At 43.1% G+C, this 113344-nt stretch overlaps 6 protein-coding genes and 1 pseudogene across 8 annotated transcripts; 3 read left to right on the top strand and 4 right to left on the bottom strand.

The window, feature by feature from the left end:
- Positions 1 to 3493: 3493 nt before the first annotated feature.
- On the bottom strand, positions 3494 to 13102 carry LOC147313247 (NACHT, LRR and PYD domains-containing protein 3-like). Its single transcript, XM_086265264.1, has 14 exons — positions 13023 to 13102; positions 12830 to 12946; positions 12498 to 12611; positions 12114 to 12230; positions 11708 to 11818; positions 10293 to 10409; positions 9900 to 9948; positions 9589 to 9802; positions 6720 to 8514; positions 6185 to 6352; positions 5772 to 5945; positions 5469 to 5642; positions 5060 to 5106; positions 3494 to 4954 (listed from the first exon to the last, which is right to left on the bottom strand). The coding sequence occupies exons 1-14, from the start codon at positions 13091 to 13093 to the stop codon at positions 4392 to 4394; spliced, it is 3831 nt and encodes a 1276-aa protein (XP_086121390.1). The 5' UTR covers positions 13094 to 13102; the 3' UTR covers positions 3494 to 4391.
- Positions 13103 to 14330: 1228 nt separating this feature from the next.
- Positions 14331 to 34619, bottom strand: LOC147313246 (protein NLRC3-like). 2 transcript variants are annotated; one of them, XM_086265266.1, is made up of 11 exons: positions 34568 to 34619; positions 32593 to 32770; positions 30834 to 30936; positions 28402 to 28515; positions 28177 to 28234; positions 27713 to 27941; positions 24144 to 25923; positions 23894 to 24067; positions 19294 to 19467; positions 17085 to 17131; positions 14331 to 16865 (listed from the first exon to the last, which is right to left on the bottom strand). In XM_086265266.1, the coding sequence occupies exons 3-11, from the start codon at positions 30920 to 30922 to the stop codon at positions 16321 to 16323; spliced, it is 3210 nt and encodes a 1069-aa protein (XP_086121392.1). In that variant the 5' UTR covers positions 30923 to 30936; positions 32593 to 32770; positions 34568 to 34619; the 3' UTR covers positions 14331 to 16320. The 2 variants fall into 2 exon arrangements, with proteins under 2 accessions (XP_086121392.1, XP_086121391.1); XM_086265265.1 differs by lacking the exons at positions 32593 to 32770; positions 34568 to 34619 and having other exon boundaries at positions 30834 to 30958.
- A 7554-nt stretch (positions 34620 to 42173) lies between these two features.
- LOC147313245 (protein NLRC3-like) lies at positions 42174 to 54804 on the bottom strand (annotated as a pseudogene).
- An 893-nt stretch (positions 54805 to 55697) lies between these two features.
- Positions 55698 to 82273, top strand: asap2b (ArfGAP with SH3 domain, ankyrin repeat and PH domain 2b). Its single transcript, XM_086265270.1, has 29 exons — positions 55698 to 55886; positions 57429 to 57817; positions 64197 to 64269; positions 65486 to 65640; positions 65763 to 65837; positions 66631 to 66680; positions 67004 to 67133; positions 67761 to 67846; positions 67984 to 68059; positions 68171 to 68257; positions 68595 to 68698; positions 68939 to 69008; positions 70776 to 70866; positions 70956 to 71004; positions 71082 to 71248; positions 72157 to 72290; positions 72714 to 72808; positions 72882 to 73071; positions 73311 to 73396; positions 73468 to 73583; positions 74234 to 74301; positions 74395 to 74502; positions 74590 to 74824; positions 74921 to 75016; positions 77016 to 77277; positions 77352 to 77413; positions 81034 to 81098; positions 81255 to 81374; positions 81538 to 82273. The coding sequence occupies exons 2-29, from the start codon at positions 57692 to 57694 to the stop codon at positions 81610 to 81612; spliced, it is 3051 nt and encodes a 1016-aa protein (XP_086121396.1). The 5' UTR covers positions 55698 to 55886; positions 57429 to 57691; the 3' UTR covers positions 81613 to 82273.
- Positions 82274 to 86685: 4412 nt separating this feature from the next.
- On the top strand, positions 86686 to 94302 carry cpsf3 (cleavage and polyadenylation specific factor 3). The gene is made up of 18 exons (XM_086265273.1): positions 86686 to 86879; positions 87301 to 87364; positions 87448 to 87545; positions 87643 to 87771; positions 88077 to 88254; positions 88725 to 88814; positions 89570 to 89720; positions 89804 to 89979; positions 90058 to 90216; positions 90555 to 90701; positions 91000 to 91152; positions 91235 to 91343; positions 91441 to 91539; positions 91910 to 92004; positions 92351 to 92438; positions 92517 to 92583; positions 92738 to 92834; positions 94093 to 94302. The coding sequence occupies exons 1-18, from the start codon at positions 86809 to 86811 to the stop codon at positions 94180 to 94182; spliced, it is 2061 nt and encodes a 686-aa protein (XP_086121399.1). The 5' UTR covers positions 86686 to 86808; the 3' UTR covers positions 94183 to 94302.
- Positions 94303 to 94830: 528 nt separating this feature from the next.
- adam17b (ADAM metallopeptidase domain 17b) lies at positions 94831 to 104596 on the bottom strand. Of its 2 annotated transcripts, XM_086265272.1 has the most exons (18): positions 104148 to 104589; positions 103322 to 103454; positions 103105 to 103238; positions 102500 to 102588; positions 102248 to 102428; positions 101602 to 101732; positions 101433 to 101519; positions 101238 to 101348; positions 100864 to 101008; positions 100690 to 100781; positions 100442 to 100591; positions 100092 to 100291; positions 99912 to 100015; positions 99385 to 99519; positions 97119 to 97249; positions 96875 to 97042; positions 96727 to 96783; positions 94831 to 96643 (listed from the first exon to the last, which is right to left on the bottom strand). In XM_086265272.1, exons 1-18 carry the CDS (start codon positions 104230 to 104232, stop codon positions 96293 to 96295), a joined length of 2484 nt encoding a protein of 827 aa, XP_086121398.1. In that variant the 5' UTR covers positions 104233 to 104589; the 3' UTR covers positions 94831 to 96292. The 2 variants fall into 2 exon arrangements, with proteins under 2 accessions (XP_086121398.1, XP_086121397.1); XM_086265271.1 differs by having other exon boundaries at positions 101238 to 101519; positions 104148 to 104596.
- A 929-nt stretch (positions 104597 to 105525) lies between these two features.
- On the top strand, positions 105526 to 112911 carry taf1b (TATA box binding protein (Tbp)-associated factor, RNA polymerase I, B). The gene is made up of 15 exons (XM_086265274.1): positions 105526 to 105724; positions 106786 to 106884; positions 107145 to 107229; positions 107300 to 107397; positions 107463 to 107555; positions 107915 to 108008; positions 108123 to 108282; positions 108366 to 108465; positions 108542 to 108689; positions 108795 to 108969; positions 109047 to 109084; positions 109309 to 109396; positions 109785 to 109855; positions 110002 to 110224; positions 112480 to 112911. The coding sequence occupies exons 1-15, from the start codon at positions 105707 to 105709 to the stop codon at positions 112817 to 112819; spliced, it is 1830 nt and encodes a 609-aa protein (XP_086121400.1). The 5' UTR covers positions 105526 to 105706; the 3' UTR covers positions 112820 to 112911.
- Positions 112912 to 113344: the final 433 nt, after the last annotated feature.

Genomic DNA, 113344 nt, shown 5'->3' with positions numbered 1-113344 from the left:
AAGTAAAACACAGCAGAAAATAAATAAAGTCAAAGACTCAGCGGTCCTGTTGCTCTATTTTCACCTGTAAAGCAGGAGTGGGGTAGGCGCGGTCAGTTGAAGAATCCGCGACTTTCTCTGTGAGTTTCCCATTACGTCGTTGCGCACTCGGTGCTTGCTTGGAAGTTTAGGGGTTTTTTTCGCTGTAAAAAGAAGTTTTCTTCCCACGCACAATGGACGCTAATGTTTTTGTCACTTTTTATGGAATCAAACTCAAAGTAAGGTCAGTACTTCCACGCTTTAAACGCTGCACGCTGCACTCTCTCCCACAATCGATATGTGATTCATTGTTGATCTGCACACAGCACGACTCCAGATACTATAGCTCCTCTGAAAAAGAGACCCTCAAATCAGAAGTACTTGATAACCTATATCTGTAATCTGTTGAAAAAATAGATTGTGTACTGTAGTGGTACAATACACAGTGAAGACAACATTCCTCCAAGACCATAGTGCTTCATATAACAGACATATAACAGGGCTAAACAGAAACCTAGGGTTGTTCCTCTTCAGCACTGTTCCTCTTCAGAACTTCAGGTTCTGTCAAGTCAGGTTCTGTCAAGTCATATTTTGTCCACCCAACCACAAAGACTGTAAAAACTGTTCGTCAAGGTGGCAAAGGGCTTAAATCTATTTTTGCTGACACTGTTTTTTCAGAGACTGTTCCTCTGCCTCTCTGTGCCCCCTGTTCTCAGGGTGACTGCGGTCCAGACATCCCCTGCACCTGTATCAGTTTCTCGAGTGAGGGGGCCCAGGGCCCGGTTGGTTCCTGCTCCGGTTTCCAGGCCAGCTGAGGCTCTGCTAGTCTCTACACCTGTACCAGCTGGGGACAGCAGCTGCGCAGCCATTGCCAGTGCCTGTTCCGGCTCCCAGGGTGAGGGTGGCCATTAACCAGTTACCTCCTGCACCCATAACCACCCCTCGGGTGGCAGTGACTGGTGCCCAGTTTGCCCCGGCACCCATACAGGTCCCCAGGGTGAGGCCAACCAGGAAACAGCCCACCTCTGCACCAGTACCTGCTCCTCGGGTGGGAGCAGCTGGTGTCCAGCAGGTGCCTGCACCCATTCCGGCCGTTTCCTTTGTTTTCTTAGGAGAACAAGTAAAGCCGCCTGCTAATCCACCACTTCATCCACCATTACACCCTCTACTTCTGTCACTAGTTCAGTCGCTAGGTCAGTTATTAGCCCAGTCATCTGCTCAGACACCTGCTCAGCTGTCTGGTCAGCCAGAAGTCTGCACCTGCTGGTCCTGCATCTGTTCCAGCTGGGGCCTCTGGAGAGCCGCGCCAGCCATCTGTGCCCGCTGGCGGCTCTGAAGAGTTCATCCAGCTGTCCAATGTTTTGACGCCATCTGCTGGCGACTCTCTGCAGTGTCTACCCAGCTGACTCTGGGGAGTCTGCCCAGCTGTCGTTTGCCTCTGCTGAGGACTCTGGAGAGTCTGTCCAGCCATCAGCTCCACCAACTACTCAACCATCAGATCCACCATCTGCAACAGCCATGATGCCAGCCATCCAACCGCCTATGGCTGCTACGCCGCCATCTGGTCTTGTGCCTTCTGGTCCTGCTCATCCACGGCCTGCACGGCCTGCTCGTCCACGTCCAGCACTACACTGTTGACGGCCACTTTCCAGGCCATTGGCTGAGCATCTTTGCTGTCATTCGCAGCCTCCTTAACTATGTTGCCACCCCCGTTTCCCAAGCGGTGGGCATCTGGACTTCACCTGCCGCTGCTTTACTCACGGCCAGCACCCTGGACTGTCTCATCACTGCCGCTGCCTCCGCAGTCGGCCTTCAGAACTGCTTCGTTGCCACCAATGGCTCCTGAACTGTGTCTGCTTTCCGCGCAGTTGGCACCCTTTATTGTATAGGCCTGGATTCCTGTAATGTCGACAGACAGTGGCACTTGTAGGTTGCTTTGCTTTCACTCTTCTGTCCAGTTCATCCCAAACCAGCTTGATGGGGTTTAAGTCTGGAGACTGTGCTGGCCACTCCATGTTTTCAAGGTTACCATCTTGCTCTTTTTTTCCTGGGGTATCCTGGCATAGCTTGGACTTATGTTTTGGGTCATAATCTTGAAACCCTGACCAACTAGATGCATACAAGAGGGTATTGCATGGCACTACAGAATGCTGGAGTAGCTATTTTGGTTCAGGCCCTGGAGACAGCAAAACAGCCCCAGACCATCACACATCCTTCTCTATGTTTGACTGTTGATCCAACAAACCTACTCGATGGCGTGCAAAGATCCTGCATGAACCAAAGATTTCAAATTTGGATTCATCAGTCCATGATACCTTCTTCCAGTCTCCAGTAGTCCAGTGGTGGTGTTTCACGGCCCAGGCAGGCCTCTTTGTCTTATTCTGATGTTTTAGCAATGGCTTTCCTGTCAAACCTGCAGCTCGAAGTCTTCTCTTAACAGTTGAAACTGAGAGTTGCTTACTATGACCACTATTAAACTGTGCTTGAAGCTGTTGTCCTGCGAGCCGCCTATCACGCAAGCTGTTAACTTTCAGTAACTTGTCCTGTGATTCAGTTGTGGTTTTGGGTATGCCAGACCTCTTCCTGTCAGAGTTTGCCCCAGTTTCTGAGTGCCTTTTGATGGTGAAGGAAACTGTACTCACTGACACCTGGACTTTCTTTGCAATTTCTCTGTAGGAGAGACCTACACCTATTTTATAGAGCTATTTTTAAGTGCTATGATGGCCTGTCTGTCTTCCATTGTTAATTGCTTTTTCCTCCCCATTTTTGTAGCAACACACTGCAGTACAATACTGTTCAACTGATGCTCACAAGGGTATGGCACCACAGTGTGTTCCAGCACTGCTTTTATGCAGACAGAGGGGGTGGTATGTAATCCAGAAAAGTTGGAACACCTGTAGGATTTAGTAGCTCCAGCTTTCAAGTCTTGATCAACTTCCATTGCTGCAGAGCAGCTTTAAATTGTTAACCCATGTTGTGTTCTCTGAAAAAGGCCTTTTTGTTTAGTTCTGAAATGTAAATAATTTTTCACTTTTGGGTAACCTTTTTCTACCCTCTGGCAGTTCACCACTTACCTTTGTACCATTTGAACTATTCATTGGACGTGAACAACTTGACTTGCAATAAATAACTGGAAAAATTGGGGTATTCTAAAACTTTTGATTGATAGTGTATGTAATTTAAAAAAAAACCTCTCATCGCTGCTGGTGGTCTATCCTTCAAGCTGAAGGAATATAATATATATAAGAGCTTGCTCTACTTCTTAGGCACCTTTTTGATTGCCCCTTCCTGCAGCTCCGATCATTGGCTAACTTCCTTCCATGCTACTTTGACCTTGGCCTCTAGTCTCCTTCGCCATGGAAGGTACTGCTCCTTGTGGCTGTTTATCTTGTAGTCAAGCATCTCACTGATCACTGCTGATCGGTGATCAGTGAAAAACATTAATACATGACATCTCACAAGTCAGGTTATACGGTCATTTATTGTACATGTTGCCGTGTTTCACATCTTGGCAAATTAAAGCAGAAATAATAAAAACTTTCTTTTAAAAAAATTCAGAGTAAAAATATTGCAGAAAATGAAAATGATGTTGGTGACTGAAGAACAGAACAGTGAAAATATGGGGAAGCTTTCTTTTTTCTTTTTTGACCTGAAGTGGTACGCACTTTCAAATGCAACCTGTGTTCATTTTAAAACTTTTAGCCAAGTTTAAATGGATAATAACCTTTGACAGAAGAAGAAATATTTTCAAGGGTAAGGACTACTAAGAAAATGAACTTGATGAACGTAAGGAAATGCATTGTCTTTACATGTATGCAGTTGCCATTGACTGGTTTTAGGATTTAAGGGTAGGGGAAGGGTTTGGTTCACATCTACCCTTTTTTATGTAATCTTGACCTACACCCTAATAAGATCTGCTAAAGGAAGAACTATAAATGCATTTAAGAGACTTCATTTGAAAGATAATATTTTCTAGTACTGAAAACATGGCAAAAATGCAATCTTATTCTAATCCTAGTAGGACAAACAATGGATGTATGGAAGCAGATTATTATGTTCTTTAGAATCAGTTGCCATATTCTATACTTTAAGTTAGGAGTTGAAAAACTGCCATTAAAGTTTGATAATCCATGTAGTATGTTTTACTGCATTCTAGAAGGCAGTTGGCCAAAAAGAGCAGTAATCCTCAGAGCCAAACTAGCAATATATAAAAACTTTCAGATCACATCTCTTACTGTATATTAAAGCAGAAAGGAAATGTAATGTGTTGTTTGCTTATCCAGAAATCTTGCTAGAACTTGTTCTGAAATGCCATATCATATTTTCATTGTGGATGTTACTCAGATGCAGACTGATGTATGCAATTATTTGTCCTATACTGAACACAGAGACACAGAGGAGTCAATTGACAGCATCAAAGACTCAACGCCCAACCCAAACACAAAACCGAACCCAGCATACAGAGGTTCAGTGAATGTGGTTTCGAAGGTGTGGATTTGGATCATTTTGTCAGAGGAGACTCTGTAGAAGGACAGACTGCCAGCAGGATAATCCACATACACTGCTACTCTGTTAGAGACCGAAGAGGGAGGGACTGATCTGATTTTGTTATCATGGCAGACGGAGAAGCCACCATCAGAGCATCGCAGACACCACGACTGATCATTCATTCCAAACTTGCAGTCTTCACTGTTTCCTTTCCGTTTTATTCCTCTGTAACTTACGGCTATGTCAACTTCTCCTCTCCACTCCACCTCCCAGTAACAGCGACCAGTCAGACGATTACTGCACAAGAGCTGCTCCCTACGGTCAAATCTGTCTGGGTGATTGGGATAAGTCTGCTCCTTCTCTCCTACCAGCATTACTTTTCTGTCGTTTTCAGAAAGTTTCAGCTTTCTGTGTGCTGTGTTTCTGTCCAGTGTAAGTTCACAGGCGTCTGCCAGAAGAAAGAAGACACAGCTTTAAAATAAAGGACATAAAGAATATTCAAATACAAGGTTTCAAAATATCATAAATTCCTATTAACAAAGTACATGCTTACATTTTCTCAGACCGGGTTTTAACCTTTGCTCTCCACAGTTTTCCACCCTGGGGAAAAAAACAACCCAGTTAACTGATATGTTGTCTTTCATTATGAAAAGTGGAAGACATGCTCTAAAATATAAGCTAATGTAGGACTATTAGCAGCCACCAACCAATCAACCACACATGCTCTCAAAACTGAAACTGAAAATGCTAACTTTTTTCCCAGCTTCACTGACAGTGTTAAATCTATAACAGTATTGTAGAGAAGGGCTAAATAGTGTAAATTAGACTTAATACATGTTGTCAAGTTTCACAATGGCTTAAATGCATGCTTGTATTTAAGGCAAAGAGCCTCCATGGCAAGTATTTTTTTTTTAATTATTATAGTTTTTTACAAAAATCATCGGTGTCTTCATGAATCATACTTCAGAATGCCAAGTCTCCAGAGTGGATTTTTCAGTCCAGTGGACAGCAGTCCCACTCCTGAATCTCCTGGATGATTGTAACTTAGGTCTAGCTTTCTAAGATGGGAGGGGTTAGATCTCAGAGCTGCAGCCAGAGAAGCACAGCCGTCATATCTGATTAGACAACCTGAGAGGCTGAAATTATTAAAAGAAATTGTATTTAAAACAGTGTTATAGGTAAGTTTAAGACATTGGTCAGGATATACAAAAGAATCTGCAGGACACAGTCTTTAGAAAAAGAGAAGTAAACATCTGATTTCTTACCTAAGAGTTTCAAGTTTACAGTGTGGGCTCTCCAGTCCAGCTAACAACCCTCTTACGCCAGAATCCTGCAAGTCATTGTTACTCAGATCCAGCTCTCTCAGGCTACAGGACTCAGAGCAGAGAACTGTGGACAGGGCTTCACTGCTTCTCCACGACAGTTTGCACACAGCCATCCTTTAGAGTTAAGGTTGGAGATGTGTTTTAAACACACTTCATATTCGGTGTTACTGAATTAGCTTTCTGGTTGGACAAATCTAGATCACTGCAAATGTTAATACAAAAACACAAAAATGCCACCACCCTAAATTAATTAAGAAATTATGTCCCAATTCTATTTAATAGAAATTAATTTGACAATTTAAACATTACTGTTGCCAAATTTGAAGTGTAATACTTTGCAATGGATTCCTAACCTGAGAATCTCCAGTTTACAGTGTGCACTCTTCAGTCCCACAGATAGCTGCAGCATTCCTGAATCTTGCAGGTCATTGTTACTCAGGTCCAGCTCTTTCAGACTAGAAAATTGGAGAATTGAGGAAAGATCTTTCCAGGTTCCCCCTGACAGGTGACAACCACCTAGCCTAAGCAGGAAATAGTAATTACAAATGTTTAATGTGTTCAGTTATATTATTATATTATATATATCATGTCAATGCATCCACTTAACTTAACACACTGGTTACTGCTACAACTACACGTTTCTTTTCCAGCTATTTATTAATGAGTATTAATTTATTAATGAGTATATATATATATATATATATATATATATATATATATATATATATATATATATAGTACTATGCTATTCTTAGTTAGTTCTTAGTTAGCGTATTGTCTGTCTTGTCTTAATGTTGGTTTATGTTGGTTTATAATGGAGCACTGTAACAAAAAAATAATTTCCCCCAGGGATCAATAAAGTATTCTGATTCTGATTCATCCACTTACAGAGCTCTGTTGGAGGCTTTGACCACTGGGAGTAGCCTTAGAAGAGCTTCTTCTGAAGCAGAGTATTTCTTCAAGTCAAATATGTCCAGATCTTCATCTGATGACAGTAAGATGAAGACCAGAGCTGACCACTGAGCAGAAGACAATTTATCTGTAGAGAGACTTCCTGAACTCAGGAACTGTTGAATCTCCTCCACTAGAGAACAATCATTCAGTTCATTCAGACAGTGGAACAGATTGATGTTTTGCTCGGTAGCCTCATTTTCGCTGATCTTTTTCTTTATATACTTGGCTGTTTTCTGATTGCACTCTGAACCTACTGTTTTCTGGAGTCCTCTTAAGAGATTCTGACTGTTCAGCAGTGATAGCCCAAGGAGGAAGCGGAGGAACAAGTCCAGGTGTCCATTTGGACTCTGTAAGGCCTTGTCCACAGCAATCTGATGAAGGAGTTTTAGACTACATTTGTTTTTAAAGACCTTAGGCTTCTTAGAAGCAATTTGATCTTCCAGCATGTTGACCCCAGAGTTGCTAAATATAAGATGGACATGAAGAGCAGCCAGAAACTCCTGAACACTCAGATGGATAAAGCAGAACACCTTGTTCTGGTACAGTCCTCTCTCCTCTTTAAAGATCTGTGTGAACACTCCTGAGTACACTGAGGCTGCCCTGATGTCAATGCCACACTCTGTCAGGTCTGATTCATAGAAGATCAGGTTTCCTTTCTGCAGCTGATCAAAAGCCAGTTTTCCCAGACACTCGATCATCTTCCTGCTCTCTGGACTCCAGTGCTGATCTGTTTCAGTTCCCTCGTCATACTTGACCTTCTTCATTTTGGCCTGAACCACCAGGAAGTGAATGTACATCTCAGTCAAGGTCTTGGGCAGCTGTCCTCCCTCTCTGGTTTTCAGCACATCTTCCAGAACTGTAGCAGTGATCCAGCAGAAGACTGGGATGTGGCACATGATGTGGAGGCTTCGTGATTTCTTGATGTGGGAGATAATCCTGTTGGCCTGCTCCTTTTCTTTGAATCTCTTTCTGAAGTACTCCTCCTTCTGTGGGTCAGTGAACCCTCTTACCTCTGTCACCCTGTGAACACACTGGGAAAGAATCTGATTGGCTGCTGCAGGTCTTGTGGTTATCCAGAGGCGAGCAGAAGGAAGCAGCTTTCCCCTGATGAGATTTGTCAGTAGCACATCCACTGAGGTGGACTTTCTAGGGTCAGTGATGATTTTAGTTTTGTGGAAGTCCAGAGGAAGTCGACACTCATCCAGACCATCAAAGATGAACACAACCTGGAAGTCTTCAAAGCTCCAGATTCCTGCTTCTTTGGTTTCAGTAAAGAAGTGATGAACAAGTTCCACCAAGCTGAACTTTTTCTCTTTCAGCACATTCAGCTCTCTGAAAGTGAATGGAAACATGAACTGGATGTCCTGGTTGGCTTTGTCTTCAGCCCAGTCCAGAGTGAACTTCTGTGTTAGGACTGTTTTCCCAATGCCAGCCACTCCCTTTGTCAGCACTGTTCTGATTGGCTTGTCTTTAACAGGTGAGGCTTTAAAGATGTCTTCTTGTCTGATTGTTGCTTCTGGTCTGTCTGGTTTCCTGGATGCTGTTTCAATCTGTCTGACCTCATGTTCATCACTGGCCTCTGCAGTCCCTCCCTCTGTGACGTAGAGCTCTGTGTAGATCTGATTCAGAAGGGTTGGGTTTCCTGCTTTAGCGATCCCCTCAAACACACACTCGAATTTTGTCTTTAGGCTAGACTTCAGCTTATATTGACACACAGTATTATGAGTTCCTGAATAAAAAACAAAGAGAAATTAAAACCTGTTAAATCTCACGAACACAAAAAGCTCAACACCAAGTAGCTTAAGAAATATGCAGCTACTGAAAATCCCGTAAACACAATGTGTTTAAACAAGTACGTGCACCAGGTTGAAAGGCAGCTTGTCCTTGTAGCACACATATTGTTCTAGTGTGTTTAACACCATTCAAGCCTGCATTTTGAGACACGATCTCAAAATGGGAGTTCATTCCACCTTCACTTCGTAGATACATAACTAGCCAAAGGGACGGCCACAGTTAAACTGTGAGGCTGTGTTTCTGAGTGAGTGGTGAGCATCATTTAATTCAGGGAACTGTTCTGGCTGTTTCCCCCAACAACGGGGTGAGACTGACATAATGACTTTAAGGCCTGTAACTAAAAATCACTAACACAGTCGAGCTGGAGGTGTTAGAGAAGGCGTTTATTACAGCAAAAATGCCTGACAAAACATACCATCACCCATCTTAAATACCAATACTGTGCTGAGAATGTGGCTGGATTTGAAAGTGAAGTTAATACAAAAAGAGGCATCTAAAAAACCAGAGTGTCGATCGTGTATTGGCGACTTTGCGCTGTCACTCTGTCACTTTGGGGCAGAAACTTGAAAAATATGTATATAGTGAGGTAAGTAGTAGAATATTGGACCTGTAAGGCACCCAGTTGACTCCCAGGACCCATGGAGTCACCAAGAATCACCTTCCTTGCTCTTCCACTGGCAACAGAAAAGATCATTTACCATTTTGGGAAACTAAGGCTTCCTAAGGCATCCACAGAAGAAAAGGGTAGTGCTGCTCTCCAGGTTGGATGGTTAAACATTTCAAGGAGAATGAGCGCTTTCCTTGCCTTAGCGACATTATTGACGGACATGTTATAACAGATGCTGACATAACAGCAGAAACAAGTGACCTTCCCAGCAGATGAGGATCATGAGATAACTTTACCACCAAGATAAATGTCAGAATTGTCACCACCACAGGTTCAAAGCCTATGCCCTGTACGAGGCAGTAGGTAAGTGACATCACATCGACATTACTGAAATACTCGTACTGCTCTGGAGATGGTCGGCCAGCTCCTTCTCTTTCATTCTTCTCAAGAAGTAAAGTGTGATTTTCAGAAATGATTCTCTGCTGCTCCTCCTCTCCTCCACATCTTCACCATCCTCTCTCTCACTCTCCAATCCGACTGAGTCATCTGGGCTCAGAATCCTCTGAAATTTTTTCAGCTCATCCTTCACAAAACTGATGATGCTCTTCTCGAGTTTCTGGAACAGAAATATTAATGCATGTAGCCTGAAGGTTGTTCCAACCAGAATACCTATCACTGATGACGATAAGTGCAGTGGGTGAACATTTACACACAGTGAAGATGGAGTCGAGGTCTTTTTGATTCTGCTGGGCATGCTGAACTCTAGAGAGACACATAAAATATTTATGTTTATTTTAGTTATCATGTGAGTTGCTTAAGGATAACAGGTTCAAAATAAAGCTTTTACAGGACTGTGCAGTCCAGTAAAAACGTAAATAACTCCTCCAACCTTCCACCCCCTCACTGTTTGTCTGATAGATAGTGAAAAGTATCCCACATAAAGCCGGCTGTATTTTGTTGAGAGCAGTTTTACTTTTGCTAAAGAGCTGTGAGAATAAAAATCTAGTTAGTACAAGTATATTAATCCTCCTGCTGTAATGGCTGCACCAATCTTAAAAAAAATTAAGGTACTTTCTCAGATACATCTGCACACTTTCAGCTCCTACCCCAGATCATCAGGCCTCTGTTCATGTTTAAAGTCAACACGTGGACCCTTGGACCGCTCACTCTGCATGGACACACTGCTGGATACAGAAGAGTGCTGCTGCCATTGTCTGATCTTCCTACAATCACAGGAGGATATTTCAGTTACCCAGCACATGGTGTGAACCACAGTGATAAAATACGAATAATACAAAGCACCATGCTAGAGATAATCATAAATGAATAAAAATAATAAGCCATGTTAAAATCCTTGATTAGACCAGCATGTTTAAAATGCAATGCTAAAACTTAATATACCGTATTGTTCCATATTTTTTGGACTATAAGGCGCACTTAAAATCCTTTAATTTTCTCAAAAATCAATAGTGTGCCTTATAATCTGGTGTATGAATTCTGGTTGTGCTTTCTGACCTTGAAACTTTGGTAAGCTACGAAGCCACACCGCTTGTCGATGCTCCGATTATCGGAGCATTACGGCTACTGTAGTCAGGAGCCTTGCGCAGTAATCTGTGTCCAAACTCTGCTTCAGGTTCCAAAGTCAAAAGCACACTGCGCCATCACTGAGAGTTAAAAACTAACTCTCTAAATTCTTTCATCTTTAACAAAATTTGCTGCTTTAAAAGGTGTAACAATAAAGTTTAACATCCAGACATCCATGAAAACAGAATTTATTAAATTTAACGGAGTTAGAAGTTAACAGGAACTTAGCTTGCTAGTTTCCACCTAAACATGATATAGCATGTTCTGACTGAGAGATTTCTGAAAAAAAATTAAACACACAGCTCTCCTATCACTTCAGACAGAAATGAAGACAGAAAACTAAACAGCAGTGACTTTTGTAGGGTTACTGAAGTTGGACTAGCCGGTATAGTATATAATGATGTGCTACGTGATTGCTAGCGACACAGCTATGTTAGCATAACTTAAACAGTGAAGCTGAAGGAAGAATGCTAACTTTTTTCTACTCAATAAAAGTTAACGCGAGCATTCCCGATGGTTAGGGGCAAATGCAAACGCATCGTAGGACGGTGTAAACGGACCAAACTTCAGTGAGGAGAACAACTAAGAGAATCCATCCACAATACAAGGTTAGTCATTAATATACTGCAACAACATGGGAATAGAGCAGCTGCGAGAGAATTCAACATTAATGAATCAAGGGTACAGAAGTGGAGAAAGCAAGAAGAATGAGTTGAGTAAAGTCTGGCTTACTCAACTCTGACTGGACTGTTTTGTTTCCCTTATTGCGTCTTATAATCCAGTGTGCATTATGTATGAAAACAGACCTGTTCATCGACAGTGCGTCTTATAATCCGGGGCGCTTTATGGTCTGATAGATTTATTAGGATATAAAATTGATAGTTAAAATATGTGCAGTACTCTGTATCAGATAACTCATGCACCTTTGAGTCCTTACCCTTGGTCAGACTTCTGTTCATGTTTAAAGTCAACATGTGGACCCTTGGACCGCTCGCTCTGCATGGACACACTGCTAGATACAGGAGAGCGCTGCTGTTGTCTGACCTTCCTACAATCACAGGGGGAGAGATTTCAGTTAGCAAGCACACTGGGTGAACCCAGTGGCAAAAGACACAAAGTGCTGTGATAGTTGCAGCAAGTATAAAGAATCGAATGGGACTGGACATGTTATAAGTGGTGGGAACAAGTTGGCATTTGCAAATGCAATAATAAAACATAACCTATTCAGTCTTCTTACTGATCAATACATTCATCCTGATCTATATGTTGATAAAAACCTGATTCTAAAATATGTGTAATGTCTGTTTCAGATAAGTCCTGAATCGACCCTGTTGCGCTCTTACCTTGCATCATCAGGGCTCTGTTCATGTTTAAAGTCGACATGTGGACCCTTGGACCGATCGCTCTTCATGGACACACTGCTGAATACAGAAGAGTGTGGTCTCTGCTGTAGGATCTTCCTTTAAATATAGGAACGCATTTATGTTAGACACCATCCTATGTGACTTGTCTTAGTACATGACAGTTAGAATGAGTAAGTAAATCCTCCTGCTAAAAAAACATAAAGCCATGAAATGGTTGGAGCGTGCTATAAAGAATTTAAACCGTGTTAAATAAAGTGGATGAAAATGGTATTGCTAAATGCAGTGCTAAAACAGCCATCCATCCATCCATTTTCTGCCCCTCTGAAACTGTAAAAAGCTGCACCTTCAGTTTGTAGTCCTTACCCAAGGTCAGACCTCTGTTCATGTTTAAAGTCGACATGTGGACCCTTGGACCACTCACTCTGCATGGACACGCTGCTGGATACAGGCGAGTGTGGTCTCTGCTGCAGGCTCCTCCTGCAAACACAAGGACTCGTTTATCCTGAATAAGAACTCATTAATAACCTGAAACAGTGATCACATGAAGAAAACTCTGAACGCTTTTGAATTTTTGCTCTTCTAAACTTTTTTCTAAATATTAAGATAATTAAATAAATAATAATCAATATTTCTTTCAACATTGTTAAGAAATCATTTTGTCTAACAAATCTGTTTTAGTTCCTTTGACTTCTTACCTTGGATCAGCAGGGTGATGTCCATCTTTGAAGTTAACATGTTCGTCCTTGGACCAATCGCTCTCCATGGAGACACAACTGGGTACAGGCGAGTCCCGTTTGTGGTGTTTGATCTTCCTATTATATATAATAATTTAACTTGAGTGCTTAACTAGAGATAAGATGATGTGTCATGGGCGGTTGGTCATCTCACCTCTGCAGTTTGGTTCGACTCTCATGTTCCCCGCACTGATCCATAGCAGATCCCAAACCTTCACACAACATCACAGGACACATTTGTTCTGACTGCTGTCAAACAATTACAAAAAGTTTGGATTCGTTTTGATATTCAAAATGTAAACTGGTCTTTGTTAACATAATACCAGTATATCTTGATACCGTAACATAAAACAAACAAAGATAAGAAACACTTTACAGAAAATACCACGTGTTTGATCGTGTTTGTAAAATCAAAATTAGTGCATCTAATAACTGTTTTATTTGATTTCCTTTCATGTTGTTTTATCTTGGCGGTGGGGTTTTAATCACATTGAGCAATAAGGTTATCAGGAACCTTTTTGTGATTTTTATACCTCAGAAAAATAAAACCTTGAACTTTGATTTTGTATGATATGAATTACAGCTGCTGATTGGTGTGATAGCATTCTGTTTGTTGTAAAAACTGTAAATGTCATTACATCAAAGGACATTTATTTATAGGTAAAAAGTTGTGTTGTTTGTTTGTTTCAAATTTCTACATGCCATCTGGTTACTGAAGCTTCCTGTTGTGTCAAGGTCAAATTTGACTTATTAAGGATTATGTAAATGATAGAAACAGAAAAAAAAACAAGTAACAAGTCTCATGTTTTTTTAAATCTGGAGTGAGGTTGATCATAATACTGCCAATAACCCTTTTGATAAGTCCCCCCAGTACTCAAGACCAATTAATGAAACTAATGGCTGGAAACAAAATATCTCTCCATCACAGAGGTGGTTGTAATGTGAAGGTCCCCACTCTGAAAAAAACGTTTTCCAAAAATAATCATAAGGGTTGACATTTGGACGTGTTGTAGAAGACAGTTTGAACTGAAAGCTTTTTAAAACAAATGAAATAGACTGATGGGTTGTGATAGCCCAACATAAACCAGTGAAAAGGTAATTTAGTCATCTGAATATCAGTTCTTGCAGACCAGCCTGAACTTCCATTAGCATAACGATTTTCTAACAGAGAGCATCCTGAGATGGTCACATGAATGAAAATGCATGAACAGACAAAAATGCCCATGAACACACCTCTGCAGCAACATACAACAAAATCCTACAAAGACTTGGAAGCTTTTTGGACATACCTGCTGACAGTGAAGAGGCAGGAAGCAGTTTGCGTTACTGTTTGATGGAAGAAATAATCTGTGTGAAATTAATCTTAATCAACCACTTGTAATGTAAAGCAACTAAAAGCAAGGCTAAACAGGAGCTTGCTGGTCTGCAGATTCAATCTAATCTCCACATTCAGTTCTCCACAGTTTTTATTATTTAAGGTCATACAATAACCACATGCCACTGAACTTTGAACCTGCTCTTGTGGAACATTAACAGACAGTAAGACAAGCTTACAGTGGAACTTAGAATTCTTCTGGGCCTTGTCCAGAAGGCAGGTTTTACACAATCTGAGTATGTTTCTTTGTTTTTCTTACAGGTGCAGCAGTTGTCAATACATTGTGCATTTCTATTTGTATTTTATTATATTTTCTCCACCTTTCCCATGCAAAAGCTGACAGACAGGATGAAAAAAAAAGGACCAGATACATGATCAGAGGAATCGGTACTCAAGATCGGTGGTGCTGTTTATTTCTAACATTACAGCAACATTAGAGTTCTGAAATAATAAACTTGATGTATTTAAAATTGGTTAGTCACTGTATACCCACAGGAAATTGACCATGATCAATTTTCTTATCTATTCAGTTCCCAATGAATCCATCTGTGTAAAACAGACTTAGTGGTGTTAGAGGCAAGCATAAAAACTAGCGTAATCAAGCATAAAAACAGCATTAATCTTGTTAACGACGTTAACGCCATAACTGCATTAATGTGGCAAATCTCTGTTAACAAGTTACCGCGGATCGTCCCATTCATGGGGCTGACCGGCGTCAACACGTTAGCGCGTTGATTAACGCTGACAGCACTAATAAAAACATTAGTGCATTTTCTACATCACCAAAATCGATGTACGCCCCTCTGATCAGAGTTAGCTCTGTGAGCTCTGAGTATGTTCACCCTGAGTTAAATGACCTTGTGGGTAATGAAAAGAGCCAAAGTAGTTATAGTAGGTCAGATACCGTGACTCATCATAAAGAGCAGAGCCTCCACTTTGATTCAGTGGATCAAAGAAGATGAATCCATGTGGGTGTGCACGATGATCAGCTTCAAGACTGCAATCATCATTCCAGAAGATGGGTTGAGCCTGTGTGGGTGTAATTAACACATAATTGCTCCAGAAAACAAAACAAAGGTCCCTTTGTTGCCTAATCTCTGGTTTATCAGCCTGGGCGCTACAGTTCACAGCAGTGATGGCCCGCTTGAAGCCGACACTCTGGCAGGTGTGTCAAAAGAAACCAACACACTGCTTCAGAAGCACTGTGTCGAGACTTGATTCTTTTGGCCAGAGTCACATGATCAATGACGTCTGAAGCTTCATTTAACTGCTTCAGTATCTGAGTCAGTGGTTTATAGGAAAGTGATTAGTCATTCGCAGGACTTGTGGAGTGTTTTGATGGTGAGAAATAGCAAACCACTGATCATTCTAATGAGTGATATGGAGCCAGCGAGGAAGAGAGGAGGTTCTGTCATGTGGGAGTAATTTGAGTTGATTTTGGTCAATCAGGTGGGTTTGCCAGCTTTCTGTTCTTGTTGCTTGCCTTTGTTTTGGGTGTATTTATTTTATCTGAAATTTGAAAAACTTAAAATGTCTTAACAAAACATCTGCTTTTCATAATATACATATCATTAAAGAATTTCATTGTTAAAATAATCTTAAAATGTTATTCTACAAAATGTGCAGCAATTTACTTTGTTTACTCTTTTTCGGTGATAGTTTGTGGGACCCAGGAAGATCATATACCTGCATCCCCACCAACTTGCATTGCAGTTTCTATGCAATGCAACCTTTTCTGTTTCGTGTGAGAGGATTTTCTCTAAGCAGGAGAAATTATCTCCAAGCAAACAAAGAGACTCGGCCATCGCACAGTGGAACAAATTCTCTTCTTAAATAAAAACCAAATAGGATAACCTTAAATGCATCATGTTTTTACTTTACAAGTTCACACCCTGTTAAGGCCATCTTCTCTTTCTAACATGTTTCACTTTTCACCACTTTTACTTCACTCGCTGGTCAGCTTTAGGCTCTAAATCCACTTGGTTACATTTCTGAAAAGATGTCCCCTTGTAAACATGGACAGTAAAAAACCTACAAGTGGTGTGTGTCCTGTCTCAGTGATGAGATTAAAGGTACACTAAGAACACAGAGAAAGTAAAGATTCAGATGACCAGAACCCAAATCCAAACCCAACATACAGAGATTCAGTCAATGTGATGTTAAAGGTGTGGAGGTGGATCAGAGTGTCAGAGGAGACTCTGTAGAAGGACAGAGTGCCAGCAGGACAGTCCACATACACTGCTACTCTGTCAGAGACCGAGGATGAAGAGGAGTGGGAGGAGATGAATGTTTCTCTGTTATTGTGCCACACAGAGTAACCACCATCAGAGCAGCTCAGACTCCAGGACTGATCATTTCCTCCAAACCAACACTCATCACTCTTTTTTTTCCTTTGGATTCTTCTGTAACTCACTGCTATATAAACTTCTCCTTCCCACTCCAACTCCCAGTAACAGCGGCCAGTCAGACCATTTCTACACAGCAGCTGAGGCCAGCAGTCAAATCTGTCTGGATGATCAGGATATGGATGGTCCTGTTTCACACGTGTCACCTTCCTGTTGCTGTCAGATAGTCTGAGGTTTCTGTTCACTGTGTTGGTGTCCACTGTGAGTTCACATGAATCTGGTAAGAAAAAGATGGAGCTGCAGTTGATAATCTGACATATTTGATGCTTTATTCTTTCTTTACTTGCTGATATGTTGCTCAGTCATAGAAAGTTTAATGATGATACTTTCTGAATGAATATATACAGGACTGTATATAAAAGATGCCTGTAGCCACTGTGAAGCTGTAGTTTTGAAGGTTTGACATAAACATTTAGTTATCATTTCTGAGACTTACACTTCAGTAGTCCAGGTTTTAGCCACTGCTCTCCACAATGGTCCACTCTGGAGGGAGAAAAACATAATGAGTTTTATCTATAATGTGTACATACTGCTATTCAACATGAAGCACCAATTCCTGATTGATATAGAAACATGCTGAAACACAGCCAGTTTTAAATATATTCTCTTCTCAGCAGTTTCAGTTTCAGTTTTATTTGTCATATGCAAGTTAGCACAGGGTCAACATTGCAATGAAATGTGTATGACGAGCAGCAGTCACTCAGCACCATGATACAGTAGGAGAAAATAAAATAAAATAAAATAATAAAGAAAATAGAAAAATAGTAAGGAGCAAAATATTAGAGACACATGGTAAAAGAGAAAAGATGACTAAATATATATGTATCTATAAATATAAATATATGTACACTAGTGATTAAATAAGAAAATCTTGAAAAGAAATATGACGGGAGGGCAGATGGGATATTGCACAGGAATGAGCAGCAGAAAATTACAGTATTGCACTTTTAAATATAAATATCAATGACAATAAAGTGGAATGACCAGTGCAGATTAAACAGAGTACTTGTGAAGCTGCAGGGTCATGAGACTGCTATGGGTCATGCTTTCATGAAGCTAAAAAAGGGTAAAAGTGTATTCTTAAAAACCTGTGTGTGTTTGTCAGTCCCATTCAGAACTGAAAGCTAAAGAAGCTAACAAGCTAAAGAAGAGCCCAGCCACACCTTGGAGGAAACTCATGTCCACCGTTAGTATCTGCAGTCTCATTCTTTCAGTCGCGACCTGGATCTGGTAGCCATAGGGGTGGATGCAAACACAGATTGGCCGGTAAATTGATACCTTTGCTTTCATGCCCTGCTGTGTCTTCAAAACAGAGCAGAACAGAGTCTCCTCTCCAGTACTCTCGGACAGACCTTCTTAGTGAGGCTGAGTAGTGGGATACCTCTATAATTGGAACACTGCTTTCAGTTCCCCTTCTTAAAGACAGGAACCATCACCTGACCCTTCCAACCCCGATGATCTACCCCAGACAAACAACATTACAGAGACGTGTCAACCATGACAGCCCCACCACATCCAGAACCTTAAGAAACTTAAGGGGAAATCTCATCCACCAAAAATTCCCTGCCACCAAGGACTTATTTAAGACCATTAGTGAACTCAGCCTAGTGATGCCTAAGTTGTCCCCTTTAATTCCTAGACACTGCTTTCTCTAAGGATGGATATTGGAAGAATTGAGGAGGTGCCTAAGGTATTGGATTCACTGGCTGACTATATCCTCAACTGAAGTCAGAAACAACCAATGATGAGAATAACAGCATTATAAGTAACAGCGTTACTTTTTTCAGTAATGAGAAATCTAACTAATTACTATTTTTATCGTTACAAGACCGTTACCGTTACTAACAAGAAAATGCAGTGCGGTCGCATTACTATTTTTCAACAAACAGATGGTTGAAGCTGCCTTCAGCTTACCGCACTTTATATCAGTTGCACCGAAGTAGCTGTCTACGTAAGTAATCTGGGCACTGCCGCTTTAGGTAACTTCTACTTACTCAAAGTTACTAGTAACTTTGAGTAACTAGAAGTTGACTGAAGGTTTGCCAGAAATGCTTGAGAAGAATCTCAGTCTAAAGGTGAGTTTTTGCACAGCTACTGTAAGAATACAGTCTTCTTGGGCTGCAGTACTTGTAAGTTGTCTCAGGAGTCCAGCAGGCTAACTAAGGACTTTTTCAGTTTGATGGCTCTGGTCACTTTTAGTGTCCACCATCTGATTTTGAAATTAATATTATGACACATGCCAACCACCATGAGACCACAGCTTTATACAGACTCCTCAGCCAAGGAGTTCTATGACATCGTCCTTTTGGACTTAGTATCCCCTGTTTATCTTACGGAAGGCTTTCAAAGCTCTGTCAAAGGTGAGAATTTAAGGTTTTGCAGACCAGGGCCTCAGACATTACCAGTGCACCAATAGGACCATAGAGTTCCCTGATAGGGCATCCTCTAGCACCCACACTGTTGTTCGGTATATAAGCACAAACAACAGTCAGGACTTGTTCCATGACTCCTCTGGGGTCTGCACATTTCTTTACATAGAATCACTTTATATCTTTCCCATAAACAGAAAAAAGGAAAAAGCAAAAAGGCTAAAAAAAAAAAACCCAAGTTAGATAAACCAACGCCATGTGAACTCTTGTTCATACCTTAGATTGTCCAGTCTCCACTGAGTATTCTTCACTCCCTTAGAAAGCTCCTCCACATGAGAGTCTCCTGGATGATTGTAGCTCAAATCAAGATTTCTCAGATGGGAGGGGTTAGACCTCAAAGCCAAGACCAAAGATTCACCTCCATCTTTTGTGATCAGACAACCCGAGAGACTAAAGTTTTGAAAGAAGAAAAAAGTCCAGGATGAGCATGCATAAATAATAATACTGCAATACTTGCTCTTGGGGACTTTAACAAAGCCAATCTGAGCCATGAGCTTCCGAAATATAAGCAGTATATTAAATGCCCGACCAGAGAGGAGAGGACATTAGACCACTGCTACAGCACGATCAGCGGGGCCTATCGCGCGGTGCCCCGCGCTTCACTCGGACTTTCTGACCACGTCATGATCCACCTAATCCCCGCGTACAGACAGAGGCTGAAGCTCTCCAAACCTGTCGTGAGGACTAAAAAACTGTGGAGCAACGAGGCTGTGGAGGAGCTTCGCACGTGTTTGGAGACCACAGACTGGGACACATTGAAGGCTGCTTCTAACAGCTTGGACGAGTTTACGGACACTGTCACCTCCTATATCCACTTCTGTGAGGACAGCATTGTGCCATCACGCACCAGGGTGAGTTATAACAATGACAAACCCTGGTTTACTCCTAAACTCAAAAAGCTGTGGCTGGAAAAGAGAAAGGCGTTCAGAAGCGGAGACAGGGACTGCTACAGAGAGGCCAAGTACAGGTTCACTAAAGAAGTGGACATTGCTAAACATCAGCACTCTGAGAAGATGCAGCAGCAGATCTCAGAGAATGATTCGGCCTCTGTGTGGAAAGGTTTTAGGAATATCACAAACTACAAGCCTAAAACCCCCCACTCCACTGATGACTTGCTCTTAGCCAACACCCTTAACGACTTTTACTGCCGTTTTGACGAGCCATCAGGCAGCCTTCACACCTCCAACGGCCCCAACAATAGAGGCACTTTGGACACAAATTCCCCCACCTCTCCCCCCTCCATAGAGCCATCACCACCTTCAAACTGTTCACCTACAACACCCCCCTCCTCACCCCACACAAAAGAGGATTTCACACCACCTCCTCCCACCACAACTCTTCATATTCATGAAGCAGATGTGAGGAAGCAGTTTAAGAATTTGAATGCTCGGAAAGCTCCCGGCCCAGACGGCGTGTCTCCTGCCACCCTCAGACACTGTGCAAACAAGCTGGCCCCAGTGTTTTCTGGCATTTTCAACTCCTCACTGCAGGCATGTCATGTGCCTGCCTGCTTCAAGTCCTCTACCATAATCCCTGTCCCCAAGAAACCTAGGATCACTGGACTAAATGACTACAGACCCGTGGCTCTGACATCTGTGGTCATGAAGTCATTTGAGCGCCTAGTTCTCTCCCATCTCAAGACCCTCACGGCCCCCCTCCTGGACCCCCTGCAGTTTGCATATAGAGCCAACAGGTCTGTAGACGACGCCATCAACATGGCCCTACACTTCATCCTGCAGCATCTGGACTCCCCAGGAACCTACGTCAGGATCCTGTTTGTGGACTTCAGCTCTGCCTTCAACACCATCCTTCCAGACCATCTCCGAGGCAAGCTTTCCCAGATGAATGTGCCTGATCCCATCTGTCGGTGGATCACTGACTTCCTGACGGACAGGAAGCAGCATGTGAGGCTGAGAAAGAATGTCTCGGACTCCCAGACCATCAGCACCGGCTCCCCTCAGGGCTGTGTTCTTTCTCCTCTGCTCTTCTCCCTGTACACCAACTGCTGCACCTCCACCCACCAGTCTGTCAAGCTAATCAAGTTTGCAGATGACACCACCGTTATTGGGCTCATCTCGGACGGGGATGAGTCTGCCTACAGGAGGGAGGTTGAACGTCTGGTGTCCTGATGCAGCCACAACAACCTGGTGCTGAATGCCCAGAAGACAGTGGAGATTATTGTGGACTTCAGGAAGCACACAGCCCCACTCCCCCCCATCATCCTGACTAACACCCCCATCACCTCTGTGGACTCATTCCGCTTCCTGGGTACCACCATCACCCAGGACCTGAAGTGGGAGCCCACCATCACCTCCGTCATCAAGAAGGCCCAGCAGAGGATGTACTTCCTGAGGCAGCTGAAGAAATTCAACCTGCCAACACGGACGATGATGCAGTTCTACACTGCAATCATCGAGTCCATCCTCACCTCCTCCATCACCGTGTGGTACGCTGGAGCCACTATCAGGGACAAACAGAGACTGCAGCGTGTTGTGCGCTCTGCTGAGAAGGTGATTGGCTGCAGACTCCCATCTCTGCAGGACCTGTACACCTCCAGGACATTGCGGCATGCAACTCGGATCTCAGCTGACCCTTCTCACCCTGGACACAGTCTGTTTGACCTGCTCCCCTCAGGCAGGAGGCTCCGGTCCATCCGCACCAGAACCTCTCGCCATAAGAACAGTTTCTTCCCCTCTGCTGTTGGACACATGAACAATAACCATATGACTGTCCCCGCCACTAACACATGACCCTACGCTGTGTCACTGCATCATTCCATGTTTGGCACTGATCACCACCTGCACGCATATCTTTCTACGTAGCACTCTTAATTCTTATTCTCATGTATATATCTCATGTATATCTCATGCACATATCTTTCTACGTAGCACTTTCTTATTCTACTTTTATTTTTTCATGTCTATTTAAGTGCTATTTATGACACTATGTTTGCACTGAAGCACCGCAGCAATTTCCTAATGTTGTAAACCTGCTCAACATTTGGCAATAAACCCCTTTCTGATTCTGATTCTGATTCTGATTCTGCAATTTAAAATAACACGTAAATCTCTCTCTCTCTCTCTCCCTCTCTCTCTCTCTCACACACACACACACACACACACACACACACACACACACACACACACACACACACACTGAATCATAACACCTCGCTGTCCTGTTCACTGGTACCATCCTGTTTCAAAGCAGCAACCATCGTTCCCATCCCAAAACAGTCAAATGTCACATGTCTGAACGATTTCAGACCTGTGGCACTCACCCCCATTCCCGCCAAATGCCTGGAGAGACTGGTCATTAAACACATCAGAGCTGCTTTTCCACCATCCCTGGACTCGCACCAGTTTGCATACAGGGAGAACCGGTCAACCGAGGATGCGATCGCCACAGTGCTGCACACATTACTGAAGCACTTGGAACACAGGAACACCTATGCACGGCTCCTCTTTGTAGACTACAGCTCGGCTTTTAATACCATCCGGCCATACAAACTCCGTCCCAAACTCCACCAACTGGGACTTAACTCCTCTCTGTGCAACTGGATTGTGGACTTCCTCACTAACCGTAGACAGAGTGTCAGAGTGGGTAAGAACACCTCTTCCACCCTTGTGGTCAACACCGGTGCCCCTCAGGGGTGTGTTCTGAGCCCTCTGCTATACACTCTCTTCACCCATGACTGTATTTCCTCCTGCGCGTCCAATCTCATTGTTAAGTTTGCAGATGACACCACAGTGCTCGGACTTATATCCAACAATGATGAGACAAACTATAGGACAGAGGTGCAACAACTAGAGTCATGGTGCCACGACAATAACTTGGTCTTAAACACCAAAAAGACCAAGGAGATCATTGTAGATTTCCGGAAGAGGGGTCATAACAACCATCTGCCTCTCTTCATTGGCAGTGAGGCGGTGGAGAGGGTGAGCAGTTTTAAATTCTTGGGGGTAACTGTGACCGAGGACCTGTCCTGGGGTAACCATATCACCTCAGTTGTACGGAAGGCCCAACAGCGCCTCTACTACCTGAGGAGACTGCGGAGCGCACACATTCCCAGATCTCTGATGTTGAACTTCTACAACTGTGCCATCAGCAGCGTTCTGACGTATGGATTTCTAGTGTGGTTCCCCAGCTGCACCAAGGCCGATCAGCAAGCACTCCAGCGGGTGGTGAAAGAAGCTGGCAGAATTATTGGAACAAGTCTGCCAGAGATCAGTAATATCTTCCCCACTCGCTGTCTGAGGAGGGTGCACAGTATCCTGCGGGACCAACATCACCCTGCGCGCCACCTTTTCCATCTGCTGCCCTCAGGGAGAAGGTACAGGTCTATACAGGCCAGAACATCCAGACTGGCCAACAGCCTGTATCCACAGGCTGTGAGGCTCCTGAACTCTCTGCCCCCCTCTCACGGACAATAACCATATCCAACTTCTTAATAGCAATGAACTGGTCTGCATTGGTGCATCATATCTTTATTCTCTTCCCCCTCCTGCCCCCCCCCCCTCTTTCTTAAATAGATAACTATCATATCTGATATCATATCTCACAGTACAATAATATTGAATGGGTTGCATTGTTGTATTTTGTCATGTTTCTCAGGTCTTTGTCTGAATTTCTACGAACATTATTGCTAAGGATTGTCTTATTGCATTGGAGTCACACTGGGTTAAATATGTACACTTGGGTTTTAAGGGGTATTTATTATTTTCTTCTTTTTTTTTTTTTTGGGTTGTATGGAAGCCCCAAACGCAATTTCATTGTTCTTGACAATGACAATAAATAAATAAATACTAAATACTACCTTAGAGTTTCAAGTTTACAGTGTACACTTTTTAGTCCACCAGACAGCAGCTTCACGCCAGAATCTTGCAGGTCATTGTTACTCAGGTCCAGCTCTCTCAAACTAGAAGACTCGGAGCTGAGAACTGATGAAAGAGCTTTGCAGCTTCTCCACGACAAGTTACAACAGCTCAGCCTGAGAGAAAGAATTATTAATGAAGATAACAATCAAGAATGTAAAAACATTTATAATGGTTCATAAATCGACTTACAGAGCTTTCTTGGAGGCTTTGACCACTGGCAGAAGCCTCAGAAGAGCATCCTCAGAAGCAGAGTATTTCTTCAGTTCAAATGAATCAAGATCTTCCTTTGATGACAATAAGATGAAGACCAGAGCTGACCACTGAGCAGGAGACAGTTTATCTGTAGAGAGACTTCCCGAAGTCAGAGACTGTTGGATCTCCTCCACTAGAGAACGATCATTCAGTTCATTCAGACAGTGAAACAGATTGATGCTTTTCTCTGCAGATTGATTATCACTGATCTTCTTCTTGATGTACTGGACTGTTTCCACATCAGTATTTGAACTACTTCCTGTCTGTGTCAGTAGACCTTTTAGGAGAGTCTGATTAGACTGCAGTGAAAGCCCAAGGAGGAAGCGGAGGAACAAGTCCAGATGACCATTTGAACTCTCTAAGGCCTTGTCCACGGCACTCTGGTGGAGATGTTTTAAAGAATACTGATCTTTTTTTTGCCGTTTCTCCAGCAGGTTGACTTCAGAGTTGATGAAGGTCAGATGGACATGAAGAGCAGCCATAAACTCCTGAATACTCAGATGGATGAAGCAGAACACCTTGTTCTGGTACAGTCCTCTCTCCTCTTTAAAGATCTGTGTGAACACTCCTGAGTACACTGAGGCATCCTTGATAATTACTTCAAAATCTGTCAGGTCTGATTCATAGAAGATCAGGTTTCCTTTCTGCAGCTGATCAAAAGCCAGTTTTCCCAGACACTCGATCATCTTCCTGCTCTCTGGACTCCAGTGCTGATCGGTTTCAGTTCCCTCATCATACTTGACCTTCTTCATTTTGGCCTGAACCACCAGGAAGTGAATGTACATCTCAGTCAGGGTCTTGGGCAGCTGTCCCCCCTCTCTAGTTTTCAGCACATCTTCCAGAACTGTAGCAGTGATCCAGCAGAAGACTGGGATGTGGCACATGATGTGGAGGCTTCGTGATTTCTTGATGTGGGAGATAATCCTGTTGGTCTGCTCCTTTTCTTTGAATCTCTTTCTGAAGTACTCCTCCTTCTGTGGGTCAGTGAACCCTCTTACCTCTGTCACCCTGTGAACACACTGGGAAAGAATCTGATTGGCTGCTGCAGGTCTTGTGGTTATCCAGAGGCGAGCAGAAGGAAGCAGCTTTCCCCTGATGAGATTTGTCAGTAGCACATCCACTGAGGTGGACTTTCTAGGGTCAGTGATGATTTTAGTTTTGTGGAAGTCCAGAGGAAGTCGACACTCATCCAGACCATCAAAGATGAACACAACCTGGAAGTCTTCAAAGCTCCAGATTCCTGCTTCTTTGGTTTCAGTAAAGAAGTAATGAACAAGTTCCACCAAGCTGAACTTTTTCTCTTTCAGCACATTCAGCTCTCTGAAAGTGAATGGAAACATGAACTGGATGTCCTGGTTGGCTTTGTCTTCAGCCCAGTCCAGAGTGAACTTCTGTGTTAGGACTGTTTTCCCAATGCCAGCCACTCCCTTTGTCAGCACTGTTCTGATTGGCTTGTCTTTAACAGGTGAGGCTTTAAAGATGTCTTCTTGTCTGATTGCAGTTTCTGGTCTGTTCAATTTCCTGGATACGGTTTCAATCTGTCTGATCTCATGTTCATCATTGACCCCTGCAGTCCCTCCCTCTGTGATGTAGAGCTCTGTGTAGATCTGATTCAGAAGGGTTGAGCTTCCAGCTTTAGCAATCCCCTCAAACACACACTTGAACTTCTTTTTCAGATTAGACTTCAGGTTTTTTTGGAACTTTGCAGCACGAGTTCCTAAATTAATAATTAAAAAACAAACAAACATTAGAATTGATTAGAATATTTGCCGTGGTGTTTCCTTTATTTAAGAACTGACAGGATTACCTTGGATTCCCTCAGCTCTCTGTAATTCACCTACCCTCTGCCTATCACCTACACTGAACAAAAATATAAACGCAACACCTTTGTTACTGCTCCCATTCCCCATGGGATGGATGTAGAGACCTAAAATTCATTCCAGATACACAATATAACCATCCCTCCCAAACAGTGGTCACAAATCAGTCCAAATGTGTGGTAGTGGGCACATCTGCTATATTGAGATAATCCATCCCACCTCACAGGTGTGCCACATCAGGATGCTGATCTGACATCATGAGTAGTGCACAGGTGTACCTCAGACTGCCCACAACAAAAGGCCACCCTGGAATGTGCAGTTTTGTCTCACAGCAAAATGCCACAGATGCCACAAGCAATGAGGGAGCGTGCAATTGCCATGCTGACAGCAGGAATGTCAACCAGATCTGTCGCCCGTGCATTGAATGTTCATTTCTCAACCATAAGCCGTCTCCACAGGCGTTTCAGAGAATATGGCAGCACATCCAACCGGCCTCACAACCGCAGACCTCGTGTAACCACACCAGCCCAGGACCTCCACATCCAGCAGGTTCACCTCCAAGATCGTCTGAGACCAGCCACCCAGACAGCTGCTGGAACAATTGGTTTGCACAACCAAACAATTTCTGCACAAACTGTCAGAAACCGTCTCAGGGACGCTCAACTGCATGCCCGTCGTCCTCATCGGGGTCTTGACCTGACTCCAGCTCGTCGCCGTAACAGACTTGTGTGGGCAAATGCTCACATTCGATGGCGTCTGGCACGTTGGAGAGGTGTGCGCTTCACGGATGAATCATGGTTCACATTGTTCAGGGCAGATGGCAGCTGAGAATGTCCCAGTTCTTGCATGGCCAGCATACTCACCGGATATGTCACTCATTGAGCATGTTCGGGATGTGCTTGACCAGCGTATACGACAGCGTGTACCAGTTCCCACGAATATCCAACAACCTCGCACAGCCATTGAAGTGGAGTGGACCAACATTCCACAGGCCACAATTGACAATCTGATAGACTCCATGCGACGATGTGTTGCACTGCATGAGGCAAATGGTGGTCACACCAGATACTGACCGGTTCTGGGTCCCCAGACCCCCAATAGCGCAAAAAACTGCACATTCCAGGGTGGCCTTTTGTTGTGGGCAGTCTGAGGTACACCTGTGCACTACTCATGATGTCAGATCAGCATCCTGATGTGGCACACCTGTGAGGTGGGATGGATTATCTCAATATAGCAGATGTGCCCACTACCACACATTTGGACTGATTTGTGACCACTGTTTGGGAGGGATGGTTATATTGTGTATCTGGAATGAATTTTAGGTCTCTACGTCCATCCCATGGGGAATGGGAGCAAAAACAAAAGTGTTGCGTTTATATTTTTGTTCAGTGTACTTTAGCCATTGATTTATGGGCTTTCCTGATGTAATCAACCATCTATAATGTAGTATGTCTGACCACAAAAGTTATAGATAAACAAATAGAAACATAAAAACAAAAGATGCATAAATGTTTATGTCTCTGTCATGCACCAGGGTGTTGTGTTAATCATGGTGCACATCATTTATGTTTCGATAAAGAAAAATTTATAGATCCAACAGAGTGTTTCTCAGACTGTGGGGCATAGAACAGCTGGGGTTGTAGACAAACTTGAGGAAATGCTGTGCATGTGTTCAAATCCTCTTACTGCTCTGCAGACACTCAGCCAGCTTCTCCTGCTTCATTTTCCTAAGGAATTGCAGCGTGATCTTCAAAAATGACTCTCTACTGCTCCTCCTCTGTTCTTCATCCTCAGCCTTCAGCACCTCCTCATCCTCCCTCTGACACTCTAACCATTCTGGATAGTCTGAAAGCACGACCTTCCTCATCTTCTTCAGCTCATTCTTTAAAAAACTGAACATGTTGTCCTCCAGCGTCTGGAAAAGGGATACATTTAGAACTTTAAACTTATTTTCAGTCATTTTCAGTTTCATCTATTAAGGTTTTGACAGAATTAGGACCATATATTCCACATTATAACCTTCATAATGTTTTTAACTAAATGAATCTAGTAATTCTCTCACTGAGTCTCATGTTTAAGGAGAGATGGAAACTAAATTACTTTTTCCTCATTGATGTGATATTAAACTGTTGACTCTTGAATCTTCTCACCATAAATATGGAGTCCAGATCAGACTGACCACTGAGAGTCTCTGAGCTCTGCAAAACACTGCAAAAACGCTCAACGTTAGCATATGTGCAGTTTGTTAAAGGTGTTGCTCTCTGTAATGATGAGTCTTGGTATGAACACAAAGTGATCACTAATGCAAGTGCTGGTCTTGCTGTTGGACATGACGTTTTTAAAGAAGAAACACAATCAACAGTTTCAGTTCTCACCCTGTATCAAAAGACCGCTCTCTGTTTGAAAAGGTTATTGGTTGAATCATAGATCGGTCACTCTTCATTGACACACAGCTCAGTGAAGTAGACAACGGTGTCTCCTTATTGATTCTGAAATGAGAAAATAAAGAATATCACACGTGTGTTATTTAAGGTATTCACAGCAAACGTTGGTATTCTAATGAAACAGATAAGATTGCATGTGTACAGGTCTGTTAAGAATTAAAAATAATTCACTCGACTCTCGTTAGCACAAAATCTTTGGTTCTCCGAGACTATTTGTTTTATAGAATGATTTTAAAACTTTATCGATTAAGCTGTTCATAGCTACAAACTATGATTCGGAGTGGGGTTTGATATTTGGGGGAACCTTAAGGTTCAGTACCTAAGAATAGGTCCCCAACTGATTTCCACTGTAAGCTCAAATAGATTTTACTCCCGTCTTCCTCAGATGGCCATCCCTCCCTGAGCCTGATTCTGCTAGAGGTTTCTTCCTTTTCAAAGGGAGTTTTTCCATCCCACTGTCACCAAGTGCTTGCTCATTGGGGCTCCCTTAATACTGGTGTTTTTTCTGTGTTGTAGAATTTTTACCTCATATCTTGTTGTGTGTGTTTGGCACTGAATTGAACTGGAAAAGCTCCTTTGTATTGGAGGTGCAGAACATGGTCCACTCAGTCAGAAAATTGGAATAGTACTGAATTTCTGCCAGAGGTGGGAACTGAACATCCCTGTGCACTCTGTATGTTTGGCTATACCAGCTCTGTCCAGGATCCTACCCCACCACCTAATCCAGCTCAGGTGACAGCTGTTTCTCTCCTCACCTGAGTATTTAACTTATGTGGCTGCAGGAATGATCATTTAATTATTTTTCATATCAGGAAGTCCGTTCCTCCCAATCACCCCTTTAGGTCTTTGTCACATGTCTCCTCATTTTGTTAAATAACTTGTTCACCTTTGGCCTTCCATGCCAGTGTTCTTCATGTTTCTTTTACACACAGAGCAATTTTCAGTTCTCCGTACAAAAGGTCTTTGGGATGTGTCCATAATCCGTTCTTATGGCATGGCCAACTCAGCACATTCGTCTTTGTTTGAGGATGGTGTAGATGGCTGGTAGTCCTGTTGTTGCAAGTATCTCTGTGTTGGTGACCTTGTCTTTCCATGGTATGCCAAACATAGAACTTTGGTCTTTCCTTCAAACTAAGCAGATTCCTTCAGTGCTGTCTTTAAACACATGATTTAAAAGTAAGGAAAAGAAAAATGTTGAAAAATGTTGGGACATGCACACATCCTTCTTTGACACCAAGGCAAGGGGGTTGGACAAGGGTCTGTCAATAAATGCTATAAGTAAACTGTTACTCTGCATTTGTCTTGACGTTGTCACAATGAGAAAATCATATCAGCTGATCTTTTTGGTGTGAAGCTGCACTGGGAGTCTGGATAAACTCTGGCAGCCAGTTTTTTGCAGTTTTTCTGGTGCAATGCACAAAAACAACTTTCCAACAATACTCAACAACAAAATTCCGCAAAAGTGTCTGCTTCTGTCTCCTGTTTGGTTGATGGTACCGTCTGTCATATGTTATGGAACAGCTGCTTCTTTCCAACATTAACAGAGTGAAGAGGGTCTAAAAGGGTTTGTGCATCAATCACATGTAACATCAAGACAACCTTGTCTTATTATCACAGGGTTTAAACTCTAGAATGATTTGCAGACTCACTAAATCACTCGCTCTGTTTAAATCTCTTGTTAAAATTCGTGGAGCCTCATTGAGCCTCTGAATAACTGTAATGATTTTCTTTAACGTGTTATTTATTGTCATCACAGAACAAAAATCAATTAAAATTTTGTAAGTGAAGAATGTCTTCATCTTTGAATATAATGGGTTGAATCATAGATCGATTACTCTTGAAGGACACACCGGTGGATGAAGGAGGGGCTTGTGTTTTCTGATAGAAACTGATAGAAAAAAAACAGGGACTACATAGTGAGCACAGTAGCACAGTGAGTTTGGATTCAAAGCATCTGCAACAATTTCCAGTAACCAACTGAAAAACACAAAAAAAAACCCAAAACTGTAGAACCAAAATTTATAGCAACCAATCCATTGTGTATTTTCTACCTGGTGTGTAAGTAGATGACACGGTAAAAAACAGATTGTGCTGTTTTGTGAGACTAAACACAGGAACACAGCAGCAGAAATAAGTTTGTGTACTGGCAGCAATTTGATGTTTGTCTCTCTCAAGTTTTAAAACTCTGACTTATTTTTGTTTTTTTAACTGAGGTTGTTGCATTAAGAAAAGGTGATGACCACACAATGTAGTGACTGCAGAGAGTTCACATGTCAGAGAGTTAAACAGTTGGTTCGTTTGATTTCTGTGTCTCTGACCAGGACCTGGAGAAGGGTCCTGACAGCTAGAGACAGTCCTCTCACCTCTGAGCTTTGGTCTTGCTGTCATGTTCCCCACACAGAGTGGATTTAGAGGGAGGGACTCCCTCCTCTCTGTGCTCACACTGATCCATAGCAGAAGCCACACCTTTACACAGACACAGCAACATTAATATCACAACATATATTAGTTCACACACACACACACACACACACACACACACACACACACACACACACACAAGGATTTAAACATCTATAATATTTTGTCTGAAAACAGAATCCAAACATCTTCTCCTGTGTGCCTTCAGTCGGTGTTCAGCAGTATTGGGGAGTAACGGAATTCATGTACCGCCGTTACGTATTTAAAATACAAAATATGAGTAACTGTATTCCGTTACATTACAGTTTAAAAAGGTGGTATTCAGAATACAGTTACTTTGTTGAAATAAAGGGATTACACGGCGGTCAGGAACAGGAAAAGATCTTTTCCTGTTTCATATGTTAGGCTATGCCCTCTCTATTTATGGTAATTCCACGCCGGTGGAAACCCAAACAAAACACGCATTAAGAGGCTCAAATGGCTGTGTCTCAATCTAGCGTCTCATAATGACGTGAAGAAATATTTTTATTTATTTAATATGAAGGCAATAGACAGAGTGTTACAGGCATTGCCCTAGCCCAGGGGTGGGCAATCTCAGTCCACGAGGGCCGGTGTCCCTGCAGGTTTTAGATGTGTCCTCGAACCAACCCAGCTGATTTAAATGGCTAAATTAGCTCCTCAACATGTCCTGAAGTTCTCCAGAGGCCTGGTGACGAACTAATCATGTGATTCAGGTGTGTTGACCCAAGGTGAGATCTAAAACCTGCAGGGACACCGGCCCTCGTGGCCTGAGATTGCCCACCCCTGCCCTAGCCTCATGGGCAGTGTAGTCCGTGCTGCAGGGAGAATGGACTGCAATACCCGCTGTGTGTCTGTGAGCGAGGGAGGGAGAAAAAGGAGAGTCGAAAAGCACGAGTTGTCACCGAGCAGAAACGGGAGCTGGAAGCATGTAAATATAATAATAACCACTGCAGCCAAAAAGAGTGCCTGACGAGCCCAGTTGTAAGTAAGCTATTAAGACTCGGCTCTACACTTTTTTCGTGTTTTCCTCAGAAACAATGAGTTCAGTTGGAGCAGCCTTTCAACCCCTCTCTCTGTCTCTCGCTACCAAAGTTGACACAGACAACAAAGTAAAGCAAGTTTTCGGTTACGAGCCCTACATGGAACCAGACGTATTAGCCAGAGGTCCCTTTACTACGCTTCGGAGCCGCGGACCTGTTTTATATACACGCGGAATAGTTTTCTATACAACCTTACCTAATGTCCACCCTACTGTTACTCATTTTATATTAAGATTTAAGACTCTAGTTGGTATTGGTATGGTGAGTAGCCTTCAGTAATAGTAATAAATCACACAGCAATAGTACATTCATGTAGTTGTAAAAAGGCATGATAATATATTAAGTAATCCAATGTATCCAGAATACGTTACTCGCTTTGAGTAACGTAACGGAATATGTTACAAAATACATTTTGGGGCATGTACTCTGTAATCTGTAGTGGAATACATTTTAAAAGTAACCTTCCCAACACTGGTCTTCAGTGTTACCTGATGGTTTGAACACTTAAAAGTAAATGAATCACTGTAAAGTTATTGTTCCTAAACTCAGAGAGAAATTCTTTTTTCTCTTCATGTTTTATACCAACAAACAGCAAACAGCCAATCAGCATCATGAAACAGCCTTCTCTGGAAAGACTCACCTGCTGAGCTCACTTCACACCCTTTCCACCTTCATGTGTGGAAGAAATATTTTGAGAAAAGAAGCTGCTCAGTCTCTTCGTCAGTCCTGGTGTCTGAGCAATCGATCTAAGGACTCCGTCACAAGCTCACAACAACAGATAAAAAAAAACAACCCCAAAGACATCCGACCAGCCTCACCTGTGGAAAGAAACCCAGTCAGTGTCAGAGAAAACACATAGGGGATTATGGACTTAGACATGATCTTGACCATGTCTACATTCCTAAATGCACTGAGTACATACAGCAAGCAGCAGTTCTCCCTAACACAAAGCCTGTCAGAGGTCAGAAGAGAATGGGCAGACAGCTGTGAGCTGACAGGAAGGCAACAGTAGGCAACAGTAAGTAAAATAACCACACACTACAACCAAGGTATGCAGAAGAGCATGCCTGAACACACACTACCTTACAGCAGATGAGCTACAGCAGCAGAAGAGCACACAATAGAAAATTGGAAAACCATTTCCATGTCCTAAACACCAACACCGTAGGGGGAGCAGAAGGGAACATAAGGAGATACGAGGACATCTCTCCTTTACTCTCAAAAACACTTTTTTAATGGCTGTTTCAGATAAACAAGCTAGAGGGCTGAAATTTGATCTGCACATGCTCAGTAGGATTCTCTCTGTGTGGAAAAAGAGCAGGATCATCTCAGCGTAGCAGAAGTTTTTTTAAAAACTAAATTAAAAAACTTTTTCATTATTTATAGATGGGTAGGTGTGTGTGTGTGTACACATATATTGCCTTTGCTCAATAGAACAGCGGTCCCCAACCTTTTTTGCGCCACGGGCTGGTTTATGCCCGACAATATTTGCATGGACCGGCCTTTAAGGTGTCGCGGATAAATACAACAAAATAAAACTAGTACCGGTACTGAAAAAAAGAAAATTTATTCATAACACACGTGAAAAGACCAAGGAAAACTGAGTAAACGATAAAAACGATAACAAAATAACGCTGAAAACCGATAAAAACCCTGAAAACTATACATTTCACACCTAAGCCTAAACTCTCGCGGCCCGGTGCCAAACAACTCACGGACCGGTACCGGTCCGAGGGCCGTGGGTTGGGGACCGCTGCAATAGAATACAAGATGTATTCATGGCTGCAGGATCATAAGCACTCTGAGTTTGCTGACAATCAGAAAATCAGCACAATTACATTTTCAAAGGGGTTATTAAACGTGTTGTTCTAAAAGCAGCTCATCTATAAAATCTGTTATCTGTGTTCTGTCAGAGCTGATTTACAGCAGCCTGGTGTCTTAAAAGGTAGAACAGCTCTCTGATATGACAGCTGATATCCAAAACATTTTTAAACATATACAAAAAAAGCTAAACAAAAGTCACATGTACAGCAGTAATCTGATTTATTAGATGAACAGTAATATGACTAAATTTTTTCAGGGTTACACTTTGTGTTGTTAGTGCATAGGCTATATCAGACTGGTAGCTGCACATATGTCTTACATCTAAATGTAAATGCTGGATTTCAAGCATTGTGAATTATGAAGAAAAACATAGAAATGCTCCGGCCTCGACCTACTTCTACTTCAACAATCAAAACAACTTTATTGTCCACGTTTGGAGGACAAAATGCCTCACAGCACATCTCACGTGACCAAACAGACCCTGAGATGCAGCTACTTAAACATTTGTCGATAAAATATTAAACATAAAAACGTTCATAATAATGTTATGTTAGTTTAAGAAATAAAATGCTGGATTTATTCGGCACTGCGTGGACTTCGGGTCCACACTGACGTCACATAAATGACTGCAGTCACTGACGCCGCGGCGGACACACACCGACCTGTTTGATCTTAACAGATACTCAAAGGGTCTCGATTTCTGACGTTTCTATGGTAACACGGTTACAGCAGTAATCTGACAGCACGAACAGAACCTCGGAGACAAACACCGGCACGCGGACCTCACTCACCTACACAGATAGGAAAGACGCTCCGCGGAACAGCAGCCGGACAAAGTGAAAGTAAACCGAGCAGGAAGTAGAGGGAGAAGAGGGAGGGTTCCCTTCTACAACGTCACATTTAAACAGCTGGAGACAGCACGGTCTGCTACAGTATTCACTGTGACTCGGTTTAATCTGAAACCTAACAGATCAAACATGGAGTCATTCTCCTCACCGATGTATCAAAATAAATGGTAAATGGCCTGTATTTATATAGCGCTTTACTAGTCCCTAAGGACCCCAAAGCGCTTTACATATCCAGTCATCCACACACTGGTGATGGCAAGCTACATTGTAGCCACAGCCACCCTGGGGAGCACTGACAGAGGCGAGGCTGCCGGACACTGGCGCCACCGGGCCCTCTGACCACCACCAGTAGGCAACAGGTGAAGTGTCTTGCCCAAGGACACAACAACCGAGACTGTCCAAGCCGGGGCTCGAACCGGCAACCTTCCGATTACAAGGCGAACTCCCAACTCTTGAGCCACGATCGCCCCAAATAAAGGCTGAAAGAGACCGCTCGTCTCATTTAAACATACAAACGTTTCTGTGAGTCCTGACGGTTTGAATAGATCCCTCCTCACAGCAAGTTTAAAGAGAAATATATCACACTTCATAGAAAGTCACACGCATTTAGGTAAAATCACGATGATAAAAATTCACTGTACATCAGACATGCCTGCATATAACAGCCTTAGAGAAAAAATATGTAAAATCACATAATCGCAACAGGATTCAGTTTTACCTGAACTGTAAGGTTTGAGTTTAATTTGTGGCGGAGATGCGATGCTTGTATTCCAGTGGTCTGGAAAAATCTGCCAGGCAACCTGAGCTGTCCCAGTTCTCTGAATCCTAAGGAAAAGAGCGTCAATGCTTCCTTTATTGCCTTCTTTAGAAAAGGACACACTGCACCACCCTTTATGATCATATTATTTATGAATATATAAGTAGACGTCACATGTGCCAAATATGGCTGCTCTCCAACCTCAGACAGAATAAAGGTGGAATTATGGAGGTGCTTGATTATCTTAATCATTTTTTTACACTTTATATTTATTATTTTTTATTAAAAATTTTTTAATTATTTAAAACCCTCTTATACTGACAGTCTTCATCATGGTAGACAGTTACAAGCCATCTCTCTCTCTCTCTCTCTCTAGTATGACAAATGACTGCACAACAACCTAAAAATGAAAAACGTTTTTATGCCTGATCACCTGTGTTATTGCTGACAGTTTACCTACATACAGTGGGCTTTGATCAGTGGTTGTTGATCAATGGTCATGACAATTTGCATAATTACGATTAAGGAACTGACCTCCCAGCCCATTGTTCCTCCAGTGGGCTGGTTTCAGTCATGCAAATGTACTGTTTATAAGATTGGGGAAACCTGCAGTCAGCTGAGACTGAAGAAGTCACTTGGATGAGTGACGAAACGTTTCTCCCACTGAAAACGCTACGTCCAGATGAACAGAATCAACTTTTGGAGATTTACCTGGATGATTGAGCATGCTTTTCAAGTGCCATTTTCAAGTGCCCTCATCATTTCAAATGTTAATAACTAAAGACAGTATTTTGGCTGTTGTGTAGACTCACAACTTGGGAATAAGCAAAGTGCATACAGCATACATAAATTAAATGTTTTAAAAATTAAATTTATTCAAAACCGACGTCGGGATTTGGGTTGTGAGAGCATCTGTGTTGAATTTAGAAGCCATGCCCAAAGTTCACTCTGACGCCTCTGTCTAAATGGAAGGACCATAACTGTGTGTGTATATGCAAGCGTGTAAAAACTGCAAATAATAAGATTAACAGCAACAGTATTTTGTCTCTATCTGCCATTGTAGAAATTCATCTCATGTAAACAATGGGGGTGTCCAAATTCATAGGCTTGCAACCTCCTGAGGATGCGGTCTTTGTGGGCTGGGTCCTCCAAAGGCCAGGAAGACCAGAAGTGAGTGGCTGTGAAATTGGACGGTCTAGCCTTCAGATGAACTTTTGCAAGTTTATCTTGATTTTTTTCTCTCCAGTGTCCCTTGCGGGCCTCAGTAATTATCTAAAATGTAACAGGACACTGGCGTAAATTCTCGAACATTTCACACTTCTGTTTAATCAATTTTCAGTTTGACGTTTATTCAGCTGTAATCTCAGGGAAACCAGTTTACTCACGAACAAATAAAACACTGAAAAAGTCAAACAATAACATTTTTAAGTTATCTAAGTGACTTATATATCACCTTTAATCTGAGTAGCGACAGATCGCAGGGGGTTTGAAAATGATGTGCCGGGAGTTCGCTGTTCTGCTAGCTATCGAGCAGGTGGGTAACAGACGTCTCCGAAAACTTTGGAGCACTTTTGCAAATATGTGATGTCTTGACAAACCGAGCAGATATTTGAAGTTTACACAGCTACATTCTGAAATTTGAACATTACCTAATAAGACTGATTCAGGACAGACAATTAGTTCTATTAAACTTTTCTAGCAGTCCTTCACAAACAGGGAACAGTCTGTCTCTCCATCTGTCAGCTGGTGCTGACTCTTCCCCCTCCTCTTCCTCACACACTGCTGAGTTTGTCCTGGTGGATCATCAGGGGTGCAAAGCCTCACAGATGATGTGCAGCAGTGGGTCCCTCAGTCTGTCCTCACTCTGGACACTTGCAGTTGTCACACATGGAAATCAAATCTGTGATAAGCTGCAGAATTCAAACACAAGTGTAACTTATAAATACATGTTCAGACTTTTATTCCACAATCAGAGAGAAAGAAACAGAGAGAGAGTGCAGGACAGACAGAGAGGTGACAGTCTCAGGTGTATACACTGCTACAAAACAGCACAAGAGAAGGAGGATTTAGTGTTTGTGTTATTACAAGTGCTAAACAAGAAGAGTTCCCAGATGGTACAGTGGACACATGTGTGACTCCTGTGATTAAAGCATCTTTCTTTCAGCTTAACGAGTGAACCGTCAGCTCTTTCAAACACACGTTAAAATCCTTTTGGCTCGACACCACCGAACAGAGGCAGCAATATAACATAGCGAACATTAACAGTGCAGGGGATCCTGCTTGTGCCGTGATATTCAGGACTGCAAACCGAGCAGCATCACTGACTTTCTGCTTGTTGTGTTTATGGATATATTGCTGACTTTAATTATCCATAAAATCATGGCATTCTCTCTAAGATTAAAGTCAACTATTGAACGGAGTATATTTTAAAGTAAAGGCTTTAAAGCCAAGTTAGTACAAACATTGCTAATGTCACATAACTTTGCCGACATGTGGCCAACAGTAATGTTTTAATGTTCTTTGTTATTAAGCATTTGCACATAAATAAGTGACATAATATTCAGTACTTACTTTTAAGAGTTTACTCTTTGGCTGCCCCGCTTCAGCCGTCCTCTGTTTTTTTTTCTGGCAAAATTATTCAACACCAGTGTTTTAGCTAGCAAAGCGGCGTGGCTGATGTGGAGCCACGCACACGCACTAACACATCCTCCAACCACACACACCCATATTTTGCTCCATTGCGGTTTATTTCACACCTCAAACATTTAGTAAACAATTAAGCAAGTACAAGTAACCTCCAATAAATGACAGTTAGTAATAAAATAAACTACTAACTCTTTTACGCTACGTCCGCACCTACATGGGTATTTTTGAAAACGCATCCACACGTAAACGGCGTTTCGAATCACTGAAAACGGAGAATTTTTAAAACACCTTTTTTTTGCGGATGAGGAATACAGAGTTTGTCTGGCAACGTCAAAGGAATGTGCCTCTTTTCACGTCAGGCTGGGCGCCACGTTATTGTTTACATGAGATGAATTGCAGAATGGGACATAGAGATGAAATACTGTTACTGTTATTCTGACTGTCTTCAGGTTTTACACGCAGTTACTGTCCCTCCATTTACAAAGGCAGAAGCTTCACGGTGTGATTATTTTACATGTAGTTGTTTTTTTTCTTCTGTGTAATAATATTCAACATTGCTATCAATACATTTTTCAAAAAATGCCTCTCTGTGCAAAATGGGTTTAAAAACATAAACAGCTGTGGGATACTGTTAGTCCGTGATTTGAACCGGGGGACAAATCCTGGCAGGATCAACCTGATATTATTAACTTTACTGTATACAGAGCTAACATCTCCAAAATGTCAGGAGTAGTTAGTCATTACAACAAGTGTTTGTGAACTAAAAATCAAGAATGTGGGATACTGTTTGTCCGTGATTTGAACAGCCCAGCGCATGCTCCCAACAAAGGGAAAACCAATTCTGCAGGGGAGACCTACCTTGGCACTTGTGCAGGTGAAACCAAAGGGAAGATATGCTTCACCATATTTTCTAGTCTTTGGCTTAGAATGAAGTTGGTTTGGAAACTTATTCAGCGATGCTTCATCTCCTGCTTTGCGTTTCTGTGGGTGCCTGTGCTAGCAGTGTCCAAGCGTTTTGTTTTTTTCCTTTTCATACTGCCAGTCTAATGGAAACACCTAAAATCAAACTGATTTTAGGTGTTTCCATCAGCATAACCAGGGCCCTATTTCAGGAAGCCGGTTTAGAAAACTCAGAGTGAAAAACGATACTCAGGGTTGAGTAACCCCGAACTGTCCAACTCGGAATATTCGGTTTCAGAAAGGCTGATAACAATTAGTTCAGTCAACGCGGAGTTGCTTTAACCCCAAGTTAAGCGCGCGCACGAGGATACATAAAGCCCTGATTAGTGGAGCACAGATTAAGCGAGTCACCATGGAGACGGAGGGAAAGAAGGCGCGGTCAATGTATTTTACAGCGCTTGAGGCCGAAATTCTGATGGCAGCATATGCCGATAACATGCAAATTCCGCGGAAAAAAAGTAACACAGCCTCAGCTGCAAAAGAAAGGGAGCATGCATGGCAAAACATAGCTGACAGAGTCAATGCGTGAGTGTTAATTTAAACATTGAACTAGGGATTTCCACCCATTTAACACGTTATTTTATTCTATTTTATTTTATTTTTTATTTTATACATTTTATTTTGTGATGTGATTTGAGCGCAGGTGCAACCCAACAGGCCCCAAACGTTCCTGGCAGCAAGTAAAAATGAAACATAAAAATATAGTCCAAACAGGTAAGGTGTAATTGTATTATGAGCCATAGTGCTTGGTCTGTTTGTCCTATGTAAATCAATTGCAGTTAGATTCTACATGAATTTTCTTTCTGTAAGCACTTATTGAAATTATCTGAGCACATTACAAGTACATATTTGCTTACTCTGTATGCTCAAATGTGACCCGCTATAGCCAACAGAAAAAAAGCGGAGGCCCGAAAAACAGGTGGGGGTCCTCCACCACCACCACTCACAGAGGCTGAGCAGTTGGCTTCCACATTTGTGATAATGTTGGCAGCATCACATATGATCTTCACAGTGCAGAGAACACAAATTAGCATCCATTACTATAATGAAATAATTTGTTAGTTTGAAATGCTACAGGGAACTATGTACCTGTACATTAATGCTGTGGAAAGACTTCCTGTTCACATAGTCTCCTTCATTTACTAAAGGAGCAATGATTGGAATGTGAGTGCCATCTATACAGCCAATCACGCCTGGGAACCGTGAGAATAAATGTAAAATTTAAGTAGTAGTTCAAATATCACCACATCATGAATTAAGTTTCGTTCATCCTGATACCTGCAATTTTGTGGCATCCCTCTCTGATAAATGTTGTAGGTCTATGACCGGGGAACACCACAAACGAGTACAGGAGACATCTCAGTGCAACTGTAACATTCCTGACTGCCCGACAGACGGTAGCCTTGGAAACGTGCTCAGCGTCACCAATATTATACAGAAAGCTCCTGTTTGCAAAAAACCGAAGTGCAATACAAATAATATGTACAGAACTGAGAGGATGTCCGCGATGTGTCACATGAGCAATCAGGGATTGTAATATCTAGTCCTTTTACTGAATCTGATTCATTGTATGAGCTGTTTTAAACTCCTTAATCTCGAAAGCACAAATGCAATCATACAAAACCCCATAGCCACAAAACCAAAGTACTCAGCTGGATGGATCATAAAAGGTCTCAGGTACCTCCACAGGTTTACATATTGAAAAAACTAAAATGTGACATAAACGGGAGTCTAACTGCAGTGGAAGCAAAGTAGAATTTTTAAATCCAAGAAATCTGAACCCCCGAAGACACATCTGAGGAAGTGCTGCATAATTAGAAGAGCAATAAGACAAAAGAAGAATTAATTCACAAATTAAACATTTAAAGAGAGCGAAAATAGAAAATCTGTAATGGTTTAATGATATGAGAACTCCTCAATTGGTTTTTGTAATGTTCAAAAATAATTTCAGATATTCTACCTGAACATAACAATAAAACTCAACAAGATAACACAATATTTTCTACTAGCTCAACTATTATAAGAGCTGTTTAACAGCAACACCCACTCACACTAAAATGATTTAAGATTAGGTTTACTTTTGGATGGTGGAAATAAGAGAAAGTCAAATTATTCATCCAACAATGAGACTGACCAAAGAGGATAAACATGTAACTCACACCATTCAAGGTTTTTAAGTGTGTTAGCTCTTAACTCTTCAAATTCAGGGGCTGCCTTAAGGAAATCTGATAACAGAGCTGCACTAACAGTCACATGATGACCCTTGAACTCTTTAAACTCATTAAACATTAACTGTATAAATCTTTATGTCAGATCATAACTCTCTGAATTTGCAGTTGGGAATTGATAAGAACTTATTGATATCAACTTATCAATTCTCTGTTGTGCTCTGAGAGTACCGTAAAAGAGTCTCAGTTTTATTCTGGGAGGAGACACAAACCCTGCCTCACTGGGTCACTCAAGTGTACTTACAGGCAGTGTCAAGCCCAGATAAACAGGAAACCTGCAAGAAGGGTGCTGTTGTGATCCTTCTGCAAATAAGCAAACACTGAAGGTACCTTGCCTCCCAGTAGTGGTATCCACTACCAGCCTAAAGTAGCCATTAAAGAAGGGCAGCTGTGGTTCTCCTGTATCCCACTGGTCATCCTGCTGAAGGTGTGTGGTTAACTTAAGAGCAGGTGTAAAAAAGTTCCATCAGACTTGCCAACAGGGTAGTTGATGATGGCGATACATCAAACCTGTTTCTTCCTCTAAACTCCTACTGTGTTCATGTCAGCGGTCGTGTTTTAAATGGGTTTTAACATTTTGTCTTTTTTTATTTACAGAAGCAAGTCATTAAAAAGATTCAGCCCATCAGCCCTATCATAACGACACAGATAATATTATGAGTAATACAATAAAATAAATACATATCTAAATTTAAGAAAGTAACAAGAGGATCCTGTAGAGAGTCTATGTCTCTCCTCTTGGTAAACCAAATGTGTTTGACACAAAAAAAAAGCAGAATAATAAATTTAAAAAACTCAGTTTAACTATTAACCTTCACGGCTTTATATATTTGGTGTCCTGATACCAAATCTGTAAAAACATTTGTTCAGCTACTTCTGCTTATAAGATAGAACAGCATTAAATCACAATCAATGATTTGAACGTTTGACATTTCTATTACAGACTTTGAGATTGTGTCTAAATGTCCAAAGGGTTTTCTTCTTCTTCATTCTTCAAAGAACACAGAGACAATGTGGAACCATAAGACCAGAATCCAAACCCAGGATACACAGGTTCAGTGAATGTTGTGTTGACTGTGTGGAGGTGGATCAGAGTGTCAGAGGAGACTCTGTAGAACGACAGAGTCCCAGCAGGACAGTCCACGTACACTGCTACTCTGTTAGACATGGAGGATGAGGAGGGCGAGGAGAAGGAGATGGTTGTAACTGTGTTATTGTGCCAGACGGAGTAACCAACAGTATCAGAGCAGCTCAGACTCCATGACCGATCATTCTCTCCAAACCTGCAGTCAGTTCTGTGTCCTCTCCTTCTGATTCCTCTGTAACTAATAGATATGTGAACTCTTCCTTTCCATTCAACCTCTCAGTAACAACAACCAGTCAGACCATTTCTACACAGCAGCTGCCACCAACCAAATCTGTCTGGATGATCAGGATATGGTTGCTCCTCCTCCACAACTGTCACCATCTTGTTGTCTTCAGAAAGTTTAAGGTTTATGTTTATTGAGTTTGTGTCCAGTTCAAGATCACAGACATCTGAAGGCAAGAATAAATAAAAAGTTTACAAGAGGGCACAGTTTTTATCTTACACATCTAGTGGCTTTATTCTGTAATTACTGATATGCTGTCATTTGTAGAAAGTTTAATGATAATGATTTGGATTTAATTAGAAAGTTTCACATCATTAGTCAAACTTACACTTCCTCAGACCAGGTTTTAACCACTGTTCACCACTATGGTCCACCCTGGAGAACAAAATGCAAAAACAATGATTGTCTATCCAACTTTCAACGCGTATTAAATGTTGAACATGAACTGTACAATGTTTAATTTAATATAGTCATTTATATAGTATTGCTTTGAGTTTTTAATTTATTTTTAAAAAAAAAAGATAAATGGACAGCTTTTATATTTGGGAAACTTTTCATAGCTCGAGAAAACAGAGGGTATCAGAAAACTTCACAAAGCCTTTTATAAAATGAAAGGTTTCAACAAGCGCTAGATAAAAGAGCTTATCGAGATAAACAGAATCCAAGGGGAATTACCAAATAACTGTCCAGATGTATGGTTAATTCAATAAGCTAGAAATGAAGATTGGGGCCTCTCCTCCTCCACAGCCTGTGCTTCCTAGTGTGGTGTGATGCAAAATATGTTGATGAGTCTACTCATTCACTGGGGACATTTGTCACTCAAGGGAAAATACTTTGTGTGTTCATTACCTGAGAGTTTCAAGTGTGGAGAGCGGGTCTCTCAGTCTAGCCGATAGCAGCCTCACTCCAAAGTCTCCTAGATGGTTGTAGCTCAGGTCCAACTCTGTCAGATGGTAGGGGTTGCCCCTCATAGCTGAGGCCAAAGCAACACAACCTTCCGCTGTGATCATACAACCTGAGAGCCTGGTTTAGACGATATTAACACAAAATGTAAATATTAATAAAAATTAAGTGACATAAACAGAAAACAGGCTTTAATTGATCCAAAATTAGCTGTAATCTGACCTGAGAATTTTCAGTTTGCAATGTGGACTTTCCAGCCCAGTACACAGCTGCTTCGCTCCTAAATCCTGCAGTTTGTTGTTACTCAGGTCTAGCTCAGTCAGCCTACAGGACTGGGAGCGGAGAACTGATGACAAAGCTTTACAGCTTCTTTCTGAGAGATTACAACAGCTGAGCCTGAGAAAGATTTAAGAATGAAAGCCAAAAAAAAAAAAAAAAAAAAAGGCTATTGCTCAGATAGTAGAATTGAATGTCCACTGATCACAGGATTAGTGGTTTGATCCAATATTTCTTCGATCTGTCTTGGACAAGACATTGAACTGTAAGGCCACTTTGCATGGCACCTTGACTGCCAGGGGTTTTTCAATGGACGAATAACACATGCAGTTCAAACCTCTTCATGGAACATAGGTAAAGTTAAAAGGGTCATTTGCAAATAATTAAACTCCGACTTTTTATTGAAATGTATACAAAGGCAATATGTCACCTGTTTAAACTGAGGGAAATTGAGCAGTAAACAATCTATCCATCTGTTTTACATCATATCTTATCTTACCATATTTATGGGGATCTCAGTTTAATTTAAATCATTTTTGAACATAAGAACATGTTTATAGAACACTTTGATTTGCATTTATGGAAGACGACAATGTTCTTTAAAGTGTCTGTGAGACCCTCCAATGATTTATTTTAACAAAAGGTTCTTTTGCTTAGATGATCCTTGTTTCCTGCATTTCACTGGATTCTGTGAACAATTAAATTTCCAAATTATCTGCAGTTATGCAATGAGAAAGATTTTTAAATTATTGAACTACACTGAACAAAAATATAAACGCAACACTTTTGTTTTTGCTCCCATTCCCCATGGGATGGACGTAGAGACCTAAAATTCATTCCAGATACACAATATAACCATCCCTCCCAAACAGTGGTCACAAATCAGTCCAAATGTGTGGTAGTGGGCACATCTGCTATATTGAGATAATCCATCCCACCTCACAGGTGTGCCACATCAGGATGCTCTTCTGACATCATGAGTAGTGCACAGGTGTACCTCAGACTGCCCACAACAAAAGGCCACCCTGGAATGTGCAGTTTTGTCTCACAGCAAAATGCCACAGATGCCACAAGCAATGAGGGAGCGTGCAATTGCCATGCTGACAGCAGGAATGTCAACCAGATCTGTCGCCCGTGCATTGAATGTTCATTTCTCAACCATAAGCCGTCTCCACAGGCGTTTCAGAGAATGTGGCAGCACATCCAACCGGCCTCACAACCGCAGACCTCGTGTAACCACACCAGCCCAGGACCTCCACATCCAGCAGGTTCACCTCCAAGATCGTCTGAGACCAGCCACCCAGACAGCTGCTGGAACAATTGGTTTGCACAACCAAACAATTTCTGCACAAACTGTCAGAAACCGTCTCAGGGACGCTCAACTGCATGCCCGTCGTCCTCATCGGGGTCTTGACCTGACTCCAGCTCGTCGCCGTAACAGACTTGTGTGGGCAAATGCTCACATTCGATGGCGTCTGGCACGTTGGAGAGGTGTGTGCTTCACGGATGAATCATGGTTCACATTGTTCAGGGCAGATGGCAGCTGAGAATGTCCCAGTTCTTGCATGGCCAGCATACTCACCGGACATGTCACCCATTGAGCATGTTCGGGATGTGCTTGACCGGCGTATACGACAGCGTGTACCAGTTCCCACGAATATCCAACAACCTCGCACAGCCATTGAAGTGGAGTGGACCAACATTCCACAGGCCACAATTGACAATCTGATAGACTCCATGCGACGATGTGTTGCACTGCATGAGGCAAATGGTGGTCACACCAGATACTGACCGGTTCTGGGTCCCCAGACCCCCAATAGCGCAAAAAACTGCACATTCCAGGGTGGCCTTTTGTTGTGGGCAGTCTGAGGTACACCTGTGCACTACTCATGATGTCAGATCAGCATCCTGATGTGGCACACCTGTGAGGTGGGATGGATTATCTCAATATAGCAGATGTGTCCACTACCACACATTTGGACTGATTTGTGACCACTGTTTGGGAGGGATGGTTATATTGTGTATCTGGAATGAATTTTAGGTCTCTACGTCCATCCCATGGGGAATGGGAGCAAAAACAAAAGTGTTGCGTTTATATTTTTGTTGAGTGTATTTGTCCTCCCCGTTTTTATTTTAAAAAGTTTCAGTTTATTTGTCATGCTCTTTTAATACCCTGCATAAAAAGAACATTAGTCGTTTTAGGTTTTAGATTGCCCAGTCTTTTTTTTCTTCTTTTGTTTTTTGCCTTGATGCGTTACTGATATTAAATACAAAATGAAAACCTTTCAAACAGTGATTTTAATATTAGTACCATTTTCAATGACTATTGTAATAATTCTGTGTTTAGGTTTTCTTTTATTTCTACTTTATACTGCACAAACATTTCTATACATGGGTTTGTAGATGTCTTGTACTCACAGAGCTTTGTTGGAGGCTTTGACCACTGGCAGCAGCCTCAGAAGAGCCTCCTCTGAAGAAGAGTATTTTTTCAGGTCAAATCCATCCAGATCTTCTTCTGATGACAGTAAGATGAAGACCACAGCTGACCACTGAGATGGAGACAGTTCATTTGTAGAAAGACTACCATATCTTATGGACTGTTGGATCTCCTCCACTAGAGAACGATCCTTCAGTTCATTCAGACAATGGAACAGATTAATGCTTTTCTCTGCAGAAAGATTCTCACTGATCATCTTCTTGATGTACTGGGCTGTGTCCTGTGAGTTACTTCCCGTCTGTGTCAGCAAGCCTCGTAGGAGAGTCTGATTGGTCTGCAGTGAAAGACCCAGGAGGAAGCGGAGGAACAAGTCCAGGTGTCCATTTGGACTCTCCAAGGCCTTATCCACAGCACTCTGGTAGAGATATTTTAGTTCATGTATTTCTGTAAACACTTCAGGCGAATAAGATGTTGCCTGTTGATCTTCCAGCAGGTTGACTCCAGAGTTGATGAAGGTCAGATGGACATGAAGAGCAGCCAGAAACTCCTGAACACTCAGATGGATGAAGCAGAACGCCTTGTCCTGGTACAGTCCTCTCTCTTCTTTAAAGATCTGTGTGAACACTCCTGAGTACAATGAGGCTGCTCTGATGTCAATACCACACTCTGTCAGGTCTGATTCATAGAAGATCAGGTTTCCTTTCTGCAGCTGATCAAAAGCCAGTTTTCCCAGAGATTCAATAATCTTCCTGCTCTCTAGACTCCAGTGTGGATCTGTCTCAGCTCCTCCATCATACTTGACCATCTTCACTTTGGTTTGAAGCACCAGGAAGTGGATGTACATCTCAGTCAGGGTCTTGGGCAACTCACCTTCCTCACTGGTTTTCAGCACATCCTCCAGAACTGTAGCAGTGATCCAGCAGAAAACTGGGATGTGGCACATGATGTGGAGGCTTCGTGATGACTTGATGTGGGAGAAGATCTTGGTTACCTGCTTCTTATCTCTGAATCTCTTCCTGAAATACTCCTCCTTCTGTGGGTTAGTGAACCCTCTGACCTCTGTCACCATGTCAACACATGAAGGAGGGATCTGATTGGCCGCTGCAGGTCGTGTGGTTATCCAGATGCGGGCAGAAGGAAGCAGTTTCCCCCTGATGAGGTTTATCAGCAGCACATCCACTGAGGTGGACTCTGTAACATCAGTCAAAATTGTAGTTTTGTGGAAGTCCAGAGGAAGTCGACACTCATCCAGACCATCAAAGATGAACACAACCTGGAAGTCTTCAAAGCTGCAGATTCCTGCTTCTTTGGTTTCAGTAAAGAAGTGATGAACAAGTTCCACCAAGCTGAACTTTTCCTTTTTCAGCACATTCAACTCTCTGAAAGTGAATGGAAACATGAAATTGATGTCCTGGTTGGCTTTGTCTTCAGCCCAGTCCAAAGTGAACTTCTGTGTTAGGACTGTTTTCCCAATGCCAGCCACTCCCTTTGTCAGCACTGTTCTGATTGGTTCATCTCTTCCAGGTGAGACTGTAAAGATGTCTTCTTGTCTGATTATCGTTTCTGGTCTGTTTGGTTTCCTGGATGCTGTTTCAGTCTGTCTGACCTCATGTTCATCATTCACATCTGAAGTCCCTCCCTCTGTGATGTAGAGCTCTGTGTAGATCTGATTCAGAAGGGTTGGGTTTCCTGCTTTAGCGATCCCCTCAAACACACACTGGAACTTCCTCTTTAGGCGAGTCTTGTGTTTTTGGCGAAACTCTGCAGCATCAGGGTTTCCTAAATGAACAAATAAGAAACATATCACAGTTTTGATCATTTTTCTAGCGTATATGCATGTTTGTGAAAGACCAGAATTTTAAAACCTGCAACATCAAAGCTTTTTTTAAATTTTCTTGTGCATACATGAAAAGTTAGATACAGCAAGAGCAGCAACAAGACACCCCGTAACAGCCACACCGCATATCAGGCACTAAAAGCTTCAAGTAGAACATATAAGAAAATGTTTGGACAGCTTTTATTGCAGTAAGATTTGTTGTATATGCAGTCCAAATGTTTGTTCATAGTAAAGGCAATGTTTGTTTTATTCCAATATAATATAATTTATTTTATTATATGTGTGCTGGGAACGTCTAGCAGAGGCCCCAGTCCGCGAGATCTTCAACGCACACCTCCGGCAGAGCTTCAACAGCATTCCGAGGGAGACTGGGGACATTGAGTTCGAATGGACCATGTTCAGCGTCTCCATTGCCGAAGCTGCTGCATTGAGCTGCGGCCGCAAGGTGGTTGGTGCCTGCCGTGGTGGTAATCCCCGAACCAAATGGTGGACACCAGAGGTGAAGGGAGCCACCAGGCTGAAGAAGGAGTCCTATCGTGCTTGGTTAGCCTGTGGGACTCCGGAGGCAGCCGACAGGTATCGACAGGCCAAGCGGAATGCGGCTCGGGCAGTGGCTGAAGCAAAAACTCGGGTGTGGGAGGAGTTCGGAGAGGCCATGGAAAAAGACTTTCGGACTGCCTCGAAGAGATTCTGGCAAACCGTCAGACGTCTCAGGAGGGGAAAGCGGTGCTCTACCCGCACTGTGTATAGTGCTGGCGGAGCGCTGCTGACGTCGACTGAGAAAATTGTCAGGCGGTGGAAGGAATACTTCGAGGACCTCCTTAATCCCACTGACACGTCTTCCGAGGAGGAAGCAGAGTCTGGGGATGAGGGGAATGACCCGCCAATTTCCGGGGCCGAGGTCACTGAGGCAGTTAAACAACTCCTTGGTGGCAGAGCCCCTGGTGTTGATGAGGTCCGCCCCGAGTTCCTGAAGGCTCTGGACGTTGTAGGGCTGTCCTGGTTGACACGCCTCTGCAATGTTGCGTGGAGATCAGGGGCAGTACCTGTGGACTGGCAGACCGGGGTGGTGGTCCCCATCTTTAAGAAGGGGGACCGGAGGGTGTGTTCCAACTGCAGGGGGATCACACTCCTCAGCCTCCCTGGGAAAGTCTATGCCAGGGTGCTGGAAAGGAGAGTTCGTCCGTTAGTCGAACCTTGGATACAGGAGGAACAATGCGGTTTTCGTCCTGGTCGCGGAACACTGGACCAGCTCTTTATCCTCTCCAGGATACTTGAGGGTGCATGGGAGTTTGCCCAACCAGTCTACATGTGTTTTGTGGACTTGGAGAAGGCATTCGACCGTGTCCCTCGGGGTGTCCTGTGGGAGGTGTTGCGGGAATATGGGGTGTCTGGCCCATTGCTACGGGCCATTCGATCCCTATACAACCGTTGCAAGAGCTTGGTTCGCATTGCCGGCAATAAGTCGGACTCGTTCCCGGTGGGTGATGGGCTCCGCCAGGGCTGCCCTTTGTCTCCGGTTCTGTTCATAATTTTTATGGACAGGATTTCTAGGCGCAGCCAAGTGGCGGAGGGCTTTCGCTTTGGTGGCCTCAGAATCTCATCTCTGATTTTTGCAGATGATGTGGTTCTGTTGGCTTCATCGGGTGAGGGCCTCCAGCTCGCACTGGAACGGTTCGCAGCCGAGTGTGAAGCAGCGGGAATGAGGATCAGCACCTCCAAATCTGAGGCCATGGTTCTCAGCCGGAAAAGGGTGGAGTGCCCACTCCGGGTCGGGGATGAGTTCCTGCCCCAAGTGGAGGAGTTCAAGTATCTTGGGGTCTTGTTCGCGAGTGATGGGAGAAGGGAGCCGGAGATCGACAGACGGATTGGGGCTACAGCTGCAGTAATGCGGACGCTGCACCGGTCCGTCGTGGTGAAGAGGGAGCTGAGTGTAAAAGCGAAGCTCTCAATTTACCGGTCGATCTACGTCCCTACCCTCACCTATAGCCACGAGCTGTGGGTAGTGACCGAAAGAACGAGATCGCGGATACAAGCGGCAGAAATGAGCTTCCTCCAAAGGGTGGCTGGCCTCTCCCTTAGAAATAGGGTGAGAAGTTCGGCCATCCAGGAGGGACTCAGAGTAGAGCCGCTGCTGCTCCACATCGAAAGGAGCCAGCTGAGGTGGTTCGGGCATCTGACAAGGATGCCCCCTGGGCGCCTCCTGGGTGAGGTGTTCCAGGCATGTCCCACCGGGAGGAGGCCCCGGGGCAGACCCAGGACATGCTGGAGAGATTATATCTCTCGACTGGCCTGGGAACGCCTTGGTGTTCCCCTGGATAAGCTGGAGGAGGTGGCTGGGGAGAGGGAGGTCTGGGCCTCTTTGCTTAGGCTGCTGCCCCCGTGACCTGGCCTCGGATAAAGCGGATGAAGATGGATGGATGGAAGTTACAACTATTTTACTAAATGTTGTAAAAAATGACTCGAAAAAACATGTTTTTGTAAGTTTTAGAGCTAAATGTGGATAAATGTTGCCGTTAATTTCGGCATGTTTCAGTTTACAAACGGCGCCCCACAATAGTCAACCTTATTCTTACAGAGATGTGATTATTTTATGGATAATTAAAGTCAGTCATACATCCACAAACACAACAACTGCTCGGTTTGCAGTCCTGAATATCACGGCACAAGCAGGATTCACTGCACTGTTAATGTTCGCTATGTTATATTGCTGCCTCTGTTCGGTGGTGTCAAGCCAAACGGACTTTAACGTGTGTTTGAACGAGCTGACGGTTCACTCGTTAAGCTGAAAGAAAGATGCTTTAATCACAGGAGTCACACATGTGTCCACTGTACCATCTGGGAACTCTTCTTGTTTAGCACTTGTAATAACACAAACACTAAATCCTCCTTCTCTTGTGCTGTTTTGTAGCAGTGTATACACCTGAGACTGTCAGCTGTCTGTCTGTCCTGCACTTTCTCTCTGTTTCTTTCTCTCTGATTGTGTAATAAAAGTATGAACATGTATTTATAAGTTACACTTGTGTTTGAATCCTGCAGCTCATCGCACATTTGATTTCCATGTGTGACAACTGCAAGTGTCCAGAGTGAGGACAGAGTGAGGGACCCACTGCTGCACATCATCTGTGAGGCTTTGCACCCCTGATGATCCACCAGGACAAACTCAGCAGTGTGTGAGGAAGAGGAGGAGGAAGAGCCAGCAGCAGCTGACAGATGGAGAGAATAGACAGTAGTTGCTGTAGTTGTTTATATGCTTTATATATTCTGAGGTAAGTTGATCTATAGTGTTACATCATATTTTATAAGGATGTTATGTGTTTGTATACTTTCTGCCCAGTTTGACCCATTTAGCAGAATTCAGCCTGTTTACCATACCATACCATACCAACTTTATTTCTAAAGCACTTTAACATAAAACCAGAGTTTCACAAAGTGCTGTACATGTTAATAGCATACGTAAAGAAAATTAAAATGAGATACGATAAAATAAATAGATACAATAAATTGAAACATGTTAAAACAAATTGAGTCAACCCCTCTAATCAATGCCAAAGGCTTCAGCGAATAAATATGTTTTAAGAGGACTTTTAAATTCAGAGAGAGAAGAGGCCTGCCTAACATGCAAGGGCAGATCATTCCACAACTTTGGAGCAGCTACAGCAAAAGCACGATCACCTTTAAGTTTATACTTAGTTTTCGGTACCTTAAGGAGTTGCTGATTGGCGGACCTAAGGGAACGGGCAGGTGTATATGGTTGTAGTAGCTCCGAGAGGTAGGGGGGGGCCAGGCCATTAAGAGATTTAAAAGCAAATAAGAGAATTTTAAAAACAATCCTAAAATGTACAGGTAGCCAGTGGAGTGAAATTAAAATAGGGGTAATGTGCTCAAACTTTTTTGTTCCAGTTAAAAGACGTGCTGCAGCATTTTGCACAACCTGCAGGCGCCTAATGGACGCATCACTAACCCCAAAATAAAGTGCGTTACAATAATCCAGCCTAGAAGTAACAAAGGCATGGATTACTGTCTGAAAATGCTGTTTCGATAAGATAGGCTTTATTTTGGCTAATTCCCTCAAATGAAAAAAGCTAGATCTTACAACAGCTCTGACCTGGCTTTCAAGTTTAAGATTTGCCTCTATTTTAACTCCCAGATTAGTGATGACTGGTTTAACATACTGTGCCAGTGAACCAAGATCTATAATAGTGGCCTCAGAAGCGCCACCAAAAACCATCACTTCTGTTTTCTGTTCATTAAAATGTAAAAAGTTCAAAGCCATCCAAGTCCTTATTTCATCAAGGCATCTGAGCAGCGGGTCTACTGAGAAGCCATTTATCTTTTTAAGTGGGAAATAAATCTGGGAGTCATCGGCGTAGCAGTGGAAAGAAATCCCATGTTTCCTGAAAATAGACCCAAGGGGTAGGAGATATAGAGAGAAAAGAAGCGGGCCTAAAACTGAACCCTGTGGAACCCCACATTGAAGAGAAGCAGTAGAGGATACAAACTCCCCTAGTTTCACAGAGAAAGTTCGCTCTGCCAAATAGGATCTGAGCCACTGCAGTGCGGTACTCCGCATACCCACCAACTGCTCTAAACGGGAAATTAAAATATTATGATCCACTGTATCAAAAGCAGCAGTTAAATCTAACAGCACAATAATAACACAGTCACCTGAGTCATTTGCCAAAAACACATCATTAAAAACTCTTAAAAGGGCAGATTCAGTACTATGTAAAGCTTTAAAACCAGATTGGAAAACTTCTAAAATACCGTGTTCTTCTAGGAAGGACATTAATTGCTTGTAAACTACCTTTTCAAGAATCTTTGAGATAAAAGGCAGTTTGGAGATAGGTCTGTAATTCGCAATAATATCAGGATCAAGAGCAGGTTTTTTGAGTAGAGGCTGAATCACTGCATGTTTGAGATTGACAGGTACAACACCAGAGGACAGACTACTATTTACAATGGATTGTACAGCTGATGCTATAGTGAGAAAAACCTCTTTGAAAAATCGAGGAGGGAGAGCATCATAAGGGGAACCTGAGGGCTTCATGTGAGCAACCAACTCCTGCAGGCAGAGCATGGAAACTGGCTCGAACCTGTCAAAGACAGCAGAACTAGGGACAGGGGTAGAAGGGTCGGGAACGGACTGGGAAGTCTGTGCTTTGACAGATAGCACTTTATCAATAAAAAAGTGTAGGAAGTTTTCACAAATTTCCTGAGAAGACTCGACAGAAGACTGTGGAGCATGAAGGACCATGTCAATAGTCTTAAATAAGACATGAGGCTTACGACAATTTGCCTGAATAATAGTAGCGAAATGTTTCCTCTTAGCATCTTTTACAGTTTTCTGGTAAGAATTCCAGTAATCTTGTAACATTTGGTATGACACCTGAAGTTGATCCTTCTTCCATTTACGTTCAGCTCTCCTGCACTTTCTTCTGGCAGCCCGGGTGTCTTCATTCAGCCAGGGTTCAGATTTGGCTTTAACTTGCTTAAGCTTAAAGGGGGCCACTGAATCTAAAGCAGTTTGGCAGACAGAATAAAACCACGTACTCAGCTCTTCTGTATCATTGCATATGAAATCAGGAAGGCCGCCGTTCTGATTAAAAACAATAGAAAACTGTCCAGCAGAGAAAGGGTTAAAAATACGACAGCTCCTAGCAGCAACAGGAGGAAGATTAACTTTAGTACAAGGAAGGAAAACCTCAAACAGGACAGGCCTATGGTCTGACCATACAACATCACAAACCTCTAAGTTAGAGACAGGTAAATTGTGAGTTAAAACAAGATCCAACGTGTGCCCATATTTTTGTGTAGGCACAGACACAGGTTGCACAAGATCAAAAGAGTCAATAAGATTTAAAAAGTCCTTTGCCATTGGCTTGTCAGGGCAGCACACATGAATATTGAAGTCCCCAATAATAAGGACATGATCATATTTTGGCATAATTTCAGCCAACAGATCAGAAAAGTCATTTAAGAAGTTCTTATTGTATTTTGGGGGTCTGTAAACCACAGCACAGAGCACTGTGTGAGACCGACCTAGCTCAAACATGCTCAGTTCAAAGCTACTAGGTGAGGTTAGTAATGGCAGTGGTTTACATTTATACTGCTTCTTAAAAACAACCGCTAGTCCTCCTCCTCTGCCTGATATTCGAGGAGAGTTTAAGAAGCAGCAGTCATCAGGTAAGAGATCTGTAAAAGCGCTGGACTCACCGGCCCTCAACCATGTCTCAGTTATACAGAGGAAATCCAGTCCTTGGGTCGTAAATAAATCCCTTAAAATAAAAGTTTTATTACTCAGCGATCTAGTGTTCACCAATCCAAACCTGGTGGAGGTCAGCGTGTTCGTGGCTGACAGCGAGACCCGACGCAGCGGCCGCAGGTTCTGTAGGTTCGCACCGTGCTGACGAGGATGGGAAATCTTTCGTGGCTGGGACATCTGATCCGAGCCAACAACGGGCACCAGCCAGGCATCGATGGGCTCCAGAGAGCACGGAGAAAAGGCATGACAAGGTACCGATCCACGTTCGTTCCAAAGAGCCGGAGAAGAGCGCACCAAGTACGCCTTAAGTTTCACGAGTAGACCGCTACGTTTGCCCCGGCGTCTGAAGCGCTTTCGCCGTGAGGCTGGGGCCGGGGTCCGACAGAGGTTAGCTGGTATCCCAGACAGGAATGGAGGTAACGCCTTATGTCCATTATAAGTTGTATTGGTAAGATCACTGGCAACTGGTCGGAGGTCCAAAAGTTTTTGGCGATTGTACATTAAAAGAGAGTTGACTCTAGCAATAAAAAACAATAAAAATAAGGCTCTGATATCTATTCTGTATGACTTAAAGCAGTTATGACATGGTCTGATTTTCTCACCCAATAAAGGAATATTTCATATATCAGTCTACTCTTCATTCTATCAGAAACAGTTATCACAGCTCGTACATTTGCTTTTTACACATATATGTAAGCATTGAGCCAAATGTAATAATGCCAACATACTGAAGGAACAACATTTGTCTCTTATATATGATACATCTATATATACACTGTCAAAGATACTTGAGTGTCTTTGAGTGAAGATTTAAGGTGATGGGACATATAAATAGCTGCAACTTGAATCTTTACTGAAGCTCAGTATTTGACACAGAGTTCACTCACATGTGCTGTACCAGTGTACCTGCACATGTGATGTGACAATAGAAGTGATTTGATTTGAGAGTTCAAACTCACTGCTGTAATAACTAATAATGATTAGTATAATAACTATAATATTGGCCATATCATATTTACACTGACTTTAGTCTCATGAACAACATTAGCTAATTGTTATTTACTAGCTAATCTTAAACGACTGTTCAGTACAGATATGAAGCCCAACAATCATGTTTTACAGTCCTGTGGTCTCAGCCTCAGATACTTATTAAATCACACAAAGCTCATGTAGAAACAAACAAACGAACAAAATATTTTCTCCTTCATTTCTGTCAACCACACGTTTCCAGCTATCATGGTTGCTAGGCAACCTGGGCAGCGCTACGGAGGCTAGACCGTCCCATTTCACAAGCCTCGCACTTCCGGCCTTAGCGGTCTTTGAGTACACGGCCCTTGAGGACCGTTGAGGCTGCGTACTTTAAGGCTGCAGACCCTGAATTGGGATACAGCCCATGTGTACACCTAAGAGGCTGACATGCAGACCAACAATGCTGAATCTAGAACCTTCTCCCCGTGAACATGGAGCCAGATGTGTTTGACGCATCTCAAACACAACCTCACCTGAGTCAGAAACCACATCAGATGATCGAGTTCTACCATCTGTCCACTAGATGGAGATGACTGACAAAGATATCAGCACAGGTCTGAAAGCATGTGTGGATCTCACACAAATGCACACAGACAGTTTATTAGGCACATCTGTTCAACTGTATGTTAAAGCAAAAATGTAATTAGTCTGACATGGCAGCACCTCCTGGTTCAGGACCGCCTGCTGGAGTTCAGACTGAGGGATATTCTGGCTCAGAGCCTTTCTCTTCGTTTAACACGATCAGCACACAGACAGGATTTACCTCAGTGTGACAGGAAGGCTTTTATGCTTTCTGTTTGGTGAAGTCACCTGATTAAACACGTCACCTGTTCACGTCAGTGATGCCTGTTTGAGTTCATCACAGTGTAGACCAGGCTTGTAAAACATACAGCCCAGGGACCAGATTCTAAAAGTGTGAACAGAGATCTTCATAAGTTTTACAGCTATTCCTACTGATACAGATCAGTGCCCATTCATGCTACAGCAAAGTAACGAAGTTGTATCTATCCATCCATTATCTTCTGCTTTTCCTTGTCAGGGTCGGTGAGAGATGGGGGTACACTCTGAACAGCCTGAAGTTACAGATTTCTGTGATTTTACACTTTCACTTCTTAAAATAAGCAAAGAGTTGAGCTTTTCATTTTTTTTATTTAATCTCAGGGATTAAATGTGTAGTTAAACGTCTGTGCACTGGCAGAAAGAATGTTTCACCGGTCCGGCCCACATAAGATCAGAATGGGCTGGATGTGGCCCGTCGTGTAAAATGACACAAGTTTACGTATGGGGACCTCCAGAGCCTTTCCAACGGCTGCGGACCTGGAGGAAAGCAGTGTAGTGGAAACGACACACTCTTCACTAGTTAAAAGCTTTCTTCTTTGTGAATGAGCGATACATGTTTTTATTAAACATTTGAACATAATACTACACAAACTCTCGTATAAGATATAAAGTCAGATACATGTTTTGAAATGACGCATAGAGCAGCTACAAAAAAATGATGTACAAACAGAGCGCTGCGGTCAGCGAAAGTTTGGGTCCTTCGCTCCAGCTAGCGGTCAGCGCAGCGCGTGCCGTGTCCTGAGAGGGCCTTTAGACGTTTTTAGTAAGGCTGTGTGCTGGTGAGCCTCACAGCTTCCTCGTGTTGTTTCAGTGTCCCTGCTTTTATGGCGTGCGTGTGTTGGGGGATGTCTGAGTGCTCTAAATATTAATGGTAAATATAGTTCTCTGCAGCTAAGTGAGAACACTGCTGACCAAAGGGTTAAAAATAAAGGTGCATTATACTTTTCGGGTGTTCCTTTAACCGTGTCTCATTAACACCGTTTGTAAAAATTTAGAGGACTTCACACTTTAAACATCATATTGTTCCAGTCCCACCCTGATAGGACTGTGAAAATACTGTGTGAGTGTGTGTCTCTCTGTGTGTAGGTGTTTTGTCTGTGTGTGTGTGTGTGTGGGGGGGGGGGGGGGGGGGGGGTATGTACCTGTGTGTAAGTGTGCGTGTTTGTGGTTTGCGGAAACAGCAGCAGGGTGGGAGCGCCCTTCTCTGTCCCCGCCCCCTCAGTGTCCCCGCCCCTCTCCGTGCGCTTCCTGCTCAGGTGAAGCAGCTGAGGGTGTTGGAATGTGTCGGTGCTGTCGGTGATTCGTGCTGCGGGACAAACATGGAGGTCGGACTTCTCCTCTTCCTCCTATGACTATGAGCAGCGACGCGTGCGGGAACAGCAGAGGATCTTGGCTGTGACGCTGCGGGCACTCTTGAGGCGTCCAGGTGTGGCTGCTCCACCTGCGGCTGCGCGATCACTGCTGCAGTTTTGACGGGATTTTTGCGCCCCCGGTCAGTTTGCGTCTGCCGGAGCTCACCATGCCGGAGCTGATCAGCGTCACGGAGTTCATCGACGAGACCAATGAAGACTACAAAGCTCCAACCACCTCCAACTTCACTACCCGGATGGGCCACTGCAGGAACGCGGTGGGAGCTCTTGAGGAGGTGAGGAAACAAGGACACACACACACACACACACACGGTTGGAAGTCGGGGATTATAAGAGTTTAATAAGGTGGTAAAAAGGCTTCCACTGAGCCTCTCTGTAAATACCCGGAAAGTCCGGTTTGTTCCTTTTTTCATGAACGTGGTTTGTTTTCCCGTGTGTGGGATTGAAGAGGGTTTTAGTCACAGCCTGTTTTCACTGTTTGTGGACCTACAGTGTGAATAAACGGTGATTTCTACTGCTTTTCAAACTTTCCAAGCAACAGAGCGTCAAACGAATCTGTTTTATTCGAAAGAGGAACTGAGAGAAACACTTCCTTCTGTAGACATTTTGTAAGATTTAACAGCTTCTTTTTATTTTCTTTTTGCAACACGATGATGAAGCATATTTCTAAAACTGAAGAGATGAGGAAGCAGAAGTTAAAGGTCAAAGGTTTCAGGTGGGAGAATAAGATGGGGCTGAAGGCTTTCCCCACAGGGATGCCCTGGGAAAAAACAGGGCCGCCCTGGGAAAAAACAGGGCCGTGGGCACAGACATGTGAAAGGCCCCAAACTGCCCTCAAGCTCAGGAGGAAGTCGTCACTGGCTGTTTTTAGTCGTATTTAGAGAAAATATCTTAAAGTAAATTAACGTGATGATTGTACTGTAAACTCAATGATAATATTCATGAAAGGTTAAGGTAGTATTAGCGAAGCCACTCTTCCACTATCACCAACTCGGCTCAACTCGATTCACCTAGACTGGATCGTTTCGGTTGTTTTCCATTACAGTGGAGCACCACCTCAGTGTGGGTGAGATTGTCATCAGTGAAGGACAGTGAGGAGATTGTGGACCTGGTGCTAAACTGAGGTTAAATGTCTGCAGCACATCGTTGGACCATGTCGTTGGGTTTTGTGCAGTGTTTCACCCATATTGGAAAATAAAAAACAGACCTTCAATAGAAGCATATTTATGAGCAGCACATGAATGAAAAGTCTGACAGCCCCCAATTTTAAACAGAATTAAAAACACAAGTAATGATGATGCTGGCGCAGTTTAACGTGGAAGGGAATCTGTTTACACGCTGCAAAGAGGCAGAGCCATTACTGAGTTGGTGAGCTCAGGTTGAGTGGTAGAAAACGTGTTTCCAGCATCCACAGCAGCTGTTCCTATGATCAACATTTTTTTTCCTGTGACCACCATTAAAACCTTTACTGGGAAACAGCGAGCGGGAGTCCTTTGTCAAAGCAGCTAACACATTTTAACATGAAGAAAAGCAAATTCTGCAGCTGCTCCGCCCGCTCCTGTTTGTGTTACATGGAGAAAAATCTGCATAAGCCTCCAGAAGTTGTATTAAAATTTGCAGATGAACTGTTAACTTAGTCTGATACATGTTTAAATTATACAGCTAGCTGAAGGCTGACGTTCTATTTTACATGGAAGCGGTGTTACATGGTGTGTGTTATCTGGCTTCATGGATAGATAGAGTTGGGTGTCATTTGCATAGCAGTGAAAATGTATGCTATTCCTTCTGATAATACTGTCTAAGGGAAGCATGTATAATGTAAATAAAATTGGTCCTAGCACTGAACCCTGTGGAACTCCATGATTAACCTCAGCATGTGAAGAGGACTCTCCATTTACATGAACAAATTGGAGTCTATTAGATGGATATGATACAAACCACTGCAGTGCAGTACCTGTAATACCTACAGCATGTTCTAATCGCTCTGATAGGATATTATGGTCGACAGTATCGAACGCTGCACTAAGGTCTAGCAGGACAAGCACAGAGATGAGTCCACTGTCAGAGGCCATAAGAAGATCATTTGTAACCTTCACTAAAGCTGTTTCTGTGCTGTGATGAGCTCTGAAACCTGACTGAAACTCTTCAAATAAGCCATTCCTCTGCAGATGATCTGTTAGCTGTTTGACAACTACTCTTTCAAGAATGTTTGATATGAAAGGAAGGTTAGCGATTCGCCTATAATTAGCTAAGACCGCTAGGTCTAGAGATGGCCTTTTTAGTAAAGGTTTAACTACTGCCAGCTTGAAGGCCTGTGGTACATAGCTGATTAATGGAGGTGATTGACAAACATTGATTATGTTTGCTTACTAAAGGAGTTAGAAACTCCTCTATATCAAACATCTTGGCCGAGCATAAGAAAACACACGCTTAGGTCGTATTAGGTGTGCTCATTTAATTGTTTCACAAATCTGGCCATGTCTTTGAAAGCTGACCTCAGGGCAGGAAAAGCTTAGGCGTTAGTGATCACACTTTGTGCATACTGGCCTGAGACTGTTAATGGGACAGAAAGCTGTTCAGTGAGGACGTTGTTGTTGTTGTTGTTGTTGTTTTAATACATATATGCTCTTTTGTGGTCATGTTTTAGTTTTTTTTCTCTCTTTGAGTCTTTGATATCACGTTATAGTTGCCAGCAAGTCTTTCAGGACAGGAGTCCATTGGTTATTCATGGCTTCCTGTCAATAATGAAGGCATTAAATATTTTTTTCACAGGTTTCCTTGTTGATGGATAAATAGAACAGTGTGTCAGAGAGGTTATTTATTAATTTTTAGCATAAAGAGTCAAATGCTCTGAAAAGAAGAGACAACCTGGATCTTTTTTAGGGAGGTGATCACGTGATTCAGGGATGGATTAAACAATCTCTTATTTCACTTTGTGTGTTTTTGTGGGGACTTTTGTTTGGGTTCCTCTTTTCTTTTTCTTTTTTTAATGGTTTCTAGTTTTTCAGATTCCTTCTGAGACTTTATTGGTTCTAAGGACAGTAAATATTTTTCCCCATCGTTGTAGAGGCCATCTGTTGTTGTTGAGGAGCTGTTGGATTACAGCTCAGAGCACAGAGTTGAACGCTGGTTCCTCTCAGCATAAAGTGAAGAAATCTATGTCCTTGCAGCGAATGCTTTAAAAGCACAACTGAAAACCTGACGTGAGGTCTGTAGAAATCGCAGGTCTGCTGATCATGTCCTCCTCCTCCTGTTGCATGCTGGGATGTTCCCACTCAGTAGACCCGAGGCGATGGTAGAGCCTCACTCCTCTGATCGAGTCTCGACATGATTCGCCTCACCTTGGTCCTCCTGCTGTCTCCGATCTTTGCTTTCCTCTCAGTTAAATCCCTCCATTCTCTCCTCTTTCCTTTGTCATCTTTCTTTGTCTCGTCCTCTTTCTCTCTCTCCTTTGGTCACTTTTAAAGCTCTTCTCTTCACGTTTGAAGCTCATCTCTGTTTCTGTTGTGTCTCAACTTGTCTGAAGTGATGTGAAAGGAATTAAAGTCTCCAATAAATCATCAGCTCCTCCCTCATCTTCAGACGGTAGAATAATTACAGTAAACACATGAAATCAGCATCAGTGTGCTGAATGGTAAAAACAGCAGATGAGTACTTTACACAGTCCCTGCTGGTCTGATCAGTGTTGTGCCCATTCAGGTTTCTTTATCTGCTTCATCTTCCACTCGTCACACTGATCTGCTCACCTGCGTTCACTAATGTAAAATGAGTGTTGTTGCACGTGTTAAAAGCAGCTGAGCAGAGCTGGTGTGCAGAGGCTGTGAAACTGAGGAAACCCTAAAAACAGGAAGCGTCTCGGCTGCTTCTACTGTCAGAAAACTGCTGTGAAATGTTCTGTTTTGATGATTGCCACTCTCCAAATCCACACTTTGGCTCGTGCCTCATCCTGTAGACCTGAGACCTCTGTTTGAATAAATATCACCACTACTGTGAGCTTTAGCAGCTCTACATTGTTGCCACTCGGTTACAGGAAAATTCATGATGATGATTACTTTTAGTCAATAACTGTAATCTCAATGATTTTACAGTCATTACATTAACAGTTTTACAGACTGTTTCTTTGAACTTCAGTGTAAAAACCGTGAGGGTGGTGGGGACATGCGACGTCCTGCAGACAGTTTTAGACACACGTTGGTGGACGTTTCTGACCTCACAAGACAAAGCAGCGCCCCTGCTCGCCTGCAGCCTCCAAGTCAGGATGTCTGCAGGTGGAGGTGGGGCGAAAAGAAGTCAGGGCACCAATAACCTCACCTGCCTTCAGACACCTGCATGCATGCTGAGAGTGATGAAGGCCAACTACCAGTCAGTTAGTTATGATTAGTCAATTGGGCATCTTCATCCATTAACATCCTCCTAGATGTTTGCCTGCAACCTCATAGTAGGTTCCAAAGTCCAAAGAGCTGCATGTTGGGATCACTGGTGATTCTAAACTGACCATGAGTGTGATGTAGATAAGGGGGGGGAAATGATGTACTTGATTTATAACACAGGGAAAAACCAGAGCTTTGTGCTGAAAATGAATTCAGTAGGTAACAGGGGTAATTACCATTAATTATCATTAAATATGAATCCTCTGACGTCAGCCTGAAACAGTCTGAAGGGGCTGCTGGTAAACTTTGATCAGACAGTTTGACTGACGTATCAGCAGAGGAAGTGATCCCCCTTTATCTTTGCTGACCAGGTCAATGATCTATGTGGTGTACAATCATGCACTAAGTTACTATATTTAACCTTTATGACCTCTTTACACCCTTGCAACACCCTTATTAGGGACATAATGAAAGCTCGTGGGTGGGCTGCTGTGACATGAGCCTGTTGGCGTTTGTACCAAGATTTCAACGCTGTCCTCAGAGACCTGCCCTGTGTGTTGTTTGTGTGTTTGCAGGCGTTTCATTGAGATTATTGCATCATTCATCCTGTAGGAACGGTGTTTTCTACGTTTAACCCGTCCTGTAGCTCTTTTTCAGTGAGTGCTTTGGTGAATTTGCAGGTAAACTCTCACAAACACAAGAAGACCATGAATATTTATCTAGAAGGCCCTGCCAGGACCTCAGTGCTGTGAGACCATCAATCATCCACCGTACTGAGTTGAGCTGTTTCTGAGTTCTTTGTATTTGTGCTCGATCTGTTGTTTGGTCTTTGGCTGAGCTGAATGAAGTCGCTGCTCTACACCTGAGCTCACCTGTCGCCTCGCTGTGTTTCTGTGCAGAGATTTGAAATCGGCTCCAGTGTTTGATGAGTGGCTCATCTTGAACCAGTTTTTGGTCAAAGAATAACCAAGTGCATGTTTTTCTCTCTGAGTCATGGACCTGTGACTCAGAGCTGTAGACGCTTAGGTGAACCCCACAGATGAGGTCGGCAGGAAAACACCTGAAGGTCATGTGACTGAACCTCTGTGGTCTCATCAGTCATGCAAACTATGGTAAAGGCTTAGATCGCATGGCCTCTTCAGTCTCCCTCCCACAGCCTCGGGTTAGACACAAGCAGACTTCATGTTCCTGACTAACATGAAGCTAATGCTGTAGCTCGTGTTACCACTCAAAGGTTTAATTTAGGCTGCGTTTTAGCCTCAGGCTAACGAGGAGAGTTTCAGGAACTAGAAGACGTTAGCTTTCAGATCAGCTCTCCTGCAGGCACGCCGGCTTTACAGAATATGGGCTCCCTTTGGGTACGTCAAACAGGTGAAAGAATTCCTTCTGAAGCCCTAACCAGATTCCTGTGAATACAGTGGGCGTGGCTATGTCAGGTTCTGTGTGTTCGCCAGAGCTGATCGTGCCAATCAATACAATACTGATGATTCCATGTGATGTCCTGCAGATCACAGAAGCAGCGCTCTTATTTTAGGGACTAATGCACCAAACTGTACCGCTCAGATGAGGAGGGACACAGGAAACAGGAACAGCACAGAGAATCTGATCATTTTCAGAACATAAGATTCAGTTCATTACAGATTTATTAATATACAACAATGCACATCTCAAGGTGCTTTGTAAGATAAAGACCCTAAAATAATAAATATAATACTACAATAATACCCCCTGTGAGGAAGCACTTGGTGACAGGGGGGAGGAAGAACTTTCTTTTAACAGAACCAGGCTTATGTTTGGGGGAGGCAAAAGTTGATGCAACAGTAAAACACAAAAAGAACTGACTAAACTTTATGAAATGCTGCCAGCATTCTAAAGCCTTGAGAAGGTCAGTAGCTGTGGCCGCTGGGCGCTGTCCCTCAGCAGGCGTCTTCGGATTATGTTGAACTGCAAGAATAAAAAGATCTGCTTCAAAGGTCTGAATGAAACAGTTTCTGTGAGTGAGAGGTGTCTGCTAAAAAAAAAAAGCACCTTTAATAGCAGCACTGTTTTCATCAGTCTCTTATTAGATGTGTGATGTCTTGATAATAACTCTGCTTCGGGTAAAACATGCAGACTCTGCAGTCCGTCCACGCACGTCAGCTCAGGGTATGAAGGGTGACAGTCTGAGATGAACACCAGCAGTGGTGAACGGTTCATACTGACTATAAACACACTTTTTCTTTAACTTTGACGTGTAAGCATTAGAGGCATGGCTCCTAATCTGCGTGCTGTTTCTTCTCCTCAGGCTCTCGACTTGGACCGGTCCGTTCTCTACAAGATCAAGAAGTCGGTGAAGGCCATCAACTCGTCTGGTCTGGGTGAGAGATGCAGTTTCATGTCAGTCTGACCCAAAATAACAACGCTTGTCACCACAGTCTCACTTTGACTGTCACTTCCTGTTTGTGGTAGCACACTGCGCTCAAATACAAACTACCAAAATAAAAGCAGTTTTTTTATTCAGGTCAGTGCGGGTGGGGTGGGTTCGTCAGCAGCCGCGTGCTGCTGGTGGGTCTCTGCTCGGGCCGGTGGAGTCTCACCTCCAAACATTCCTGTCATGCTTCCCCGTGTCCCGGCATGCTGAGGGATACGCCCACATCCACACTACAGTGCAAACAGAGGAAAGGCCGAGTCCTTCACACACTCAGCAAACACACAAGATCCGAACATTATTCAGCACTTCTGCAAAAACTGACAGGAAACGCATCATTCAGCAGTTTCACAGACAGAAGGCACTGCATGACCAGAAGTATGTGGACAGCAGAGAGGTTCTGAAATATTTAGCTTCTCTCTGTGACCTGCAGGTTTATGTTGGAGGTAAATCTCCATGTATATACCAAAGATTCAGAGCGGCTCGGTGCCTCAGCTCGAGGGGAACAGGCCATTTTCTCTGCTAAAGAAATGCAGCGGGTACACACAGACATGTCCAACTGAAGCCCAATAAACACTTTTAAATCATCAGAATTATTTAAAGCTGAAAAATTATACGAAAAACTGTAAAAAATTAAGATTTTGTTTCTCTCCTTTTATTTTTCTACTTTTAATTTTTCGTATCAAAAGGGACTAAATTAAATTAACTAGAAATGTTTTTGGAAAAATCTTTTGTTGCAATATAAAATTCATTTAAATTAATTTAAATATAATTTCAATAAATTTACATTTATTTTAATACATTCACATTCATTATTTGTTTAAAATATTTAAAATAAATATTTATGTTTTAATTGTTTAGATTTGTTTATTTTAATTTGAGGTGTGTATTTTATTTCTGTTCATTCATATATCTCCAGTTTTTCTCAGTATTTAGTATCATATTTTTATTTATTCTCTTTGTCTCCTCTTATATTTATTGTTTTTAATTACTTTTTATTTTATTACTTTTTTATTCACACGTGTTTGTTGTCCTTGTTTTTTCCACATGGTGGAGTGGATGGTTTTTGTTTTCACACAGAGTTTAATCATTTTTGTTTTTGGAGTTAAATGAAAGATGATCCGAGCTGCAGTCCGCATTTATTTAAAGTGTTTTCTGTGTCGTAGCTCACGTGGAAAATGAGGAGCAGTACGTTCAGTCCATGCACAAGTTCGGGGAAAACTACCTGACCCGGGGTGACAGGGATGACGGCGATGTCGGCTCTGCCTTCATCAAGTTTGTCGTTTTCACCAGAGAGCTGACAGCCCTCTTTAAGAACCTGGTGAGGAACCAAAGTCAGCCTCAGAGAGTGAAACATCAGACATTTTATTGTGAAAAGTGTTAAATGTAGAAAGTGTGGTGTGTTTTGCGCATTTGTGCTGTGACACAACTTCCTGTTTGCAGCTGCAGAACATGAACAACATCATCACATTCCCTCTGGACAGTCTGCTGAAAGGAGACCTGAAAGGAGTGAAAGGGGTTGGTGTCACTTTCTTCTTCCTGCTGAAACAAACCCGCAGACACTCGCTCAGTTACACTTCACTTCCTGTTACTGTGGCTAAAAATTAATCATGTTTGGTTAGATGACATGTTGACTGTGTATTTACAATAATTACATCAGAACTGTAATCATTTTAAACACACAGCTTCAGATTTAACAAATAAAATCACGCTGGGGTCCCACATTAATGTCTAAATATCTTTGTACCACAGCAGCAAACCAGCCACTGTAAAATCCTCCGTTTCCTGTCATATGAAAAAACAAAAGCAGGAAATCGAAATAAAAGATAATTTTTTGTTTTTTCTGATTTATTCAATATTATTTTTCCTGCTTTATGCTCAGTTTGAATAATTAAAAAAAAAACTGCTTCTTGAATTATAAAATGTAGGCATGTTAGGTAAGGTGGCCCTGAGGTGCCAAATACAACATTTAATTTCTGCAAAACACTGAACAGTTTTTCTTGTAGTTGTGCGATGAGCATAACTTCCTGTTTGTAATGGTGGTGTCGTCCTGCAGGCTGTGGCTCGTGGCATAAAGACTAAATGGCTGAATTTAAAACACCTCTGTTGTGACACGGTCACCATTGTGTTTGTTTTTCTAATCTAACGCACATGCTATCATCTAGAAATATTTCCAGAGTGACTCAGAGGTTAGAGTCCTGTGTGTGTGTGTGTGTGTGTGTGTGTGTGTGTGTGTGTGTGTGTGTGTGTGTGTGTGTGTGTGCGCGCACGTTTATGAACTGTGACTGTGTGACGTCTGTTTTTCCTGCAGGATCTGAAGAAGCCGTTCGATAAGGCCTGGAAGGATTACGAGACCAAACTGTAAGAAGGGCTCATTATCAGCTGCTCTCACTGAAATGTTAAATCACAGAAACGAGAACACGTTAACCAGTCGACTCATTCAGCATTTAAATGAGAATGTTTGAATAAAGTTATCTTTATTGTTTCTGTCTCCACAGACTGATACATGCTCTTTTTTTCCTTTTTTCTCAAAAAAAGAAGAAAAGATAAAATATGATGATTGAAATCATGGCGTTTCTTGGCTTCTGTATTTTAGCATCTTTCTATTTTTTCTTCTCCTCAGTTTGTTGTTTTGATCACATTTTTTTGTGTTGAGATTTTAACATGACCTTTGACCTCTGCAGAGCGAAGATTGAGAAAGAGAAGAAAGAGAACGCCAAGATGCATGGCATGATTCGGACGGAGTTCAGCGGAGGAGAAATCGCAGAGGAGATGGAGAAGGAGAGACGAATGTTCCAGCTGCAGATGTGCGAGGTGAGGTCAGAGGTCACACAGGTGACCTGAATGCTAAAACAATCATCTCTATCCTCTGAGGTCAGACCGAGAGCAACGTTTGTTTTACTGCCTCGACCAGTCAGCGCAGATTTTATATGACGTGGAAGATTTGGTGGACAGAGGTCTGTGACGGATTCTTTTCAGAAGTTTTCCAGTTTGATGGTTTTCAGGGTTTGTAGCTTTTTTGGCTTCATCAGGCGCTGATCTTCAGCTCAGTCTGTGTTTCTCGTGGTTTTTTGTTGGTCATGAGTAGAGAAGGAGTGGAGGGTGAATTCTGTGGATATGCTGGTAAAGAGGTGACAGAAAAAAAGCCGTGAAAACGAGCTTCCTCTGAAGGCTGTCCAGGCTCGCTGTTAGAGACCCAATGAGGATCAGCTCAGAGTAAAGCCAGCCGAGATGGTACTGACCAGGATGCCTAAACAAGATGAGGTTTAAAGGCCAGGAGAAGACCCCGGGCAGACCCAGGAAATGCAGAGATGATCTCTCAGCGGTTTGGGAATGCCTCAGTGTCCTCCTAGAAGAGCTGGAGGAGGACAAGGAAGGACTGGTCATGCAGTAACGGTTATTTTCTTCAGTTTTTCTTGATTCTTTGGCTTTTCTCTGCAGTACCTGCTCAAAGTGAACGAGATCAAAGTGAAGAAAGGAGTAGACTTCCTCCAGAACCTCATCAAGTTTTACCATGCTCAGTGCAAGTATGTCCAAACGTGACCAACAGGTCCATGTATGAGTAAGGTGTTAAAGAAAAGATAATAAAGTGTGAATATTAAAACATTAATTTTGTTATTGATTCACTTTTTCCTTGGAGGTTCTCAGACGTTTTTTTCTTCAGTTTTTTCCAGGATGGACTGAAAGCTGTGGAGACTCTGAAACCGGCCGTAGAGAAACTGTCCACAGACCTGACAGCGGTGAGGACGCTTGTGTTCCCTGCAGGAGCATTAAAGCTCACAGCTCACTTACCGATCGCTCTGTGCGAACACAACAATGGGCTTAAAGTTAGAGTTTCTCTTCCTCTGCAGATCAAACAGACTCAGGACGGCGAGAGGAAGCAGCTGGCTCAGCTCCGAGACACCCTGAAGGCGGCACTGCAGTCCGATCAGAAAGAGGTAAAAAACATCAAACATGGTGTAACATCCATTTGACTGATGGCACAGACCGAAAACATGAACACAGTTAAAATGCAGGATAAACACGAGGGTAAAGAGTCGCTAACATGCGCACAGCAGTTAGAACAAACATGGTCTGAACAGATGTCATGAGTCTGATGGTGAGCATAACCAGGTGAGCTCTGACAGGCTCACCTGTTACTGGAAAGGAAGTTGATTAACAAAGCTGTCCATCAAACAGAGGCTGCTCTGAGCTCTGAACTCTGTGTAGGGTCATAGTTCTCACGTCTTTCTGTCATAAGAGCTGCTTCACATAAAGTGTCTGATTTATTGACAGGACGCCCAGGCCAAACAGAACGCAGGTTACAGCCTCCATCAGTTGCAGGGTGACAAAGCCCACGGCAACGAGCGCTCTGGTTTCCTCTACAAGAAAAGTGAAGGGTGAGCGAACTCAGTGTCCCAGAATGCCATATGAATGTGACTGACATGCACATGCAGTTCCTGTGACGTCCAGCAGAGGCAGCATTTAGTCAGTCTACACAGACTCAATGTTAAATGTAACATATTTACAGATTTAACATGTTTTCCTCCTTCTGCACACGTGTGTTAGTGGTAGCTGCCTCAGTCACGACTCCACTCTATGACCTTTCACACTAAAAGCTTTGTCTCTCTCCTCGTCAGACTGAGGAAGGTGTGGCAGAAGAGAAAGTGCTCGGTGAAGAACGGCTTCCTGACCATCTGTCACGGGACGGTAAGGTCCTCTTCTCCCATTGGTCCATGACAAGCCCCCGCCCTCCAGCCTGCACTACATGTCCAATCAGAAATCTCCTCATGAGTTTATCGTCTACATCAGGGGTAGACAACTCCAGGCCTCGATTGCCGGTGTCCTGCAGGTTTTAGATGTGTCCCTGTTCCAACACAGCTGATTCAAATTGCTAAATGACCTCCTCAACATCCCGTGAAGTTCTCCAGAGGGCTGGTAATGAACTAGTCATTTGATTCAGGTGTGTTGACCCAGGGTGATATCTAAAACCTGCAGGAACCGGCACTCGAGGCCTGGAGTTGCCTACTCCTGGTCTACATTAAGTGGGGTTAAATAGTACATTATCTATTTATTTATTTTTTTAGTTTCTTTTCTGCCTTCTGTTTTTTATTTTGAAGTTTGAGCAGTCAAATGGCCAATCAGGACTGAGCTAGCAGAACACAAAGAGCAGAAGGAAAATGATTAAAAGAAAAGGGTGGGAAAAGGATTTGATTTGAAATCTGAGGGCTGCTGGAGAGAAAGTTTCTAATTCTTCTTAACTGTTTCTCTTTAACTTTCAGCCTTTTGTTTCTCCTTGAGCTTGCTGAAAAGCAAATTCAAAGAAAAACAAACCTCATATCTACAGATTCACAGTAACACATATCTTCAGTTCTATTTAAGGTAAATTTCAAGATTAGACTCATGTTTCTGAGAACCGGGTTTCCAAGGTAACCTACACCTTCTTGATAGCTGTCGGTACATCCTTGGGTACATCCCTCCTTCAGAGTAATGTTCCTTCATGAAAGCATTCCTTCAGAGACACGTTTCTTCAGTGTAACATGTCCAGGATTACGCCAACCCTTCACAGCTGGTAGAAACCTTCCACATTTACCACTCAGACTCAAATGAAGACAGGTACTGCAGACAGAGTCCTCGCAGTGCTCCATCTGAGGTCAGCTCACCGAGTTCATCCGTCTTATGGTCCAATGTGCACTTATTCCCACTCCCATTCCCACTCCTTTCTGAGGATAGGTGAAGCGATATTGGAGGGTATTTCTAGTTTAGTATTTCTTTTTTCTTTTCTTTTCCTAAATTGCATTTTGTTTACATGATCAAAATGAATTGAACACAAAGATACAAACGTTGCGCATGATGATCAGCTCCAGCTCTGAAACCTGACTCTTGCCTTGCTTTGGGGAGTAGAACCGTCAGCTGCAGAAGATCCTCTGATATCAAAAATGTGAAGGAAAAACGTCATAAAACTTTAGTCTACCAGACTTAAAACGGGTCCATGGGCCCATAGTGGGTATGTATGGGTGAACTGTGGGGCCCGCATGGTACGCCCATTTAGGGAGGCAGGAGACAGTGGTGGAGGCAAGAGGAGGAAAGGAAAACCCTGTGGTTCATCAATAGTTTCCTTATGAATGAGACGTTTTGTGGCATGAAAAGCCAGAGGATCAAAAGTCATCAGGCTTCAGAAAACAGTAGAAAATGAGATTACAGAAAGTCACTGAGGTTAATCATCTCAGAACTTTAAATGATATGTGCAGATGTTTTGCAAGATGAGGGAAGGTTTTGAGTTGTGCAGCTTAAAGTCCTTACAGGTTCTTGCTGTGGGCTGAACCTAACTGGGATCCAACTATTGTCCATGTTATGGTATATAGCAGTACAGACTCTGTGACAGTTTCAGGATCTTTTCTCTGTAACGCTGAATGTTTGATATCTGAGTGAGGTTCAGTCAGAGCTGAGCTCTCACCTCCTCTCGTTGTCTTGCAGCCAAACAAACCTCCAGCCAAGGTCAACCTGCTCACCTGCCAGGTGAAGAGGAACCCCGATGAGGAGAAGAAAAGCTTCGACCTGTTCTCCCGTATGCTGCAGACTTCCTGCTCACATGTTCCTCTGTATATATGTGTGTAAAGTCTAAACTCTGTCTTGTGCCCCCCCCCCCCCCCACAGATGACCGGACCTACCACTTCCAGGCCGAGGACGAGGCCGAGTGTCAGATGTAAGTACGAGCAGGCATGGCCTGAGCTGCCGGGCTTCGCGCTACTGCGAGCGCTTATGGTTTGGTGTTTTTTTTAGCTGGGTGTCGGTGCTGCAGAACAGCAAGGAGGAGGCGCTGAACAAGGCGTTCAAAGGAGACCAGGACGAGGGTGAGAACAACATCGTCCAGGAGCTGACCAAGTCCATTGTGGGAGAGGTGAAGAAGAGGACTGGAAACAACAGCTGCTGCGACTGTGGAGCTGCAGGTCAGAATTGTTCAGAAGTCTCTCTCAAACAAACACCACTCATGAAAGGAAACAAAATTCAAAGATTAAACACGGAAGTCCAGTCACTCACGGTCAGGTCAAAAAAGTAGTGACGCTTGAATGAGTCTTTCACCTTTCCATCTGGTTTGAGGGTCTGGACTTGGATGCGTTTCTTTCAGAGGATGCTGATTAGACTCACGGTGGTGGCCTTGACAGTCTTGTTTTAATTTTAAGGCTTCCTGCACATACGCAAAAACCAGTGACAGCTTAGTTCTGCCGGCGTTCTAACCCCACTGACCTCTGCAGGACTGCTTGTGGAAAGCTCTGGGCCTTCAGGCAGTTTTTTTCCTTTGCGGTTGTTTTGTGTGGGGTTTTTTTGTTTTTGGCATTGAAGTTGTTTTATGCAACTTTTTTAGTTGGTCTGTTGCTTTAAACCTAGCTGATATTCTTGTAGATGATGGTTTTACTGAACTGCACTGTGAACACTTGATGTGGAACTTCATAGCACTTCTATTTCCTGTCATGGTTTACAGAAGTGAGAACACGTTAGTGTCATGAGAGAGGGCGCATCAACAGTCTCTCTAATAACACCACAAAACACATTTTCATCTGTTCATCTCAGCACGTCCAAAGATTAGATTAATAACATACAGTTTTTTTTATCAATTATATATTCAACATTCACTATATTGCCAAAAGTATTCACTCAGCTTCCTCACGTGGACCTGTAGTCCAAACACATTTCTGCTCAGAGCTGCAGAAACTTCCCAGAATTCTTTTCCAGGTTTGTCTGTCAGCAGATTGTTAATTCATCTCATTCACTTTGTTGTTTCTTTAGTCTTGAAATTACATTTTGAGGACGTGAAGGCACCGCTTGTTGTTTCTGTGCCCCCACCCACCCTCTACAGATCCCTCCTGGCTGTCCACGAACCTCGGGGTGCTGATCTGTATTGAGTGCTCAGGGATCCACAGAGAAATGGGGGTCCACTACTCCAGGATCCAGAGTCTGGACCTGGACGTCCTGGGAACCTCTGAGCTGCTGGTGAGTCCACTTCACTGTCCCGACAGAAGGTCAGAGCATTCTGTTTGTCAGTTTGCGGTGACTCATTTCATCATGACTTTAATCTGTTAAATAAAATTAAAATATTTGCAGGAAAAAGCCAAAAAAGCAAAGCAAAAAACCCTCAGATTTTTACCATCCTGCAAGACTGTCTCCTGATTCGTTTAAAACTGTTTCTTTGAAATCTCTTAACCTCATTATATTCACCTGTGTGAAGACGTGAATGGAAGGGACATTCTGAATGTTTGCAAACCTTTTCTGGAATAATCAGGGAACCAGAACCCTTGCCGAGCATGTCAGTCGTCTTCAGCTGTGAAGAATCAGGAAGTGTGATCACGTGTCTAATCTTAGGAGCTACAGCCAGAACCGAACCAGAGTTGATGTTGGGCTTTTGTTGCCTTTTAGTTGGCGAATAATGTGGGAAACGCCAGCTTCAATGAGATCATGGAGGCAGATCTGTCAGCGCAGGAAGTGACCAAACCAACTCCAACCAGCGACATGTAGGTGACGGCATCAGGAGGTGAGTCTGAGCTGTAGTAGGATGTCGTAGTGACTCGTCCGTCTGGTTTGCAGGCAGATGAGGAAGGACTACATCACAGCGAAGTACACCGAGAAACGCTTCGCCCGGCGGAAGTGCACCGACGCCGCGTCCAGGCTGCGGGCTCTCTACGAGGCCATCAGGAACCGAGACATTCTGTCGCTTATCCAAGTCTACGCTGAGGGGGTGGACCTGATGGATGCCATCCCACAGCCCAACGAACATGTATGACCTCCTCATCTCTAACACGAGTTTGACGGACTGACTCATGCGTCTCTCTGTTGTGTCTTTGTGCTCATTTTGTGTCTGTTTTTACTAAGCTTTTACTCTTAAGCTCTGCTTTGTGTGTCCATTCAGTAACACGTAGACACAGCTCTGTGCAGGTGTCCGTTGTTGCTCTGCAGACTGAGTGTGTGTGTGTGTGTGTGTGTGTGTGTGTGTGTGTGTGTGTGTGTGTGTGTCAGGAACCCGGGGAGACGGTGCTCCACCTGGCGGTCCGAATGGGCGACAGAAACTCGCTCCACATTGTCGACTTCCTCGGACAAAACAGGTGTGACTGTTCAATTAAATACCTGTTCTCCAGGTGTGTGTATGTGTGTAGTGACCGGGTCTGTGTTTCAGCGGTAACCTGGACAAGCAGACGACCAGAGGAAACACGGCGCTGCATTACTGCTGCCTAACCAACAACAGCGAGTGCCTGAAACTGCTGCTGAGGGGGAAAGCTTCAGTGTCCATCAGTAAGAACACACACACTTGCACATATATCAGAGCGTGCTGAATGCTGACGATGAGTGACAAGTGCTCATATCATTCATATGAGCATTACACACTCAAATGTTGCTTTTTATGATCTTTTACCATACGACTGGTCTGAAATCTGTCCAAACTTGAGGTTTTAAGATGTATTTATGCAGTGTGTGATTGTTCTAAACTTTATGACATCGTTGTAAAGTCGTTGGATGTCATTTTAGAAAAAAAAAAGAAAAAGTGTGTGGTACAGCTCTTTTCATGCCCTTTAATATGATATATCACTCGATAAGGTTTCTTGAAATGTTTTATAAGAGGAACTTTGACATGGGCGCTAATGATGAAGGTCAAGTTCAAATAACCAGCCAACCTGGCTCTAGTTTATTGTTGTGAGGTTTGAAGAAATAAAAGCAAGTTTCACAGCTGGTGTGACCCTCATCTGGGGCCGTTATTGTTTCTACCATCACATAAAATTTAAATGATGTCTTGAGAACAAACAGAGCTGAGTACTTTGTCTTTTCAGGGGGAGAAAAACCTGCAGTAACACAAGAAAAGTGCAGATCTAATCATCTTTCCCTTTTGGAAACAATGTGCTGACATAATTCACCAAAAGTCTGAATGACTGAATTTGTGTCCACAGCTAACGATGCAGGAGAAACACCGCTGGACATTGCCAAACGTATGCGACACAAAGAGTGTGAAGAACTGGTGAGAATCCAAACACTTCCAGGCTGTTCAAAGTAAAGCAGTTCCTGTGCTGTCGAGTGTCTGTACCAATAAAGTTTGATTGATGTGTTCCAGCTGACTCAGGCTCAGACCGGAAAGTTTAACGTCCATGTTCACGTCGAGTATGAGTGGCGTCTGCAAAACGAAGACCTGGATGAGAGCGATGACGAGATGGAGGACAAGGTAGGCTGCTTTTCTGACGTCCTGCATTAAACTTTCTGTTGGCTTTAAGTGACCGTGTACTTCCTGTGTTTTCTGTGGGTCCTGCAGCCCATCCCACAGCGGCGGGAGGAGCGCCCGGTCAGCTGCTTTGTGCCTGGAAGTGGACCCGTGCAGCCCAACCTGGCGGCGCTGGCGTGGGATGTTGCCTCCCTGGCATTAGACAAGCAGCGGCCTGCGATCCCCAGCACCATTATTAGCAACGAGACTTACGGCACCATGCTGAATGTGAACCTGCCGCCCCCCGGCCCAATGCCCCCGCTTCCTCCCCGAGGACCCAGCAGAGGTCAGAGGGCGCCTGGGCTGAGATCAGCTCTGCTGTTCAGACCCTGTGAAGCTGTGAGGAAATAAAACTGATCTGATTCTGTCTTGTCACCATCAGGTACCAATAAAGGCACCTCCGTGGAATCAGTAGGCAGACAGCGGTCGTCCTCCGACCCCCCCAACCCTCAAACGCCGGAGAGGAACTCCAAGTACGGTGGGTGGACTTCCTGTCAGATCCACAGCGGAGGGTCTCGTTTGTGATGTTTTTCTTTGCGTCCGTCAGCTTTATTTGGCTTTGTTGCTTTATTTTCACGAAAAGAGCAGACAGTTCTGTCCTCTTTCTGAGGTATGAACCGGCTGTATGAGGCTTTCAATTCAATTCAAGTTCAGTTCAATTTAATCCAGTTCAGTTCAATTCAATGAATTTAAATTCAGTTCAATTCAATTTTAATTATACATGGCCAAATCAAAACAACAGTCGCCCCAAGGCGCTTAATATTGTAGGGTAGAAACCTAGATACATACGGAGAATACCCAACAATCATATGACCCCCTATGAGCAAGCACTTCGAGACAGTGGAAAGGAAAAAAAATCTCTTTTAACAGGAAGTAAGGTCTGGCAGAACCAGGCTCAGGGACAGGCGGCCATCTGCTGCGACCGGTTAGGGTGAGAGAAGGAAGACAAGATAAAAGACATGCTGTGAAAGAGAGCCAGAGATTGATAACAATTATGATTCATATGATTCATTCATGATTTATTCATGATGCAGAGAGGTCTATTAACACATAGTGAAGGAAGAAGAAGAAACACTCAGTGCATCATGGGAATCCCCCAGCAGCCTACACCTATTGCAGCATAACTAATGCTGGGCATACACTGTGCGACTTTTGGCCCATTTTGAGGCAATTTTTTTTTTCAGTCGTGTGACCATTTTGGTGATCGGCCCGAGTTTCACCTTCATCGTGTGTCATGCGTCGTGTAGTATTGTGACAAAGTGGCTAGGACTGAATTCATTTACCATTTGTCACATGCATAAATTGTTATTTTGTGTTCTGTTATCTTATAGAACACAAAATAAGCACATGTAATCTTGGCTCTACATACTATCCCGGGTCTGTTTGTATTAGCATTGGTTATATTCATTTCATCTGTGCAAATGTTCTTAAAGCTAAGAACAATCTTTCATTTGTTTATATAGTTTGGTTATACTTACCATTGTGTGTTCCTTTGAGCAGGTCCTATGTGTAAAACAGGTATGTGGGAAGGGCTGCCCCAGTACTTCCTGATTTTATAGGTTATGATGTCATTGATCATGTCAATTGGGTGTAACCAAATGTTTCTTTTGTGTAAAATTGTTTATTTCATTTAAAATAACCTCATGAGTCAGATTAAGTGAAGAGATTGACTTTTCAAACTGTTTAATTGGGTGAATGAGTTTGTTAAGTGGAAAAATTATTTTTTTCCTGTTTCTGATGGTGGTTGTATGTCTATGTGAATGAAAGACAGAGAGGAAGAGCGAGAGACAGATTTTGTTTTATAACCTTCATGTTAGGGATGCACAGTGTGAGCACTGAGGTCGCATCAGAGCATCAGGCCGCATAGTGTGAGACCCTGCATGGTGACCTACAAACTTCTAACCCCTGCAAGTCAATTGTACAGTTTGAGCAGAAGCTGATTAACGTGACTAAAAAAATCGCACAGTGTATGCCCAGCTTAAGGGAGGATTCAGGGCCACCTGATCCAGCCCTAACTATATGCTTTAGCAAAAAGGAATGTTTGAAGCCTAATCTTAAAAGTAGAGATAGTGTCTGTCTCCTGAATCCAAACTGGAAGCTGGTTCCACAGAAGAGGGGCCTGAAAATGGAAGAATCTGCATCCCATCTACTTTCAAATACTCTAGGAACAAGAAGTAAGCCTGCACTGCACGAGCAAAGTGCTCTAATGGGGTGATATGGTGCTACAAGGTCATTAAGATAAGATGGGATCTGATTATTTAAGACCTTGTATATGAGCTGGATTTTGAATTCTGTTCTGGATTTAACTGGGAGTCAGTGAAGTGAAGCCAATATAGGAGAAATATGCTCTCTCTTTCTGTTCCCTGTCAGTACTCTTGCTGCAGCATTTTGGATTGCTTTCAGGCTCTGACTGTGGAGGTGTGCCTGGAGCCACTGCTCAGGGCTTTCTTGACTCTTGTTCTGCCCTCTTCTCCCAGTGCTCTCACTGGTTCCTCCTCCTCCTCCTCCTCCTGGGCCCAGCAGGAGAACCGGCATGTTGGAGACCAAAGCCGCCACAGCCAAGACTGCCCCCCTCCCTCCTCTGCCTCCCCTGCCGACAGGACTACCTACAGCACCTCCAGTCCCGCCACCGCCCTGCATCCCACCTCCATCACCACCCCAGCATAAAGTTCCTCTCCTCCCACCCAGCCACCAACACAGAGGACCACCAGGATCCAAAGCCCCTGTCTCTCCTCCCGCGTACGTACTGGTCTGATTGAGCTGGGTCTGCTGGGAGGAAGCACACCAGTTTAATGTTGTTCTTATGATTACAGAGCAGCGAGGGTTCCTCCTCCTCCTCAGAGACCTGCAGGCACGATTCCGTTGGAAAAACAAGGTACACGCACACACACACATGAGCACACACACTAAAATATCCACAATCAGTAACATGAAAATATTTGAATTTCACTCAGGCTGCAGCACCGCCTTCTTGGATGTTAGTACAGTAACTCACAGCAGCATATTATTGGTTGTAAGATGTCATTAAAAATGCTCTAAAAGGCTCCAGCAGCACAAACATGGTGCAGACATCCAGTTCAGGTGAAGCTAGCAGACAGCTAGCAGCTACAGGCACCTGTGTCAAACTTTAAGCCTGAATATGATGTAAGCAGGTGTGTTATAAAAACATAACTGCTGTTAAAAGGCTGAAACTTTTGTGCTTTGACAAGGGACTGTTAATAGAGCTCTGTGGAACACCACGACCTGCAAGAACACACTCACATGATCTCTGATGTCACTCATTCAAGGAAAGCTGTGATTATGGTGTACAATACATCAGTGAAATACCCCCGTCATGGTTTAATGAGGTCAGGTGCTCATTAAACCTCAACACTGGATGTTTCTCTGTGTGAAACTTAAGGGTATCTTTGCAGTTTCGTGCCATGTCAGATATTCTGGTGCTTTACTGCAGTGGTTCCCACCCCTTGGGTCTGTGAGTGGTTTGGTACCAGGCCATGAGAGTTGAGGCTCGAGTGTGAAATTCGTGGTTTTCAGGGGTTTTATTGTTTTTTAGCGTTAACTCTGTTTCCCTCGGTCTTTTCCCATGTGATAACATAAGATAACATAACCTTTATTAGTCCCACACATGGGAAATTTGTTTTGTTACAGCAGAAAGTGGATAGTGCAAAGTTGCATAGAAAAACACTGGAATAGGATAAAAATAAGATACTGTACACAATAGAATAAAATAAAATACAAATGCAATATACATCTGACAGCAGTGTGGAGGAAAGACCTGCGAAATCGCTCTGTCCTACACTGTGGAGCTGCTCAGTGCTGTCAGAGTCTCCTGCATGGGGTGAGAGATGTTGTCCACCAGGGATGACAGCTTAGCCACCATTCTCCTGTCACTCACCACCTCCACTGGGTCCAGCGGGCATCCTAGAACAGAGCTGGCCCTCCGGATCAGCCTGTTCAGTCTCTTCCTGAACCAGCAGAGATGCTGCCACCCCAGCAGACCACACCGTAAAAGATGGCTGAGGCCACCACAGAGTCATAGAAGGTCTTCAGGAATAGGCCCTTCACTCCAAAAGACCTGAGTCTCCGCCGCAGGTACAGCCTGCTCTGCCCTTTTCTGTAGAGGGTGTCTGAATTATGAGTCCAGTCCAGTTTATTGTTCAGATGAACACCAAGGTACCTGTAGCTGTCCACAGTCTCAATGTCCATGCATCGAATGTTTAGTGGTTGCAGTGGAGGATGTTTGTGCCTGCTGAAGTCTACCACCAGCTCCTTGGTTTTACTAGTGTTCATCTGGAGGTAGTTCTGCTGGACCCAGTCCACAAAGTCGTGGGTCAGTTCTCTGTACTCCCTGTCGTCCCCATCACTGTGGCCAACTATTGCCAAGTCGTCAGAGAACTTCTGAAGGAAGCACTGGGTGGAGTTGTGGGAGAAGTTGTTTTGTTGAAGCTGGTTCTCCATCTTCTGCCTGTAGCTGAACTTCCCTTTCCTTATCAGTCCTCCAGCTCTCTCTGCAAGGCCCTCCTCTTCTGCTCGAGGACGGTTAATCCAAGGTTTGTTGTTGGAGAAACAGCGCACAGTCCTGCTGGGTGCAACGTTATCCACACAGAAGTTGATATAGTCCGTAATGCATGTCACAAGGCTGTCAATGTCCTCTCTGTGGTCGTCACAGATCACCTCCCACACAGTAGACTCAAAACAGTCCTTAAGAGCCTCCTCGCTCTCCTCTGACCATCTCTGCACTGTTCGGGCAGCTGGTAGCTTCCTGCACAATAAGGGCTCATACACAGGTTGTGATGAGATCTGCCCAGGGGAGGGAGAGGTGATGAACTGTATGCCTCTTCTGCATTGGTGTACAGTAAGTCCAGTGTTTTATTGTCTCTGGTTGGGCGTGTCACATACTGGGTGAAGGTGGACAGTGTGGAGTTCAGTGAGACATGATTAAAGTCCCCTGATATTAGGAGAAGTGATTGCGTTTGCAGTCTTGCTGACTACAGAGTGGAGAGAGTCACTGGCTGCATCCGCGTTGGCCGAGGGGGGGGACATGCGCTGTTATCGTGATAACATGCGAGATTTCCCGGGGGAGCTAGTACGGACGCATGCTAACGGCTAGAGGAATTTCAATACACAGCAGTATATTCACAGTTTAAACCAGATATTTACATACACTTTATGGAAAACACAAGAACATTTTTTACTGTTAAACATCAATTTAGAGTAAACTTGTTTTGGATAAATAAATATTGAAAGATCTTTTGAATTAGTTAAATGTCGGAATAAGAGAGAGAGCTGTCATTTTATTATCACTTTCATCAAATTTAGGAGTGCATATACACTAAGTTTATTGTTAATTAATAAGAAAACTCCAGAGGATTCCATTCTGAGCTGAAGAAGCTTCTGATAGGTTCGTAGAGTCCATGTGAGTAAATTGGTGACACACCTGTGGATGCATATAAGGCAAAACACAGAGCCTGTTTCTTTGAAATGGGAAAATCAAGAGATGTCAACCAAAACACCAGGAACAGAACTGTGGAGCTCCATAAGTGTGGCTCAGTTTTGAATACAATTTGGTGCCATTTACAATTAAGAAAACAGATAGTTTCTCTCTTTACTCTTAAAGTTAACAAATATGTTTTTATATTTATCAATCTAAAAAAAATAAACATTTAGTCTGATTTGATGTTACAATTAAAAAAGTGTTTTTATCTGAAGAGTATGTAAATATCTGGTTTCCACTGTATGTTTGATGATGTTGATGTTTGCCGTGATTGTCAGCACAAAGAGGGAGAGAGAGGAACAGAGAGGGAGAGAGAGCAGGTGAGACACACATGTTAGTCAAATGGTTGTTTGCCAAAAGTATCACCATATCATAGGTCCTCATGTATCTCGTACCTAGTGTTTCTTTTTAGGTTTACTATTTTTCAAATTCTACATTTATTAAGTTATGCAGGCTTGTTTGCACAACAAGGCTAAATAATTATATAAACTTTTCTCAATCTAAATATTGTACTTTGGTAGAATTAAAAAATAAGTGTAGTGCAGGTCTATGATGATTTTTAGTGCTACTATCATCTAGTTCTGATTCTGGTTCTGTCTTGGTTAAGTCCTCAGTAGTCCTGATTTTGAACTGTTGTGTCCTGTTTTAATTCCGGATCAGTTCTGGGTCTGGTTGATTTGGGGTTTAGTCCTCGTGTCTTGATACAGCCCTGATTTTGTTCTGCCTTGCTGCTTAATTAAAAAACTAGTTTAAGGTGTCCTGCATATGTGATATATATTTTTCCCTATATGAAGTCATTCCTTTTTTTAACAAAACTCAAAACAGAGCCTATTAATCTTTCAGTCATTTCTACCCCCCCCAATCCCACATGCATACTACCCTTTAGGCCTAAGCCCCGGGTGTATCAAATGTCTGCCTCCGCCTCTGGTTCAAACAAAGGTGAAGTTACAGAAGAGAAACTTTTTTCTGAAGTCTGTGGGGGCTTTATCTCTCTTTGGCAGGTCGTCCGATCGTGTCCCCTCATAATCCGTCTCCTCCACCCCGCAAACCCAGAACTACATTTTCTGTAAGTCCTCAAACACACCACCTCATTTATTTCTGCACACAGACACAGTCATCATCACAAGTCCAGCATGTAACACAGCTTTACTGCTAAATGTGTGCGTGCGTGCGTGCGTGCGTGCGTGTGTGTGTGTGTGTGTGTGTGTGTGTGTGTGTGTAGAAGCAGAGGCCTCAGAGGGTGAGGGCCATCTACAACTGTGCAGCGGACAGTCCAGACGAGCTGACGTTCAGCGAGGGAGAGCTGATCGTGGTGGACGGCGAGGAGGACAGCGAGTGGTGGGTGAGTGAGAAACGCCTCCAGCACAGGAAACGCATCATCAGCACAACTTCATTCACTTCACAACATTTATTACAGCATGTGTGTGCGTTTAGATGAAAACCCACCTGAAGAACAATCCTGACCCGTTGTCCAGGTTGTGATTTAACCACCGTCTGCGTTTCAGATCGGTCACATCGAAAGCGATCCGACCAGGCGGGGAGTGTTTCCTCGCACCTTTGTTCACTTCCTGTCGGAGTGATTCGTGCCTCCAACTGTGGTCAGACTGAGGGCACATCTGGATCCTCCTGTGGACCTGAGAGGAGAGTCCGACATCCAAAGAGATCTGATTGGGGTCTCGATCTTCACTCATGCTCTTCCTCAAAAGCTGTCGGCCTGAGTTTGAAATGTTCTAAAAGCTATGCAGCGGACACAAAAAGGGCAGACCAGACCAAAAGTATGTGAACAGTGTTCTTCAGTGATACGTTTACACACAGCAGAGCTACGTTAGTACAGCGCCTCCACAGACAGAGAACAGGAACTACAGCTGAACACAGTTACAGTAAAATCCTTCACTGCCTTAAAAAAACGCGACGAAACAACAGCTTTGTTTTTTTCTGCTTCCTGTTACAAAACCAGCTTCATTTATAGAAATAATCAGTTTACTATGAAAGGACTTCATCTTCACTCTGTCAGGATGACCGCACCGGCACAGCGTCCACATACTTTTGGCAGATGTGATGTACATTTCTGTGGTTCTGCTGCTGGGATCTAGCTGTGTTACATCAGGAACATTCAGCTTGTTTGTAAAAGCTTCAGGATGAAATGATTTTTATTATTTTAAGATCAAACATGTAATCTGAGCAGAAAATCTGAGTGTCCTTTAAATTTTAATGTATTTTCGACTTATTAAAATCATCATAAGTGTACCTGTGAGAGTCTGTCCTGTTTTTCTTTCCCAGCACTCACTTTTTCACTCTCATTTATTTCCCACAAGTTTTGTCAGTGGCACAGATTTGTTTAGACGCTTCACTGCTTCAGTTTTTATTTACATTATTATTTTACATGTTTCTGTGAGTCAGTGAAGAGCAGTCTGAAGCATTTCATAAGTTGGAAGACAAATAATTGGCAAAAAAATCAAATGTAAAGAAATGGTCAAACTCTGCGATCACTTAAAATATTTCAGTTTACTCTCATATGAGTGTTACCTAAAACAATGACATATGTTCAGTTTTATGTGAGCGGAGCCTTTTCATTTTCTACATACTTGGAAAATCATCAGTTTGGACTTTCAGACCAGCTGGAATTACAGATAATCAGGCAGACATACCTGTGTACTAACAGGACATCGCTAATTACACCGACCATCTTAACCACACCACACTGTGGTCAGAGCAGGAATTACAGCCATACGGAACAGAACAACTACTGATGATCTGTGAAGGATCTAGGGCTGAAACTCATCAGAAACATACACTCTAAAAACTATTGTTTAAGCTCAACAAAAAAATTAACGCAACAGTTTCCATTACTCTTTTTGAGTTATGATAACTTATGTTGAAATTAGATTGAACCAACAAACTATATTGAGTTACGGGAATTTAATTATCCTCCATAATCAAAGGTGATTTTAATTACCATTTACGTAATATTTGGTAGCTTAAAAATCATTTCAAATAATGTGGAAAAAGTAATTGGAGGAACATAATTTTTATGAGTAAACAACTTAAAAATATGTTTTTAAGTGTTATGTAATTAATTACAGCAATTACAAAAACAATTTTTTAAAGTTCATTATTTAAAATATTAAGTTGCTGATTTTCATCATTATTATCATCATTTTAGCTTTCTCTTTATTTTTTTTTTATTGTAATAGCTTTTAAGAAAGGAATTCATTCAACATTTTTTTTTTATCAAATAACTTTTTTATTTTTTAACAGTAGGCATTTCAACACTTTGTATTTAAAAAGTGAAAATAAACCAGAAATTTAGATTTATACCATCACAGCCAAGTTATAGAATATGCCTTTATGTATTTAACACCACAGAAACAAATGTGTTCAATTGGTAAAAAATCTACTTAGAAAACATTTTGTTGCAGTAATACTTCCATGCAAGTGTTCAGTAAATGTTAACTTTCAATGCCTACCAAACTTTACAAGATCTTGCATCTTTCTATTACACAATGCAGCAAACACCTTTAAGATCAATTTTACACATACAGGATTCAAAACACAATGGTTGCAGTCTTATGGTTAGATCCACGGGTGTACCGGTTACTGATGATGGCAGTTTTCATCACCTGCCTTAAGTTCTTCAGTGTCCTTGTAAAGCAAATTTTAAAAAATAGGTTAGTGAATTATAGATTAGACTTTTACTGAATCTTAATGAATTCAGATGATCAATGGATACCCCACACACACACACACACGCACACACACACACACACACACACACACACACAATGCTGAATTACTTACACCAAACTCCAAAACTCCATGAAAAGGTCCTCGTCCTTCTCTCCAAGGAAAGTGATAAGGCAGCAGATGGCTACTTCTCTGCATGTTTCAATTGTATTGTGCTATTTAAGAAAAAATAAAGTATGAGTATAAAATACATGGGTGACTGCCAACAAAGTTCATTTCAAAGCTACCCAAAGTCTAAATAGTTGTCCTACCTCAAGAAGCATGTCCTTGATCTGCCTGATTCTCACTCCCTTAGCTCCTCCCCTTGATAAAATGACATCCATCAGTTTTGGGGTGCAATGGTCAAGTGTAGCCATTCAAGGCTTACAGTGGTTATTCTCTTGAACTCCTCCTGTATCTGTAGACCACACAAACAGAAGAATTAAACCTTGCAGACTATTAGCTATACTGCATTAATGAATGCTGTAATACATTATTTAAAGAGGATAGATGTGATCTAAGGCTACCCCAAGTTTTGAGGGAACAAAAACAATCTTGGTGAAGACAAGGGAGACTTCCCCACCATAACCGTGGTGTAATCTGTAATGTTTTAGCAACCCTGTTTTTGCAGAGGTTTCGAATTTACACATTGTTCACTCCCAGCCCATTTTGTAAAAAATGTGTCCCAGTTTAACAAAGCACTAATGACCCCAGATTATCACACTATACTAACTGCTTACATAAAGTCTTAATATTAAGTAGATTCACATAGCCTATGCCAGAATAATGCTATTGGAATGACATTAACAATATTTCACACAATCTGATTTTTTTTAAAAAACAAACAAAAACAAAGATAGCTACAGCTCTTAAGATCAAGAACAATACTTACTTTAAGCTGTATCACAATACTAACCAAAATCATTTACAATGTAATATTACGTATAGGTCATGCAAGTTTTATAAAGACATAAAATAGGTGAGCCAGATGGAAAAAAGAAGCCTCTAGGTTATCCCTCTGACAAAACTATTCACAGTTTAAGGCTTCTAATTTTGGTAAAAAGAAAAACAAAATCAGCCTATGGTCGAAATTAGATTGCACTGTGTAGCAAAACTTTAACCACGCTTTTCCTAGCCACAGTTGCACTCTCTAGCTGAAGACTTTTGTCAAATGAAACTTTATAAGTCTTATCCTCTGCTGTGCTAAAGTTTAGAATGGCTAGCATTAGCTACATGTGGTAGTGCAAAGTATTTCCTTATCTGTATGAGCATCACATCATACACAAATCCACTACAGGTGACTAGCACAAATGCTTTGCTTTGGTAGAACTGTTATTTGTAAATGAAATGTTACTTACCTTGAAATGTCTTTTACAAAAGCTTGCACCATGCAACCCAACATGTGTGAATTTGCCCGGGCTAGTTAAGTCGGTAGGGGAGGGAATTTGAAATCAGAAGTTACAGTGGAAAAAAAATAAGTTATCTATTCAATTTCTTTAAGTAATTACAACTTGAATTTTATTTTGAACCCACTAACATTGGGATTTAATTTCAAATTACATATAAAATTAATTTAATGTAATTACCAACATTATTATTTCAACACAACCCAAAAAAATAAAGTTTGCAACTTAGAAGGTCTATCTTAATCAATAAATTAGAATTTTTATGTTGCAGCCATGGATTTAATCAAGTGGTGGTAAAAGGCCTGATGAATTACTTAGTCAAAGAAAGCACTCCTGTTCTGAGATGGACCTGTAAAGCTCTTTGTCAGCGCTGACACGTGAAATAGACTAATAACTGGGAGATGATGAATCGATACACAAGAGAAAACTGACAAGGACACACAGGATGAACAAACTGTGAAAACTAAACGGCATTAAAAAAAAAAACCCAAAAAGGCATTTCCAGGGGAACAAATAGGTTTTGAAATGAATAAAAACAGAAAACATGTCAAAATAAAAAGCTGGTGTAAAACACCAAACCAAGCTGAGGAAAGAACAACGTGGTTCTATAAACAAAGTGGTTCACACAAAAATACTCAAGTTCAGTCTAAACGTTTCCTTTAGTGCATAAAAGAGTTTCTCACTTCGAGACCTGAAAGCAGCTTCGGAGCTGAGGACTTTACTAAGAGCCGAGTTTAACACAAACAGCTTTTCGCTGTGAGCTGTTCGGTGTCCGTTTTTTCCTACATCACTCTTTCTAAACTTCTCAAATCTGTTAAAGTTACTGCATCACTCTATTTATACAAACTCGAATTATCCTGGATCTTTTCAAATTAATAGTCCTATAAAGTCTCGCTGGTCAAAATAACTTTCTTGACAGAGCTTTTATTGTGAAACATTTTTAAGAACTTGTATGAAATTCAAACTGTTTCCACCTTTTATTAGAAAACGATCAATAATATTCATGCCATATCTGTGGCTCTGATGTTCATCCTGATTATTCTAGAAGAAAATCAGTGAGGGGGGAAGCATCAGCGAGCAGAGCAGGATGCATTTTGTCAATGTTTTTATGTAAACCATTTGTTTTTATTTATTTATTATTGTTTTTTAATACCTTGAGTACAAAATATTTAAATACTCAAATATAATACACAAAAACATAGTCATGTATATGATTTTAAATTTAATTAAAGCCAATTTATAGAATGAATTTGTTTAAAGAGTTTTAAAATCTCCTAAATTAAAAGTGCATAGACTTAAAGAGCAAAGATACAAAAACGAAAATAATTTTTGTTTGTAATTATTAGTAGTATATATTTAGTTAATAATTAATTTGAGCATTTATTGATGAATACTATTTATTTATTTGATACATATTAATCTGATTTTTTTTTAAATATATTAGATTGCTTTAAAGCACACTTCTCCTCCGGGATTCATCGCGGAACAAAAAGTTAGGACTAATGTTACTACACGGAAAGATTTCACTGGGGACCGGAAGTTACATATTAGTAAACCTTGTGGAGCCGCTGTTGATAGCAGGTGGCTAACTAACGGAGTGATGACGGAGTTTGTTTGTTTGTTTTTCGGCGTGTGGAAGTAAACAACATGGCGGCTAAACGTAAACCCGACGCGACGGTTCCGGCGGAGGAGAGCGACCAGTTGCTGATCCGCCCGCTGTGAGTTTAAGGCAACTTCAGCTTCTTTCTGTGTGCGGGCTCCCCCTCCTCACAGAACTACATTCAGAAAATCACTCATTCAGGGTTCATAAATAAACTATAAAACGCGTAAAACACACAACTTAAAAAGGTCCGCGGAAGTTTCCAGTGAAGCGCTTTGATTCAGAACTCATTTAACAACACTTATAATCTGAAAAGATCTCCCTGCCAGCTTCGACACAGCTGATAATTAAATATAAGGTCGTCTGTCAGTGCATATTTAATCTTATGAGTGTAGTCATGTGACTCCAATTCTTTCAGGGTTTTGCTCTTTTACAAATAAAAATTGACTGATTTTTGAATGGAGTTTGGTTTAAAGTGAGTTTGAGCTGGATGTTGGGGTGAGGTGTGGAGTGTGGTTTCAGTGTGTGTCTATGTGCAGGGGGGCCGGTCAGGAGGTGGGACGGTCCTGCATCATCCTGGAGTTCAAAGGAAGAAAGATCATGGTGAGATAGTGAATATGAACCTTCCAGCTGTGAACGTGAAGCCTCAGTGTGTGTAAAGGTCTGTGTCTCTTTGTGTGTGTCAGCTGGACTGTGGGATCCATCCTGGTCTGGAGGGGATGGACGCTCTGCCCTACATTGACCTGATCGACCCAGCTGAGATCGACCTGCTGCTCATCAGCCAGTGAGTTCACAGCCTCCGAGTGGTCACATGACTGCCTGCAGCATGATGATACTGATGTACCGCAGATGTTTATGCTGACTCTTCCTCCTTCCATCAGCTTCCACCTGGACCACTGCGGCGCTCTGCCCTGGTTCCTGCAGAAGACCAGCTTTAAAGGTCGGACGTTCATGACACACGCCACCAAAGCCATCTACCGGTGGTTGCTGTCCGACTACGTCAAAGTCAGGTGAGACTCGCCGGTAGACACGTTGACTCTGAGAATGTTTTTTAACGGTTTAATAAGAGTGTGGGCTAATGCTGGTGAGCCTCACTTTTGGGTTACCTCGAACGAGCAAAGGTCAGTGTCAGGTCAGTGATAAGCAGCTTTAAATTAAAATAACAAGACATCCAAAGGAGGGTTATTTTAAACTGGAGTAATGCAAACCTGCTGTAGGAGTTGTGAAGCAGAGGTAAGTGCTGTTTGCCGTCAAAGACGCTGCTGATGAGTTGCTTAGAATCTTTGACGCTTGATTGTCTGAATCGTGTCTGCAGTAACATCTCAGCTGATGACATGCTGTACACGGAGACCGACCTGGAGGACAGCATGGAAAAGATCGAGACCATCAACTTCCACGAGGTGAAGGAGGTGGCTGGCATTAAGTTCTGGTGTTACCACGCCGGCCATGTCCTCGGAGCCGCCATGTTCATGATCGAGATCGCCGGCGTCAAGGTGAGTTCTTCAGACATTGATCCAGCCTCCTCTGAGTGTTTGCGCCTCTGTGGGCGTGTTGCTACATGTACACACTCAGAGTTTTTATGGACATTTAGTTGCAGTTTAAAAACTACAGTTCAGATTCTTTGACCTTTTTTTAATCACTGCAGCTTGTTAAGAAATAAAGACGCTGCAAGAACTGAAAATAAAGGTGAAATAAGTTCCTGTGACTTCATGTGAATACGATGAGGGCGAGGCTGTCTTAGACACATGATCAGTGGGGTGATGCTTTGTCGCATCGCAGTCGGGTTTTTCTGCGTTAAACAGCAGAGAAAATGTGCTGGTGTGTTCCAAAACTATTGTCTCTCCGGAGGGACCACCTCAGACAGGCACTTTGTTTTTGTGAATGAGTGAGTTTACTGAGGACAGCATGGCCACAGCTGCTAATCGCGCATGGTGTGTGTGTGTGTGTGTGTGTGTGTGTGTAGCTGTTGTACACAGGTGATTTCTCCCGTCAAGAGGACAGACACCTGATGGCAGCAGAGATCCCAAGCGTGAAGCCGGACATCCTCATCACAGTGAGTGATTCTGAAATCAGAAATCAACTGTTCAAAGTTTATGGCAGCTTTGCATGATCCGTCGTTCATAATAATCCTCCTTTATCTGATTCTGGGCTGGTTTGTCCTCTTTTAGCTACGCCCAGTTTAAGCCTAATTTCTCCTGATTGGCTGCCTCACAGAATCCACATATGGGTGGAGCATCTCAGTGACATCATCCAGATCCAAGAGTAGAAAAAAAAACTGATATTTTAGAGCAGCCTGAACTTCACAGGGATCAATTTACTTCTGAGGTCATCGTTAGAAACATCGACCACAGAAACGTGACAGAAGAAGAAGAAGAAAGTGTGTACTTTATTGGTCCCCGTGGGGGAAATCCCTCTCTGCATTTAACCCATTCACTCAGTGAAGCAGTGGGCAGCCATTGGGCGCCCGGGGAGCAGTGTGTAGGGACGGTACCTTGCTCAGGGGTACCTCAGGGTAGCTGTTCAGGGGAATCGAACCCCCGACCTTCCGATCATGGGGCCACCACTCTACCTACTGAGCTATCCCTGCCCAGGAAACGGAGTAAAACCATGAATGAGGTGTAACCGCCTCAAATGTCTGTAAGATCTGACATCTCCACATGATCCTGTGTGTGGAGATCACACCCTAAAGGTGAAACCTGGAGCTGCAAACACCTGCTGTTACTACATCATGTGACTGCTAATCTTGATGCAACTGTGATGAATCAGCGAGCCAAGCATACTCAGTAATGTTTCCTGCTCTGCGTTCAGGAGTCGACCTATGGCACTCACATCCACGAGAAGCGTGAGGAGAGGGAGGCTCGTTTCTGCAACACCGTCCACGACATCGTGAACAGGGAGGGCCGCTGCCTGATCCCTGTCTTCGCCCTGGGACGGGCTCAGGAGCTGCTCCTCATCCTCGGTGAGGTCTTCTCTCGGTCTCCTCTGCCCATGAGCCCGGCTCCGACCCTATTGACCTCTGATCTGCTCGTGTTTTTGATCCAGACGAGTACTGGCAGAACCACCCGGAGCTCCACGACATCCCTATCTACTACGCCTCTTCTCTGGCCAGGAAGTGCATGGCTGTGTACCAGACCTACATCAACGCCATGAACGACAAGATCCGCAAGGCTATCAACATCAACAACCCCTTTGTCTTCAAGCACATCAGCAACCTCAAGGTCAGTGAATGCAGTCCGTGGGTTGTCAGTTGGCTCATATCATTATACATGCAGGATTTTTACATGTGTGTGTTTCAGAGCATGGACCACTTCGATGACATCGGTCCCAGCGTGGTGATGGCATCTCCTGGTATGATGCAGAGTGGCCTGTCCAGAGAGCTGTTTGAGAGCTGGTGCACCGACCGCAGGAATGGCGTCATCATCGCCGGATACTGCGTGGAGGGGACGCTCGCCAAGGTGAGGTCAGCTTGGACTATTTTAACTGTGGAGTCTGGAAACTGCCCTGAAGGACAAACCTGAGTGAGCCTGCTTCTGAGGCTTTTCCAACATTTTCCCGTTTCTGAGTGGAAAATGTTTCCTGAGAGTCTGATTTTCTTTTCGGGGAGTGGCGGAAAGCCCAGACCTGCAGATCTGCTCTGATTTAAACCGTCTGTGTCAGGGTTTAGGCATTAATAATAAGGCAACAGTGCCCCCATCAGGCCAGAGTGAAAATGACACAATCATTTAAAGCCTTCAGAGAGCCGAGTTTCTTTCCTGATTCCTTCGAGGTCTAACGGTTTGTCTGCGTTTCTCAGCACATCATGACAGAGCCCGACGAGATCACCACCATGTCGGGTCAGAAGCTTCCTCTGAAGATGTCGGTGGACTACATCTCCTTCTCAGCTCACACAGACTACCAACAGACCAGCGAGTTCATCAGAGCTCTCAAGCCTCCTCATGTGGTAATCAGATTTATTCACTCACTCTCAGCTTATCAGTAAACAGATGACAGCGTTTCAAAAGTGCTAAAATTGTAGCAGCTGTATAATTGTTAATCATGACTCAGTCCAATCGCTCAGCAGAGCAGAGATCATCTAATGAGAGTAAGACGTCTGTGCGCTGTGGACCTTCGCATGCAGCTTCAGTCCTGGACCTGGAGTTTTTCTTTGTTGCTCTACTGACTGAAACTGTGCACAGCACTCGGTCTGATGTCGGGAACAGGTGAGTTTAGTTTAACGTGTGCTGATCCTGGGTCTGCAGATTCTCGTCCACGGCGAGCAGAACGAGATGGCGCGTCTGAAGGCGGCATTGATCCGCGAGTACGAGGACAACGATGAGGTCCACATCGAGGTGCACAACCCGAGGAACACCGAGGCCGTCACGCTCAACTTCAGAGGAGAGAAACTGGCCAAGGTCCTCCTGAAAACCATCCGCAGCTTTAAGCGTGTCTCGTTTCACCTTCTGCCACCTTAACTCCCAGCATCCTCTGCTGCAGGTGATGGGCTCCCTTGCCGACAAGAAGTGCATTCAGGGTCAGCGGGTCTCTGGGATTCTCGTCAAACGAAACTTCAACTATCACATCCTGTCGCCCTCCGACCTCTCCAGTCAGTAACTCAGTTTACCTGCACTAATTATTCCAGCCTGATGCTGGTCCCTGAACGCATCGCCTGTTGCTTCCTGACATTTGTGCTCTCTGTACAGACTACACTGACCTGTCGATGGGCATGGTGACTCAGACGCAGGCCATCCCATACACCGGACCCATCTCACTGCTGGTCAGCCAGCTGAGAAACCTCGCAGGTAAGAAAGCAGCAAAGCTCACCTGGACTCACCTGACTCGGGTCATCCAGAGTAAAACTTAAGCTGGCTCCTCCCATTACCGGAAGTTTTGTGAGGCGATGCATTAGAAATATTTAATGGGATCTTTGGTCGTGAATTTTTCTGCATGTCAGACTTGATGATACGTGGGCTTAAAAATGTTCATGTTAGTTTCTGAAGGTGTTTCACCTCCATCAGGACGTTTACAGAGAATGATGGAGACAATGTCTTTACAATACAAAGCACCTTGAGGCAACTGTTGTTGTGATTTGGAACTATATAAATAAAAGTGAACTGAAGTTTAATTGAACACGGTCCACAGAGCGTTCATGAGCTGCTCTTTGTGTTTCAGGCGATGTGGAGCAGGTGGAGGGAACTGAGAAAATCACCGTGAGAATCTTTAAGAGCATCACGATGGTTCATGAAGCCAGCATGGTGCTGCTAGAGGTCAGACACACACATACACTACAGCCCATGTGAGCAGAGGTGCTGTGATTTCGTACAGCCTTTGTTGTTCATGGATGCAGCTTCAGTGCTCTGTCTGAAACAAAATGTTCAGATTTATTTCAAACAGGAACTCACTGATTGGAGGAAAATTTATTTTGCTTCATATTTAAGCAGCTGTTGAAGTTTTTTTAATTTCAGATCTTTTGTTTCTTTGTTGTAAATTTGTTTTTTCGTTTTTTTTTTAAAGTGTTACAGATCCAGAATTTTACCAATTAGTTCACTAATTTCTGTTTCATTTTGCCATCATTGAAGTAAGTAAGTGTTTCTTCTTGATTTGTTTCCTCAGTGGATCGCCAATCCGCTCAATGACATGTACGCTGACGCCGTTGCCACTGTCATCCTCGAGGTCCAGTCCAACCCCAACGCCCAGAAGTGTCAGTAAACACAGTACGGCAGTGCAATGTTTGGGGACAGTGCAGAATCTGTAACATCTGTGTGTTTGTGTGTTTCAGTTGTGGAGGGGAAGAAGGAAAGTTTCGACATGGACGTGTTTGTGGAGAGGCTTGCGCTCATGCTGCAGTGAGTCGCTGCTACACACAGACATGTGCACACACAAACACCACACACACCGACACACACAGACCCAAGAAAGGATTTCATTTCTAACTTAGCATTTTCAAAATTTTCAAAGTAAAAGTCCCCAAGTGGTAGACTAACTTGTATTGTGTTGCAGCGACATGTTTGGGGATGACTGCGTGAATTTCAAAGATGGTAAAAACCTCAGCGTGACCGTGGACGGCGTCACAGCGTCAGTAGACCCAGAGACCAGAGTGAGTATGAGGAGTGGGCAGAGTTAGACCTTCTGACAGAACACAAAACTCTGACCTTTAGCACAGGGGGCTGTGCAGTTTAAGCTGCATTAAGGTCATGTGACATAAATCTGGTGTTAAGGATCATTTTGTTTTAAATCCTCAGACTTCCTGTTACAGAACCCGATCTGTTCATGAAAAACCTGAAAGTATGGGTACTTCCTGTTCCCGCTGCAGGGCTTTATGTTAAGTTTAAACCTCAAAGCATGTAAATAAGAGACGGCGCCTCTGAGATGTCATTGGCTGAAGTTCTGTCAGGCTGCACTCACACAGAGAAATTACCTGACCTTCATGCGACTGAGATCAGCTCTGATCAGTCATTATTACATCATGACGGCATAAAAGTTGTTGGGTTGAGTTGACAGTTGCATGCTCTCTGTTCATGATGACACAGATTAACTGATAAATCAGGGAACATCAAAAGTCTGTGTCCATCTGAAAACCAAAATTCACTTTAACTTCATACATTCAGAGATCTGAAACAGATTCTTCCACAGATAACAAACACAGATCCTCGCCAACCTTGCTTTCATATAGGAACACACCCAGTTAGCAACCACTGGAGTCCCCAGTTGTAAAGACTAGTTAGTTGCACTCAGACCGATTGCAACTCATTGACAAACTGGCTTTCTACTAAATCTGATGCTTATCATTTGTAAACCTTAAGCAGTCTGTGTGATTGCAGTGACTCTGACCTCCCAGCAGGCAGCTGTGCAGTTTCCATGAGACTGAAAGTCAGCTGCTGAACAGGAAGAAAACTTCAGTGCAACTGATTTTTTTTATTTTCTCTGGAGTCCAAAATGTGTGAGGAATTGGGGGGGGGATGTGTAGCACACACGTGATTTTTTTCTGTCTGTGTTCAGACAGCAGTATTGAGTGAATGCTTCATGATACCGTGATACACAAAATATCCCTGTAAAGCTCGCCTTCTCTCATTTCAAAAGCCCCTTGAATTTTCTTTCTAACACACACAGTAACATTTAAAGAGCGCCTGTAAGGTAAAGCCTGTAAAGGGCTAAACTGAACTCAGACTTGCTCAAGCTTATTTTCTCAGACTACTATACAGTCACAGTCAGTGCTACTGAGCTTAACTTACAGTTGCTTCCTGGTTATGTGTGAAATTAATAGTTTCACATATGTTATTTATGCAAGTATTTTGTTTGTTTCTGTAGAAAATGATGTAATACCCTTTATTTGACCTCTGTGTGTTACTCTGCAGTTGGTGTCATGCGCAGAGGACGAGACTCTAAGGGAGATGATAGAAGTCGCTGTCCATCGGCTCCATGACGCCCTAAGCCCTGCTTTCTGACAGGCCACAGTGATGTCACAGGGGATGCTTTTGTACCTCCAGGAGATGCTTTTGTACCGATTTCCTATAAAAATGAATGCTTCTTTTTTTTATGTGTAAAATAAACTTCAGTTGAGTTTCTCAGTCTGTTTCCTTTAGACCATCAAAGCCTCCGATGGCCGCTTTAAAAAGGTTTACACTTATTTCAGTCATGCTGGCTTATTCTGGATACATAAAACATCATCTCCAATGGTGTTCTGCAGATCTGTTAGCTGTAGCTTCACAGCCTCAGACACTGACTGTATGTAACAGATGGACATTTGTAGACCACATTTGAACAAGAGGGTGGAGTGCTAGGTGATCAGCTATTCCACAGGCACAGATACCTGCTAATTAGTGCAGTATTCTTATCTTCAACACACAAACAGTACAGAGTCTTAGAAATGTCTTCATTTTTTAATCCAAAAGCAGAATTTTCTAACATGTAATGATATATTAAATCCGACACCACTTCAGTGATGTGACAGTAAACAACGTGTAGATACAGCAGAGCATCATCTGCACAGAAGAGCACATGAAATTAAAAACACTGGCTCTATTGCATCAGGATACCAGATAAGAAGAGGAGCTCACTGCTGACTGATTGTCGCTTTTTAAATTTAAAAAATAAAAAAAATAAAAAAAATGGATTTACGGGGAGTTCAGCTTTGGTGCTTGAACCTGGTTTGTTTTTATGCAAGAAAAAGTCCTGCTTTTCTTTAGAAAATTAGAACAATATTCATTTTAAATGTTTTGTTTTATTTCCACATTTTCCCTGTTTTTTTTTTTCTCCTAAAAGTCTTGTAGACTTTGAAACTCTTGAAGGTGAGCATTAAACTTTGCCTTACAAAACAGTAGAAAAAAAAATTTGAAAAAATATTCAGAAAACCATAAACTGTAATTTCGCCAACCCTGAATCTGAGATGCACGAAGTGCTTTAAAAAAAAAACAAAAAAAACAAAAAGCCCAAAACAAACAAACAAAAACACATCAGCTTAATTTAAACGATTAAAATGAGGCTCCAAACACAAACAGTCCAAAGGGCTTTGCAGGAGGATAAAATATTTTACGTTCATATATTTACAGAGGCTCAGCACGTTGAGCAAGGCACGAACACTGACAGGTTTGATTCCCGGAGCTGCTGAGTTGCTTCACTGAACAGGACGGGTTGTTTTAGAGCAGGGGTGGGCATCTCCAGGCCTCGAGGGCCGATGTGCTGAAAGATTTAGATATCACCCTTGGTCAACACACCTGAATCACATGATTAGTTCGTTACCAAGTCTCTGGAGAACTTCAGCAAATGTTGAGGAGGTAAATATAGCCAGTTGAATCAGCTGTGTTGGCTCAAGGACACATTTAAAACCTGCAGGACACCAGCCCTCGAGGCCTGGAGTTGGCCACCTGTTTTAGAGGAACACAAAGAACTGGCGTGAAAGACTAAAGTGCAAAACATCGGGAAGGAAAATGAACAGATACAAAAGCTGCGATGCCTGTACTGAAACCCTGCCCCCAACGACACCATTATTGAGTAACAAGTGAAATCGAGACATGAACGCGTCAGGAGGTCGTTTACTGAGGTCAACGGTCAAGGGAGCAGGAGTCTCCTTTAGACACTGAGGAGGCGCCCCCTGCTGGTCACTGCTGCAGGTTTAAGGCACTACAGTGTTTTTATATTGTAATAAGGACATTTTGTCCACTGATAGTGAATAACGATATAAATCAAAGCACGTTATCTGAAGATTTCTTTGTTTTACTTTTTGAGTTTACTTTCTGTTGTACGTAGAATTTGGATTCATTGAAACAACTGATCCCAGACCCTGCAGTTCCTCTATCATCCAATAGAGGCGCCAGCAGGCTACCATGTTTTTTATATCAGTATTTAAAACATATTTTCGGGGCTAAGTCCATCTTGTATACGTCTGTGGTCTGAGTGCCAGCTGTTGAGGCTTTTGTCTTACAGAGTATGACACTCTGCAGTCTGGAACGGATCCTGACGAAGATGCAGCTAAAGGTGGAGCCGGGATTTCGTTGCACATGTACAATGGCAAAGAGCTAGTCTAGCTATTCTATGAAGGTGGAGGCACTCGCCGCCTCAGCACTGTGTCTCCTTGCTGTCGATCTGATGCTGCCTCTGCAGCCTGAACACCTTTGCCTTCTCACTGCGACTCATGTTCTCTGTCAGGTCCTCGAAGGAGCGCCGGGTTGCCCCTGCTGGACGTCCGAACGCCTCCTCAAGGGATGCCTCCTCCAGGTGGGAGTCTGAGCTGGGGTCCTCTTGGATGGTGGCCATGCGGGGGCTGTCCAGAGGAGGTGGGCTTTGGGCTGGGTCGGCGCCAGTCTGCTCGGGGCCACTGGGATGAAAGCGAAGGGGGCCGGAGGAGAACGTTGGAGATTTGAAGATCCGAACGGAGGCCGAATCCAGGCTGCTCAAGAGCTCGGCATTCTGGGAAAACAGAGAGACGTGTGTGAGAGCATGTCCGAGAATTAAATTTTAAAAACCTTCTTTACTCAGATATTTGTGCTCACGCTGGGGAACAGGAGTGACTTGGTGGTCTGCTCGTACTGCCTATCGAGTTTCCGGTCCTGAAACCAAAGAAGTGCGACAAAATTCAGACTTCAAAGGCGACCCGAACCCTCCAGCCCCCCCGCAGATGCGATCACAGATGCCACTCACCACACAGTGCACCAGGATGCTGAAAGGAACCCAGAACAGCAGCGAGAACGCCACCACTGAGCCCACAATGTTATCAGCCAGAAACTTCCAGAACGTGTTGATGTCCAGCTTATCGATGAAGTCCCACAGACGCTCCACCACGTCCTGCACCTGCTTCATGCATTTTCCCTGCAGGCACAGGAAACGGTCATCACTTCCTGTCGCCTTCAGTGTAAAAGCTCTGAATATTTAGCGATGGTCTCACCGCTCCATCGCAGAAACCCACGGTACAGGGTTTGCCCTTCCTGAGAAAAAGGAAACTGCCTGATATGTCCTGATAGGGGGTGCAGACGCCGCCGCTGCTCCGACAGCAGACTTTACAGGAAGCGTTGGTTTCTGAGAGGAACAAAGGCAGAAACAACGGCTTTAGCTGCAGCATGAAACAGACTGAAACTACCTCCAGGAGAAAAACAGAGTTTGAGAGAAGAAGCATCGCACAAGTAACTGCAGATGTGATTCTCTGCAGTCAGCTGGGTTTTTTTTTTTAAAGTTTATTTTGTTTTAAAAAAAAAAAAAAAAGAAAAAAGAAAAAGGATATTGTATTTAAATTCATACCTGCACTTTCAGACTCATGATATGAAGCATCATCGCTATTTTTTATTTTTGCAAAAGGGATCAATGCCAACGTCATTGCCATCTTAATTAAACCAAATCCTCTTCCTCCTCATCTTCTAAACTGAAGTCAATATACAGGCAGTGCAGAATTATTAGGCAAGTTGTATTTTTGAGGAATAATTTTATTATTGAACAACAACCATGTTCTCAATGAACCCAAAAAACTCATTAATATCAAAGCTGAATGTTTTTGGAAGTAGTTTTTAGTTTTAGCTATTTTAGGGGGATATCTGTGTGTGCGCAGGTGACTATTACTGTGCATAATTATTAGGCAACTTAACAAAAAACAAATATATACCCATTTCAATTATTTATTTTTACCAGTGACACCAATATAACATCTCCACATTCACAAATATACATTTCTGACATTCAAAAACAAAACAAAAACAAATCAGCGACCAATATAGCCACCTTTCTTTGCAAGGACACTCAAAAGCCTGCCATCCATGGATTCTGTCAGTGTTTTGATCTGTTCACCATCAACATTGCGTGCAGCAGCAACCACAGCCTCCCAGACACTGTTCAGAGAGGTGTACTGTTTTCCCTCCTTGTAAATCTCACATTTGATGATGGACCACAGGTTCTCAATGGGGTTCAGATCAGGTGAACAAGGTGGCCATGTCATTAGTTTTTCTTCTTTTATACCCTGTCTTGCCAGCCACGCTGTGGAGTACTTGGACGCGTGTGATGGAGCATTGTCCTGCATGAAAATCATGTTTTTCTTGAAGGATGCAGACTTCTTCCTGTACCACTGCTTGAAGAAGGTGTCTTCCAGAAACTGGCAGTAGGACTGGGAGTTGAGCTTGACTCCATCCTCAACCCGAAAAGGCCCCACAAGCTCATCTTTGACGATACCAGCCCAAACCAGTACTCCACCTCCACCTTGCTGGCGTCTGAGTCAGACTGGAGCTCTCTGCCCTTTACCAATCCAGCCACGGGCCCATCCATCTGGCCCATCAAGACTCACTCTCATTTCATCAGTCCATAAAACCTTAGAAAAACCAGTCTTGAGATATTTCTTGGCCCAGTCTTGACGTTTCAGCTTGTGTGTCTTGTTCAGTGGTGGTCGTCTTTCAGCCTTTCTTACCTTGGCCATGTCTCTGAGTATTGCACACCTTGTGCTTTTGGGCACTCCAGTGATGTTGCAGCTCTGAAATATGGCCAAACTGGTGGCAAGTGGCATCTTGGCAGCTGCACGCTTGACTTTTCTCAGTTCATGGGCAGTTATTTTGCGCCTTGGTTTTTCCACACGCTTCTTGCGACCCTGTTGACTATTTTGAATGAAACGCTTGATTGTTCGATGATCACGCTTCAGAAGCTTTGCAATTTTGAGAGTGATGCATCCCTCTGCAAGATATCTCACTATTTTTGACTTTTCTGAGCCTGTCAAGTCCTTCTTTTGACCCATTTTGCCAAAGGAAAGGATGTTGCCTAATAATTATGCACACCTGATATAGGGTGTTGATGTCATTAGACCACACCCCTTCTCATTACAGAGATGCACATCACCTAATATGCTTAATTGGTAGTAGGCTTTCGAGCCTATACAGCTTGGAGTAAGACAACATGCATGAAGAGGATGATGTGGACAAAATACTCATTTGCCTAATAATTCTGCACTCCCTGTAAACGTGCTCATTTATTCCTGATATTGGGGCTTAATGTCAGCAGGTTAGACATGTGATAATGAGCTAACTGAAAAACAACAGCTCATTATAACCAAACATTATACTAGATACTACTAGATAACGCTGAGGTAAACAGCCTTCCTGCTATCAGAGTACACTCACTACAGAGAAAACTCAGGGGTATAAACCTAAGTTTAAACTGTTTGCAAATTGAGAGCGTCGTACCGTTACAGGCGCAGGGCTGCAGCTTCAGGACGGCCTGACAGAAGGGGATACACTCTCCATTCAAACACTCGCCACTGTCCAAACACGCCGTCTTATCTGGAGCATTTTCTGGAGGAGGACACTCGCTGCTGTTTCCTGTCAACACACAACACTTTATATTACACTATCAGCGTTTCCACCTACAGCCATTTATCCAACCTCACTCTCTGCTTCTTCTGCTATTGGTTCAAAAACATTTATTTTATTAAGATAATTAGAAGAAGTTTTCATTGTGATGACTAAAATAAGACAACTACGTATTACTAAACTGAGAATTGCAAAAGATTAGAAAGGATTTAGATTCATTGAAACAACCGATCCCAGACCCTGCAGTTCCTCTATCGTCCAATAGAGGCTCCAGCAGGCTCCCATGTTACACTGTTCAACTTTACAGCAGAAATAATAATAATAGCAATAATAATAATTTAAAAAATCTGCAGTCGTCTGACGCTGTCAACTGAAAGTGTTGTGTGGTAACTGGAGCTCACCTGTGCAGTATGAGTGTCCTTTACAGGTGGCATCGATGGGCTCCTGACAGACCGCTCCTTTGGCCTCGAACCTGCACTCCCTGCAGCAGGCGCTGTTCCTGTCACTGAACACAGACAGCAGGGGTGAGCCGAGAGCACCGCTGCAAGAGAATCACCTCACCTGTCAGGTGTATCTCTGACCTGCACTGAGCATCGGCCTTCAGCCTGCAGCTGGGCGTGCAGCAGAGGTCTGAATTGATGTGCAGCAGTCCTGGGTCGCACTCCTCGCCCTGCTCCACCCGGGAGTTCCCGCATACATTGATCTTCCTCTCTTTAAAGCAGGACGGTGCTTTCAACCTGAGACGCTTCACAATGGAGCGCTTACTGCAGTCAGAGAACATCTGGAAGCACACGAGAGGCAAACACAGACTGTAATTCTGCAGAGGTTCACTGTCGCTTCAACTCATAATCAATGTGTAAAGAGGCGCTAATAAACATGCAGGTGGAACAGTGAGTTTAAAGACTGAAATCCTGGATTCAGCATTTTGCACCTTGTTGTTGACGTGGTCTCCGCTCACGGCGATGGGATACATGACATACTTCCCACCCTGGTCCTCTCGGGGGGCACACTCCGGTTTGTCCGGGTCGTGCTCTGCGCCGAAGTTATGGCCGAGTTCATGGGTTGTCACCAGGTCCGCTTCCTGTGGAGATGACGAACAATTCCTGTGTCACACACACACACTCAAACAATTCTAAAGGAGCAGGCATTAACCAATCAGAACGCCTGGTTCATTTCCACCTTGGTCAGGATGGTCTTGCCGTAGTTCTTGGTGCTGGTGAGGCCAGTGTTCAGGTAGATCACTCCCTGCTCATTTAAGGTCGAAGGACTAGCTGTGGTGGAAGGAGACAACAACGTGAGTCACACTTCCACCTCCATCTACCAGGGACTCTGGGGCGGAGCCACGGGACTCACCTTTGGAGCAGAGGCCTCCAGCGATGTCGGCTTTAGACGGGGCGACGTAGGCAAGCCCCAGAGTGCCCTCGTCAAAGTCCTGATAGGTGAAGAGATGAGCGAGGCAGACGTTGGAGGCTTTCCCCGCGATGTCCACACTGAATTGCTGCGAGAGGATGGCGAGCAGAGACCTCAGAGAGCTGACCGATCCAATGCATCCGACACACTCCACATCACAGCCTGCTCTACTCACACTAAGCTGTTTCTTTTCAAATTAAATGTCGTTTTCACAAAAAAACCTGTGTTCACAGACCTAAATCTTGAACCTGTTTCTCTAAATGTGAATATGGACACAGTTACTCGGTGGCGTGGCAGTGTCAGCTTCCTGTGGTTACCTCTAGCAGCTTCTTCACATCCCAAACGTCTCTCCCCTCCACTGGACTTCCCTTCATGTTGAAATGAGTTTTTCCGGGATCCACAGGAGTCGGATACTTCTTGATGATGATCTGATGGCAGGAACGCGGTGTCACGTTAAAAATCACAGCGTCCGAGTTTAAACACAAACAGGAAGCGGAACAGAGCATGCTCACCTGATCGATCTGGACGCCGTACCCGCTGAACCCCTCGCCCCATGATGTGTTTCTGTAGATGTCGTCGACACGGTCAATCAGCTCGATCTGAAACACATTTGGGAGGGGGCAGGGTTCAGTGTCAGTGGATGGGAGAGGCGGGGGTGATGAATGTACAGGTGGTACCGACCAGGTAGTTGAGGGTGGTGCTCTCCTCGTCGCGGCCCATGTGTTTGAAAAAGCGATGGTCGGCTACCAGCAGCAGAGGACACGAGTTCTTCTTGTGGTCGTGCACGTGACGCTTCACTCTGAACGCCGACTCTAAACAAGAAACCACCGAAACACATCAGACAATATTATTTATGCATTTGAAACTGAAAGCTCTTTTTTTATTTGTTATTATTTATAAGTGTTTGAATGTGTCAAATATTAAAATATATGTTTTTACAGTAAAATCTCTCTTCTCTTTTTTTCCCCCTACCTTAAAAATATTTTTTCAGATTTTGTATTTTTTCATTTAAAGCTCGAACTTTTCCTTCGGTTGGAATGGCGAGCTCTCTTTTGTTTAAACAGCTTTTACTTTGTGATTTTTTTTCACATTAAAAGTCTTTTTTCTGATTGACTTCCTGTTTGTGTCGCTCGCTCTGTACTCAGTTCAGATGAAGGTGTTTCACTGGGCACCTTTGTGCTGAGCAGTGACAGGAAGTTCTCGCATTCTCTGTGGTTAACGCGGTTCCTGTGTCACCTGGGCGTGGTCACTTTGGGTCAGTGTGAGCTTTACCCTCAAACAGGAAGCAGTCGCAGTGCTAAGTTCAGGTGAGGAGCTCGCTTCTCACCTTCTTCCTCCTTTTCCTCCATCACAGCTGCTTTTACGCTGTCAGGGAGCAAGTCACTGGGGTCAGAGGTCACGTAGCCGCAGACCGAAGGCTGCTGCAGGCGGCTGATGTTGCGGATGTCTTCCGAGCGATAGATTAGGAGGCGACCGCCAGAGGGCGCCGATGTGAACCTCCAAAGAGGCTGAAGAGAGCAGATGAAGGTTTAGGGACTGATCACTCAGCAGGCGTTTACTCCAAGTCTCAGATGTTTACCTCGACATTGTACTCGGCCTCATCAGTCAGGATGTGAGCGGAGAACTCGTCATCTTCGATGTGCGCCTGAACACGGGAGTTCTCCTCCCCTACAACACAAAAACTCATTAAAGGAGCAGTTACTCCATGTTAATCCTTTCAGCTAAAGGTCACCACACACATTCCACACGTGTGTTTGAAGTACTTTGGACCAGCCCGACAACATCTACAAGAAGCCTGATAAGGCCTTGTGAACCTTCTCAAGAACATCTGGGGATTTTTTTTAATTACTCTGCAAGCTTTACAAGAAACCATGAAGTAGATTTCTCAAAACTCAGAGGACCCCAAAAACCTCCACGAGAGACTCTAAAACCCTCTGAGGACACGTGAAATCCCCACATGGACTCTAAAAACCCCATAAGAACACCTAAAATCTCCATGAGACCTCTTTAATCCATTCAAGGAGCCCAAATATCCCTACAAGAAACCAAAAAAGACCTCTACAAGGACCTTAAAAGCCTCCATCAAGACGAATACAAAAAACAAAACAAAGAAAACAAACAAACAAAAAAACCACCAGAAGGACCCCAAAGACCTCCCACAAAGGCTCTGCTTAAATAGTTTACCGATGACGTGTCCAGTGAAGTAGTTGTGCCTGTTGACCGGGTAGGTCGACTCTTGGCCGTTCTCGCTGATGACCACGGCTCTGAAGTCGCTGGTGAAGAGCTCATCGTTGGTCCTCAAGTAGAGTCTGAAATGCCTGTAGACACGAGGAGGAGATGTTCAGATTTTACAAATCAAAGAAATGGCACAGAGCTGCATGGACGGACGCCGCCATCTTACCTTTGCAGGGCGCTGAAGCTGATCAGCTTCTCCACGTGCGTCTGAGTCTGGACGTCACGACGGCGGACGGAGTGCGTCTGCAGGCTGGAGAGAGGCAGCACATCAAAGTCATCCAGCATCGCTCTGAGAGACACTGCGGAGGAAACGCAGACCTGCCTGTTAGCATTGAAAATCCTGTGAAATACCTCAGCTCTACCACACGCCAACAAGTGACCAAACTCAACACATCAGTTAATAATTAACACAAATGAAATGCTGCAGACTTTATATTTAATAGAAATGTAAGTTTTTCCATCCACTTTTTCCTTTTATGAAAAAAAAAGGAAAAAGTTTGTAACGATAAACGAAGTTAAAATATTAAACTTCAGTACTCTGCACTTTTTATCATCTCATTTCCTGTCAAATGATGACATCATGATTAGAAACCAGTGACATATGCTAACATCGTTATGGCACAGCATTATTCTTGGTTTTGCTTTTTCTTTCTTAAAAGGCACAATTAACTCCCTACACTTCTCTTATTATGACTTTTTTATTTTTAAGTTCATGTATTGTGATTTTTTTATAATAGTTAAATATCTGGTCAAAATGTTAACTTTTAATCTCATTTGACTTGATTTTCCATTTAATAAACTACTATCATGATCCAGTTGAATAATCCTGCACTCAGCCATTTATTTAATTATCTGTGATTTTTATGCGAATTAAACTTTTGTTTGACATGAGCGGTCCTCCATACATTCTGCCTCAAACATGAACTTTTCCGGCGGAAAGGCGGCTCTCACAAAGGACACATTTACGATTAAATTCAGTTTTAAACACTCACTGAAGTCCTGCTCCGTCGTGTCCGGGGGGACGGCGGCCTTCGTTAAAGCGGTGAAAGCGGCTAAAAAGGCGAAAAGCAGCCACATGTTGAACCGTCGGGGCGGACTGAATGAAGACCTTCCGCCGCCCGCTTCAACGTCCTAGCATCAGATTAAACTCCAACCGCAGCTCAGACACAAATTTAAGCTTTAAAGCTCATCTCTGGACCGACCTCACTAAATCTCACCCCACTCGAGTCTTTGTTGTGTTTGGAAACGGGCAGAACAAACGCCCCCACTCACCAGGAAGTCAGAGAGCGTCCGAGTGAAGCTACCGAGAGCCGAGGAAGCAGGGCGGAAGTAGGCCCGAGGGCTTTCACAGTAAAAGCAAGGGATTTTAAGGGTACGATTAAAAAAGTATTAATTCGATTAATAATCAATACTGTTGAAAACAAACGCACGGTAGCTAATAGTAAATATTTCAATAAATTTTAATGATGGAAATCTTTTAGACTGGAGGGGGAGTGCTGTCATCTTAACTTTAAAACTAAAACAAGTTTTAAAAAAAGTTCATTTTAAAGTAATAAATATAATACAACATTTAATTAATTTAATGAAATTAACTTGATGAATAAATAACAAATAAAAGTATACTATTTAAATTTAAAATACAAATAGTAATGTATACATACAAATGTGTTTCTAATTAATAAATAATCAATTTCTTTTGTTTAGTGGGATGTCTGTGTTGTATAGCCCTCTTTGCTTTTCTTTTAATAGCAAAGCAATAATCAAACCTTCAGTTGTTTTAGAAATGTTTCACAAAGAAAAGCGTTTACCCGCACATGTTTTATTTTGAAAATCTATCAGGCGTTTGTGTTTGTTTTGTTGTAAGCTTTGCACACGAGTCCAACAAAAAGCTCGCGAAACCATTCCCGTGACAGTGATTGATAACAGCTGATCCGCCTCAGCTAGATCAATAATAAAAAATCAATCAAACCATCATTCTGTCTGTACGTATATGTGTGTGTGTGTGTGTGTGTGTGTGTGTGTGTGTGGGGGGGGGGGGGGGGGGGTCACCTTATATAAGAGAATCAGAGAGACATCTGGCATCTATTTATAACCTCTGACCTCATCAAATCCGCTTAGAAACACAGAGCACATCAGAAACTCATCATCATCATCATCTGGAGGAAGAAAAACTCTCACTAAAGTGATTTAGAAACATCCAGAAAATTAATACTTAGTATATTTATACGAGGAGATGTAAAAAAAAAAAAAAAAGTATAAAAGACACATTTATCATTTGTTATTTTAAACACATGTAACACAGTATAGCACATGTATTATTTTTACTTACAACAATATTTAAATAAAGCATTTTTATTTTATTTTACAGCTGAGTAGAAGTAGTTGAAGTATGTAATCTGGCCTGTGGTTGCAGCAGAGAGGCGTTCAGTCTCACAGAAATCATGCGCGAAGAAGAAGAGTCCCAGCGTCTCCAACCAGAGGCACGTGCGGTTGTAACAAAGTGCTGACAAAATCCAAAGTTTCGTGTTAAAGCGGCAGTTTTCTACTCAGGATGGATGACGAACACACGGTGAGTCTCCCGGTGCTCTCATAAACCGGCCGTTTCATTTTACGCAACCTACGGTGAACGCAGTTGTCAGCTAGTTTGGTCCTACCAAACTCAATTAAAAATATTAGTGTTTTAAGATGATTGGCACGACATTCAGTCTCCAACTTTAACTTCAGACATTTAACAGGTTTGTGTGACTCCGCAGCCGTTGAGTAATTAATCGGCACACATTTAATAACTGTTCTCTTCAATTAAAATCCGTTAGCGTAATATCAGCGACAGTTTATCCATAATGTTCAAAATAAACTCCTCTACCAGTACCTGTGAACTGTGTACGCTTAATGAGTTTTGATTTAAAATTTGATTTTAACTACATTGTGTGTCGAAATACTCAGAAAGTCTCAAAGAAGCCTTAAAGTTAACAAATGAAAACGCAAATAAATATTCCCGATAAACATAGACGGATTATTTTAGCAATCGTTGTTAATGACGTCTAGACTTTTGTGGGTGAAGTGTTTAGGATCTGGAGGTTTAATTGTTGACCTTCTTTCCCGTGGGCGCTGCTGTACAGTTTCACCAGCTGTTGTACATAAATTTGTTTTCAAAGGCATTTGAACGTGAACATTAGCTCTGATTTCTCCTCCGCTGTTCATTAAGAGCTGAATGCACGAATATAAGATAAGATAAGATAACCTTTATTAGTCCCACACGTGGGAAATTTGTTTTGTCACAGCAGGAAGTGGACAGTGCAAAAGTTATGAGGCAAAAATTAGAATACAATAAGAATAAATACAGTACACAACTGTACAGAATAGAATAAAATAAAATACTATATACAGTAGAATAAAATAAAATAAATATACAATAAGATAAAAATAGAATACAAATACTATATACAACTGAGTAAAAATACAACGATGACAGAAAGGATTATTGCACTTAGTATTATATAAAGTTAATAAAAACATGAAGTACGTTTTTTGTTTTGTTTTTTTAAGACTGAAAGATTAATTTATTCATTAGAATATTTACAGAAACACCTGAGCATTACCGTGTGTCTGTGTATGTGTGCGCGCGTGCAGGCCGAGTACACGGTGCCCTGTGCCCAGTGTTCAGCAGTGGACTGGGGCATTTCGGACGAGGGTCGCTTCTACTGCAGGTCCTGCCACAACGTGATCGAGGTAAAAACATCTTCGTCATTATGACCTGTACAGTGGTCTGTAACTGGAGGTTGAGGTGTCAGGGTCTCTTCAGTGCCCTTTCAGAGACACTCTTTTTACTACACAGGTGGATGAGTATGAATATGTTATGGGGATATAGGGAATTCAGAACTCCATAAACATGCTTTAAGATGCTTCTTTTAACAATATGGTGTTGGTGGTTAAGCCCACGTGTAGAGGACCTCCTTATTCTGTTGCCTAACATGTGACTGTGTCCTCAGAGGACCCGGGAGGTGGTGGACCTGTCCTTCTTAAAGTTGTCCAGCAGGGTGTCGACCATCAGAGGACCCCGCAAGAAGCAGGCCGGTCAGTGTCCGATCAGCAGCAGCATAAATCAATGATGTCATATCCTGTTTAACGTGTCTGTTTGTCTTAGAGCGTGGTCACGTGTGGATGGTCTGCGAGGGTTTCCAGTTTATCCTGAAGAACCAGGCCGATGCTCTGCTCGTGCTTGGAGTCCATCCTCAATTTAAGGTCCGTCTCCTCTCTGTTAACCACAAAGCAATCAATCAGAGGCCTAACTGGTGTTACTGTTTCAGGATGATGTGCTGTGTCCTCTGTGGAGGTGTTACCTGCAGAAAAGTCGCCAGGCCTACACCCACGACCCCGTGAGGAGCTGCAAGTTCAGAGTGGTGAGTTTTTATGGTGGTGCCTGGAAACTGCTTGTCAGCTTTATCTATCTATCTGTCTATCTGTCTATCTATCTGTCTCCTGGCAGTTTCACCTTTGTTTTTAATCCATTTTCATTTCTTTTTTGTATTTTTATTTGATTTGTGTATTTTTAATCCTTAATTTTGATTAGTTTTGTCTTTATTTTCTTATTTATTTCACTTTTTTTAAAAAATTTGTATTCTTTTTGTATATTTAATCATTTTATTTGATTTTCTATGTTTTACTTCATCTACTAAGTTTTATTTTATTTTTTTTGGTTATTGATTTCATTTGATTTATTTCATTTTTTGAGATTTAATAATTAAATCTAAATCCTCAGAGAGCTGTGGGCTCTGACTTGGAGAGCGCCAGCGAGGGGATCAGCTGCACAGATGGCGAGTCGAACCCAGCAAGCACGGCGGGCTCAAACACAGGTACGGTGCTGGAAGCGTCCTCAGTCTGACAGGAAGCTCCTGTAAAAGTTTCAGTGTCAGGTCATATGACCAGATGAGGTTTCCTGCGTTAGTTGACTGCTCGTTTAACCTCAGAGAATTCTGGTTTTTGGTCCGGCTCCTCGGACACCCTCACCTACCTGTCGGCCAGGAAGAAGCGGAGCCAGAGTCTGCTGAGCATGAAGAAGACACTGTCTCTGATCTACCTGGCTCTGGTGTGGAGCCGTGAGGCGCTGACGCTCAGCGACCTGCTCAGGTACCACTTGCACCCACCTGCACTTGCGTGGCTGAGGGGTTTTAACCAGTGTGTTTCACCTGGATGAACGTGATGTTTCGCAGGCTTGTGAATGAGGGTCACATCCCGTACTTGAACGCCTATGAGCAGCTTCCCGAGGAGATGAAAGTCACTGGGAAGGACTCCCTCATCTTTGTAGTTGAGGTGAGAAAGCCGCCATCTTGTTTATTACCTGGCCCTGGTAATGATGCGTGACTTGGCTCTCACCTGGTTTCTGTAGACGGTCCCGTCTCATCACGCCGTTCATAAAGAGGCCGAGACTCTCATTCAGTTCCTGCAGCTTCCTGCTTTTCCTCCAATCAGTCAGCAGACCCTGCTGCACCCGGCGCTGCTCAGCCTCAGATACCTGTCCGATGTCAACCTGCCCGGTAACGACTACTTCAGTGTTCTGACCGATAATGGTCTCTGCTGGAGGCGACCTTCTTTACATACAAACACTGACAGTGTACCTGTACACGCCTGTTTCCTGTCAGATGAGCTCCACCCCTGGGTCTGCAGGCTGTTGGAGCACACCGGTATGATGGATCAAACGCTCCACACATTTGACCCCCACAATCACCCCACCCTGCCACGGTATGACGTGCAAGCCGCTGCCCTCATCATCGTCACTCTGAAGCTGTTCTTTTGCCTGGACGACATGACCGAGTGGTACGTATCTTTCACGCCGTCAGACGACCTCCGGCAGGGCTCCAGGTGTGCTGACTGTGATTGGTTCTATCTTTCAGGCATCTGTCCAATGATCTTGGACGACAGAAGGACTCAGGTTGGGTTTATATTTATTAAAAAAATAACATGGCACAGATGTAAGGAGCTATTCGATAACATGATCAGTTTGAAAATCAATGGCTGACTGCACGTGTTTGTGAATGACTGTATACAGATGACGAACTATGTCTGATCTTGGAACTTTTCTGCCCTTTTGACCTTTGAGCGTGACCCCTTCTAGACGTGGCTTGTGTGCGACTCTGTCTCTGTGTGGATCCACAGGTAAGGTGTTTAACCTGAGGAGGTGGTACAAAGTGATGCAGGCCGCTCTGATTCGAGCTCAAGAGAGGAGAGACCAGAATGTCTCCAGGTAGGACATCAGCGGTATTTCCCCTGAGGTGGATCTGTGTGCAGAAATCAGATTTTAGTCCTGATTTTAAAGCGTGACGTCATTGGCGTATCTGCACACAGGAAGTTTGCAATCTGTGTGTTACGTTAAGGAATAATGGGCTCTTTTTTTTTTTTTTTTTTTTTTTTTTTTTTCTTTGTGTTTTTATGTGAATAATGTGAGTTTGACTCTGGTGTCTGACTCGGACACCTGCAGATGTGGAGACATTTGAAGCTGCTTAATAGCTGCTTGTGTTCCTTTAAAAAAAAAAAAAAAAAGATTTTTTTTTTTTTTTTTTAAACCCGTGCTTTCTGTTTTTGATGAAGAGTTCCTGATATGCTTTTTTTTTTTTTTTTTTTCTTCTCTGCAGGAAGCAGTGGAAGTCAAAGAAACAAATTTACCCAAACAAGAAAGAAAAGTGTTCGATGATTAAAAAAAAAAGTAAGAAATTTAATTGGCTGATCTTATTGTGAAAGAGAGGTGAAGTCCTGTCCTTTCCTGTATATTCATTTCTCTCTGCAAAATTAATCTGAAGCACATGAAAAAACATCCTGAGATGCGACACGCTCCCTCTGTTGTTTGTGCAGGAATTGCAGAGCAGGTCCAGCTGTGTTTCGAGAAGCTGGCTTCCTGTCCATCGGGGCTCCAGGACGTAGGACCATCGAGCTTCATATTCTGCTGGGGGGACGAGGAGGAATCAGACGGTCCCAGTCTGCACCACATGAAGCTCGACGAGGTCGTGACCCGTAGATACGACTTCCTGACTCCGCTGAACGACATGTACTGGCACCCGGCGCTCAGACGCTGCTTGTGAGTCACTCACAGCTTCAGTCTCAGGTTGAAATATCAAAATGCACAAAAATCTCAAAATGACCAAAGAGGAATATTTTCTCCAGAAACTTGCCTCAAAGAGAGAAACTTCCAAAGAGGAAAGTGAAGATTTCACACTTAAGAGTGTACTGCTGCTTGTATAGAGCAAAAATAGAAGATTGCACGACATAAACATCAGCGCTTGTAGATCGCTGGTCATCAGCAGTCAGCTTTATGAAATAATTCAGTAAAAAATTGAGATTTATAGTTTTAAACCTTGGAGAATGGCCAGTAAAGGGAGTAGTACACATCTTGGCTTGAGATCTTTTGACAAGTTGTTCTCAGAGGACAGAAGTTCTGGTGAGTCTATTTGGTCGTTTAAGGCTTTAGTCATTTTAAACTGAGCTGATGACAGAGGACTGAAAATAGCGATGCATGAACAAAGAATCTTAGTGTGAAGTGTCAGGAAGAAAAAAATTGGGTGGAGGAGGAAGTTACCTGCCAAGCGTGGTGGAGTAATGTGATGGTTAGGAGTTGTGAGCTCTATGACGTTCACTGGCTGGTTGAAGTTTCCCCCTCAGGGTGATGACAAAGCGGTGATATATGGAGATGTACTGGTGTTCTGTATGTCATGAAGGTTGGACTGATGTTGCCTCACAGACTGGACGCTGGGTTCGATCGCTTACAGAATGACGCTTCTTACCTCATGTCTGTGAAGGGTTTCGGTCATCCAAGTCATCATAGTCTAAGGAGCTTAGAAAAGCGTCTGGACTTTAAATTTCTTGGGAAGCTTCTTCAGTTCTTACTGAAGTCAAATGGCCCCGGATGTCAGTGTCTGGGAAGGATCTCAAAACTGGATTATAGATGGCAGACAGTTGGTGTCATAAGCCCCGCCCTCTGTTTAAAGATGGTTTTCACAGTAGACATAGGTCGTGTCCAAATTCATGGGCTGCATCCTCCCGAGGCCGCATTTGTAGACCGATTATGTCACAGCGACGCGCCGAAGGCTGTCCAAATTCGTAGACTCCTCCGAAAGCAGCCGACAAATGTGTCCTCCTTTTCCCGAATTTGAAGGATGGGTCGGGTGTGTCCTTCGTGGCCTACCATATCCCAGAATTCATAGCGCGGCCCAGCCAAACTCCAGTTTCCAACAATGGCGGCCGCTACTAAGTTTTAAAATTACTCGTACTAATCTTTCTGGGTCACAAAATGAACTTTTAACATATTTTCAGGCGAGAAAGTACTTATGTAAACATCAAATATTTGCTCGGTTTATCAAGATATTGCATATTTGCAAAAGTGCTTCAACGTTTTCGGAGCATCTGCTACCCACCAGCTCGATAGGAAGCCGGGAGCTCGAGGGTCACTGAAGCCGCCGAGAACAGCACAACTCCCGGCACATCATTTTCAGATCACCGCAGAGTTTCGCTACTCAGGTTAAACGTAATATATAAGTCACTTAGACAACCTAAAAATGTTATTGTTGGGCTTTTTTCAGTGTTTTATTTGTTTGTGAGTAAATCGGTTTGGCTGAGATTAAAGTTATTAGATAAAATAAAACTTTATTAATCCCCCGGGTGGGTTCCTCCGGGATCTTCACACAGCTGAATAAACGTCAAACAGAAAACTGATTAAACAGAAGTGTGAGACGGTTGAGAGTTTACGCCAGTGTCCTGTTATATTTTAGACAGCAAGGAGCAGACGGCTGAGTTTATTAAACTCCACCGAGACAGCGGTGACGCTAATCAGAAGGCTAGACCATCCAATTTCCCCAGCTGTTTACTTCCGGCCTACCCAACCTTCTGAGGACCCGGCCCACGTAGATCGTGAAGGCTGGGTCCTCAGGAGGATGCAGCCCATGAATTTGGACACGACCATAGATGGCTTTTTTTTTCCACTCCTCTTTCAAACCAGAGAAGACATTCTCTGTCCAAAATGTAGACATTTGGGGCATCCTTTCTCTTGGGGAATCAACAATTGCTCTTAGAACTGAAGATGCTTCTCAGATGAGAACGAAACGTCTTCAAGAAACTTAAAGAAGTCCAGATGCTTTTCTTTCCAAGCTCCTTCGATTCCTTCGATGCTCATTAGTGGGTTTTAAACTGATTTGCTGAATGAGATCTCCTGGAAGACCTCAAACTTGTGACTAGGCCCGACAACAAACTGATCCCACATCATAATGCCAAATTTCCCCTCATCTGTTCAAACGTTCCCATGACGATGCATTGACACTTAAATCTTGCCTCCTCCTGCAGGTGCTACAACAGTCATTACAAGGAGGTGGAGGCAACGCTGCCACGCTCCTTCATCTGGCTGCTGCAGCTTTTCGCCTTCATGTTGGACGTGAAGCCGTTTTGCCTCTATGAGGAGGTCCTGAGTGTGGAGAGGAGGATCTTTGACACCAGACTGTACAGAGGGAAGAGCAAGGCCAATGCCGGGGCTTCGGCTGAGACCGCCGGGGCTTCACCCGAGGCCCAGGCTTCACTCAACACCCGGACGTCACCAAGGAGGACCCGGACATCACCCAGGACGGCTGAGGCTTCAGTCGGGACCCGGGCTTCACACAGGAAACGGCAGCGAAGTAGGAAGAGCTGAGAATTTGCAGCATCTGTGGGACATTTGGCTGTTTCTGCTACCTCCGTGTTTTTGTTTAAACCAAAGACATTTTTAATAAACCTAAAAGGGCTGCTCTTGTCTTTGATTAATTGCATTAAAACAGATTTTTCTGTCAATAGGAAGAAAATTTGATCAGAGCGTTTCCTAAAAAGGAGAGAGATCTCTCTAAAGGAGGAAAAGATTTGTAGTTTGAACAACAGGATCTGATGGAGAGTTGCAGCATTGGGTTGGGAATGGTATCTGCAGGCGGGGAGCACGCAGTACCTGGAAGACTAATGGATGTGTGGCATGTGATGAGGGTGTAGTTCTGCATGTGTGTGGATGGAGCTGGAAGAGCTTTTAAATTGTGTAGATTTAAAGTTGTTAAACTTGCTGTCCTGAATATTTGAGCAGACTGTGTGACTCTCCAGGGGACTGCCCTGTGTGCCATGGATGAACAGGAGTGCTGCACTGACTAAGAGTGACCAGCAGGAGGTGATGTTCAATCACACTAATGGAGAGCAG

The sequence above is a fragment of the Aulonocara sp. 'chitande type north' Nkhata Bay genome, linkage group LG15 (genome assembly GCF_057382095.1).
Source record: "Aulonocara sp. 'chitande type north' Nkhata Bay isolate Kocher_YH1m ecotype deep benthic linkage group LG15, A_spYH_male_GT1.1, whole genome shotgun sequence".
Classification (NCBI taxonomy): domain Eukaryota; kingdom Metazoa; phylum Chordata; class Actinopteri; order Cichliformes; family Cichlidae; genus Aulonocara; species Aulonocara sp. 'chitande type north' Nkhata Bay.
Note: the sequence above shows the minus strand (reverse complement) of the source record. Positions and strands in the feature narration are given on the sequence as shown.

Coding starts and splice junctions, on each gene's coding strand:
- cpsf3 (XM_086265273.1), top strand. CDS start 86,809: ATGGCGGCTAAACGTAAACCCGACGCGACGGTTCCGGCGGAGGAGAGC. Junction 88,815..89,569: donor AGCCGGACATCCTCATCACA/GTGAGTGATTCT, acceptor CTCTGCGTTCAG/GAGTCGACCTATGGCACTCA. Junction 89,721..89,803: donor GGAGCTGCTCCTCATCCTCG/GTGAGGTCTTCT, acceptor TTTTTGATCCAG/ACGAGTACTGGCAGAACCAC.
- LOC147313246 (XM_086265265.1), bottom strand. CDS start 30,958: ATGTTGCTGTGTCTGTGTAAAGGTGTGGCTTCTGCTATGGATCAGTGT. Junction 28,516..30,833: donor AGCAAGACCAAAGCTCAGAG/GTGAGAGGACTG, acceptor TTCTCATTTCAG/AATCAATAAGGAGACACCGT. Junction 19,468..23,893: donor TGTAAACTTGAAACTCTAAG/GTAGTATTTAGT, acceptor TCAAAACTTTAG/TCTCTCGGGTTGTCTGATCA.
- adam17b (XM_086265271.1), bottom strand. CDS start 104,232: ATGTGGCTGCTTTTCGCCTTTTTAGCCGCTTTCACCGCTTTAACGAAG. Junction 101,009..101,237: donor ATGTGAAGAAGCTGCTAGAG/GTAACCACAGGA, acceptor ATCCTCTCGCAG/CAATTCAGTGTGGACATCGC. Junction 96,644..96,726: donor AGTCACTCCTGTTCCCCAGC/GTGAGCACAAAT, acceptor CTGTTTTCCCAG/AATGCCGAGCTCTTGAGCAG.
- LOC147313247 (XM_086265264.1), bottom strand. CDS start 13,093: ATGTTGTGTGAAGGTTTGGGATCTGCTATGGATCAGTGCGGGGAACAT. Junction 8,515..9,588: donor GGCCGACCATCTCCAGAGCA/GTACGAGTATTT, acceptor TTTTTTATTCAG/GAACTCATAATACTGTGTGT. Junction 5,107..5,468: donor TGGAGACTTGGCATTCTGAA/GTATGATTCATG, acceptor TTTTTTCCCCAG/GGTGGAAAACTGTGGAGAGC.
- taf1b (XM_086265274.1), top strand. Junction 107,556..107,914: donor GGAGCTGCAAGTTCAGAGTG/GTGAGTTTTTAT, acceptor CTAAATCCTCAG/AGAGCTGTGGGCTCTGACTT. Junction 108,970..109,046: donor CTGGACGACATGACCGAGTG/GTACGTATCTTT, acceptor TCTATCTTTCAG/GCATCTGTCCAATGATCTTG.
- asap2b (XM_086265270.1), top strand. CDS start 57,692: ATGCCGGAGCTGATCAGCGTCACGGAGTTCATCGACGAGACCAATGAA. Junction 65,641..65,762: donor CAGCCCTCTTTAAGAACCTG/GTGAGGAACCAA, acceptor TCCTGTTTGCAG/CTGCAGAACATGAACAACAT. Junction 70,867..70,955: donor AAGCTTCGACCTGTTCTCCC/GTATGCTGCAGA, acceptor CCCCCCCCACAG/ATGACCGGACCTACCACTTC.